Raw genomic sequence first — 143,006 nt, forward strand, 5'->3', positions numbered from 1 at the left:
AGCCTTAAGCTTAAGTAACCAAACAAAATACGAGACCTTTGGCATTTTTAATTTTTTGATTGCAGTCACAGATTTTTATAAAATTGAGATTCTCCTTGTGGCGACCGAAGGTGTTCCCCTCAACGTCAAAATAACACGTTTTTATCACATTGTGATATGTACTATAATGCAATATATAATGTAATATATACACGATCCACACACACACTCACACACATATAATCCAATTCACTTACCGGCATGTATTTTGACTATGAGAGGAAACATGGGCAGAACAAGAATCAAAACTCTCCATCAGAATCCAAGTCACCCTCTCCTGGGTGTGAAGCCACAGGTACCATTCCACCGCCTTAAGACTCATGTCCAGAAAGTTGCTGGTTCCAATCCCACGGCCAGATGCATAATCATATTACTGTTAAGCAAAGCCTTTAGCAAAGCCCTTAACCACAACTGCTCTAGGGACACGGTCTGACGCTGCCCCCCACATTTATATCGCTTTGGACAAAAGCATCTGCTAATTAAATAAATGCAGATTAAATTTATTGTTTTCCATGCCAGATAGTTTCCACAGTTTTGTTCTAGCAATACCAAATGCACATAGGAAACAGGAAACCTTTCGATCATGTGAAATAGTCTGTCCCCTTGTGAATGTTTGTACTGTTTAATGATGACAGAATAATGTAGTCATTCTGTTCGTGGGCGATGACTCAACACACACTGCCCATCTTGCAGGAGACATAAAGTTTTAGGCCACAATTGATCAAGTGGATTCATATTTATTGAGTGCATGGTTTTTCGTACAATATTCCTTTTAAATTACAGTTACAAACAGAATCATCACAATAAACTTTCATTATACGACGTCACAATGGAAATACCATCCAGTCCTGACATTCCATATTTACAGTACAGCGAGTTTGCTCATCGTTCAATAAGCCTCCGGCATCCTGGTCTTCGGTCATCTTAAATCCCATTTGCCGTCTCAGGTTCTGCTACTGAATTTCCCATGACACACTGCAACAGACAACAAAATTGAGGAGCATTACCCGAAAACCTCTGGAAAAGCGAGCTCAAGCGGTTCCGGAATAATCATGCCATTTACATGTACAGTGTCAGATAAACTGAACATTTTCCAAACCTGTTGAGTGTAAACAAACTACTTATTGTAGTGATACATCTCTGTTTATAGATATAAGCAGGAAATGCCAGGGTTCCTATATTATACAAGATCAAAACAATTCACTGTAAAATTCAGACATTACATCTCAGAGCTCCCGGAGACTCCTGTGATGGATTAAGGACATACAAAAAGCAGTGAGACAATTTTTCTGTTGAATTATTAGACTAGGTCCATTTTCTCCCTAATGACATAGCTTGGCTGCTCGTGTACAGTCATCCTAAAGCACTGGTGTGGAGTGCGGCATCTTAAACAGGTTAACCGAAGGTGAAGTCTGTCCTGCTTTGTTTCATTCACATTCTCCTGATAGTGACTGGTAAAAAGTGGAGAATTTACTAGAATCAAGTGGCGTTATAAAACATTTTACTAAATTGGACTAAGCTGACGCTGACTTTAAATGGGATCTTTGAGTTGCATTGCCTTCCACAGGCTGAATGGAAAGCTTTTTTTGTGGCAGCGATTATTAGCATATTTGCCTATGAACTTAAACACTCTAGGCTACACACTCATTTAAATGGTTTCATTTGCATCGGAGCCAGATGTTTTCAGAGCCTCCCATATAGAACTGCAATAACATCATCAAGCTATTTGATTAACTAAACACCCATTTCAAAAGATGCTGCTAATTCATAGCCGACTACCAGCAACAAAAAAGTGATTAAAATTACAAGTCAAACAAAATGCGCCGTTTTAAGTCACAACCTCATTTGTGTTAGCAAATACTGTAACAGTGATAAAACGCCAATAAATATTTCATTTTAGCTAGTTACAGTACAGCCAAGACACTAATCTAAATATGTATTTAATTAAGGAAACAACTAACAAAGCAATCACAGTTTGAGTAAAGGAAAATGGAAATTATTTATTATATAATCACTTTCAAGTTATCATAATCAATAAATGACCGAATAATATGAACAAATTTTGCAATCACAAATACACCAGTAAACGTCACCTGTTCAGGGTAACTAGTCTGAATCGTGTGACAGTTCTGTCAAGAGCACAAGACTAATTTAACATCAGAAGCCAAAAAGTAGAAAAACATACCAGATTATTGAATTTCACAAGACTTCTAATATAAGTCCACATGCTTGTCATATTGTACACTGCACTATTTAAAAAGGTTAGAACTATTTCAGCTGGATGAATCTGATTTAGGCTAATCTATTTTTGTGTGGTAAGCTTCCTACACAAAGTATGCTTTCTCTTAATTTAAATTTGGCTTGAAATGGCATGTGATAATTGAAAGTAGGACATAACCAATCAAGGCACAGAATATGTACTGCCTTCCTAGGCTGGAATATATTTACTTTAATACAATAGCTGCTGTATTTAGGCCAGGAAATCTATTAAATTTAAAACATACTACATTAAGCATTTTATTTGGAATAATCAATGATTTAAGGGCAACAACTGAGTTAAAACTGATTAAAAATAGTGATGAAGACTTGTAAAACTAAGAGGTCAACCCTAAAGTTAACAGAAACATCGAGTAACTATTATGCTTGTGAAAGCTTAAAAACATGTTAAAAAATTGAAACCTAAGCAAGCCAATCAATCAATAACTAAATTGACACTGCTAAGTAATTAAAAGGCCAGGGGGACATGAAACAAGCATTATGCTAAACTGTGAGGACCAGGTTTAAGAAACACTGGTGAACTTCTACTTGTGGTTGGGACCTCTGGCCCTTGGAGGGTCATGTAAAGGGCTGGAATTCTCTCTGTCCCCCGTTAGAACTGGCAAGTGCTAATTGCTTTTTAAAAGATAAAGCCGTGGAAGACTGTTCCTAACCCGACTTACAGGAACTAGACCTCTGGGGGTGGGGGCTGTATTATAATCATTTAGAGACACCAGTTCACCTACTTGTGTGTCTTTAGAGGAAACCAGAGGACCTGGAGCAAACCCCACATAGTGTAAAGGGAGAGACTCCAGCCCCCATGAGGTGAGAGGCAACATTGGGAGCCGCCAAGGCCCCCATAAAGTTTATTATAAAAATAAATATGCATAATATTTTTTCTGTCTACCCACATTGTTAACAAACCAGAGGCACTATTTCTGCTTCATATCTAGCATTCCGCTCCCCAGTAATTTTCTCATTTATTCACTCCTGTTCTTTTATGATTATAGTGCTTGTATTCTTTTTTTTTCCCCACAGAGGTCTGAAATAAATTGAATAAATTAGCTACATGCGCTGTGATATTAAAGTGGATGTATCCTGCTAGGAATAAATTAATACAATAAAACTAGCAAGTTTTTGTTGTGCTAATTAATAGTGCTTAAACATAATCGTTTACCAGGAGAACTGCCCCAAGTCAGCTGGCTATCAGGTTTAGTTTACACCTTTGCCATCTCAGAGCAGTGCTCATAATTAGGGTGCCATACACAAACCCTATAATCAAAGTTGTTTTTCTTCCAAACTTTTGTGGATTTGGTGCTTTTTATAGAAACATTGTGAAGCCTAATCAAAATGCGACTTATAATGTGTATATATTTTTGTGAAAATGCGGTTTTTGATCTTTATTTGGCTGGCGGCCTTCAGGAGCTAAACTGCCCTAAGAGGCAGAGCACTTTAATATAACAGCACATATTGTACCAAAGCTGAGCTTCTGCTTTGCACACATTTTCTAGGAAAATTGCTCCTACGTGAAGCAATAAACTTGCAGGGTCTTTGAGAATTTTAGACAACAGTCCAGCTAACAACTTTTCATTCAGGTACATTTCCTGATTATGATTAACATACGGAAACGTCCAAAGTGTCCAATTTTCCTGATTTCCTGATATCCAGTTGTACCTGGCCAATAAAGTGAATTCTGATTCTGATTTTGATATTTCCAGAATGTTCTCCCACTACTACACCTAAGGCTGACAAAGATAAATGCAGCGCATGGTAAAGTGGGCGGTAACACTGTCACTTTACACATCAAAGGTCATGGCTGGGTTAGCGTGCTTGCAGTATTCACATATAGCAGTTTTATAAACTAACAGTTTTATTATGTTAAAAGGATGTTAAGGTAATAATGTTCTCGTGCTAATATTGACAGAACCTTTGCTAGAATGTAAAATGTGGAAATATAGCTCCATTCACACTAAGAACCTTCTCTCTCAACTTCGAGAAGGTCATTAAATAATGTTAAAGTTCTGCGAACGTTCCCTGTTAGCTGGGAGGCTATTTTACAGATGAAACATTGTGTTTTGGTTTAAGACTGATGTTTTAAAAGACACTATTCAAAAACACGCTATCAAATATGGAAGCCTTACAAATTTTGTTTTGGAGTGGAACTGCGCTTAAATTGAAATCAAACATTATTAAAAATAATTGGCCCTCCTGACAAGCAACCTTTACTGTATTGCTCAAAGGGAACTGTTTCCCATCATATAAACAAGCAGTGCATATGATAAATGATATTCTTTTATGACAGTTAATTTACACAGAAAAACACCCTTTGGGTATAGTCGTCATAATAAATTTGGCCAGACACTGTATTGCCTAAACCATTTCTTCTATTGATTTGGCACTTTCAATAAAACATATCTCTTCCTGAATTAAATGAAAGCAGTTTCAAATCTGGAAGTAATATTGCTTGAAATGTTTGCCATTTAATTTCTCAAAATTCCTTATGATATTATTTATTATTATAAGTCCTAATCAAATATGTCTCCTATATGGAAATGTTACCCTGTAATTTCCTTCTAATCCACTGGACCTATCCACATACATCTTTGTGGAGATATCCATCATTTTCAGACTGTTAAGCATCAGAAAACATGGAGGTCCCGAAATGATCTATCTGCCAGAGTTCCTCTTGCGGTTTCTATACATTTATTTTAAAGGTTATGTTTATAACTGCGTCAGATCTCCTTGCAGCTATACTTGCAATGGACTGCATAGCAATACCACCGTAGGAGAACAGTGCAGTAACAGCCTATTATTAAATTCCCTTTGCCAAACTACATCCAGGAAGGTCTTTTTTATCCAGTTACCCTGCCCATAAAAAGTCCTTGTCTGCGTTGTGCATTTACTCTGAAATCAATGTGAAGGGATTTGCCATCATTTATCCACACAGGGAAAGTGTTAAACTGACTTCACGGGCAGTGATCGACTGCTTTGCTTGTGTGGAATTTGCCCAGTAGGGGGTGATCAAGAACAATGGGCTCACACCCTGCCCTGTAATTAACACATGCATCATTTATGTTCGTGGTGCATCTGAGAAAAAGTATCCTACCCAGTCAAAATTAAATAAAAACAAGATGCATTACTAATGGAGAATGCCAGCAGCGCAAACTCACATTTGCCCAAGATGGCTTACTAATCAACACTTCCTGGGACTTCCTGTTAGGCAACACACAGGCGTGCTGAATGGGAGGTCATCAGAGTTAATTAAAACAGCTTCATAGACAGTTAATTCTATTATGACTCATTGACACATAAGATGCAATATTCCATCCCTTTATAAATCATGGAAATTTATTTTGTGTTCCTTCACTGTCTACTGGTAAATGGGACCTCGTTCATGTGACCTCATTCCCAAATCACCATATTTCACTCCCATTTTTTCCCTTTTCATTTGAAATTATGTTTGCTGTGACGTCAGTGCATCTGTTTCCATGTATTGCATTGTAACTATTAAAAAAAAAAAAAAAAAAAACGTGTTGCCAAAACATTGTGCATATGAAACACTTTGCTAGGACTGAACAGTGACTAAACTGTCACTACATACCATACAGCCAATTTATTTTAATGCTTCAATTCCTTATTTAAGGGTTATAAGGGTATATTTAACTAGAAGACTAGAAGATGACATCTGGAAATAAACCATTTCTAACTACAGCAACATATACTACAGGAAAGACACTCCAGATTGAAAACATGCCTATCTTGCAGAGAAAGGTCAAAACCTATTAAATAGACAAGAACCATAATATGATGCTTCTAGCTACAGGGATATTGTAGCTACTGAATCCGGTTCGAGTGGAGAAGACTTGTGCGTGACACACACTGAAACATTAAGAGGCACATATTAACTAGGCGCTTCTACTGGATCCCTTCTACTGTCAAGACGACATCAAACCAGCCGCTGATAAGCCGAGGGCAGGCAGAAGCAAGCAGAAAGCACACAGCTCCACAGAGCAAGTGAATAAGGAGGTTCGCTCCACCTGCGTCACAGTGATGGCATTAGAGAGAGCGTCAGATACATACCGGAGCTCCAGGCGAAGCGCTGAGATCTTCTGAGGCGAGCCCCTTCCAGCAGGAAGAGAGAGATGTGCAAAAGTGAAATAATGTCTTTATCACAATCCTGTGCCAGTAATAACCAGCAAGCTCCAGCATGATCTCAACAACGTACAGTCGGAGAAGCCAGAACTCTCATTTCCCCCTTGTGGAGTATTCTTATACACAATAATTTTGTACAGTATAGTCCAAGGTAATGTTCGTTCTCAGTTGTAGTTTTCTTCATAGTAAGAATAGAGCAGAACATACTCGTGCCGCCCAGTTACACAGCATGGCGGCAAGCTATAATACAGGAGTCTTAATCCACACATAACACAAAGAACGCAAAAAATCCAAGCTGGGAACGCACTCCCTCACACACACATATATAATTATTACAGAATCACCTTCAATATGAAGACTTACTTTAGTTATCTTTCTATATTTATGTATGTATGGACATATATATGGATATATATATATATATATATATATATATATATATATATATAGCCATACGCACATATTTTTGGATATATTTATATAAGTTCCTCAGGTTCAGCTATTGGTTCACTGGGAAGAAACTAGAACTCAGCATCACACTGGATGTCGAAAAAAAACGTAAGAACATCTAAAGCAGGTTTTCTCTTTTTAAACACAGTGTCCCAAAAAAATGAGGGGGAAAAGAAGAAAAGTCCATCCAAAAGAGGAACAAACCCAAAAAATAGGGTTACTCCAAAGACTTGGTATCAGTGATACTTCTTTACATCAGTGGAATGTGGACTTCTGTCTATAGCTTCTGTTATTGTTCTCTTTACTTTGTGAGCTTGGTTCTGGTCCATTGATATGGCTCTGGGCCGAGGCCCCGGCTGTGGAAGTGACGGATGTGGGGATGTTCAGATGAGGACAATAGTCTCCACCCTGCTGTACTGTCTGACGTGGGGGGTATCCAGGGGACTCCTGCGGGTGCCCCCCCCAGGGCACAGCGCCCCCTCTAGTCATGCCGTAGCAGTCGGGGACTGGCTTGCCTGCACCCTCATGGCCTGGATGCTGTGGAGGATCTTCTTCTGGTGGCCCGCCAGAGTCACTCCCACCCTCAAGAGGTCCCTGCAAGAGGCATAAAGACACGGAATGTTTTTCGGAAGCCAGCTGAAGCCTCGAGCCTCATCACATTTACCAAATTGCTTTCAGGCCGCGTCGCCGGAGATCTTCAGCCACCTGGGGATGCGCACATCTCATTGCTGAGCAGGAACAAGAAGATGTATAAAGACAGGACAGACACGCATGCGTTCCCACAAGATGGCTTCCTGTCATCCACATTCACATGCTAATACCACTCAACATTGATACCGTAATTGCCAAAAAAAAAAAAAACATTTGGAGATGTTTTCCTGCAATTACTCTGCATCAGGAAAAAAAACACCAACAAACTCTCAAGAAATGGATCCTTCATTCTCCGAAACGGGCTTTAAAATCACGTGATTTTAAAGTCGATACCCACGGTCATTGCCGTAACTGCGGGAGGGTTTTAGGTAAGACCGCGTCGTCAGATGCTATGACCTGGGGCCTAGAGTCTCACCAGCGGGGGCGGCTTCATCAGAGCACTGCTTCACCTGCCGCCAAATGCAGCCAGCAGCGGCAAGCTCATCTGCATTTCACAGACTGCGGCGCTCGGGCTGCCTTTCCGCTCTGCAGCAGAACACGCCATTGTTTCATCCGTCTGCCATCCCCTGTATAATTTATTTCAAGTTTCCCAGGAAGCCAAGCCACTCGCATGCAGCTCTATCTCTCCAGCGAGTTACCTAGGTGACTGCCAGCTTTCTGATGGCCTCGTCCCTCAGTCCCTGTCAACTGCTCTTCTCTCTCATCCCACCTCTGCCTCTCACTTCCATGTCCATCCTTGAAGCCACCCCTCCCTCCAGTTCTCCATCTGAACACAGCAGACGGGGGAAGGTGCTGGATGGCGCCTCCGTGACGGAGTCGTCCAAAGAGACGCGAGATGTGGCAAGCTGAGCCCCCCCGAGCTGCCGGGCTCTCTGACAAGTTTCCACCGTCCCTGCTGATGGGGCTGGCTCACTGTACACTTTCATAGCAGAGACCAACACTGCCTACAGTCACATGAATAAAACATCCCCCGCATGTGTGTTTTTTGTCTTTAAAAATGAGTGTTACGTTAGTGGTGAAACATTTGGCGCCATCTATTTAAATGACAGTTCTGACAGGTCAGGAAGCTGGAATATGGAGAAACTATGATGACAGGAAAAAGGAGGAAGCATGACACAGGAAGCTGAGAGATGATGAGACGGAAACGGTGACAAGATATAAGGCAGGATGATGAAACACTCGGGGAGCCGGAATGTGAGGGAGACGGGGCACAAACAGGAAGTGCCGGTGACCAGACAGGAAGCTGAGCGGTGGCGGCGCACTCACTCGGAGGTCATCTCTGCCACCAGCGGCAGGGAGTTAAAGCCGCAGTCCAGGAGGTTATCTCTGTACTGACTCATCTGGATGGCGCTCAGCCAATCCTCCACTGAAGTGACGGAGCTAAAATCCGGCACGGAGCGATCCAACAAGGGCTGCGAGGGCCTGAAGGGGCAGCAAAAATGTGCAGAGCATCAGCCAGCTGCTACGACCATTAGCATAGCATCCCACAGACAGGATAGACCATAGCATAGTAACATTACTACCAGACTGCAGCTGCCTTTCCGTAGCATGTGTATCTAGGTGAGCACACTAGGCGAGGTACTACGCAAAAACGAGGATACGTCTGTGAAAGTGTATCGAGTCGTATCAAAACCTCTCCTGAAGGTGCCCCAGTACTTACAACAACCGCTCGGTGTATTTTTTGACTCCGCCATTAGCATGCCGTGTTTGGCAAATCGATACCTCAAGTTACTTAACTGCTTAAGTTAATTAATTGAGCTGGTGGTGAAATTTAGCAAATACATGGAACAGCTGAGGTGCCTCTAAGGAGAGGTTTGGGAAATGAGAAGATGTCAGCAAGATGTCTGGAACATTCTGGAGAACAGAAGAAATTTGTGCAGTTTTTGTTTTGTTTTTTATTGTTACTCTTCATGTGCAAATATTCTAATTTTAAATTGTGTTGTTTATGAGCAAATATACACTAACTACCCGGACAAACAGCTAAGACTTTTGCGCGCGTTTGGGTGTGTCTGTAGGAATTACACGCTTGTTTAATCACGAGTTGCTCACACGGCCGGCATGGTGGCCAGGCCCTTCAGGCTGCCCGGGTTGCGGATCAGCTTGTCCAGTGTGCTGACGATGTCGGTGAATCGCGGCCGGGCGCTGCGCTCCTTCTGCCAGCAGTCGAGCATGAGCTGATGCAGGGAGGCGGGGCAGTCCATGGGCGGGGGCAGCCGGTAGTCCTGCTCGATGGCGTTGATGACCTGGGGGGGTCGAGCAAAGCACAGAAATGGCTATGACTGGAATCGGCCTGGGAAAGGGTTAGTCAGTGTGAGATTTAGGGGGTAGGTCTGAACAAATGAAATGGGACTGAGTACTGGTGTTACTGGGTAGAATGGTTACTGAATGGGAGTGCCCTCAGAACAATGGGTCAGCCTCGAGATCAGCAGATGGCAAGAATTCAAAAATGGCGCCCCGAGACCCCGGTGTTACAGAAAGACCCCCGGAAACTCACGTCCTGGTTGCTCATGTCCCAGTACGGCCGCTCGCCGTACGACATCACCTCCCACATGACGATGCCGTAGCTCCACGCGTCGCTGGCCGACGTGAACTTCCTGTAGGCGATTGCTTCCGGCGCTGTCCAGCGCACTGGGATCTTCCCTCCCTGTCATTATGTGCAGAGGGAGAAGGTGTGTATGGGCTCCCCCCACTGGCCAATACCTCCGTTAGCCCACAGGGTGGACGGGTCATCAACATGGTCCACATGAATCACTTTTTAGGGGCATAAGGCCAATCAGCCGAAAAGTTGAACACTTTTTTCAAGTACAACAAACTTTAATATGGGCACATCTCACATTTTGGGGTTAAGAGTCTTGCTCTATGGTCCTACAGTGACATGCTTATTCCGCAGCCATGGGATTTGAATAATCCGCACGCACAGTGGATTATTAGAGCAAATCAAAGAGGATGTGTGTAAATTAAGCTAATTGGCATCCATTTCCGTCACACCCACCACAGACCTCCTGAAGACAAATCGGGAGCAGACCCCGGCCTCAGCCGCCCGCCGTTACCGGCGCAGCTGCTTGGTGGCGTGACGTCTCATGCTGATGGAGACCGACAGAAGTCGGGTTTAACATTCCCGACGCACCTGCTCATCTCCACACGCCTCTGCACGCCAGATCCAGGAAATGGCATCTCCTTAAAGATGCTGATTAACACAAGGTGTCTCCCGTTTGGTGCTGCGAAGGGATCCATGCCGGCAGGCCTGCAGTCCTCGTACTGTGATGGGAAACCCTACTCCACCTCCATCACATGACGTACAAGATATAACCCCAATATCCCCCCGCCCCCCCCCCCCCACCCCGGTATCCCCTAGCCTCTCCAGCAGCAGGTGGGACGCAGCTCTGCTCATCACCCACGGATCCAGTCATCTGGAAAGCAAAGCGCACCACCGGCACTGCTGGGAGCACAGCGTGTGCAGCTGTAATTAACGCTGCGGGGGGTAGGGGGCGCTGCCCAACCGCAACTTCATAATGCGGCTGCTGAGGAGCCGAGTAGATAGCGGGCAGACATGTAACTAAACGCAGGAGAAGGCAGCTTCCGTGACGTTGCCGAAAGTGTGGGAGATGGAGGATGCATACGGGGGTCTGGAGCCTTGTCAGAGTGGGGTAGTGAGGTTTAAAAACACATCATTGTGTGTTTACAGGCTGTGTTCCCATCAGAACTTACAGCAGAGGGAAACAGGTAAGCGCTGGTGTCATCGTACATGGATGAGGCCCAACGGGGGACACTAACAGGGAGGCACTGAGACTGAGAGCCCTGGCCACACAAAGGATTATGGGTGGTAGGGTGGGACAAGCCTCCAGCTACTTACGGTGAGGATAACTGATTCGTAAAAGAGAGGCTCGTTCAATGAAATGCAAAGCCCCTAACTAACACATTACCAACTCTGGGAGTCATATTAGAAAACCGTAAATGTGGAACGGTAAGGAGGTCTCTGAAAATTACCCATTGAAAAATTCATCCCACCCGAAGCTGCGTGCACATCACAGGACATCACACGCACCTCACATGCATATTTTAATTTCAGGGTCGCATCCGGCAGGCAGCGAGAGAGATGCAGAAAAGAGGGAGCGCGAGAGAAAGGACTGAGCTTAACAAAGACCCAAAGCTCCCGCGAAGCGGACGACTCACCACCGTGAAGAACCGCCAGACGAAAGAAAAAATAGCAGCCGCCTTGCTGAAAGCAGATCAGACTCCCCGAATCAGGTGAATAATCCTTTTATTCTGTTAGTCAACACTGGAATTTAAAGGGAAAAGTGGCTCTTTCACTTTCCTTTGTTTTTAACATGAAAGAACTGTGACAATCTGCTGTAAACACACACACAGAGGATGCAGCAGAGCACAGATGGGGATCCACCGGCCCCCCAGCCTGATACGTGTCTGCCAGCATTAATCAGACAGGTGATCCCGCTTAACGGCACTGGTTAGAGGTTTATTTGAAGAGGTTTTGCTTCACTAGTAGGATGGCACGGCTTAAAGTTGGTCTAAACAAACAGTAGGGTGGTTAAGGTCTATGGCAGGGACAACTTAGCAGGTTAGGGATCTCTGTCCGGGAGGCTGTGGGTTTGAATCCCTCAGCTTAGTGATATTTGCAAAATAATCATATCACTGTTGGACTGCTGGATGCTGGCTGGCCATAAACCTCCCTCATGCTGCTTATGAAAAAAAGCGTCTGCTAAATCAACAGGGACGTCAACAGGGAGGATGCAGGTTCTGCTATCTGAAAGGCCTTCAACATGCAGCTTTTTTCCATAGCTAATCCAGTATACAGTCACAGAGAGATTGGAGCCTATCCTAGGAAGCACATAAACACCAAAAGCATATGCACAGATCCTGGGGCAGGATTTGAACCCATTACCCCGGAGGTGAGGCCCCCACCCCGCTGTGTAAAAGCTGACAGCCATGCGGGCAGCAGACTGAAATACAAACAATGGTGTTCGGAGACCAAACAGATGTTTGCCACGCCTTTGGCTCAGCATAATCTTCCACTTTAATATTCATTCAATCCTCTCCGGGTTGGGGACGCGGCTGGGAGCACTGAAAGCTGACGATGGAGCGGGAAGGAGACGGCGGGTAATCAAGGCAACGCAGTGTGCGGGGCGAGCTGGCCATGACACAGAGCCACTGTGTTGCTTTCCATCTGAGATGCCATTGCACCGGCGAGGTCTGTAATGGAAGCTGCCATCCTCTCTGGCAGCTTCATCCATCATGCCAAATATGAGGAATGCTGGGGATTCGCCCAGGCCCCCGTCACTTTAAAGCCGGATACTAGGAAGGGTCAGAGTGAGGCTGATAATGCTCATGTTTGGTTGCACTGTGTTTCTACCCAGTGCTCACGTTTGGTTGCACTGTGTTTCTACCCAGTGCTCACGTTTGGTTGCACTGTGTTTCTACCCAGTGCTCACGTTTGACTGCAGTGTTTTTCCGCCTCCTCTGGGTAGCCTTTCCACCCCCCACCTGTAGCCTGGCTCTCTCTGCAGTGGCCATCGATACTCAGTGCATCTAACGCCTGATTAGCTTGTCAGCTCCAGTTCATCAGGGGCTTCTCTGCTTCAGCCACAGAATACCAAACTCAAGGGGGAATTGTGATGCTGCAGTCTAGGAGCCCGTCTCTCATGAGAAGTGCTGAGGCTTTCAGCATCAGCAGCAGAAGCTTGGAGCGATGGTGACACAGTTACCCCCCAGCGTGATCACCAGGGGTACACTCCCAAACCTGTCACCAGAAAAATGCAAGCAAAGCGATAACCCAAAAAACAGTGAAATGTATAGAGCCTTATGACCATTGGTATAAAAGTGGCGGCAGTGTTAGTAATTTGGACTCTGAAAGCACTTGGCACACAGCTGGCCTATGAAACAATTTCAGCTGTCAAACATACAAAAAAATAAAGCATTTGTTCGGCTATTCTAACAGGCCTACACACTAAATCTGTGGGTGGTCAGTTTCGTTATTGTCACCCAACTGGAAACCATATGGCTACAGCCAGCTCAGAATGATCTTCGGCCCCTAATTAGCGAGAGCGCTGAACTACCCTGACAGTACGATACTCTCTGAGCATATGCACGGGTGGGTGGGGCCTGAGTGTTCGCATGAGGCGAACAGAGCCCAACCAGCGAAGAGTCGCACACCTGTTCTCAGCATGAAACCAGGCCTAATTACACAATGCTCTTTGGAGGGTCCGGTTTCACTTCTAAGCCTAAGGGTGTACTCACACTAGGCATGGTTGCCGAGAACCGGGCCCGAGTACGATTGTCCCCCCTGGTAATTTTGAGTCGTTTGGTCCGCGGTGGTCCACAGCCCTCTCACAGCCTGTTGCTAAACAGGTCTATCGCTTTTGTGGCACGAAAATTTTCACACAGGAGGATCAGCTGGACAGGTGCATAAGCCGTTCTGGAGGATCAGTGGGGTGGGAATATCAGCAGGTAGGGGGGTGGGCGGGGTAGGAACATGAGTGGGGTGGATGGATCAGCGAGGAAGAAGGATCAGCAGGACTGTGCTGAGTCTCCGTGGTCCGTTCAAAGACTCGTGAATGATCAGCAGAACAGTAAGAAAATCTGATTCTCCCTCAGCATGGATTCTTTTGGGGACCAGATGGGCAGTCAAGGTTTAAATGTACAGGAAAAATGCAGAAAGCAAAGCGAAAATGCCCGAGGGACTAGGAGCCGTGCTGCTTGGCAGCAGTGTGTTGGAGGTGTTTGCTTTCCAGGCCTCTTTACAGTTTAACAGCAATCAGCGGCTAGCCCACGCCGAAGACACCTCCATGTCCCGTATTCACACCACTGAGGGGGTCTTTCTCCTACCTGTAGAGAGCCCACAGCCATCAATAAACCGGAAGGAAGCAGCACCGATTCAGCTTCCAATTAAGGAAGAGCCATTGTTTTCTGTGCAGAATGCAGCCTTCCCAGTAGGCCAAGCTCATATTTCCTGTGTCAGACTCCTGCAGATACCTCCCCACCTTTAACGTGAGTGGCTCACTGAACTTCAAGGCTACCCAACGCAAAGGAGTTTCTCCATCAACCCGACCGACAAAGCAGCTCAACAAAGGCAGCGCCGATGTTTGTTCTTCAGCTGACTTTGAATCCTGCGTAAATCCCACACAGCATTGAGCCCTTTAGACGGCTCAGATAAACCATTCAGATGCATGGCAGCTGGTGTCCAAACTCATTCCGTCGGAATAAGAATAAGCGATTGGCCTCCGAAACTATTTTCAGTGAACCAAATTAGTAAAGAGCTCAGCTGGAACAGAGCACATGCTGCTCGCCATGGATGCCCAAGGAGCCGGGCTCAGAGTCAATGTTTTCAGTCAGGCTAAATAAAGACGGTAAACCAGCTAGAGGGCTGTGCCAGGAGAGGAGAAGAAGAACAGGCTTACAGGCGAGCTCCAAGGCCCGGACTGCTGTGCTGGCAGCCAGGGCACCTGGGTCCTTTGGCCGCTCTGCACCTCACCCCTTTCCTGATGGGGTTTCTTATTAAACAACTCATTAGGAGCCTTCCTGTGTCTCCATAACGTCAGAGTGAGGGTGCGAGTCAGCTGAATGTGACTCCTGAATTAACGATGCCGCCTCCGCGTTGCTGTGGGAGCTCATCGGAGTAAGGTTATGCGCGGCTTAGCCGATCTGGAGACTACTGAGTACTGCCGGAAGGCGATGGCGGCTTCTGGGGTCAGGAGAAGGGAGAGATGAGAGAAGGAGGAGAAGGAGGAAGAAGGCTTACCAGAGAGCTGGTGTAGGTGGGGTCAGACGTGTCGTCCTGCAGGTAGCGCGACAGCCCAAAGTCGGACACCTTGCACACCAGGTTGCTGTTGACCAGGATGTTCCTGGCGGCCAGGTCCCGGTGCACGTAGCTGGTGTCTGACAGGTATTTCATGCCGGCGGCGATGCCACGCAGCATGCCCACCAGCTGGATCACTGTGAACTGCCCGTCGTTTTGCTGAGGGGGGGACACAAAAAGGCAGGGATGGGGGTTGTGTGTGGATCAGCGGGCCTCCCCACTGTGCTGTTAGTCATCTAAAAATATCGGTTGTCCTTCGGGGGATGTCAATACTGTGTCAAAGTGGATGAAGTCCAAATATATCAAAATGACTTTTAGCATAAATTAGGACAGAAATGTTTTTTATACTTGGATGGCTTCCTGTCTGAGGTGTACTGAGTACTTCATTATAGATGCACAGTTACTCATCCAGTGATAGTCATTTTGGATGAAATTACACATTCAACAAGTAAACTGCTGTTACACTGGATATTTTTTACATTATAACCGCATGACAAACCTTAATAAGTGAGCAAACCAAACTCCAGTTTGGGGATCCTATGCCTATCGAACACCTTACAGTCACTGTGCACCATGGACAGGATAGATAGTCAAGCTCTAGGAATACCACTGACATATTTCTGTCATTTTCCCTGCTAAATGGCAGAATAACGCCCTTTACTGTGCCTGAAACATCCAGGAGGTGAGAAACCGCCACATTCACGTCACTCTCGAGTACTCCCTTTATCCTACTGCCTCTGTCCATTTTCTTTGTGTCAGAAAATGTCTCATGAGGAATGAAAAGACATCTTTCCTAGCAGCTGATAAAGCTATCCAAGGACAGGCTTTCTATTCTGCAGGGTGTTTTTTTAATCTCCCTCCCCAAAGAGCTTAACAGCACGTAAAAATCCTACCAGGTACGTCGAACTCCCTCTGAGTGAGTAACAACTCTGTGACCTTTGACCTCTATGCCCCTGATTGTGTCAGCAAGGCCTCTTTGAACAGGACGAAAACTAACAGACGCCAGCATGGGGAAAATCAATACAGGCTCTAGTCAAAGCTGGAAAATGGCAGAAATGGCTTCAAAGCGCCCTTTTCACACTAGTGGTAAATCAAAGCGGAAGGAAAACCAATCCACGTGATTACAGAAAGCAGACCAAACATCGATTAATACTCATGTTCACTCCCTCCTTTCTGCGATGCTGCTCATGGAACAGTATCTTAACAGTAGAAGATACAAGTACTAAGTTTTAAAACGAGTTTATTAAAAACACAGGCGATAACTTGTGCTTGCAGCAAAATGGAGAGCGATCCCGGCAAACAGAGAGCAGAGGACAGCCCAGACTGGATGACAGCCCATGAACGAGCACAAATATACTCAGTATGTGCAGTTTAGGACCTAACCACATTTTAGACAGAATACTATGAGAAAACTCACACAAACATGGACAGGAACCAAACCCACAAGCTTGCAAGTGTACTTGCAACCTACAAGTACCTACTGAGCCTCCCTTCACACAAAAAAGTATACAAATTATACATTAATAGTAATTCAATTCTGTGATATAGCATGTTAATCCAGTGAATAATTCACACCCACCCTTAGGAAAGAATCTAGGGCCCCATTCTCCATGAACTCCGTGACGATCATGACTGGCCGGCTTTTTGTCACCACACCCTCCAGGCGGATAATGTTGGGGTGCTCGAACTGGCCCATGATGCTGGCCTCGCTCAGGAAGTCCCGCCTCTGCTTGTCGGTGTAGCCCGCCTTCAAGGTCTTGATGGCCACACAGATCTCCCGTTTACCTGGGAGCTTCAGGCGGCCTTTGTACACCTCCCCAAACTCTCCTGGAGAAATGACAGACACACGGATGAAGAAATGAGGGAGGGCTGAGCTTGGTGCTACACTAAACACACACAGTAGAATATCTGAGTCCTACCAGCACCAATGACCTCTTCGATCTTCACGGAAGACACATCAATCTCTTTGGCAAACTCACGCACCGCCTCATTGGGGTCCTCATAGGTGAAAGGATCAATGTAGATCTTCATCCCAGGAGAGCCTGAAGGTAAGCAGGGAATACAACATGGGGTTATCATTTAGTCATACACATTTTGGAAAAAAGTCTTAAGCTAATTGGGATACCTACGGACACTGCTGTAGACAGCAACGCAGGTAACCCCAGAATCATGGGAATTATGTCATAAATGTGTGTGCATGTGCCGTGTGATGCTGCCCAGATGCTAAGCGATGAATCAGCCCAGCGATGATTAACAGATGCTAGTTGCTGTGAAGAACCTGGAAGGATCATACAGCTTAGGTAGCTAAGGGCACATACACCCCCCTCTGTCCCCTCCCAACATGACCACACAGCTGAGGAGGCTGTGTAGATGCCCTGGGGGGGCAGTCACATTCATCCTTATTTTCTAAAATTTTTCAGTAATATGTTCTACTGCCTTATGGCTCAAGGTGCCAATGTCCATCTTGAGCGTGTGTGATTGTTTCCCTGCTGACGCTGTGATGGTTCTCCATCCCCCCGCTGATTTCGTCAAACCCAAGGATGATGGGAGCAGGCGAGTGATGGATGTGTGTGTGTGTGTGTGTGTTGGTGCCTGAGTCAGGACAGGACGTACTTTCACAGGATCACACAGTCACTCTGATGCATAATTTACATGGCGGTTTACCTTCACATATCCCTGTAGTACAGCCCCGTTAACCATTTCTTTAATAACGCAACGATAAAATGGAAAGCGCGTTAATAATTCAGTCGCTTCCATAAGCACTTGCTCTGGAAAATCGATGAATGGTTCAGGCCACCCTGTGCTGTCCTGAAAGGGAACCGGGACCATGCAAAGCCGGCCTGACCCAGGCCTGAGGCAGCAATATGCCGAAAGGCGACACTCAGAGATCTTTTCCGGATTTTCATTTAACCCCCCCAATGCCACCTCGTAGCGATAGAAACAGCTGTGCTGTGTAATATTGCAAATATTCGAATTACAGAGACAGCCTTTCATAGGAAATGTACCCAGGAAAGACAACTGCACTCTGTTCAGCTCCGATATCCTAATTCCATCGCTAAAGTTCTCACCTTCGCAAGGGCAGGCCATGCAACCACCTCTTTAGTGCTAAAAAAGACAAGGTGGTGGGGCATCATTTCCTCCCCCATTCCCTCATCCGCTGCCCCAGCAGCCTCATTTACACCAATGCTTCCTGCAACCATGGCTAATGAACACACTCCTTCGTCAAGGCCTGCTCCTCATTAAGCCTAATTAATCGGCATGCACATATTCCATGTGTGCTTCTGCTGATCTCACTGGCATAGGCCTGCACCCTGCCTCTCGGTGTTAATTACGCATTAATTCACCCTCACGTACAGAATTCAGGGCCTATGTTCTTATTTAGTGCATTTAGCATTAGCATGCTAGAGGTCAGCGGGGTGAGTTAAACGTCCCTCTGTCTAATTAAAAATACCAGCCAACTGAACAGTCTGAAATCATACTGAAATTATAAAAAAAAATAATAAACAATTGACACCGGATTCCATTTCTGTAAAAAAAAAATCCAAATCAAAAGCAAACCTCAAGTTCCTTTGAACTTTCATAATTTTATAGGAGCTTATTAGCATATAAAATATGCTAATAACATATGCTATATGCTATTTAAAATAGCAAATAAAAAATGTTACATAGTGCTAAGAGAACAATAACACAGAAGTGCCTCTGTACTGTTACTATGGCTTGGGGTGGCCACTGTTTCACCGTGCTGTGCCGCGCCTCCAGGTTGGTTTGCTTGCGATGGCTGCAGCTTCCTCTGACAGAACGCATGCTCTTTTACAGGAAGTGGGGAGGCTGAGCTCTGTCAGACTGGCTTAATGGGCCGTGGGTGGATGTGCCTGGAGAACACGGCTCGCCTACAGAAAGTCCGATCAAACTGCTTCGGGCTTCCTGCTCTTACGGCGCCTGACCGCTGTCATCTGGCGGCCGGGCCTGTCAGGGGCTTCGTCGTTAGGAACTGAGATGTGTCAATCGGCGTCGGCTTTTACCCTCAGCCACACGCATGCATGAAGGGTTTTCTGTTAAGAAGCAAACGTGCACAGAGGGGGACTCTGCGCACAGGGGGCGAAGTGGTGAGGCGAGGAGGGGGTAGAGCGGCAGGAGGCGTTGATTAGCAGAGCGGGCGGCGTGCCTGGTGCGGGGCTCTCACCACGGCCTGTGCTGTAGTGCTGCAGTTTGTCGCTGTAGATGGCCTCCTTGCTGTACGCACGCTTCCTGCAAGACACGGAGACACAGCACGCAGCTCTTCTGAAGACACGGCAAGAACCAAGCCCCCGATCGATCGACAGCCAATAGAAGCTGAGGTCTTCTTCCAAACAAATGTGAGATCGTAGTGGGAGTGAGACAGTGGTAATAATTCCCATCAGGCAGCATTATTCCCCTGAACATCATAATGTCACATGATACACCATGTGTAATAGTGTCCAACAGAGCAGGTCTACCCATGTAACTGGGCTTGCCTAATTGGAAGCTGGCTTGTCCAATCAGATGAATCCATCAGAGAATAAAAGGTATGTCCATGAGAGAGTGGGCATACCTGCTGCAGACAATGGAGATGGCCAGCAGGGACACAATGCAGACCACACCGGCTGCGGCTGAGCCCACGATCAGGGGTAGCTGCTCCCTCAGCTCAGACCTGTAGTCGTCTGCGCAGCCAGGCCGGGGAGGGGAGTGTGGGAAGGGTTGAAGGGGATGAGAAAGGTCACATTCAAAGACGTCACATTACAGTCACCTTACAGACTGCAGCACACCCAGAGGCTTCTGTGTCAACATGCCTTTCCAGAGCGCTGGCTTTCAACCATTATTCTGCCGTCACTTTGAAATTCCTTTATGACTAAATCCCTTTAGTCTTAGGATCCATAAGAATAAAGCCAACACTGAAATAAAATGTTTTAGCCATTCTGGAAAAAAGTAGTGCTGCAGAACTAATAATATGGTTATTTATTTCCCTGAATGATTGCTTCACGGTGGGATTAGCATCTTCCTCCTTCTGGCTATTCTGTTTTCTTTCCACAGCCCCTGCAGTTCATGTGTCTTGGTCGTTATAAATTATCCACTAAATGTGGCGAACGTGAGATTGCTTTGTGATTGAACAAGTAGTTATTGAAAATACATGAATAATGCATTTCGTGGGCTTTTCCTTATATAGTGCAATTTATTATTTGCAAAGTGAGTGACTTTTTACATCACTATTACAAATTTTCAGGACGCAGAAAAAATTCATCGGGAATCACTCTAAGAACGAAAGGTTTCATCTGGGACACATTTCGCTGTCGGCTGCTTCTAATACTCATGCTGCTTCAGATTGTAGTCATTAACTACAAATGTAACAATTTAACTTGAATGTGTGATTTTCGTGAAGTCCTTCGGGGTTACCATGGCACAAACAGTACAAAATAAGCTTAGTAATAATAACCGTCATTTTCACTATTCTGTGAAGCAATCATGTCATCTCAGTGCTACCTCCAACAAATATGGAGTTCAAGGCAGAAAATGACATTTTAGCTCTGCTTCACAAATACTTAAATACTTTATCCTTATGAAATATAAAGTTTCAGATTAATCACACCGTGTGTTATCACTATGAAATGCAATAACTGATATCTCCTGCAGGGTGGCTAATTGACACTGGATTCCATTACTGTAAAGAACAAGATCAAAATACGTGATAGCTACTGGCTGACAAGCCTCAATTTGGCTGAGTTACACCAGTGATGGCAGCTGTGTTACAGGACAGAGAGGGCAGCCGATCTGAATTAAAGCTGGACAGGGTCACTGGGGAGAATCTTTCATCATGCTGCCGTTAAAGCTGGGCTGAGTACTCTGTCAGCCACTGGGTCCCTAATGTCCACCCAGAATCATGCTCAAACTGGCAGATCGCGATAATCTTTGTTGTTGTTGTGGTTTTGGCCTTTGTTGTTGTTATTCCTGCTTCAGGCTGCTAGCAGAGACGTCCCTCTTTATGAATGATTCAAGAAAAGATAAGGGGAATCATCGGAGGAATCACTGAGGACTTCCTTGTGAAAACAACACCGCTGGCTTGATGCTTCTGACAACAGCTATTTACGGGAGAAAGTGACTGAGAGGAGGTTTTCTGAGGACTCTACAGCACTGTGTGCTAACACAATCCGGCTCGCAGCAGGTACAACAGCGCCTCCGTTAGGTTCAAAGGCTCCGTCAGAGAAAGGCAGCAAGCCCCTCCTTTCCCATGAGCGGGCGAGGCTGCCCAGGTGAGAGGGAGGTGCACGAAGAGCTAGCGGTGACTCCCTAGTAGTGGAGATCACCAGTGGCGAAGATACTCAAGCCTCTGTGGTTGGTCATTACTCATATGCAGTTGTAATCACTGCTAAACAATCTGGGATAGCTCTCGAGCCAGAGAAGGCAGTCAATGAAAAGCTATTAGCTAAGCACTTTACTCAGTGTCGACTTCAGTCGATCTCCATTACACACACCGATACATTCACATACACACAAGACTACACACACACACATCAAAGTAGACAGGTGGAGTCTCTCTCACATACGTTTGTATTCATATCTTTGTGGAAACATTCTGTTCATTTCTATGGGAAAAACTCTAATCGCAACAATGACTACTGTAACCCCTGCCCAGCCCTAACCTTAACCATAAGTAGTCAAACAAAATACAAGTGATTTCTGATTGCAGTCACAGATTTTTATAAAATTAAATTTCCCCTTGTGGGGACTGAAAAAATGGTCCCCACAAGGCCAAAATGACAGGTTTTTATCACACTGTGGGGACATTTGGTCCCCAAAATGTAATATATACATGACCACACACACACACACACACAGGTTTGCAATTATATCTTTGCGGGGACTCTCCATTCATTTCTAAACTTTAATCCCAGCATGACGACCTTAACCAGTACCCAGCACCAGCCTGAAAAATGGTTCCCACAACGTTAAACAGATTTTTATCAGATTGTGGGATACATTTGGTCCCCACAATGTAACATAAACATAATACACACACACATACACAGACTGCTGCTTACCGTAGGTCAGGGTCTGGAAGTAGAGCCTTCCGCTGTACTTGCCAAAGCCGGCCACTGTCCGTGCTCGAACCTGCGCTACATAAACGGTCCCGGGCCGCAGCCCATCCAGGCACGCAGTGTTGGTTTGGGTCTTCACCAGGGAAGAGTTGGACTCGCTGAGGTCCTGGTGAGGATGGGGACAAACCATAGCTCCAGCTGGGCCTGACAACTCGGTACAAATGCCGGTCTTAGCTCAAGCCGATAATGAACATTAGAAAATCGGAGTTTTTCTAGACCTGGAGTTTGCAAATTAGCAAAGGTGAGACACCTGTTCAGGGTGTAGCCCAGCCTTGTGCTTATGCTGGATGAGGCTTCCACTGCAACCTGCACCCCATCCCAGACCAGGACAAGCAAGATGGGCGGGCTTTGTTGTAGAAATACTTTCATTATATTTATTATTACTATAAAGGGAGAATGTAAAAGATGCACGTACTCTTCATTAGATTATTTATAGTCACTTAAGTTATATAATTTAATGGTTCTAAGTTAAGGCCCCAAATGAACCAGCTTAATTTGACAGAACACTTTATTAAAATGCACCCAATTCTGAAAAAGAAAATTATATGTTACTCCAAGGCTTTACACTGGGTCACATAATAGTGTATTCCTCCGTAATGTCTATGTCAGTTGTAATAGGTTTGCTGGATCAAAAGCCAGAAAACACGGCTGACATTGAGAGCCCAGGGCTGAGTAACCTTGGGGGTCATAAAGCATCTCCTACAACCATCGGAGACACTTTTCACACGTCTTATCTATTGTTACCAGGGCCACAGTAACTGAAATACTGTGAAAAAATATTACTATTCCATATTCTGTGCTTCACAATATTTCATCACTAGCGAAGGTCAGACATTTTGATATTCATTGCATTTAGCAAAGAAATCAATGTAAAAAAAAACAAAAAAAACATGAAAAAGTAACTACCCTCAATAATTTCATCTTCAACAACTAAAAAAATATGCCACGTAGTTATACATGGCTCTCTTTCATATCTCATTTCTGGTCTTGGATTTAGGTCTAGAATTTCCTTTTTCATCAAGCACTCTGAAGCATTTACTTAATGGATGGCCCACCCACAGATATTCAGAAATTCGAGCCAAAAGCAGCACTATTAGAAGCACTAATAGAAGGCTCTTCGGTACTGAAAGGTTCCCCCTTGATCTTTCCATAAAACACTGTTCCAGATCATTCAGGAACACTCTTCCTGGGGTGGAGCCAGACCATGTACAATGGAGTGGCCAAACTAGACCCCGTGATTTTACCGGGGTGGCAATGGGATAATATTTGGGCTGGGGGGTTGATTCTCCTTGGTACACTTTGTCGATCACGATCATTATCCATCGATCGTCTTGCATTTCTTGCTGACACGCTGCGATCAACAAGTTGGACAGCTCTGGTTTACAGAGTTAAATCCACTGGCCAGCCCTTAGATCCGGCCCAGGCTGGCTGGCTCTGCTCTCTGAATCTCACCTGCTTGCCACTTTGGATGAATGAAACATACGGTAAACTTGAGATGAGTCTGAGTTCTTCTCCAGCTCCCCGTGACATTCTGTCTCATGTCCTTGATGAATATTGACTTCAGTTCAAGCTGGAGAGGCCTGCAGATCCCCAGACACTATTATATTGCCCTTTTTGACTCTCCATTGATGTTTGTAGAGACAATTCAGCACGACGGTGACATCTTCACTCTCACAGAGTCACAGTTAATCAGCTACATAGTGGTCTGAATCAGGTCTCATCTCTCTCATTTTTAAAACTGACACTAATTATACATCCATTCCTTTCCCATAACAGTCTAGGGTACAAGCCACTGGACATCATGGGAGTGCTGGTCTGAAAAAGGCCTGTGATGGACTGTCCCCTGCCTTGCAGTCTTGGATAAGCACCAAGCCCCCCATGACCCTGTGATTACAGAAGATGGATGGATAGATGGAATAACTGTGACCCACTCTGTGGTTACCTCTTTGCAAGGTACATCGGGATAATATGCAGCTTCTTGTTAAGCTGATACAGTACATTGCTATGGAGATTTGACAGCGAACATACATGAAAAATGATTTCTCTAGTTCTCCACACATGGTGTCCATCCATCCATCTATGCCGCACCTGCTTATATAATACAGGGACACCCTAACCCTAACCCCGGTGACTCTCCCAGGCAGCATCAGGAATCAGGTTCAGGTCGCCCTGGGTGGGATTATTAGCTAATTTAAAAGTCTCAACCACAAATTGGGTTTTTAATTCACAAATTATACAGCTTTCAGACTGACAATTTCAGGTCCCGCTGAACAAATCTGCACAAATCAATAAATTAGGATTTAAGACAGAAAGGTGCTCTTCTGAAAGGGAAGTTTAGGAATATAGGCAGGCCTCCGTGAGGACTCGACAATGGCTGAGCTGGAGCCAGCCTCTAAGCCACCCATTACGGATCAGGACCAGAACCTTCCCAAATTGTCACTGATGGTAACCGGCTGTCATAGACGATAACAGAATAATAAGCCATCAAGGTGCATCTCGGTCTATCCTGACAGCGATCGGCGAGCACTGAGGAGGCCAGCATGACTTATGGGGGGGGGGGGGGATGGCAATGCGACATCTGCTATTTTTATGCTCGGCGGAGGTCTTCAGGGCGATGCATTAAGACCCCCCCCCCCACCCCTAGCCCTCATGAGCTCAGCTCCCTGTGCTGAGAATAATAATGACACCTACGCAACAAGTGGGAAGGCCAGCCGTAACCCCACAGGAAAGAGCACCCTGACTCACATACGTGGGGGGTGGGGGGAGGGCAGGGGGTAACCAATTATCTTAATCATTTAACATATCAGACTGTGCGCTCTTGATTTGGGATGGAATTACACTCATCACACGCGGCTAAGTGCTAAGCCTGAGCTAATGCTCATGCTGAGGGGCCTCATTCATCTCCCCAATAAACAGGCCTCTGTATTTCAATTACTAAGTTGGGTCCCCCCCCCCCCCCCCAAGCCACCACGCTGATGATTTGTAAGATCTCACGATGGGGCTTGATCAGACTGGGTGGGAGAAGGGGGATCTTCTCAAGAGCAGAGAGAGTGGACTATTGGCACATTATATCACAGCCACCCCCTCCCCAAAGATAATAGAGAGGGACATTAATTTGGTGGAGGTGTGTCCCAACATCTATCTACCACGCTGACAGGCGTCGGGACCAGGGGTGAGTCAGGAGGGTGGAGCGGCATGAACGCAGCGGCGGCCCAAATGGCGGAGCAGAAGAGGTGGGGCGGTCCCCCCCCCCCCGCTTCGAAAGCCCCCCCCCCCCCCCGTGGCAGCTGGGCTGCACGACAAGCCAGCCTGCCGCAGCTCAGGGCCAATGTTGGTGTCGGAAGACAAAAAAAGAAAGATGGAGACAAAGGCGCTCCATCTGTGCTCGCTGCGGCACCTCGCTGCGGCGCTGGCTGAGACATCGCACACCTCCCGCCGGCCAGAGATTCCCGGGAGTGCTGAGAACCGGCTAGCGAGGCAGTGAAAGGCGAAGGCCACAGTGACAGGGCTGGGCGTTCTGGCGGGGATCACGCTCAGACATATGAGCGTGCTGTGGTGGGGGGAGCTCATGGCGATGACGCTGGACCCAGAGTACCCCCCCACGGTATCGGGTCCATGTTCGCCGGCAGCCCTGCAGCCATCGTGTGAGTAACTAATGAAGCACGTTGAGTCCACAGCGCACCAAGCCGCGCTGCCGGTCACAGGGCTGCTGGTTACATGCGGCCTCTGTGCATGCTGGTGTTGGGAAGGATGCACGGCGATGTCGCGGTGCTGGGGAAGCCTGCTGAGGCGGCGCTGTCTGGGAAGGCGGAGGTCTATATGAGAAGGCATCGCTGGCCGCCCGTGGTATCGGACGCCTCAACTCCAAACAGACCACCCTGCTTGGGAGGGGGCATCTTCAGTGCCATGACCCATGTGCGGGCCTCTCTGAAGTGAGCATCCCCTCATGGCTACATCAGAGCACGCCCCCTCTAAGGCTGTGTACAATGCCGGTTGTTTCCTGATGATGCCCTTAAACAGACCTCTGCTTTCTGACTGAATCCTTTAAAAGGACTCTTCTGAACACACAATCGTCAGGAAAGATAAGGCCCCATTTGTGCAGTTTAATACTCTTTCAGTTAATGACACCACACCCATAAATACAGGAAGTGCTTGCTGACTCTCTCCAATGGCCACAGAGCCTCAGTCACCAGCAGTTGCTTTGCTGTCTTTCAGACGCTGCACATTGGCAATATTTCGTTTATTTTTCACATATCTGAGACTGGAATGCCAGTGTGTGCTGTTTGTTATCCCTTGAATTATGAAGAAAATAATAACACAGTTATTTACATTTGTGCTACAGTACTTAGTTGAGGATGATGGTTTAATATTTACAGTAACTCTGCTGGCAATGCAGTCTGGCTTTAAGGGGTATTAACGAGATGTACAGGGAACCTCCAGCATATGTGCCCACAGAGATCTTACCTTCTCATAATAGCGCAGCTCATAGTCCAGGATGATACCATTAGGCTGCTCCGGCTGTGGCCATGACAGTGTTATGCTCTTCATGGTGGAGGTGACTTGGTGCATCGTGCGAATCATGGAGGGAGCTGGGTGAGAGGGACAGAGTCAACAGCCAATCAGCTTTGGGGCTCTCAGTTGCAGCCCGCCCCCTTGCACTGCCAGGTGCTCCTCATGTTTTTAACACCTGTCTGTCATCCATGTCCCGCCATTAGCAGCAGACTGATGACACCAGGTCACTGAATGGGTACAGCTGGAGAATGAGTGATACCCTGCTCTAGCCTGCCCTCTGCTGGCCAGTCCCACCTGGTCTTCGGCCGTGAACCACAACCCCCCTCCCCAAGGCCTCTTTGTGCCCCAATTCCCACTCGTCCTGCTGCTGCTCATTTGCATCGCGAGTCCTCTGATCTCACTGCCCCCCATCCCTCCGCTGCTTGCTGCGTTCACACTCTGCCGTGTGGCAACCTGCGCTTCCTGCCAAAGGAACGTCAGACTCTCTCCATCATACGGCCCAAAGCTTGGGGTAAGGAGGAGGACTGGAGGCTTCCTGTCACGCAACCATTTACCTGCCGGTATGATACCCAAACGCTCGCTGTGCTTTCGCGTTCCTCTCCTTCAGGTCAGGACTGAACCATGTTCGACACACAAAGCTACACGAACAAGACCTGACAGATGCTGGAACACACACACAGACACACACACAGACTCACATGCGGGCTTGTCAGGAACACACACATGCACACGCATTCAGAGACTCATACACACATGCAAGCTCGGCAGGAACATACACATACTGAGACTCGCATGCGCGGGTAGGCTCGTCAGGTACACACACAGACTCTCTCTCTCTCTCACACACACACACACACACACACACACACACATACAAAAGGAAGTGTCACGGCATCATCAGAGCAAGGTCAGCCCTGAACCCCATCCCCTGAAAGCCTGTCATTTTGTTCTATTCTACTATATCCTACTATAGGGGCTGGACAGCCTGTCATTTACTTACTCTCCTGGGGGGGGGGGGGGGGAGGGCTGCAGTGTCTGAGCTCAGGTATGATGACGGCATACAGGCAGAGGGACGTTCTGATTAACACATCTCCCCCCAAACTGTATGAATTAAAAGCTCTGAGTGGGTATTCAAGCCCTTCAAAAGAGAGCTAATTTTGACTTTTCCTAAGAAAACAGCAGCTCTCCATCTTTGATATAACCCGCCAGATCTGTCCTGCCTTAGTGTCCCCTGCAGTACTCACAGATAAGCACTCAATGTGCCTCTTTATGTGCCTCCCTGCTTCAGCAGCTCTACTCATTTACAGGGCCAAAATAATGAGGGGGGCACCTTGTAAAACAGGCCTGTTACACTGACGACTGCCTCAAAGAGCCTCACCTCGGGTGAATAAAACAGGCCAGTTATAAAGCCATATGTGAGGGCACTGACGACTGCCTCAAACAGCCTCACCTCGGGTGAATAAAACAGGCCAGTTATAAAGCCATATGTACGGGCACTGACGACTGCCTCAAACTGCCTCACCTCGGGTGAATAAAACAGGCCAGTTATAAAGCCATATGTGAGGGCACTGACGACTGCCTCAAAGAGCCTCACCTCGGGTACATGTTCAGCATTTGATGGCCATACCATGTTACGAGCCAAGAAACTTCCTGACGCTGGGCCATCACTAGATTTAATAACATCAGAAAACCTCTTATTTACTCCTCTCTGTTTATCAGGGACCTCATAATTGGACCTTGTGTTTCTGCGGTATGATGGTCTTCCAAAGCTAAATTAAAAGAGTCTTAGAACAACCGTGGTCAGAGGCAGGTGATCTGAGACCCTAGCCATAACAGCAGGACCTGAGAGATTTTGAGGGGTGGGGGGGTTGGGCACTGATCCGATATAATAAACAGAGACACAGATCCAATGTAATAACACTTCTAAGAGCAGCAAAGACGGCCATGAGGCACCCAGCTTAATAAAACCCCCAAGGCTCTAAGCGCTAAGTCCAAAGACTCACAGTATAAGAAGCCCTCTGCGGATGATAGGTTCTAAAGCAGAATAATTAGGTCAAGCACATCGTCCATCCATCTTCCATAACTGCTCACCCAGCACAGGGCCACTGTAAGATGGAGAATGAGGAGAAGAAGAATAATATGAAGGAGAAGAGAAAGGAGGGCTTGGAGGAAGAGGCGGGGGTGGGTGGAGGAGAAGGAAGAGGAGAAAAAGGAAGAGAAGAAGTAAAAGGAGAAGGAGGAGGACGTGGATGAGGAGAAGGTGAAAGCGAAAGGAGAAGGAAAAAGAAGGAGTAGGAGGAAGAGGATGTAGAGGAGGAGTAGGACATAAAGGAGGAGGAGGAGGAGGAGGAGATTAAGGAGGAGTAGAAGTAGGAGGAGTAAAATAAGATGGGCCCAGAAAGCGCAGGGCAGAAGGTGAGGGACAAGGTGATGGTACACTGTAGGCCTCACACCCTCTCACAGACACACAGCATGGGTTATTTAGCGAGGCCGAGTCACCTGACCATGTGTCTTTGATCTGTGGGGGTCAACCCGAGTACCCTGAGGAAACCTGTATGACACAGGCAGAATATGCACACTCCACAGGCCCAGAGCCGGAAGGAATCAAACCCAGGGCCCCGAGGGCAATAAGCCGCAGCACTGGCCAGCCAGTGTCGGTGCGGAGGGCCGTGGGCGGGGGCACGTACCAGCCTGGTTGGTAGTGATGTCGATGGCTACATGCTGGGGTGGGTAGGGGCTCTTGCTGGTGACGCCATTGACGGCCTGAACCTCGAACGTGTACAGCGTGTGCGCCCACAGGTTGCTGATGAAAACGCGCGTCTCTGTGAGGCCCAGCTGCCGCGGCACAAACTCCACACTGTCATCGCACGGTGAGCACGAGCGGCGGTCCGTGCGACACTTCCTGCACACGATGTTGTAGACCACATCCTCGCGGCCGCCCGTCTCCCGTGGAGGGTGCCATTCCAGCGTCACCGACGTCTCATTGATGACAGAGATGATGTTGCGGGGGCCAGACGGGACACCTGCACACATAATGACAAGAGTCAGGGGTCAAGGACACTGTGCAGTTTTATAAGGGTCCTAAATCCAACTAGCACACTGCTGCTGATGGGTTAGGGTTAGGGTTAGGCTTAGGGACTATGAGGTCATTCAAGCTGGAGTGCTGCTTCGCATTAACGCACACAAGGTGAGAAGAGAGACTAATGACGATACTGCAAACGGGCACAGCATGGACAACCACGCTTAGTTTACTTGTTCCTTATTCCCAATCAAGTTTAATCTTCTCATGCTCGTGAAACCAGAAAAGCCAGAAGCGGCAACAGGCAGCTGCTTCTCGTACAGCAGTGGTTCTCAAACAGGGAGCCGTGTTCCACTAGGGGGCCTCAGCGAGGACCACAGGGGACAAGCAATTTATTTGAAAAGCATAGAAAAAAATAAGACATTGCCACAGCTAGGGCTGGGCGGTAGCCCATATATAAAATTATATATCAAAACATTTTTCAGAATGTGATATAGGATGACAATACTGTTTATATCAATATATTTTAATTGTGCATAAAATTAGGTTTTTCTTAAGGGTTTTTAATTGGAACCAATACTATTCCTTCCTGGTAGTAAACAACATGAGAGGTTTGGTAGTGACATTGCAAAGAATCCCAAAATGCACAACTAAATCAAACCATTCAGTTAGTGTCTCACGGGGAAGCAGATGGAGGGGAAAGGTGAAGAATCATTGTTAATTGGTTCATTTCATTTTAAAACATTGTATCGTAATTTGCAACACTTGTTTCATTTTGTTGAAGGCTAATACCTTAAAATGGGAGTATTTTCATTTATTAACTGCACATTTAATGGTTCTCTGGTGTCATGACCTGCTCATCCAATCCTCCTGTGTGCCATGCCCCCCTCGTTACCTCGTGTTAATTCCTGATTGGTATCACCTGCTGCCTGTTATTCTCTGCTTGTCTTGTGTATTTAGTCCGCGTTCAAGTCTGTTTCCCTAGGTCTGTCATTAACGTGAGTCTGCCGTGTGCTCCCCTTAGTCCTGTCCGCTCTAAATAAACCCGGTTTGATAGTATTCACGGTTATCTTGCCTGATTCCCCGCTCGCCGACACTCGGTCATCACATCTGGATTATTAAACATCCCTCTTCTGATTTGAGAGCAATATCATAAATTGAGGAAAAAAGGAGTGTTGGTGGACATAGTGGAGTGGAAACTTACTTTAGTCATGATCAAAAGAAATTACATTTTTGGCAGTGTAACTAAATTAAATGTTTATGTTAATAAACATTGGCAATTTTTCTCATCATCGCAGTACGCATACAAGAGAAACAATATCATAACCTGAGTAGAGGGGCCAGACATGTTTTCCTAAATACAGGGATCCTTAGAAAAACAAGGTTGAACTCAATGTGTAGAAAAGTCCTACATATCTTCATTGTTTCCAAGTTCCTCTATTTTATTGGTATAACATGGGTTGCATTCTGGAATCCAATTGTACAATGAATTTGACAATCATCTGGTCCAACCCTCTTTCTGGCACCCAATGTTGTAGAAGGCACAGCTTGACCTTATTGAACGCCAGGACATTCCGTGGCATTGGAATGTAACACGGGATTATACTAGCAAAGGCTGTTTTAAGCTCCATCAATGTAGTTTAAGTCTTAAAGTTGGCCATTTTCTTGTTCTGAATTTGTGACCATTATTCAAATCACTCATAGAGAACAATTTAAAGAATACACCATTATGTGTATGATATTATTTACCAGCTTTAAAGTGGCATTAATGCACGATAATCCCTGAATTTCCCAAAATATCTCACACCCACTATGCTTTTCTCCATCCATCCTTGACTATACTTCTCTTGTGAGCTTGCCCTTCCTCCAACACCATGATAACACAATCCCTACTCCCCGGGTCATTTGGGCCTGTCTGTCATCCCTCACAGCCCTGTTCTTGCTCCAGGCTTTCTCCCATCTTTCTGCCGGCCTTTTTTGGCAGCCTGGCCGTCCATATTGTTCATGTAGAATAAAAGCAACTTCCTGCAGCCAGGGCAGCTTCCTGCCAGAGCCGAGTGTTGGGGCCGATCCACAGGAGCAGCTCCGACAAGGGATTCCGGCAGCGCAGGAGGGAGCGAGGGAGCTCACTCCAGCCCAGGGTCGCACAATCAACCATTGTTCCTCGAACCTTGGTCAAAGTGCGAGGACATTGTGCAGAACAGCGCCCAGGGAACGCGGTCACACTCCGGCTATGTGGCTCTGTGCCATCCAATCCCACAGCCCACCAGGGAAAGGCCCAAACTTGCATCTGCCACTGGAGCACTATAGAGGGTTCCGGGAGCTGGCTAATGAATCCTAGACGCCATGCCGAGGCTTGGGGAAGCCCCGCTGGGCCCCAGGCGGCTTTGGCAGGACAAACTGTACCCAGAAAAAGGTGCTTTTTCGTGCCAGTTGCACTGTTATGGGAGTATGTCGATATATCGACATTGGGGTAAAGAAGGTCGTGCAAACAAGATGCAGCACACACACAAGGCTTCTCCCAAAAAGCTGATAAGTCAAACCTTCACCTCGTTAGAGTCTAAATCTGCATTACAGGGGGGCAGATTGCAGTCAGCGTCTAAAACCCAGCCCAGTGGAACCCTATTTAAAGGCCACACCAACACTGCCTATGGGAGCCCAGCCCTACACCAAACCCTACACCTAACCATAATCCTAACTAGGGATTGGAACGAGTACTCGAGCACTTGAGTACCTAAAAGTGCACTTGCATACTCAAAAGTGTATCTGAGTACTCAACAGAGAAAGCGGAGATATATTAGAATATCTGTACATTGAAATTAATACTCGTCAAGGAAGCATGCAGCTGAATACAGCACGTTTCTTACGCCGTACAATGCATTTTTGATGGGAAAATCACGATGCAGTTACATTGGAGCAGGGTTGCATGTACCAATTTTACTTATTAGGTAAGACATTTGAGGGGGGGGGGGGGGGGGCGGCGTATGGTCCAAGATTCGCAGCATGAAGGATAAGATGGCTATATCCTTCAAAAAGTGTTGGGACAAAACAAAATCAAACATGTCGGAGAGAACAATAGGCCTCATGCAAGAACCACTTGTATAAACAGATTTTATTAATTATATCATCATTAATATGGTGATTAATGACTATATCATTAATATTAATTGGCTATTGATACTATTGCATAACAGAACAATATCAAAATGAACATCTCAAACTATTTAAATCATGCACTAATTAAAGGACCCTTGATTCCTTTTTTGTCTTTAATGCCCTTTTCATGAATGAACACATCCTGACAAATGGTGCCGGTTGCGTACCCTTCTATGGTATTGTTGGGACGCATCATTATGTTAATTTGCGATTTTTGTGGACGTGCTGGTGGCATCAATGATGTTTACACACAGTATGAAACAAAGTAAAAGGGATTTAGGATCATAATATGATAATGTGCTTGCAGGAGTCTCAGGGTGTCACATGCTTAAAATGACGCTGCCACCTTGTTCGTTCTGAGTCACACCACAACCCAAGAGGTCTCAGAATATTTTTGGTGAAACAGACCCACATACAAATAAACGTATTGTGGCAAATGTGGGAGTCATTTTAATAAAGCAGATGATAGTGCTTTTAAAAATGCTGTCTTTATTAATAGCCTCTATTGGTGTAATACTAGCCAACAATTTACACAACACTCACAGTTAGATGTTAACAAAACACATGCATTCCACAGCAAACATTATACGGTTACAAAACATACTATTAACAAAAAAACATCAATACACATATTGATCTAGTTAGTGTGGTGCGATGCAAAGCATGCTGGTCTGCATAATTAATCCTGCTGACCAACCCCAAGGCGTACCATTTATGTCAGCCAATCGAGGACAGTGGGTGGGTTCAGAGCAAATGAACAAGTTCACCTCAGGGACCCTGCATAGGCAGTGCGCTGAAACGCTCTTATGATGTTGTATTGCTAAAACGACACTGATTCTGCCGATTTTGTTTAAAGTATATGACCACCTTAACTGCGTCATCTAAACCCCCAACTCTCTCTTTGGCACCGAAATCACTGACTCAGCAGAACGGCGAAAAATCAGATGTGACTCTGGCAATTAACGAGCCGCTCCAGCTGCCCCCTGACTAATTTAATCTGCCGTTGGATTTAATTAGCCCTCGGCAAGAATTACTGCCTCTCCTCTACGATTGGCTGGCGGAAAATGTGAGCAGTTTCCGGCTAACGTGCATCCGACATCATTTACTCCTTATTAGCCACACCAGACGTTCTAAGAGGTTCCCGCTTCGGAATAAAAAAGCGGCGCGTGTCCCTAATGTATCACAGGCATATTGTCTCATCTCCACCACTGATGGCTTTCAGATGGTTTTCCTTTAGCCGCAAGAATGGTCTCACCAGATGGGGGCGCCAGTGAAACTTGGAGGCAGGTTTTCCTTGACCCACATGAATCCCCCCTCCACAGTAAACCCCAATGTGTGGTCCGACTGCACTCTTGTCTTCCAAAGGCTGAAGATCGGTGTTGGGGGCACAGTGCTGAGTAGGAGCCATTTCCACTTGTATGGCTCTGCCACCACCTGGCATCACTCTGACGACAGCTGTCTGAACAGATGTGACTTACTGAGTTGGTTTCACACATGTTCACAGCTTCTGAATCGTCCCGCCCATATCCCAGGCTTCCTCTGCCCGCATCTGCATCGTCCTATTCGTTTCCCCGGCTTCCTCCACCCCATCCCCATCATCCCACCTGTCTCCCAGGTTTCCTCCACCAGCATCCATCCCTTGCACCACTGAAGTGTCGAAGTCCAACAACTTGGTGGCAGGAATACTTGAAGACTCATGATTCCCGAGGAAATCCATAAGCATGCTGGTAAACCCCCCCCCCAGCGGTCAGGCACCCTACCCCAAAACATCAGGGCGGAAAATTAGCTAAGGCCCGAAGTTATGGATGGTGATTTAGTCAGTGCGGGCGCCCTCAGGGAGCACACAAAGGCCTGATGAGCACACACACGCCCAGCCGAGCGAGAGCAAGGGCAGCCCAGCAAGCTGGGGTATGAAAAAAGGAGCTTAGACCCAAAGCGCAATCAATCGCCTGCCAGTTTGTGCAGTGCAGGGATTAGGCCTGGGAAGGCAATTACACTGGCTTAGGTCTGTTTACCTACACAATACAGAAGAGTCGTCCTCGGTAGGACTGTGGATCACAGGCTGGGCTGAGGACTCCAGTGTGCATTTCCAATGTCTCCTAACAAGCAGCACGGCTCCAGGCTCCAGTTACAGTTTTAGGCCAAATTTTAAAATAATAAAGCAGTATTTGTTGCTTAAAATTAAGAAGAAGCTTTCTGGAAAAAAAAAAAACAAAGACTTCTAAACCACTACTTTTAAATTGAAAATCAAATGAACCAAAAAAGACTAATCAAAGGGAAAAAAAAAAAACTGATTTAGTGTTTTTCTTCTGCTGTAAGGTGTTTGTTGTAGTGTTGGTAGGGGATATAAAAAGCCGCGTATCTAGCTACAAAGCCTGTGGTGTCGTACTGAAAGGGATGTGTCCCATTTATGTTTCATAACATTTATGAAATATATATGTATACTAAATGTAAACAAAAAATAAAATTAAATTTACAAAATTACTAATAATATGAGACAATATAAATTAATGAAAAGTAAACAAAACTATAAAAATAAAATTAAAACTCAAATGAACAAAAAAATAACAATAATAAAAATTAGAACCACAAATATGATCAAATACAGGTACTGTACACCCACTTTTTCCACAGTGGGTGAAGTGAGAAGAAACCAGGCAGCCAGATTCAAATGTTTCACTGCCTCTGATGGGATTTCTCACTCAGAGCACGACGTGCTTTAAAAGTGTCTTCGCTCCATTTAATTTCACTTTTCCTTTCCAGCTACCAGATACAATACAGCATGTTTATATATAAAGTTAAAAATAACCAGGATATAGCGTAAGACATAAAAGAGACATAGACTATTCAGAGCACTAAAGCCTCGGCAGAGTTTTTATAATCTTGTGAGCCCGAGGAAATGAGATTCTCCACACTGGGATTCTGGTGCATGTGGAGGCTGTCTATAGCCATATTCATGAGTTGGGGCTGATCAAGAAGGGGTCTTCTAAAGCTTAAAATGTAACGTTCCAAGATGAAGGCGCCTTCATCATCAAACAGTCCCATGGAAACAAGGAGATCCGAACATAGAGTCTAAGAGTGTGTGGGTGGGACCTGAGGCTGTTAACCAGCCAATTAAAAGGCAGCGATTGAAAAATGAGCCACTCATGCTGCAACTTGACCTTCCCTTTGAAGAGGGAAGGGGGTCCAGTGTCCAAACGATCAGCTGACCCTTGGCTAGAACTGTGGAAGACTCACCAATCTACCTGCCTCTAATCACAGAGATTTCTTGCAGCAAGCTGCTGTAGCTCACCTTGGAGCAGGGCCACCGGGGCGACTAGAGGGAGAGCACAGCTGGCCAACCCTGCAGGCAGCTTCAAAGAGATGGGGGGCGCTCGGCGTGAGAAGGGAGCACGTCGACTCCAATCAGTGCCCATGCAATTAGTCCCACGCTCCGCGAACAAGTAAATAAAAGAAAGAAAGGAACTTTGGCGCCGTTAATGAAGAGCAGGGAAAGTCAGCTGATGCCTCGCAGCTCCTTCCTGAGGGATTTCACACAGTAAACAAACTCCACGGGCCTCCCGCCGCTAACAGTAATTGATTCTGCTTCTCCTGTGCTTTATATAAACACTAATAGGAGCCACTAGTGCACAAGAGAGACTGTCTGATGAAATACATGTGGCTCCCATCCTGAATCTGCCCAGATCAGAACTAAAACCACAGCAGCCTACAGACCAGAGATCCTGACCTGAGAGCCAGGCTGCGTGGGAATAAGCAGCTGGCCTCCCCACCACGGCTTCCCCAGCTCACCTCCCGGCCCCCTGGATCCCATAGAGGGTCGCAAGTGGACAGGATTAGGGCTGAAGGACCACTGCCCTCCAGCGCAAAGAGGAGAATCAAACCCAAGCAACACGGCTTGCTGACCAGAAGGAAAAGCCCTGCATTACAGCATTTCTGCCTGATTCAGGTCGGTTGATAAGATGGGGACACTAGGGACACTATGTACAGCTACCCCATACTTTTTTCCACCTTCTTTCATTTCTTTGTCTTCCCCATTTCCTGGTTTTGAATTATTCTGTATAAATGACACAGGAATGTATCAAACACACCAATATAAGGTGCCTTGGGGCGACTCTGTTGTGAAAGGCGCTATATAAAAATAAACTGAATACTCATGTTACTGCACCATGTAGACATTCCTCGATCATCACCAAAGCCAAAGTAAACAACATAATTCAATTATACCGAACACTACTAATGTGATTACTAAAAGACATATCTCTTCCAGCTACCAGAACGCATAGCCCAGAGGTTTACTATGCAATTAGAGCCATGAAATATTGCCCTGGTGACTTCTAATCCATATCCATAGAAATATATACAGATATGGCACTAGTTGTATACCTGAATTACCTGAATTAACTGAATAAACGAGGGGACTGCATCAACAAGATATGATAGGCCAAGGACAGGTACATAGGAATTCTGTGTTTTCTGCATATCCCGTGTAAGGTACATAGGCATTCTGTGGTTTATGCGTATCCCGTCTACGATGCAGAGATATTCTGTGGGTTCTGCATATCCGTCTAAAATACACAAGAATTCTGTGGGTTCTGCATATCCTGTCTAAGGTACATAGGAATTCTGTGCTTTTTGCATATCCCTTGCAGTCAGAATACAAGGTCAGGCATTTATTCCACATCCCTGAAGCAGTTTTCACAGTTAAGGGTCTTGCGAAATGATCCTACAATTATATGATAATTTTTTTGGGTGCAGGATTCAACCTGGCGACCTTCTGGCCTGGAGCACAGATTCCTAATTCATTGGGCCGCACATCACTCAAGTAACAGAACAGTAATGGAACCCTTTTCTGACTTAAACTCATAAACCCAGGTGCCCAGTTATCAAACAACTAAAGTACAGTTATACTTAAGATCATGCGTAGAACCACCTAGTTGCTATTTTGCCGAGCTGAGTTGAAAGTGAATTTAGAATGGGGGATACTGTTGAGGCCATTTTGATCAGAACTTGACGTTTCATGAGGAACAGGTGAGCCTGAAAATCTTGGATACAGACATTATCTATTAAAGGCAACGTCAAGCATACTCACACATACTGTGACGTGAATGCAGTGGTTTGAGATGCACCTCAGAATAAATAGACTGCAGAGTTCAATCTCAGGCATGAGCAATGCTGTTTTATCATGTACAATCAACTGAGAGCCTTGCAGAGAGGGAATATATTATCAGGGACACCTGGTAATGCATTTCTCCCGAGTACAGTGGTGCCAAAACCAGGCAGTGGTCTACAGGGCAGTGTGAAAAAAGCCATTTGCTCATGTGAGTCATCTTTTACCATACTCTTAACAAACGCACAAACACACGCAGGACATATAGTGGATGAATCCTACTGGCCTGAAGGCTTGTTTTCAATGGTGAAGGGTTCTGGGGCACTGTTCTGATGTAGGGTGCATTTTTATAGCACAGTTTAAGTCCACTCAGTGTCTTTAAAGTCAAGGTAAATATCAAAAAGCATAAAGTAAATGGGAGTGAATATTTCTCGCCTGCTGCGAGTGCCCTGTGGATAGGGATATTATGTGGATGATAATGCCACTATCCTCACAGCAAGAGTGTTCACTGAGTAGTTTGGAGCCCAGGGAAATCGTGTAACTGTAAAGCGTACGTTTGAGCTCCCCAGCCTCCAGATCCCAACCAAACTCCGATCACTACCGACACAGAGACAGCTGGTAGTGAATGAAGAGTGTTGCATCCCTCCAGACGCAAAGAAACGCCCAGAGTACACAGCGTTACTCAGTGCTCTGTTAAGCCACCCTAGGATGGCGGTCCCTTCATTTGGGTAGCTATTAAATGTTATGTTAAGACAGGCTCTGCGACTCTTCCCTGCTTGGAAAATCGATGGAGGAGCAGATATCGAAAGAAGGGGCATGGTTTAGAGTCATAGTACAAGCTCAAAGTTCTGCAAGAAGGGTTCTAAAGTGGGATACTGCATCAAAACATAGAAACTGTGGCATGGCAGTACATATACAGTGACTGCCTGAGTGTTAGAAGGACATGTATGAATAAGACCATCCATCCACTCATCAACCACATGTCTTGCTCAGGATCACAAGGAGCCTGAAGTCCATCCCACGGAGCAAAGGGCGCAGGATGAGGATCCACCCTAGAGAGGATGCCAGTAGAAAGGATCTACTGCGAGACACATGCACAACTGGTAATTTAGAAATACAAGTTATCCTGACTGCATGTCTTTGGAGTGAGGAAAAACCCCGTGTCAAATGAGAAGTGCAGCAAACCCCACAGGCATAGAGTACAGGTGAGGCAACAGCGCCACCTATGGGGTCCCTGTGCCGCCCATGAGGAGCTTCCTAAAAAGGCAATGTTTACCAACACAGACTCTTTTGGCTGTGACTGCCTGACTGGCAGCACCAGTCCTCGACAAACACTGTCTGCTGGTTTTTCTCGTACCTCAGCTCTTAATTGCTATTCTGAAGTAATTATTCCAATAGCGAGTCAAGGCACCTGGCGTTTCTGTTGCAAATCAGGCCCTAATTAAAGTGAATTCTGAAAGGCACACATCTCAAAGTCTGGAGTTGCCAACCCTAGACCTAGAATAATAACAACAGTTAATAATGGCACTTCTACATATTAATCTTGGTACAGTTTGTGAAATGCTATTAAAATACACCTGCGTGAAGAAGCACTCCATGTAAGAGGCCAAATTGTGAAAACCTGCAGTGCCTTTCTGCACCAGACAGGCTAAACACACAAGCAGCCCTGTGTGGTGATTACAGGCCTTCAGTTTGGCTCCGCCAGTCGTTACTGAATAGGTCAGAAGGGTTCTGTGGCAGCTCTGTGTATATCTGTGCCCTTCTGGGTGGCCTACATACCAGGCCCTGGGATAATGGGGGGCAGGTGAAGAAGGAGGCACACAGGAACCTGCAGAGCTTTGGGGCTGGATTGCCTTGCACCCATACAGCCCCCCTCCCCCCCCGCCCCCTACACACATAGGTAGACGGCCAGCACCCTCGAGGGATACTGGACACCAACGTGCAGCGCCATGGTTCATGTCGCACAAGCGATCCTGTAGTGACACCCCCACTGCAGAATGACTCCAGTCAAATACATAATGATTCAAATGGTATGTGCTGTGACAGAAAAGCAGCACCAAAGCGTCCATCCATCTACACATTCATCTGCCACAAAGTTCTGTTGCACACGGTCAATGACAGTAAAGATATTCTATTTTGTTATGTTCTATTCCATTACTGCTAATCCGGTGCAGAGACGCGCTGATCCTCAAGCTACTCCCAGGACGCGCAGGCAGGGCACAAAATGGAGGTGAAATCATCAGAAAACACACACTATGGGAAATTCAAAGACACCACGCACCCTAAGCACATATTCAGAGGGCAAAATAATGATCCTGTGAGTGGCATCTTCATCTCATACCTACAAGGTTGTGGGTTTGAATCCCAGCCCAGTGTGTGTGAGGTCTGCACATTCTCCCAGCTTTGTGTTGGTTTCTTCATGCTGTTTGATAAAATGGCACCTCTAAATGGTGTATCTCTGTTTATGTGCCCTGTGACTGACTGGCATCCCATAAACGGTGCCCCCTGTCTTGGGTAGGGTCCAGCCCCACCCAAACACGTGAAAACTCCACACACACACATGATGTGAACAGGAATCGAACCCCCAACCCTGGGGGTACGAGGCTACAATAATACCCACTGTGCCCCTTTGCCCCCATCCCTCAAGCAGCTCAATAAATATAAAATTGCTATGATGGTATTTCATGCCAGCTGGGTTAAACAGATCGATCGCCAACTAAAGAAGGCCTGCTCTCCATCATGCATACACCTACCCTTGCCTTCTGGATGAGGGAAGGCCTGCTCTCTATCATGCATACACCTGCCCTTGTCTTTCGCATGAGGGAAGGCCTGCTCTCAGTCCTCCCAGAGTTTGCTGTGCTACATATGGAGTCTCTATTCAGGATGCAGTGATGTTGGGTTTTATGCCAATCAGCCTCATAATAAATGAGTTGTCCCCAGGCCATTGCCACCGACTTATCTTTCTGAGACGTCTATTAATTTAAGTGAAAGCCCTTCGATAAATGTATTACAGGTTCATGTGTGCTTATGAACAGTTCGTATACTGCACCCCTGAAACAAAATAACATAAAATACCCATTTAACGTAATCAGTGAGCTTAACCAAAGCAGTTGTCCTGTTAGTTAATTACTGAATGAATGTAAATTACATTTGGGAACTTCAGAAGTAATTAAGTGTTTATATATGAAGGGACACAAACAAACAGACTAATGAAAGAGTGTTTATGTCAGTGCCACCCGATTAGATCAGAGGGGCGATTATGGCCCAGATTATGGAGACGGTAACAGATGAGCAGTGAAATATATCTGAAAAAGCTTTAAAAAAGCATAACTGGAAACGAGATAGTGAACAAGCTTGTGACAGGTGGCATCAACTTGACTACACTGTTACGTTTTGGGGGACTAATTATGATTGGCTGTTAACACTGATGGGGCGGGACGAAATACTGACATATTATACAGGCCCAATAAAAGCCCGGAAAAACGATAACCCTAAATTATTTTGGTCTTAGGAACCAATCAAATGGGCAGTAAAAATCAACAGACATGGCTTGGGAGGGCACTAACTGACTGGGCCTTGAAGTACATCATTATTATTGTTACACAAACAATCCTAAATAGTATTTCTTGCAAAGATTTAAGGATGCTTCAAATCACAGTCAGAAATCCATTAACAGCCCAAGTGATGGCTAATTACACGCAAGCTTGGCTGAAACGCCAAGCAAAAGCATGGGGGTGTAAAGCGTGGGGGGGGGCTGGGGGTGTCGGGGGTGGGATGTGTTGGGTTCTGCATGTAGAGAGAATAGAAAGGGCGGGGTGGGCGTGGGGGCTTGCTCACTGGTACACGCGGCATCTGGCTGGTCAGAGTCGCCCCGATAATAGCCATTGCGACAGGCGCAGGACACGGCGGCCTCCGTGGTGGATCGGCTGTTGGGGGGGCACTGCAGACACAGCCCCAGGCCCTGGCTCGACTTGAAGGTCCCGGGGGGGCAGGCTGCAAGAGAAGAGTGGAACAAGAAGCACAATGCCGATATTTAGTCCCTGAGGTCAGCGGGTCCTGTTAGCTTAGCGCTGCACATCAGTTCAGCGGAGCCAGAGTGACTGCCTGACACCCAGGAAGCGACCTTAAACCGAGAGGCCACAGCTCTGCTGCACAGAGAAAACTCTGTCGGAAAGGAAACACCCAAAGGGCCTCCAGAATCGCACACGGGACAAAATTATACGATTACGATGAATCCAACAGATTCATCGATCTGCACCGAATTATGTCCCTCTTTAAACGTCCGATTCATCTTCCTTGGTACAAGGTATATCACAGGCCATCGCTCTGCTACATCTCCAGCGATACCTAAACGAAACATTTCCGTCTCTCGCTCCGCACGACGCAATTTACAATCGATCCTCTGTGTGATATATGCTCCACGCCCAGGCGACGGAAATGTTCGCTCTTCGAGAGCTATAGGCCCCGGCAGGCCGGAGTCTATAAATCCAGCAGGAGGGGCCACCCAGCGCTTCCAGTACACATCCATCTCGCAGACTCACAGCCCATAATGACTCTGACTGGAGCATAATGCGACCCGTCGTCTCAGTCAGGGAAAAAAAATACACAACAAGAATCCCGAGCTGCAGTCTTGTTTGACGTCGCAGTGTGTCTCCCGCCTGCGGAGTGATATACATAATCTCTGGTGATTTTCACCATTTATACACACCGTACTCTATAACCATCTCGTAGCCAGGTTACCAGAGGTCCACTCCATCTCAGCCTTTCAGCTGAATATCTGGAGCCGTAATGTCTGCAGGGCCGGGGACAGAGATGGAATTACTGTGCCTTAGTGTCAGCTGTCTTTTAATGACATTTTTTCAGCACCGTGCTAGAAAGTAAAAGATGGACTCCGAGGTATGTGGCCAGTGGCTGTTTCACTGTGGCCAATTTCAGGGAGTATTAGACGACTTCCAAATGTGGCTCAAAACTCAGCAAGGCTTTTAGACACTGTCGCTGGGTCCCTTAAAAAGCACATTGATATTACAAGGCCAAATCAGACAGAACCACCACAGTCTAAGGAGAGGGATGCAAGACTGGCCTGTAACACTCTATACACAATATACTTCAGATATCAAGGGCCTAATGTTTTATCTCTAGATAGAGTGCAGACAGCTTTGCATTTAATAGAAAATGATCAACAGGTATGCAAACACATTTACGCAGGTGGCAAGTCAAGTTTGGGTTCTCTGTTGTGTTTTATAGTCGGTCTGACTTTTTGGTCATTATCTAATAATTAGGGAAGCTGTACATTCAACATTCTGTGCTTGCTGGGATAGGCCCCAGTCTGTACTGGGCACGTGTTAGAGAAAAGCGATGGCTGGATGGATGAATGCGTTTTCATATCACCATCAGAAGGAAGTCATTGCACAGTGATGTTAAAAAAAACAAAAGACACGCTGAGAGTTGCCCCGGTTCTTCTGGGCCTGGAGTTCATCGCGCGGTGAGGAGCCGCGGTCGTCTTCGCCTCACAGCAACCGGCAGGCGTCTGAAACTTTGTCCATTCATTAAGGTTTTCACACAGAAAGGCCGGACATCGCTATTCATCTGGGAGACAACATCAAAAGCAGAGTGCAGCCTTCATTTTCCAACCGGGATTTAGAATAGTTCTAGTTTTAACCCATTATTAAGCAGAAATATACAAATATACAATCTGAAATCTACAGAAAGTCAGCTTGAGTGTCCTTCAGCTGAAATTACCAAAAAGAGATTGGCCCGATGCTCCATCAGGGGGAACAATGTATGCCTTCCCATCATGCCGCCCTACAGCGCATCTCACTCTGTGCTCTCTGCTCATCCACAAGATAGCAGGCAGACTGCGCTCATGCTAGCAGCAGAATGAACCTGTCAACATGTCTCAGCTTCTAATTTCTCAAACAAAACAGCAGCACTATTTCATTTGTGCACGGCTTGAAAGCGAGTGCTCTTTATTAGTGAGCTGAGCTCGCCCCCCCATCCCACAGCCAAGAGAGGCTCCGCCCATGCACCCCCAAACATATACTCTGCACACTCCATGCACACCCCACACAAACATCCTGCACATCCCACACACTCACACGCAAACACCCCAAATACATACCCTGTACACCCACACTCCACAGGACTCGTGTGGCGTGAGCAAAGGCAAACTAACCAGAGTAGGGTGGTTACAAAGTGGGGCAGGAGGGCAGGGAGACTCTATAGGGCAGGAGGGCAGGGGATAAGTGAAGAAGTTTCCAAGCGTGACGCAAGAGACTCCGAGGTCACTGGAGGGATTCTCATGGGGAACAGAGACTGAGTGACTGGTTAGGGTTAGGGTTAGGGTTAGGCTTAGGGTTAGGGCTGAATGTGGGGGAAGCAGCAGTGATGGAGGGAGAAGCCAAAGCTCAAAGACAGGCTGTTATTGCAGGGGAAAATAATGTAATAATGTAAGTAAGAGTCAGGGGTCCTTTATATGGAAGCAGTAACTAAGTCGGGGAACATCCAGGTTCAGCTAAACACCGATAACAAATCAACCTGCCAGTCCTACAGATTTAGCCTTTAAAGTCCATTCAGATAAACTTCTTCTCCATCCATTATTCCACAACAGCAGCAGAATGGGCTGAATTTGCCAGCCACCCGGTGTATGTTCTGCTTGTCTTTCTGCAAAGCGGGATGATCGCGACTCCCTTAACCGGGGGCCAGCAGGAAGGTGGTGATCGACTGCAGAGGAGATTCGTCATTATGGAAACCCTGAGCTGTCTCTGGCCCGCTGGCTGGCTCACAGCACATATACATGTGTACATAGCGCCAGAAACCCCCCTGCAGGCATTCATATTAATCACACCCACTCCAGGACAGAGTGGGCCAGCTCAGGTACACTCCCCGTCTGCCTGGCCCCCTGCTGGTGCTGTACTGACCTCCACCCTGGCCCTACCCATGCTTGGCCCCTGAGAACCGCTGTCAGTGACAGACAAACAGAATGTGATGGAGCTAGACAGGTCGCATCCCCCCCGTTAAGCTGCATCCACTTGGTATCTTCCGATGTACTAATAATCTCAGATGAACAGTTGCAACACAGACAGTAGAATGGGGAGCAGAGACATAGAAATTGCACCTTGTTTCCTCTGCATATATGCATACTACCTCTGTTTTAATGGAATGATCAAGGAAGCAAAACCAGTAACTTTGCATCTGTGACAAGCGGAAGCCAGCAAGAGACTTAATTCAAAGCAGAAATGGCCTTCAGGGGCAGACTGACTATTATAAAGCTGCCAGCAAAGCCCAGTGTGGAGCCTCGGACAGGGAGACAGCAGTGGAGTCAGAGCAAGTGCTGTGGACCTTTCCGGTCTTTGACATCTGCTGGGATTCCAGATCCTTCGACTTGGTGATGTAAGGAGCAGGGGAGGGACCAGAGAGACAAACAGTCATCAAGTGGCCCCTGTCATAAGGAATCGCCCCCGGCTCAGAGCCCATCAGTCAGCTCTGTAAGGCCCCGGGCGCCCCCTAATGGTAGCGGACAGCGGCAACATGAGCAGCAGCACTTAGCAGGCCTGATCCATGCCGGCTGGATTCGTTAGCACCAGGAGCTCCTCCGGGGCAAATGGCCGCCTGCACAGCAAGCTCCTCATCCGGAGCTGCCATCTGGGGTCACTGAGTGGACCTCCTCCCACAAAAACAGCCGCCATTAGCACAGTAAACCATCTCCGACGTCACCACAGGACGGCTCCCAGGGAGAATCGTCACAGTTACTGCAAAAACATCAAGAGCAACTGTAATGGTGAGGACCTCCTGTGGCTGACTTGAGTGGCTCTCCGAGCAGCTACGGCTTGTTAAGTGTAAAGACGGACTGTGAAAGGTGAATGATTAATATTTACTGCTCCTGTCCGTCTGCATGACATGATATAAACCATGACGTCTCCCCCATTTAACATCAGTCCAGTCGATACAGCGAGGACACCCACTACCGTGCCCCACCTCCAAAGTTCAGCACCTCCAGAAGGCTGTGAATCTCACAGCAGCTGAACTCAGCAGGAATCACGACTAGCTTAGCTGAGGGGGGGGGGGGGGGGGGCTCAACTGTATGGTCGGCCTTCATTGGCTGACAGAGGGGCTGGTTCCTTGCTGGGTGGTGGGGGTCTGAAGGATGCTAATTGACCACCAACTCTTCTCAGTTGCTAGCAGCTGCCAGTGGGAGACCCAGGGAACCCTCCAGAAAATTAGCTCTATGACCCGGGAAAGACAAGCGAGTGGAACTTAATTAGATGCATCTAAGGACAAAAAATAACTCCTTAGCACTAGCCTGAAGTGGCTGGTTTGGTGGTGTGGCGGCTCCTGTTTACCCAGGCCCATATTGCTGCTGGTGGTGTCTCACGGTGAGATATGGGGACAGCTGGCTGCTGGCACTGGAGGCCTTTGGAGCGCTGCCTTGCTTCAACGGCAGCCAGATGGTGAGAGGCAGCTCCCGCTCTCCCGCTCTCCCGCTCGCCTGCCTGCCCGCTCCCTTGTTCACGCCACCATCCACCCTGCCTCGCGCTCCTCACCGCTTCAGCCTCCCTCGGAGAGGCAGCGGAGCCCCCGCAAAGGCCCAGAGAATCAGCATCAGCAAGATTTGGCTCACCACCGTGGTATGATTTCTACACGGGTCCCTGTCAGCATAGCCATGCTGTGGCTACATTCTGCTTCACGAGGAAACAGGATTGGGCAGTTTCAGAGAGCGGGTACGACAGGGAGGGGGGTGAACGGGGTGAGAGAGAGAGCGGGTACGACAGGGAGGGGGGTGAACGGGGTGAGAGAGAGAGCGGGTATGACAGGAGGTGGGAGCTCCTTTTGGTATTATGACCTACTGTACTTTACGTTAGGCTAATCGTTTTATAGGAATAAGCTACAAACGCTTCTGGATTTGTACTAGTTTCTGTTCCTCATAGATCTCACATAGAATATTGCCTGGACAGACAAGGACTGCCCAGGTACAGTGGACACCGTTTAAGAAACGAGGGCGCCCCCTTCAGCTTTCGGGTAGGTACCGTGTTACTCCACAAGCCTTCAGGTTCCTTTCGCCAGTGTCTCACCTGGGATTATAACCCCAAAGTTGTTTATTTGAATCTTGATTTTTTTTCCCTTAGCTTTAATAACATTTTTATTGTTAATAAATTAAACAGTATACTGTAATGATGATATTGTCATACAGCAAGGGTTCAATATTGCAGTAGCTCTCCATAATAATGATGATAACAATAGCTGCAATGCAAATTTACCAAAAGAGTATCTGCTTCAATTTAAATAAATTAAAGTCCAGCAATCCATTTTCCATCCACTTCTCTGATGGTGAATCATGATACACTGGAGTAATCAAACAAAAGGGAAAGTTTGATGAAAGATAATTCTTCCCAAAGATGGGGAGTTCCCGTTGTTAGGGAGAGTTAAGGGAGAGCATAAGAGACCGTAAGTCTAATTCATTACAACAGAAATATCAATTCATTTTTATCACCATATTACAAACTACATTACACTTGATTTTACAATAACCTGAACTTAGTAGATGTGTTTCATTACTCAGATGAATATTTAATTAGTCAAACATTGGTTAAGTATAATATACTACTAAATTCTCTTATTCTTAATTTTTGTTACTATAATGAAGTTACCCATCCATCTTCCAACCATTTATGCAACACAGGGCCAGAGGGAGGAAGATATACACAGGATGGGCTGCTGATCCATTGCAGGGTGCACACACACACACACACATGCACGCACATACACACACATGCACACGTGCATACACACACAAACACACACACACACGCGCGCACACACACACAGGTTTGTAATTATATCTTTGTGGGGACTCTTCATTCATTTCTATGGGGAAAACTCTAATCACAACATCACGACCCAAAATACGAGAGTTTTGGTATTTTTATTTTTTTTGATTGCATTCACAGATCTTTGTGGTGACGTGAAAAATGGTCCCCACAATGTTAAAATAACAGTCTTTTAGTATGCTGCGGAGGATATTTTGGTCCCCACAATGTAATCAGAGATGCACCGATCCGAATGTCGGCGCCGATCCAGACCTATTTGACGGATCGGGTATCGGCCATGCGTGACCGATACACGTCCTATACTTAGTTATTTAGTTTTTGACAATCTCATAAAAGATTTCCTATTTCGTGTTAAATCTATTTGTACAATCAATCGCACGACAGCTCTTTCCCATTTTACATGTGTTTTTTGCGGCATTCAAATCGAACGCTAACGCTGCCCCTCACTCTTTTTTGCTACTCAGTGGGTGTGAGTACGTCATGCGCATACTCTTCGCAGTACGAGGAGCGTAAGATAAGACGCGACGATCTGGGAGTATTTTACGCTTTTAACAGAAACCAGTAGTACAGTGATTTGCAATCTTTGTAAAATAAAGTTTTGAGAGGTGGGAATAGCGTCTAATGGACAATCCAATTGACAAAGCGCACGCAACTGTGCGAGATAAAAAAAAAAGCAACTTAAAAAAGTAACTTGGACTGTTTTGCGAACTCGCTGCAGCTTGTGATACAAGAGGGGCTGCCATCGCAACAAAGTGTAACAGCTGATGCTAATGGGAGAAAAATTGTGTTAAAATTTTAACTATTCGCCACTTGTGTATACTTGCTTTTAAGATATATTGAACTGCAAATGCCTCAAAAACGTTTAAAACAAGACGTACAAACGAGGTGGAATAGTACGTTATGTATGTTTGTAGTAGCCTAATTTTATTTTATTTATCCTTTATTTTACCAGGAATGTCCCATTCAGATACATTATCTCCTCTTCCAGGGAGTCCTGGCCAAGGTGGCAGCAATAAGTTACAAAAGTTCCAACATAAACAAACAACTTACACACTTGTAATATTTACACCTAAAGTCATACAAACATACCAATGAATACAATACAATAAGCACAGACTATCAAACTAAAATGAATGGAAATTCCTATTGTCAAAAAAGGCAGAGAGAGTTATAGGCTAGGAGTAAAGAAAGAAAGAATAAAATAATAATAATAAAAAAAAATATATATATATATATATATATATATATTTAAGTATATGGGCTATAAATTATGAAAAACAATGGCATTGTTGTATAAGAACTGATTTTAAAGGATTTTTGAAAACATTTATATTAAATATTTTAATACAATATAATATTTTAATATTTAAATTTAAATTAAATATTTTTTTGTCATACATTTTTTCCATCTGTATTTACTAGTTTATATATCGATACCGGCAATTGTGTATCGGAATCGGATCGGAACTGAAAAAATGTGGATCGTCTCATCCCTAAATATAATATAAACCTAATCCACCCACACACACACACACACCGCTGCTTACCATAGGAATAGGTTGGCCCGCTCTATCCCCAGGTTCCACATCCGTAGGTTCAACCAAGCGCGCATCAAAAATATTTAGAAAAAAAAATCCAGAAATTCCCTCCTTCCATCTATTTTCCATGCTTATCCTACTCACGGGGTCACGGGGGTCTGGGGCCTATCCTGAAGCTAAGTGCACAAGGATCCAAAAAGTTCCAAAAAGCAAACTTGAATTTTATGTGTAGGCGGACCTTGCTGTAGCATGTGTCTGTACTGAACATACAGACTTTTTTCCTTGTCATTATTCTCTAAACAATGCAGTATTAAAACCATTAACATAGCATTTATACTGTATTAGGTATTATAAGTCATCTAGGGATGAGGTAAAGTACATGGGATGGTGTGCGTAGGTTATATGCAAATACTATGCCATTTTATATAAGGGACTCCTGAGGATTTTGGTATCCATGAGGGGGTCCTGGAACCAATCCCCCATGGACATGGAGGGACGACTGTATTTGGCTTTTTTAAATGGGTAACTTAACTTTTGTCCAGAGGTTCCAACAATGAATTCACAAAACCAAAATTGTTGTTTGACAAGAAGAACAAAAACAGCGCTGTATGTTTCTCTTAATGCTTGGTTTTGCAGTTTGCTTCGTTGGCCATTCGTTGACCACTGATTGACCACAATGTTGTTTCTCATGAGTCACAAGGAGAATTAGAACTCAGACGTCTGGTGTCGCCTGCCACCGCAGCATCGAGAGGGACTTCATTAACGGCGGTGCACTCGTAAGTAGCGAGGAACTGAATTAGATGTCATTCTTGCTTTACTTCCAGCCCCACCACATAAATCAGCTCCCAACAACATAAAGAAACTCCATCTGTTTTTTTTTTTTGTCTTAGCCACGAAATCAATAACTATAAATTGATTCTGCCCTGAATGAGGGCAGATGAATTCTTTTCTGGCTGCATGCCATGGTACATATTGATCCATAAAGCAATTGCTTTCACATTACATTACGGCGCTTCCAGACACTGTGTACAGTTTACAACTTTTCCCCACTGCCGGGTCACAAAAATATCATTCCTAATCATATTAAGGTCGCTTCCAGCAGGTTCCGGCACTTGCTGTGAATCAGAAATTGTGAAGAAAGGAAAGCGTTCCGCTGACTAATCTGGCCACGTTGCAAGTGCCTGCGTGTGCAGAACAGGCCCTACAATCGCCCCTCTTGGGATTTAAAACTTGCTATGCAGGTGTCCCTTTTCCTGCGGCCAGCTCCCAGGAATCCACTGAGTCATTTCACCCGGGTTTTAGGATTAGGGATCATCCTCTCAGAATCAGCAGTGGCCGACTGCCGAACATTAGTGGTTTTGTTGATGTTTTCTTAGTGCTTGTGAGTTTTGTATTAAGTAAACATTTGCCTTGATGTCAAGAAGTCATCTTAAAATAAATAAAATGCATTTTTTTTGCAATTTTAACAATTTAATTTGAATCCCACCTCCTTCTTATGTTCTTAATACTTAATGTGATTGCTCTCCATATTTACACCATTGTATATATGGAGTTCAACACTTTCCCTGTGTTTTGTGGCTTTCCTGCAGATACTCCGATTGCAGTTCCCACCTGCAGTCCAAAGACACACAACTAGGCTACCTGTCATCTCTAAATTACCCATAGCTTATATCTGTGCCTGTCCTGCGATGGATCTGCATAATGTTTCGCGGCTGTGTCATGTGACTGAAATGCTGCCCTGAATTGTCTGAAACACCACCCCCTAGAGGCCTTTTTTGCCTCAGGAAGCATCACACTGAGCCCCACCGAGCAAACACTCACAGCATCGGTTCAGGGGGGGTTATAATGTTGCAGCTTACAACTCCAAATTCCTAATTACAGAATCATATTGAATTATACAGGCGTATGTGCAGATACATTACGGAGTGTAATTAACAAGAACTCCATTACCAATCTGTCGGAGGCTATAGCCAATCACATCACATCACCTGAACCGGGCAGCCAAGCCAATCACATCACCAGAACTGGGCAGCCAAGCCAATCACATCATACAAACCGTATAATCATCTTCGAGGTTACTTGTAGGTAAACACCATTTTACTGCTGCTTTCATGAAAATGACATATTTCATAAACCTAGGTTCAAACTTTAATAAAAATATTGGTACACTAGAAGCTTAAAGGTATTCATATACACATAGACTCTTTGCTAGTGTGACACGCTAGCCAGTGACACAGCCATCTTGTGTCTGAAAAGGGTAGTCTATACATGGAGTATTCTTTTATACCTTAATCAGGCAATCGTGCAGGGAAGGTGGGGGGAAAAGCTATAATGTATACGTTAAAGAAGAGAGCTGTGTATGTTTACAGATAAAAGCACAACATCATGCTAAGCTAACTAGCGCCTACACCCAGTAGCCTACTAGCTTAGGCTTGGCAAAGTGCAAAAGCATTTCATTCACCTGATTGTACAGGCCTGCAAACCACTCCCCCACCCCTGGCACTCAGAGGAAATCAGTGGGAGCGGGGACACGTTCATGTCCGATGCTGAATCCCAAAGCTGAGGCCCAATCTGCAATGGGCAACCACGTCCGCTACAGAAACGGTTAGGGTGAGGGGGGAGGGGTGGTGGGGTGGGGGCGGGGATGTCCAAGTACGATGTGATCAGCTGACATTCTGCTACCAGGAAGATCAAGTCTGACAGGGCCATACTTAACAGTCAGTCCCTGTCTAATGCTTCACACAACAGCAGCAAACCATCTCCTTCACAGCAGCTTAAACCCATAGAAAGACCTACAAATGCCACACCTTGTTGTATGTTAAATGAATGCTTCTTCAATACGATGCAAGGGGAGATTCTGACTAATTTGCTCGCTGCCATTTTCAGATACAGCTTCTCCTGTAGACACCAGGGTGCTTTACAGGCTGTGCTAGAAGCAAATGACAAATGACAGTGAATAGCTAATTATTAATGCCAGGACACCTGAAACACGTGGAGTCTAACATTCCCCAGCACGCTAATTCCACATGAATAATGAACCATTTTTAAATATTAACATTTTGCAAAAATTACAATGTAGGGCTTTTTCTGTGTTTTGAAAATCAGAAGAAAAGCTCATGATTTACGGAAAGTAATTCACTGACAAGCATAAGCACATGAAGTTTAACAAAAGCACATTTGTAAAATGTTCAAATTTATAAAATACCTTTAAAAGCAAAAATTACATTATCATTATCAGAAGGCTTATGTTTTTATTTAGAAAAAAATACACATCTAGTAGAATATTCATGAGCTATCAAGAACTGAGCCTAAATAGCAGAATCTTAGTTTTTTGCAGTGATTTAGCAGAAACATGACTACAGACTGCTATTGATGTGACTGTACCATTTTGGTTAGAGACCTTAATTTAAAGATATTTATGTTTTCCACTGGTTTTATAGCCTCAGGCTGGTGTACAATTTCACTTCACATCGCACACACATTGCCTGCGATGTGTTTATAAAGGTCTCAGGAGCTGCAGTGAGACCTTTTCAGAGCAGCTAGCAAGCTGCCTTAGACACTCCAAGATGTCAGTGTCCCCCAAAGCCACGGCACTCATGAGCCGGAGCTATTAAAAATCCCTTAAAAATGTCTGCATTCTGCATGTCTGACAAGCTCTGACATTTTTTATAGGCTACGGCCCTCAATCGTGCGATATTTCTCCCAAGCGCTTCACAGGGCATTGAGAGTTTAGTCCGGCTAATTGACTTCTATAAATTCATAATGTGCACTGTACCTTTATCACATAAATATCGGCTGTCCTTAACCTCGATGGGGCCCCAAGGCTCGTGGGAAAACAAAGCTGGCCCTGGAATAAAAAAAAATAAACGACAGCGGGAAGAGAGACACGTCCCGACAAAGCAACACACGATCGTGATGTGCGCGTTGTCACAAAGCGGGCGGTGCCGGATCCCCGGGCGGCAGGAGGAGCCGCGCCTTCGGCTGCGAGCAGGGAATCGCTACGCGCAGTTGATGAACCGTTTGAAGTTCAAAGGGCTGTCAGGAGGCTTTTTACCTCTTGAGAAATCACAATCCAATCCCCTTCTGCCGCTCATGTCGGCCATTTAAAAATTACTTTGAGGTCCCGGACAGAACAAAGCGAAAGGAGGCGAAACGTCTCAGTCCGGCCCGGCGGCCTTCGTCGTAGAGAATGGGGGTAATGGAGGGGGGCATAGGGAGGCCGATTTTGGGAGTGCAGAGGACCTTACTGCCCCATGCCTCCTATCCATTCTATGGGCCTCGATCATATTCTGGTCCCTCCAGCAGCAGCTTCAGATTTATTAAAATCAGAGAAGGTGGGGGTGTGCTGGGGTTTGGGGGTGTCGAACAAGGCCCCCCTCGAATGGCCGACCAAGCAGAAACGGTGTGATGCTTCTGGAGCAGTGCTGTCAGAAGTCGGGCCTTGAACATAAAAAATGACAAGATGCCCCTTTTCAAAGAAGAAGAGATGGGAAATCAAATCCACTCCAGGGCCTGGAACAGTACTCACACTACAGAGGCTCGCAGCTAAATGAGCTCAAAGTCTCAGAAGCACAGACTTGTGTTCTGAATCAGTATATAATAAATTAATCATTCCCATTTGTCGATTAACCTTTTGTTTCACACATTCAGCACTCTGCAAATGCTTTGAAGATGCCCGCTCTCTTGGGACGTGCCAATCACTCCACGCTGGAGTTTGAGCGGGAGAGAGAGTGAGAGCAAGCGGGAACGAGGACTCCTCCATTAGAAAGCTCCTGCTTCTTTGTGACGCCTCATACTGCTCATTAGCGCCTCCTGTCACCTCATTAATGCGCTGGGTGCCGCTCCTGCTCAGGTTACATGCAGAGGGCAACTCTGCTCCAGTTGGCCCTACTGATTTCCGTGTTTAGCCCCATTCTGGCTCGGTGAGGCTGCCTTTCTCCCTCTGCTCCACCCACTGTTGGTTGTCGCTACACTCCAGCAGCAAGGGGCTACGCACCAGAAGGGAGTCGACTTTAATTTGCTCTAAAGAGATCAACACGACCACTGCCTCCGGTCAAACTTGCACGTTTGTGCTGGTGCATCAAAAGAGCTGTTTAAAAATGAAGCAGCCTCCCCGAATGGCTCCAACAAACAGATTCCACAAATATTCCCGGCCTTTTGGTACCTTTGGTCTATAGCAACCACTGTCTGCTGGGGACACAGAGCCAAATGTCACAGAGGCTCAAAGCCCAGCATGGACCATCGCGATGGCCTTCATACGGCCAGTGGAAGTAGAGACCACAGGTTCTGCTTTCACCCGTGAATATACAGACCCTAATTCACAGGTGTGTCACATACAGTGCGATTGTCTGTGTGCAGGGTAGGCGGTCAGGGCCTGAATTTTAGGATTCCTTTGAAGAGTGTTAATGGCAGCACAAGAATGACCAGAAGGAATCCAGAACTAGGTTATAGGCTGGTTGTTTAAGCTCCTTAAAAGGCATCATGTTGTAAATGTAATGGACTATGTGTTTTACCAGATTATTCACTCCCTGTGTGCATCGTTGTTAGGGGGGGGGGGGTGGGGGGTGGAACAGTGATACCGTCCCCTAATGGACCCCGGCAAAACCACAGAAATCAGGGATGTGGGGAGACACGCCAGACACAGGCCCACAAACATCTCTTCTCCTAACTCAGCTGACCGCACACTGACGTCTGACCGTCTGTACCATCAGCCCTTCAGAAGCAAAGCTCAGGGGCGCCCACAAGCGTGGAGAACAGCCAGATCTGGCACGCATGTCTTCCTGCAAGGATGGCTGAAGCTCCTCTCTCTCCCTGCAAGAACTGCAGCATCGACTAAGTGTTCCCTCTGGTGCCGGGGCATCACAGAGGCGGACTGGAAGGCACCACCGTCAAAACAGCAAGCCCCACGAGGCCATTACAGAGAAGTGTCTCCATGCAGACTCATGCATCACGGAAACGGGGCAATCTTAATACCATAAACAATTCCAATTGGAGTGATTCTGTCTTTTCAAGCACCTTGATGAAAAACGAACGGATTAAAGATAAACAGATTCTTAGAGGAGGTACGCTTTGTTGAATTTCCATACCTAAATCCAGGTAGTGCTCGTTGCATAACCCAATCACAAACTGAAATGATTCCGAAAAAGTTTTGGTATTTTGGCCGTTTTGCTCCTGTAAATTCCCCATTTAGTCCCCTTGCTATATAAAATTGTTGAAATTGAATAAAATGACAGCTCTGCCTGGAATCCTCCCGTTTCAAGCTCAGCTGATATCGGCAAGCCTGCTGAATTATGCCGCAGATTTGGCTCTGCGCCATGAGCCATAATACTGTCACAAGGGTACGCGTGACTCCCACGCTAGGCGGCGAGGACATATTTACAACAAGGCGACCCCCCCCTAGCATTTAATCTTTGCTTTACGATAGAATAACTACATATGTTCGCTGAACTTTCTGCTTGCGCTGTTGCTGTTTTTGTTGGGAGCACTAGATAGTGAAAACAGATACAGACAGACCCCGCTAGACTCACAGAAACATGGAGGGTGGGGGTAACCTTGCCGATTCCACCTAAACATGGAGAGCGTGGAGTTAATCTGGCTGGTTACTCTGCACACGGCAGGCAGGCACCAGCCCGGTTACCAAAGCCGTTTCAATGGATTCTGCTCGATCTAACGAGGAGCAAATAAAATATTTAACAGACTGCTTACGCCACAGTGGCGCCCCCCCCCCACCCCCTCAGTACAGATTTTTACTGTCAGCAGAGGCTGTGTAGTAATGAGGAAGATCTGCTGTCTCACATTTACCACCTGAAGCTGAACCGAATGATTCACATGAGGTCTTATGTACCCATATTCTGCCACATTAGCATTACGCCCCAGGCGAAGCTATTGCAGTGAAAATGAACCTTGCTGCCCCAAGCGTTTCTACTCCACGTCATAGCTGAAGGTGCCCTCCGCACCATGAGAGTACAGAGCCTCAGGAAGATCTACCACAAACTTTACAGCGCTGCTCCAAGCTGCCCCATCACATGCCTTTAGCACCATTCCCTAGGGACCCCAATTCAACCATGATAACTGGCAGCTCTATTTTCCAGAATGTTCCCTGTTACACTCTTGTCTAACTGCGTAGCACGGGCAAGTGACGATGAGACTCAGCATGGGCACCGATGGTCATGATGTAGCTCACATGGAGAGATAGGGGAAGGGGTAGAGAGAGAGAGAGAGAGAGAGCATGCAGAGAGCACACAGAGAGCACGTCACGGTGCAGATCGGAGCAGGAGCACTTCACTGTGACATCCTCTATCAAGTCCCCAGATTAATTATGCTGGCGAACAGCCCGGCTGATCTGTGAAATTCCTGTTACGTATCCGACAGACGCTCACCCCCTCGCTGTACAGCCCCATGTCGGATGAGAGCTTCTCTCTCGCATTCTTATTGCCTGCTCAGCCGCGGTGTCTGTCACCCCGGACGGCTGACTGACGGCGCTGGGTATTGGCAGCGGCGAGCGGGGAGCCCCGCGTGGCTCGATACGTTTTCATTTGGTCGGGAAGCCTGCACTTCTGGTGTGGGGGAAGAAAGTGAAGAAAATGTCATCCCAGCTCATGGAAAAAAAAGCGAAAAAACACTCTGCGACGTCTCACTTAGCCTTCAAATGCCACAACTCCCTACTCAACAATACCCAGTCCTATGCATAGCCTAATCACTCCACTAATACTCCGTGTATGTCGATAGAAGGACAGTCTGTTTTTAAAAGTCTAATCCCAAACACAAACCTGAAGGCGCAGGTGACACATAAAGACGCACATATTTGGCAGGAATCCTGGTCCTGTAGCAAAGTCCCTTTGGGTGCTGGGCCCCGAGACAGGAGCTGGCGAGGGCTTATAGAGGGCCACTCATAGAGGGCCACTCATAGAGGGCCACTCATAGAGGGCCACTCATAGAGGGCCACTCATAGAGGGCCACTCATAGAGGGCCACTTATAGAGGGCCACTCATAGAGGGCCACTCATAGAGGGCCACTCATAGAGGGCCACTTATAGAGGGCCACTCATAGAGGGCCACTCATAGAGGGCCACTCCCGCTTAGCGTTATGAAGGTCTGAGGTGGTATGGCGCAGATGTAACAGCACTGTGATACCGCAGGAAGGAGAAGGGCCAGCAAAGCCTTAACGGGGTCGTCACAGCTAACGGTGATGCAGTTCATCACCACCTCAATGGGCACTGAGAGGCTTCAGCCCTTGGGTTTCAAGAAATATGAGATGTCGAGTTTTTTTTTAGAAAGCTGGCCTCGCTCCTTGGAGGGAAAGGGGTGCAGAGGAGAACCTCAGGCAATGTCGCTTAAGAAGCCCAAGAGGAGGAGATATTGCCATGAAGCCCCGAGAGGCTCTGGGACCATGACCACTGAGGCTCCCTCTTTCCACTGAGAATCTGGAACCTCTCGTCCCGCACTGGGCTCATTATTATTATTCCTTAATACACTCTCATCCAAAACAACGCAGCCCAATATTTCACCCTTTCAGCGGCTGACTTAAATAGCCAGGCCATAAATTCACGTACTTAGGAAGCCTACTCAGAGCTCAAGAATCAGAACCCCTAATAATACTCAAGCATGCAAACTCCAGTGCCAGCTACCCCATCTGCCATGTGTCCTCCTATAGATTACAGTAAACTGGAGCCCTAACCCTCAATTGCCCCCCTCGCCTCCTCATTAAGATACATAGTTGAGGCGAGATACTGGCATGGAGACAGGCCTTTGGAAGGAGACACGGATCAGGCTCGCAGTCGATAACTCAACCCAGCTTGTAAATAATATCATTCAACATCACAAGACCGCCAGAACAGCATGCTGGCTGGCTCATTTTGATCTGGAAAGCTTACAGCAGGCCTGACCGGAGGAGGCTATTAATGAAGGTGAAGTACGCTTAATGACACTGGAGAATTTCTATATTTAATTCGATTTTTCTTATCCTTTAATCTGAATGTGATATAAAGAATATTGAAAACAAACTGGCAGTTTTCCTAAGGGGTTCCCTATCACTGGGTGAAGCCCCCCCTACCCGCGAGGACCAGATCCTGCCGATGCCCTTGCCATCGGGATTCCTTATCTGCCGACCAAGCTGCAGCCTCTCCCTGGATTTCCCAAGTCCAAAGAAATTTATCCATCTCCCAAATCTTAATCATTTCCTCTAGCATATAATCTCTCTATTTCCTAGTGCAAGTTTCTCGGGCCTGGATAGCAGAAGCACGTGACGGGGGGGGGCTTTACCCTAATGTTTTCCCTTATCACTGATAAATGGTAGCTAGTTGGGACTGTGGCCACAGGAAACAAATTTATACTGCAAAAGCCTGGGTAACAGTAAGAAAAATAAATGCAAGACTGAGGTTTCGGGGCCTAATAAGGCATCAAATGTCCATGTGGAGATTATAGGTCTTGATACTGGTGTCCACAGAGTTCCTGAATACTGGGATGAAGAATGAGGACACAGCAGCGTGAATGAAAGTGGTCATCTGATTCATGCTGCAATGACATCCAGACCTCAAACTCTCAAAGCTCTGAATCTCTCCGGCCTTGAACTCAAGTACATTCAGATGAGGGAAGGAAGGAGTGCGTTACTGTGTCTGGGCAAGAGAGACTCCATCTGAAAAACTAAAATCACTGCTGCAAATTATGACCCGTTATTACTGCTATAAAATATCTATATAATTGCACATTTTTAAATCTCTTCTTGGTGAAGTACAGCCCTCAGTGCTTCTTGTGTCCTGCTCAACCAGGGTCGTCATTTACATTTTAAAAACGGCGAGGGCATTTCACCCAAACTCTCCTCTATAAAAGTCCACACCCAAAAAATACTTTCGTCCTAATAGCGAGCATTAGCAGTCTTAGTTAGACAGCAGACTCAGTAGATAAATTGCCCGGTCGTTCGCTCTGAAAATGGTCCATATATCACCACGTTGACAGCCAGTCCACAAATTAAATTCACTTCTACTAGTTACATGTTATAGAACACATTTCGGGGAAGAAAAAAAAAACTGATTAATCACCCGCTGTGTTGAAAATATGCCCCTGTGTTTCTTATTTCCACGGAGATGTTTTGGACTGTTGAATGAGATAAAAACAAACGAGATTAGTTTTGAACACAGAGTATATGCATACAACTGTCAAGCAGCAAACCGATAACTTTCAAGAAAATAGATTACAGCAGCAGAATGTGGAGATCTATCTCCCTACGTTGCACCCTCATTTATGTGGAGTTGTAGCTTTCAAAGCGTGGAGAGGTATACTCGCCTTGTGTAAATGACCACAACTAATCTCTGCTCTACTAAAAACAGGACACGCCAATTTCTCAGACTAGTACCTACGGATTCTGCATGGTCCTAGCCATGTTCAGATGTAGGCTCACTTGTTTAACGGAAGAGGCTGGAACCAAACTGCATTCTCAAAAAAGTATTAGGCAGGTGTGGGTATATGGGTTAGGAATTTGAGCCCATGATCAGATGGTTACTGGCTCAAATCCCCTGCTTGCCAAAGTAATACTGCCATTGGGCACTTGAGCAAGGCCCCAGTTCCTCTGGACACTAGCAAAACCTACTAAATTGTAAGTTGCTTTGGATAAAAGTTGTCTGCTAAGTAAGTAAATGTAATTGGAGAAAACTATCCTACCAGTTACATAAGAAATTATGCCTCCTCTTTTAAACAGGATGAAAATGAACTTCTTCCAGTAACATAACCAAACAAATAAATGAGAGATAGTTTAATCTAACCCACCATCCATCTAGCTCTCATTCACTCATCTCCACTCATCCATCACCACTCATCATTACACTTGTCCAGTTGAGGCTTTCAGCAGTAGGTCAAATAAGAATGACCAGTTCACCTTTTCCTACGAAATGTAATCCATCCAGCTTCTTGGTGTTCCCACACCCCAAACTACCTCCAAAGAGACCCACCTAGGCAGCAGTCATGCCAGATGACCAAATCGCCTCGAGCCACTCGCCTAACCTGCAGAAATCCTCACCTCATTCCCTGGTAGCAAGCTCAGCACTTTTTGAGAGAAACAATTTCAGACTCTTGTTCCCATTATGGAGAGCCTTTAGTTTTAATACCTACTGGCTGGGTACAATTTTAGATCTACACAGCTGGGTCATACACCTTACTATTGGTCAAAACTGTGTGAATGACATCACAGACCTTTTTCAGGTTAGTGAATTCGTTACTGCAATAAGCGTTCAGTCAGCAAGCGTTAAGCCATCAGAAGCAGTCAGGGAAGAGATATATGAAACAGTCCTGCATCCTATATCTTTCAATTTCAATTTCAAAAAACTTTATTTGTCCCCGAGGGGCAATTTAAAAGGCATAGAGGAGCAACGCACACAAATAACACAAATAATTTCATCTGTAAGTTGACTGAATACCCAAGCAAATCAGACTAATTAGCAGGTATCTAGGGACATGTATCTCTGCAATTAAATGGACAGTTCACAACAAACTGAGTGTCTCTGCTTTGCTTTTGTCATCAAAAAATTCTTTACGCTGCTCTGGTCTGGGCAACTGGGTATCTGTGTTCAAAAAGATTCAGCGCTTTGAAAGGGCTACAGTGCCAAAAAATGGGGCAGTGAATTTTCTGGAGCATGAACCCAAGCTCATATGTGATGCAATTCCCAAATGAGCAAAACGATTTTTTTTCTTCCTGAAGACTGATAGGTAGGTTTAAAATAAACATTAACAGTTACCCAGAAATCTTAAGATCTCTCCTCATGTGCTCAGCACAGTAAAGACAGCAGCTGTTATCTGCTGTATTTAAAGAAACTAAAAGAGACAAAAATGCAGAATGCCACGCTAATCAAAAACACCGCTGGCTATATGCACCCAGTAATGAAAATGAATATATTAACTATCATTTGATTTTGCTGAAAAATGCTGGCGGAACCATGAAAACCCAAAAATGAACATGTGATGTAAAGGTTCAGGAGCAGATAACACCCATAAAAGTTTATACTTTATTGTGAATAAATCAAGTTTTTAAATGCCAAGTATTAATGTGGATATGCGTTGATGGAAAATGCACATCCATGAAAGGGTATGTTCATAGCTCCCCAAGATTAATTTTCTAGAACCATTTGTCACACTCGCACAATTGTTCAGAAGAAATCAGAAAACCAACCAGAGTATTATGTAAACAAGATTTAGGTTACCGAAGGAAGTGGCACAAATTGCAGGATAATAGGTAGTCAAACCCATACACATCTGCCAAGAGGACTTAGAACTATGGGTGCAGAAGTATGACGGTATGACTGTATACCGTGATAAAAAAGAAAAACATCCTAAATAATTATATAATTTGTGCTGTTCTTTAATATCCAGGGCACAAGCAAATGTGTTAATAATGTACCAATATCACATTAAATATCATTGAAATTTTTTCAATTCACATTAATTCAGATTTCCTTCCTAACACTGTAATAATTAGCTGTACTTTTTATAACACATGTGCAGGCATGACGCTTTTCCCAACAGCACACAGCATCCATTGGTTATCTGGCTAGCAAACTAATACAATCTAAGATGTCGGTCTGTTATGAGGAAATGGAGGGTGCAAATATAGTTAACGGTGAATCGTACGCTTCACAAAATGAACCCATCCAGCTATGTGGACCATAGGCATGGTTAGGAATTTTAAGCCAAGCCCTGAGTATTTTAGTCCTGATGCCAATCTTCCCTCTGCGACAGACAGACAGACAGACAGACAGACAGATAGATAGATAGACAGACAGACAGATAGATAGATAGAATTCAGGCAAAAGGTAAACTTGATGTAGCCCCTGATCTTCTCCATACCTAGGAAAACCCCTGATGTGGACACATTTTGGATTCAGAAAAAAAGGAGGAGTTATCGTTGCAAATGACTCGCCAATTTATAGAGCATGTGAAAAAATCCATAATGGCCAAGACAGGCAACACGTCAAATGTCAAGAGAACGCCATCCGTCACGTTACGTGACATCGCAAGCTTTCTACAAGCTAGTAAGCTGCTAAAACAATGCACAGCTAATATTCACATGAACCATGGCACGGACGCTTGCTGTGCAAGTTGAGATTAGATGAAATTAAAAACGACAAGATATACTTTATGCAATTAAACAAATTCATAAGAAGTAAATTAAACAGTTTATACAATAATTTTTTCCATGTATGTTTCTGCTATTCATGCAGTGTCAAAGAAAGTGTTTATGTGAGTGCGTGGGTGTGTGTGTGTGTGTGTGTGTGTGTGTGTGTGTGTGTGTGTGTGCATCAGATATACGTGACATTGTGGGGTTAAGGACGTCATAGCTGGGATTAGGGTTATGCCATAGAAATAAATAGGGAAAAGTAAACACCTAATTTGTGTGTGTGTGTGTGTGTGTGTGTATGGTGGGGGGGGGGGGGGGGTATTGGGGTATACAGTTACAGATGACCCACCCCTATTTAACATGGATTACATCACAGTGTAATTATTCAGCTGAAAGCAGGAGAGCCCGGTCTCACCTCGACACACGTTCCCATTGTCCGCCTCGAAGCCAGCTTTGCAGGAGCAGCTGCCAATGGGAACCATCCACTCGCCGTCCCCGTTGCAGTACAGCTTGATGGGCACGTCCACTTCCTCCGAGTTGGGGACACAGACGCCATGGGCGGTGACCAGGGAGGTGCTCTCGGCGCCCGTCATGGTGTCGGGGAAGACGGCGAAGTTCTGCACCACGCTGGGGCAGCGCTTGAAGAAGACGCGGACGGAGAGCAGCGACATGCAGGCGCCGTAGTCCTGGAAGGCCAGGTAGAAGCCGCTGCGGGAGAGCGGCCCAAAGCTGCGCACCTCTGTGTTGACCTTCATCAGGCGTCCGCCGAAGTCCACCTGCGAGAAGCTCTCATCGGCCGCGATGGTGTCCACCTTCAGGTAGGGCGCCTCCATCCAGAATGCCGAGCCCTTGGTGGCGATCACGGCGTCTGTCTCATAGTAGTAGAGGTTGAAGGTCTCCTTGCAGGAGCCCGGCACATTTGGGATGCTGCTGCAGTCTCGCACGGTGAACCGAATCTCCACATAGATGCGTTTGGCGCCGCGCCGCTCCACAAACGTGGTCAGCAGCCAGTTGTTCTGGCTGGGCTCGAAAACGTTGCAAACCTGGTACGTCCGGATGGTGTTCAGGTTCTCGTCATAGCCGCTGACCTCCTCCCACTGGGACAGAGGAAACCAAGAAGAACTGGTTTTAGATGAGAGAGCCATGGTGCCCATCTGGTTGCATTATATATTCAGGGTACATTATATTAGTGCTACTTCTACAAGTACAAAACATTCCTTTAGTCTTGACTTATCCAATGACAGTGAAGCTTGGGCAGTGCCCGCCATTCTTCTGGCACCCCTGAAGCAAGTTCTAGGGATAAAGATGTGTTCAAAGGCCCAGCAGAAATGTGACTTCTCTGCCAGGCACAAGATTCAAACCGACAATCTTTGTGGGGAATGCCCAACCATATCTTTAACCCCTGCCCAGCCTTAACGATAAGTAACCAAACACAAGAATTTGGGCATTGTTCGTTTTTTTGATTGCATTCACAGATTTTTTTTTTTTATAAAATTCAGTTTCCCCTTGAGGGAACCAAAAATATGTCTCCACAAGGTATAACATTACTGGTTTTAATCACAGTGTGGGAAAATCTGGTCTCCACAATGTAAAAATTACAAACAGACACACACAAACACACAGGTACACAGCACCGCCATCCATCACTGCTAATAAAACCAAGGTGTACCTGTATTAATGATCAGGTAGCAGATTAAAGTCATAAATATGAATTATGTATGAATGTAATTAAAACACAGTTACGCGCTGCCCAGTGCTGATATGTGGCCAATATTAAAAATCCATATCATACTGATGATGAGTGGGTTAGTAATCTTGTGAAAGTGGAGTGGGTTTGGGTTTGGACACGAGTAAAGTGTCCTTTCATTTTACTTCTACAATAAGACACTGCTTCTTGGGCCCTAAGGGCCTAATTTATAATATTTCATTCCAGTGGTATTTCTTTCCATCGGAGTAATAAAACTTTTGAACATTTTGCATGACAATATTACAAATATGGTGAAAACAAGATGTGAGTTATTCCCCAAAGAAGAAAAAAATTTGGCCCAGTGGTGAAACTTGATAAACAACTCACGCAGAAGGGTACCCCCAAATTATCTGTGAGCCACGAGGGTCCTAACCCTCACCCAGTCATGAAAATTTGCACTAGCTATTCGGAATCCGTCTCGACTCAAGCGCCACCAACCCAGTCTCGCCGCATTATGAAATGCGACATGCTGCGAGTTTATGAATGAATGGTTTGGAACGATGAAGGGAGTTGCATTGATGTGCGCCAGCGGATCATCGTCTCAGTGCTTGGAAAACAGTGGAAAGAAATTTTTGGAAGCAGCAGGCAGGTTCTGCCCCAGACAGGTTCTGCCCCAGACAGGTTCTGCCCCAGACAGGTCTACCCAGGGCCTCGGGTGGTTCTAACTTTAGCATTAATTATGCGCCACTTCCCTATTACTGCAGTCCACTGAAAATGCCACTGCCCCACAGACCGCTGAGTGCAACAGACCACCCTCCACATAGTAATAGCAATGGGGCAGAATATTCAGGAAGGATCAAATAGCTGCGGCCTGAGGAAACCATAAAGGGGGTTTGTTGTTTGATTTGACAACACCAAATAAAAAGCATGGGGCGGGGGGGGGGGGGGGGGGGGGGGTGTTGGGTCAAGGCTGACTCCGGTCACCTCTGTATCAATCGCGTCAGCAAGGAACAGCAGGACAAGCTAAGGGTTTAGCCCAGGTGTCATCAGGAGGGAGAGTACGGGGGAGGGGGTGGGGGGACGAGCACTGAAATGATAAATGAGTTTACAGAAATACGGGCCACAAATTAAAGCCCTCTCATCCTTTCCCCCTGTCACCAGTGGCTGCTACTCGCCTCTCCTCCGTAATGACCATTCATCAGCATTAGGAAAACCTGTCCCTTCCAATGCCAGGCTACAATTACTACATCCCCCAAGAGCACCACCCACCTCCATATAGCCATTAACACATTGTCCTCAGAGGCCCAGCCCATACAACCCCTGAAACACTCACCCCAGGGGCTGCACCCACTACCAGGTCCCATTAATGTACATCCATGGATTCACTACCCTCTGTATGAGGATCATTAATACATAACCTCAGGAAGTCCCACCCATCGCCTGGCACCCATTGGATATCCCCCACAAAGCTCCGCCCCTTCTCAGATTGGCATTAAAAGCCCCCAGGAGCCAGCCTGCTGGCCTCCACATGTTCATGAAAACAGTTTTTTCTGCACCCCTGACCACTAAGGTTCCATGAGCATCTTCATATTTTATCATCTGGGCGGCCATCCTTCATGCTTGGGTCGTATTTCAAGAGATATATCCCCAATAGCAAATATGTCAACAAAAAGTCAAAACTTTCCTATTTGGTAAAGCAAACTGATACCTTATGCAGGCATGTAACAGCAGTAACAGACCATCCATGCTAACAGGTTAATTCAGCCTTATCCGGCCTTGTTAATTAAAGGAAACTGTTTCACGACAGAAGGCAAAATAAATTTGTGGAATTTATTACATCCATATGTAGATAATCAGGGCTTAAGTATCATTTGTGATATAAGGAGGTTCTCCCCCATGCAAGAATAATTACAGGGGATTTTATAGTCTTTTGGGAAATTTACTAGGGATCTTGGGGGAAAAAATATGCATAAAACTACAACAATTCTTTCGAAATAAACTGTGCCTCTTTCTGCAAGTCAGCTGCTCAGACTTCATATTTTAGAGGTCCCGTTAATGTGTCAAAGAAGAATTAGAGCAGAAGCACTTATGATCGATTTTAAGTGAATTTAACAGTAACACGCGCATGTTTTACGGTTCGGTGTTTACCGTCCAAAGCTAGCCATGGACTTACGTTTATCCCCACGTACCCCATTCTACCTTGTTTACATTCCCACCGCCCGCCATTTCTTCATCTGGCATTTTATTCAGGATGTGAATAACTCATAGCCTTCATTTCATCGTGCAAAATGCAGCGATTCGTTTCGCATTTCCCTATCGGGCGTCCGTGGGTAATTGTAACAGCCCGCGGAGCTGGACGGTGTACTAAATGAGAACAGATAATCTGATGATCAGCACGTTCACAACGAAATCATTTCAGTATATTACTGTGTTCATTTGCTAATATTAGCAGATCCGCACGAGTAAAAATGATATTAGTAAGTTAGTACATTAAACGGGTCCCTCATTATAATTCATTACACGGAAACTGCTACATAGGTGGAAACGCGCATAATGGGAGCGAATTCCCCAGTGCAGCCTAGTTTTAATTGGTTTCACAGGTCAAGCACTTAAAGGTCACGCTAAGAATAAAAACAATAATATTGCTCCTCTTAATAATACCCATAATTAATGCTATTTTTAACTGTGACCACTAAAAAGGGGAGCCTGTTTTGCACACATTACATATACGAATTGGCACATTTTTTGTAAGGGGGGGACGTTAAAGTGTAAATTTGTTGGTTAGCTAAAAATAGTATTTGTGTGCCTCAAAAAATGAAGACAGACATTAATTCAGCCTTCAGGAAGCTCCGACGTCCCCAGGAAATGTACAGGTATATAGGGGGTTAAATTTCAGGCACTCTGATACATCACAGTTTATCATATGCAAGACCACAAACTGAGAAAAATTGCATCTTTTCCTAGTCTGTTAGACTAATCAAGCAATAAAGAAATGTTTAGTGGTGCAGTAAGGAAGTACACCCCTCCCCCCCCCCAAATAAATAAATAAATTGCATTTTTAAACAAGGGGATTTTGAAATGAATGGGGACAAAACAATTTTTAATAAACAAAGAACAAACAACCAAATAAAATCCTTATACTAGTCCTTCCTGTACTGAAGTGTTACATTCTAACCATTCCGTGACGTCGGCAAACAATGCATCTCATCACTTGGATCTGTACACAGGTAATGTTCATAAATGAGCGATGACATGTCGCACTCCTGCCATAGGACATGGAACTAGCTTGAGCTAAACTCCTATCTCGCTATCAGGAGTCGAGCAACAAAATATATTCAAGCTTGACATTGTCACCCCGAAATCTATTAAGTTTGAAATCAATAACTGGATTACTCTGGCTATTTTTTTTTAACCCTCCAGGACAAAATCTTATTCGGATAATAAATAAACCTGTCATGGCATGTGATTGCCGGAGAGGAGCCGCACAGACACCTTATTCATACATTTAACACAAAGTTAGGGGCATTAATGGGCAGCAGAAATGTTAGCAGAAAAGCTCATGCTTTCAAGACAAGTCGACTCAACTTCAAGTCAACTCAAGTCAACGTCAACTTCACGGCGAATCAATCTGCACAAATGTAGGTCTTTTGACACGAAATACATGGGTTGCACTCAAACCATGAAAAGTATGATGTATTGCCTGAATGCAGTAAGATATGTACACTCACCTAAAGGATTATTAGGAACACCTGTTCAATTTCTCATTAATGCAATTATCTAATCAACCAATCACATGGCAGTTGCTTCAATGCATTTAGGGGTGTGGTCCTGGTCAAGACAATCTCCTGAACTCCAAACTGAATGTCAGAATGGGAAAGAAAGGTGATGTAAGCAATTTTGAGCGTGGCATGGTTGTTGGTGCCAGACGGGCCGGTCTGAGTATTTCACAATCTGCTCATTACTGGGATTTTCATGCACAATCATTTCTAAGGTTTACAAAGAATGGTGTGCAAAGGGAAAAACATCCAGTATGCGGCAGTCCTGTGGGCGAAAATGCCTTGTTTATGCTAGAGGTCAGAGGAGAATGGGCCGACTGATTCAAGCTGATAGAAGAACAACTTTGACTGAAATAATCACTCGTTACAACCGAGGTATGCAGCAAAGCATTTGTGAAGCCACAACATGCACAACCTTGAGGCGGATGGGCTACAACAGCAGAAGACCCCATCGGGTACCACTCATCTCCATTACAAATAGGAAAAAGAGGCTACAATTTGCATGAGCTCACCAAAATTGGACAGTTGAAGACTGGAAAAATGTTGCCTGGTCTGATGAGTCTCGATTACTGTTGAGACATTCAAATGGTAGAGTCAGAATTTGGCGTAAACAGAACGAGAACATGGATCCATCATGCCTTGTTACCACTGTATAGGCTGGTGGTGGTGGTGTAATGGTGTGGGGGATGTTTTCTTGGCACACTTTAGGCCCCTTAGTGCCAATTGGGTATCGTTTAAATGCCACAGCCTACCTGAGCATTGTTTCTGACCATGCCCATCCCTTTATGACCACCATGTACCCATCCTCTGATGGCTACTTCCAGCAGGATAATGCACCATGTCACAAAGCTCGAATCATTTCAAATTGGTTTCTTGAACATGACAATGAGTTCACTGTACTAAAATGGCCCCCACAGTCACCAGATCTCAACCCAATAGAGCATCTTTGGGATGTGGTGGAACGGGAGCTTCGTGCCCTGGATGTGCATCCCACAAATCTCCATCAACTGCAAGATGCTATCCTATCAATATGGGCCAACATTTCTAAAGAATGCTTTCAGCACCTTGTTGAATCAATGCCACGTAGAATTAAGGCAGTTCTGAAGGCGAAAGGGAGTCAAACACCGTATTAGTATGGTGTTCCTAATAATCCTTTAGGTGAGTGTATAAAACATTACAGTGTCTCATTCCATACAAGCACAGAGTGGGACGAAACCTCCAGGACCAGGATGGGACTTACATAGTAGGACAGGGGCTACCGACACCCACAACCGTACACATAGTTTCAAGTAAAACAAGAATGTAACGTGCTGCAGATAAACACAGAATTCAGCTTAAATAATGTACAGTGCACACTAACTGTACAGCACAGCAGTACAGCATTATGTGATCTAGACAGTCTAAGGGATGGCAAATGGAGAGAGGGAGGTTTGATGAAGAAGTGAGGGTGGTTTAGTGAGTGATGGATGTTTAAGCTAGAGAGAAGCAGATAGCTCTGAATGCCGGGAGACGGCGACATTGGAAAACAGCAGAGAGCCCAGGAAGAGAACAGCTGACAGTAGGCATCAGCACCAGATCACGTATGTCCAAACCGCATCACCATCAGAGTAACAGAGCCCTTTTGTCATACGAGTACCAGCTAGTCACTCCATTTCAAAGATCTACCTCGCCATCGTACCTGCTATCAGGCTGGGTACATGTTTAGAATGGGATCGGAGTCCATGATGATTTCATGGTGCGTGTATATACCTCCTGAGAAGGCATCCTTGGTGATCCGGCCTCCTGCGCCATATACATTATTCACTCCTGTTTCATGAACACGAGGTTGAGCCGGATTGGCAGAAAAGCCCACCCCGCCCACTCGCTTTCCCGCGTGTCCCGGTTCCACATCGGATAATACAAAACTTTTATGTCATAGATTTATGTGCAAGAAACACACCAGCCTTTGGCAAATTCTCTGAAAACTTCCAGCCTGTTTAATGCTTCTTACATAATGCTTCAAAAATAAAAAGAAAGCCAAGATATTAAAAAAAGGTCTTTTGATATACGGAACATTATTGTCTTCAACAATGGATTGGAAATTGACGTGAGTATTTCACCCAGGGAACCAATGTTAATCGATGGAGTACAATGAACCTTCGCCTGCCTCTCCATCCCCCGCCCCATCACCCTATTCATTATATCGATCTTCTGGCATTATTCGCAGAAGCACAACATTAATGAGGCAGTCAATCTAAATGGCGAACAGCCAACAGGAGCGAGGAGACAGCCATAATGAGGCCACGGAATGGATGAAAGATGCCCCAGAAGGGGGAAGTGGGCTCTGACAGGGAGCCTCCCTAATTAAACGCCGTGTCTTTTCAGGGTGGTGTCGGTGCCACACAAACCAGCCAGCTTTGTTTCAGCCATACCTTCATCCGGTGCTCAGCAGTACTGTACTTAAGGCTAGCCTCTCCACACCACACCACACCAGAAGCCCACTCTTCCACTGTCCTCCAGTAGGGGCCGCCACACGTCACAAAGCTGCACCACGCTAAAGATGACAGCTTGATGGTCACTGTAGTCAGTCTTTTGTGGCTTTGTGGCCAACATTCAGCCAAGCACACATTTTCTGCTGCATGCAAAATTCAGTTACGCATGCAGGCTGCTTCTTGGTATGAGAACTGTGACTCAAATGGAGCCGCCCATTCCTCCAACGACGTCTGGTCCTCAACTTGGCAGTACAGTCCAACAGTTTAGTCTTCCAGGTTCCTGTATGAAATGAGCCTTTGGCTGCTGGAACATGCCCCCCCCCCCCCTGCAGGTTGTGTCCTTACTGTCCTTCACAGCATGGAGGCCTGAAACCAGCCCCTCAGGAATCCTCTCACACACACCCGGGCTATCAGCAGTGCTTTCCCCATCTGTGGTATTTGGTTCTCTTCCCATTATAGGGAAATAAATAGCAACTGGACCCCTGTAATCTGCACATCAGCTGCCATCCTATACCACACATAGGTGGCAGGCTCTACTGACATGCCCATCTAGGTGCCAAGCTGTTCAGGCGTCTCAAGTTGCCCGACACCCTCTGTCATGCTGTTGCCTAGCATCACAGTCCCTGACCTGAAGTACAGGATAAATTTCATTAGAGAAAGGCCGATGTGAAGCCAGTCCAGAAAGCAGTATCTACATGGTGTACCTGGGCAGATCTGCTTGGTGACAGTCTTTGCGAGCAGAACTTTGTATGTTCATGGTTTAATGCAGGGCAGCACGGTGGTGCAGTGGTTAGCCCTGTTGCCTCACACCTCTGGGAGTCTCTGCCATGTGTGTGGAGTTTGCATGATCTCCCCGTGTCATCGTGGGGTTTCCTCCAGGTACTCCAGATTCCCCTCACAGTCCAAAAACGTGCTGAGGCTGATTATACTGTAGTTGCCAAATTGCCTGTATGTGTGCATGTGTAAGTGAATGCTGTGTGAGTGTGTCATTTACTCACACACCTAAATAAAGTGACGATCTCTCTGTGGATCTGTTCACCCCCTGAAGTATTATGATGTAAATGTCCAGTGCAATTATCTTTCACTTCAGAGGAGCACAGTTTTACTTGTTTCCTCTGTTAGACGGTAATGTCTTTGTCTCCAGCATTGTTTAACTATCTGTAAGAATGTTCATCAACAACCACTTTCTAGAGGTTGTCAAAAAGTCAAATGAAATGGCTGGTACTTCCAGTACTTTGGGATTTTATTTACTATAAAGCAGTTGTAATTTTTTAGGTCTGGAAAATAAATCTAGGTTCCTGTTAACACTTAAAATAACACATAGAACATTAATCATTGCTTTCTGATCTTATATTGATGTGTCACAACGCAGCTTAGGTTCACTAGCCAGAATTTTTATTTATTTTTTAACCTGAAATTTACCAAGCAACTTTTGGCAATGTGATGAGAGCCTTACAGGATAAATGTTAAACCAGTGAAGTTTAAACTGTGCCCTTTCTGACAGATGGAGAGAATTACTGAAGTTTAAACTGTGCCCTCTCTACCAGATGGGGAGGAATCTGTGAAGTTTAAGCTGTGCCCTGGCACAGATGGAGGGAATCCATTACGTTTAAACTGTGCCCTCTCCATTCAGATCCTCCACTGTTCGCCTTTCCGGATCTGATTTAGACAAGAGCCATAAGAAAACAAACAGACTAAGATGAGGGAAGGACTGACGGCGTGTTCCATCTGGAGTCACACTGTCATTCCCCTCACGCTCTCACATAACTGGTACTCATCTGGCTATTTCACATTAACATTAGTGACACATGCATGGTTACATGAGACTGACAACACAACAACTCAATGCTTAAGTGAAATCCATGTCCTTTTAATTATGGTTGTTTACAAATCCCATCCTAGCTCAAAGTGTCCTCCCTGACATGGATTATCTGGTTACCCTATAAAATGTCTTTCTTTGTGGCTGAAAGTGGTTTAATAACAAAGGCTGACATAGGGCAAGGAGTGATATGAGATTCGGCTGCATCATCATGAAACGCTAGTCTTCAGAAAGTGTCAATGGGCCATTCTGCTCCACATGGGACTTACGTGGCTGTCAGACTAGGAGGTACCTATGCATCCCTGCAGGTCCAATCAGAGAAGCCCTCAAATCAGAAAAGTACCAAATCAAAAAAGCAACAAGATGGAGGCCAGTTACGAGGTGGCAGGCCCTCTTACAGGAAATAATTCTGACAACGAAACTGAAAATGGCCTGGACTACCAAAGCCTCCCTGACTGAACATGGTGATGAGATGGATCGTAAGCAACGAGGTGATGACTTTCTGTCTGCACAGAGAACAAGGGAGACAGTTCCATCAGACCCCTGCCATGACAGTCCTTCCTAAGGGCTTCTGGTACCGATTCCATCAGAGTACATTGTAAATTGATAGTGGACATGGACAACTTATTTGGTCAACAATGATGAGCAACGAAAGTCCAGCAGCAGCAGCAGTCTGGGCCACTCAGGCTGGAGTAGGAGATACCACAGATGTTGGTTTCGACAGGGGAGCCATCCAGCTTTGCTCTAGGGGGATTTGGTTTGACGTTGACAAGGTAGGGGAAATGACCTGACAAGGGTCTACAGCTGTACTCCATGTGGACCTCAACAAGCCCATCAGTGAGAATCCAGGAAGGCTTCCCCAGTCCCAGTCAGATCATGAATTAGAGATGACCCGGCACGTAGGATGAGAAAATCGGAATTACTTCACAGTAAGGTGCACGCACCATGCTTTGAAGTCGGCTCGTGGCGATAGCAGTGCTGCTCGACCTGCTGTGAGACTCTGCGCGAAACGGATCCAATGTGAAACAAGGCCGTCTGACATGAAAACCTGGGATTAGCACCAGTGTGAAGCTTGTCAGATTCAGCACCATCACCTTGAAGATCAACACTGCTGCAGCTTGAGACCAACCAAATCAATTTCCACTAAAGATTTCATGTTCTTCACATAACAGTGAACACATACACTTAATGGCCAGTTTATTAGGTCACCAACCCATTAATGAAAAGAGCCTGATCCTCCAAACAGCAGCTGACTACATACAGCATGCAGACAGGCTCCAGAGGATCTGCCACTAGACTGGCTAAGATTCCTGATCTAAACGATTTTGAATGTGTTGTGATTGTTGGTGCCAGACAAGCTAGTTCCAGCATCTCAGAAATGGTCACTCTACTGGGATTTTCACACACAACAATGTCTAGAGTTTACAGAAAATGGCACAATACACAAAAAACATCCAGTTAGTGGCAGTTCTTTTGCTGAAAACACCTTGTTAATGAGAGAGGTCAGGGGGAGAATGGCTGGACTCGTTAAGGCCAACAGGAATGCCATAAATAACAGCTCAGCACAGCAGTGGAGTGCAGAAAGGAATCTCAGAGCACAACTTATAAACCCTTGAAGTGGTTTCAGAGGAGGGAAGTGTACCTGGGAAACAAACAAATACTGATAAAGGGGGCATAGAACATATGAGACTAAAAAGAGGAATCTGACATTAGGGCACCGTGGCTCAAACTGTGGTGTCACACCTACGGGGTGGGGGTTTGAATCTCACATCCTAGTGATGTGCGAGTTTCCTTCTGTGGTCCAATGACACACAGTTTGGTCATTTGCGGTCTTTAAGCTGCCCATAGATGATGATTTTGAGGTGCATGGGGACTGGTGTTCTGTCCAAGGTGTGCCCCTGCGGTAGACTCCAACCCCTCTGACCAGTGTTCGCTTACAAGGACAGGTGGATTGATGGAATACAGTATTCACATTTCCTAATAACTTTCTGTATCCCTGAGGAGCGGAGCACTGTAGAATCTCTGCAGAATGCTCTTGATCTCTTGTGTTTATCCACTCTCCTCAGTGGCTCTGCTCCACAGAAAACACTGGAAGGCTGTTTGTGCAAATCTACACACATCAAAGGGGTATTTGGGTAAATAAAGCCAGTCCGTTCCTCTCCCTCCCAGAGCTGGGTGCTGTCTGCTAACTGCCATGTCCCTCGTCACGGTCAAGAAATTGCCAATTTTAACTTTCCAAGTTACAGGAGGATCCAACAGGTCTCCTCCAATTTACTGCATCGCAGGTTACTGGGTAGTTATGTTCCATTAGGTTCTGCTTATTAACTCTGTCTCTGTGTGTGTGTGTGTGTGTGTGTGCGTGTGTGTGTGTGTGTTTCTATCCCTCTGGAGCTGCAGATGGATCAGTGTCCAGTAGGGGTGGGAATTTCTGGGAAATATGATCAAAAATTATTATCACGGTAATTTTCACTTTTAGGACAGTGACGGTATTCTATCATGGTATTACTTTTTTTCAAGTTTTTGGAAGATTACTACGCCATGTCCTTTTAAATAATAAAAAAAAAACATATTAGATAATATATAAATTACATTTTATTTGCTAATCTACATTTTAATTACAGTTCATGGGTTTGGACGGTTTTATTTCGAAAAGATTACAAAAAGTGACATACATAGGAAATGTTTTCTCATAATTCACAAAGCAAAGGGAGTGACAAGCCGCTTCAGCTTTTCATTTCAAAACAAAAGGTTGGAAAGTATAGTCCGCAAGGTTTCTAAACTACCCCAATGCTTTTCATGTAGTTTGGGTTTATAATGGAATAATATAGATTTGCCATAAGATTTCTTGCATGAGCGTGAGAATCTGAAAGCGTCATGCATGAGAGTTGGATACCTTGAAAACGTACGCTTTTTAATTGTTTCACCTGAGTTGATTTGTATAAAAAATAACTCTATACAGTTGTTAAATAACGTAAACTTTGACGACCATGAGGTCACCAATAAACTACGTCTATTTATCCAACATTTTATCAAATACTGTGTTTGAAAACTTTTCAGCTTTACGATTTCAGGACAGAGCAGCCACTCCGTTATGAACATTGCGGCTTTTTGGTTCAGGATGATAGATTCGCTGCCGTTATTAACACTAATGGAACATTATCGCAAACAAAAGATCTGCATGCGCCAAAGTATTTCTTGCTTGGAGTTTAAATGAGTTTGATGTTCATTGGTATGGGAAACAAGCGGTTCTAGTGTTAACTGGGTAATTGTGCCTTTTACCACGCACCTTGAAAAGCATATATAAGCTGATTTAGCGAATATGTTTTACTTTTTAATTTGAAACGAAGATTTGTGTAACCAGGTTAATTTGTTTAATGTGTATAATTATAGAAAATCTGTTAATTTTGAAGTTGTTAATTTGCGATCGCGACATGTAAAAGGCAGACAGTGTAAAAAAAAATAAAAAATCACAACGAAGATAAACCGGTGACATAGACTATAAGAAGTACTTAGATTTCAACTGAAGCTCTGAAGAAAATAAAATGCTTTATTTTTTATAAACAGGCTGTTATATAATTAGGCTGTAGACTTCGCGGTGTTACCCGTATAGTGAAAATCTCACAATCACACCAGTAATGACTATTACACCGTTGTACTGTCCACCCCTATAGTGTCCAGCTTTGAGGTGTAATGAGCTTTGATCAGTGTCCAGCTTTGGGGTGTGATGGGCTATGATCAGTGTCCAGCTTTGGGGTATGAGGGGCTGTGATCAGTGTCCAGCTTTGGGGAATGATGGGCTGTGATCAGTGTCCAGCTTTGGGGTGTGATGGGCTGTGATCAGTGTCCAGCTTTGGGGAATGATGGGCTGTGATCAGTGTCCAGCTTTAGGGAATGATGGGCTGTGATCAGTGCCCAGCTTTGGGGTCTGATGGGCTGTGATCAGTGCCCAGCTTTGGGGTACAATGGGCTGTGATCAGTGTCCAGCTTTAGGGTATGATGGGCTGTGATCAGTGTCCAGCTTTAGGGAATGATGGGCTGTGATCAGTGCCCAGCTTTGGGTTCTGATGGGCTGTGATCAGTGCCCAGCTTTGGGTTCTGATGGGCTGTGATCAGTGCCCAGCTTTGGGGCCTGATGGGCTGTGATCAGTGCCCAGCTTTGGGGTGTGATGGGCTGTGATCAGTGTCCAGCTTTAGGATACGATGGGCTGTGATCAGTGTCTGGCTTTGGGGGCATGATGGGCTGTGATCAGTGTCCAGCTTTGGGGTGTGATGGGTTATAATCATGCTGTGATATTTTGAGCCATAAGCTGCAGAGGAGATATGAATCCAATATGAATCGCTACAATCTGCAGTGGCCTCGTGCTTGGTATTCACCCATCGGCTTCAGCTTTACCACTCAGGCATTACAGATATTTAGCTTTTCATGGCCTCAGTAGAGGTAAATTAGAAGCACATGTCCTTCTGCAATCACTTATCATCTCGGAAATCCACATATATCAAGCATCTCTCCCGTTTTTTTCTTTATTCTTTCCAGACTCTGGCTACCACGAACACATCACGTACATTCCTCCTGTTAACTTGACCCCACAAAGGCCCAGTACAGACAAACACGGAAAGTCAGGTCAAAGGTCACATCACATGACTCGACCCCAGCCAATGAAAACATTCCCAGTAATAAGGCTACTTAAATTCATGTCAGGTTTAAATTCTGCTTGAGTTCGTGTTTGTTATAAGCAGGAGCTTACAGCCCTAAAATGACAACCCAAGAGAGACAGGCTCTAATTCCTTACATTAAATACAAAATGTGCAACCAAGCACAAACGAGCAGGCAGAACTGCATGTGGGGGAGGGAAGTGGGTCTGTAGGTTAGAAATCTGTGACCCTGTCCATGTGGTTGCTGGTTCTAATCCCACAATGCCCTTAAACCCAAAATTGCTCCAAAGCTCATGGGACGGTAACACAGGATATTTTAATTTCCATGTGCATATTATCTCATTCACAGACACAGCAACATGCATGCATTGGTTAGTCCCTGGCCAGGCTGGGAATGTATGCTTGTGTAAAGCCCCCTTCCTGCATCACAGTGTTTTTCAGCTTGTCCTTGTGCGTCCCTGTATATGTATGCATGCTGCATGCTCAGGGGACAGGCCAGGTTGGCAGTGCAGACCAGTTCAGACCACGTAAGACAGCATGGCTGCAATCGGAAGTCATGGACAGGGATGGGCAGTATTTCTGATACAAGCATTTAAAATCACGTTTTTAAAATACAACATTGTATTTTGTAATTTGTATTTGACTTTCTTGATAAAAAAATATTATGTAATTTGTCAGAAAACAGTTTGATGTTCAGTATATTTGAAATACAAGAAACACTTTCCCTGTAATGAATGTGTAATGACGTCATGTGCGCAAAACGTTTCTTTAGGTTTCTTTCAGACATTTTAATTAATGGTCAGTACAGCCAATAGTTGATCATTTGCAACCAAAAGACTTACAAGCTCCATTCAGACCTCTTTATTTAAAATTTTTAACACGTTTCTGAGTGAAGCGCTTAAAATTAGTCATTTTTAATTTTTAGGGGTTCAAGCAGCATTAGCTGCTGGATCCCTATTGTGTTCAGTTTTGTTGTTTTGAGTTATTTGCATTTGTGGAGCAAACAAGGTAGCAGTTCTGTCAATTACATGACAATTACACAAAAAAAAAAAAAATGAGTCTGTTATTAATACTTCTTCAGTCAAACAACTTACCTTTATCCGAGTGTCACATGAGTAATTGGAAAATATTTAAGACACTTCACAATATTTGATCTTTCGTTTGGTTTCACATTTGCATTGTGTCTCATTATGCAGTGAAAAAATGTTTCTTCTTGTGAAGTAATTGGCTGATATAGAAGTATGTGAAATATATTTTTGTATTTTCAAAATACAAAATACTGTAGTGTATTTTGATACTTTGCTTGGTGTCTGTATTTTGTAGTGGTTATACTTACAAATAGGATATTTTGTATCAAAATACATTTTGGTGTTTTTTTACCCATCTCTAGCCAGGGTACTCGCCAGCCAGCCCGAAGCCACCCCAGGATCCCCCAACCTGCTGGAGCCACGTTCATTCAGAGGAATGGGGGAGTCTGTCAGTCTTCGAAAGGCCTGACTGCATTCCTGAATAATATTACCATGCTGTGTGAAATGCCTTAGTCCAAAGCAGTTAGCATAATAGAGCCATGGCCAGGATGCTGACACATGGTAACCTGCTGCAGAAACACAAACTGCTACTTCCTCTGCTTGCTTCATTACCCATCAGTCCCGTTCCAGTCCTCCCATTCAATAACCCCAGCTTCCTCAGCGACCTACAGCCCTCACACACCCAGCTTCAGTGTTTCTATATGTATCCACCAGAGCTCAGCTTCCGTGCAGCCTTAAAACTCCATTACCCATCAGCCCCATTTCTTGTCCTCCCACTCAATCCCAGCTTCCTCAGTGACTTGCAGCCTTCACACGCCCCGGCTTCAGTGTTTCTATATGTGTCCACCAGAGCTCAGCTTCCTTGCAGCCTTAAAACTCCATTACCCATCAGCGCCATTTCTGTCCTCGCACTCTATAATCCCAGCTTCTTCAGAGACATGTAGCCCTAACCCCCCCAGCTTCAGTCTTTCTACAGGTCTCCACCAGGTCTCAGCTTCCTTACTGCCTAACAGTTCCTCACAGTTTTAACTCCATTACCCATCAGCCTCAGCCCCCCCTGCAGCCCCGTTACCCCACAGCCTCACTACAGCTGTAGGTTTCCTTTAACCCACAGCTTTACAGTTGCCTGGTGGCTCTATTATGCTGCTAACTCATCAGCGTTCCCCTGCTCAGTTATTCCGCGACATCATCACTGCTTCCATAACTGCGCTTTCATTACTGCTCTGTGGCTCCATTATCCAGCGGCTCCAAGCGAGTCGGGCTTTAAGTCAAAGCAGGTCTATTAAGTTCCTATAAATGAGTGTGAAAAACTAATGGCAATAATAACTGAGCTAGGATGTCAGTTCCTGTGTGGGCATGTGTCGGAGAGAGAGAGAATGAGTGGGAGAGAAAGGGAGAGACAGAAAGAGAGAGTGAGGGAGAGAGAGTGGAGGAGAGATAGTGAAAGCAGACGAGTGGCATGCATGTCATTTCGGCCTCCTTCCCACTCACCCCCGAGGTGGGGTAGGCTGTCCATCCCAGCTCTGCTGTGGCTGTCCTGGTGTCCATCAGTGTCTCTGCAAGGGGGGGGGGGACAGAGGGAGAGGCAGGCGTGAAACTTCTTTCAGAGATCATGGGTCTGAGTCAGACGCCCCAATATCATCCCTCGTGCTGCCGTGAACATGATCCAGATGGCCGACTCACTGCCAATGTGCCGCACGTTCTTCACAAGTGCAAAAAGGCAAAAGACCCAGGCAGACTTAGAGCTGCTACATGAGTCTGACAGAGCAGTCAGCTCTCATTAGACAAACGGCCCCCAAAAAACAGCCCTGTGATTACAAATGGGCAGGTAAACAAATCGTCTCCATTACCAGGCAGGTTATTTTGATAGTGTTTTCATGTTAAGCACCTGATAAGTACTTGGTAAGTTAGTTTTTCAGGGAATGAGAAACTAATGATTCAGTCTTAAGGCGCAGTCCCACCTAAGTGATGTAGCTAATTATCCTGCCATCGTCATTCTCATTGTCCTATGTGCAGCTAATTGTATATAAACACCATGTGCCATATATGTATTTACACACATGTGCTGATGGGCCCAGGAAGCCCAGGGGTGCTGGGGAGGCACATGGAAAAGGCCCCGGTAACGTTGGCAGCTCACGCTGCCAGTACGGCCCCCGTCTGAGGCAGCGGCCAATGCGAAAGTGGACGTGCTTATGATGCGAGTATCTCGGTGGGGAGCCCCCCTGCCCCTCCCACTCTTAGAGCCTCTGTTGTCCCATCTTGCCCCCAGGACCAGGTAACTACACGCAGGAGAGGGTTTCCGTTCGCCGGAGTAGTTGCAGCTGGCAGGCTTTTAGGCCGACTATGGGATGCTGCAGAAAGGGCAAAAGATCTCACCAAGAAGACCGTATGAATCTCATTATACAACACACAGCAGGGTAATAACAGGCCTGCCTTTTAGCTTCCGGGGCTCAGTTCAATCCTGATTTTTAAGTTTGTTTATGTAATAGATGCTTTTGTCCGACGGTGACATACAAGTGAGGATCAGAGAGCAGAGAGATACAGAGTTCTGGAAGAAGCTGGAGTGAAGGACTGTGCTCAGGGGCCCAACAATGGTTTGACTGCTCTGCCAACCACTGAATTTGAACCCACAACCTTCTGGTAATGAGCACAGATCCCTGACCTACTGAGCTACACACAGTCCCTGTGGTTTCTTTCCCCCCACATAGTCCATGTGTTATATAAGCGGCACTTTCCAAAGGTAACAAAAATAGAATAAGATTATCGCAAGAATAAATTGCTGTAATGCTATGCTAGGACCGTGGTATAGCGCTGACAAAATCACCTTTTGTTGGCATAATTTTGTTGGAGGAAAAAGCTGCCTGAATGAATTAGCAGGAGGGACCACAGGCAGATTCAGGGGTGCGTCATTCTGGAGGCTGAGGATGAGGATGAACCTGAGGCTGAGGATGACAATGAGGATGAAGATGAGGATGATGATGCTCCATGGTGAGGCGGCAGGGACCATGGAACTGACACTGAGGCTCTGACACTGAGGCTCTGACACTGAGGCACTGACACTGAGGCAATGACACTGAGGCAATGACACTGAGGCGCTGACGCTGAGGCGCTGACACTGAGGCGCTGACACTGAGGCGCTGACACTGAGGCTCTGACACTGAGGCACTGACGCTGAGGCTCTGACGCTGAGGCGCTGACACTGAGGCTCTGACGCTGAGGCTCTGACGCTGAGGCTCTGACGCTGAGGCTCTGACACAGGCTCTGACACTGAGGCGCTGACGCTGAGGCTCTGACACTGAGGCGCTGACATTGAGGCACTGAGGCGCTGACACCGAGCTTCCAGCCACCTCCCAGATTACAGGGCAGCACATCAGACCTCACCGCACCCCTCCCCCACCCAATATCCCAGTACAAAGCCACCACCTCACGGGCCCCGTGACGCAAGCAGACGCCCCCAGCCAGGAATGGAAACCCCCCCAATCAAAAGCGTTTCCATGTGCTGGGGCGTTATCGGTTCAAGCTGCTTGAGGACTTTGGGAACATGCACAGTGGTTCTGAATTAAAGGGGACCGCTAGTGTGATGACAGACCCAGACCTGATGCAGAATACATGGACCCCAGCATCCACAATCCCAAGTCCAATCTGTCATCACAGCCCTGTAGGCACGGCAACAGGGAATGCATACCCACCCCCCCAGCTCAGGGTCGACCTCCCTGGGTCTGCAGGCAACTGAGCCTCTCAAGACGAGTCCCAGAGACGGCAGGTTTAAGCCTGGGACTCAGCCAGTGCTGGCAAGCAGTTTCATAAATGGGGAACCACTTTACATATCGAGAGTCCCCATACAATAATCTTCAGAGCACAACGGAACATGAGCTCTAACCCCTGGGGGGCCCTGGAATGAGCAAATTTATAAGCAGGAGCCTGACCTCCCCTCACTTACAAACGAGCGGACACCATACTCCCTCCTGGTCATGGAGTCTGGAAACGTGATGGAGGCGGAGGGGGGGACTCGCAGGGGCCAGGCAGAGAGCCACTGGAGGCCTGGGAGAGCGTGGAGGAGCAGCAGTAGTGACATCACAGAGTAACACTGAAGGAGGTGTTTGTGACGCCACTGCGATGCACTGGAAGTGAGAACCAGGGATCTGGAACCACCAATAATGAGCAGAATACTACCACCTTCTACGCGCACAGCACTGATGAAATGGACTTAGATACACTATATAGACAATAGTATTGGGACACACCTCTTAATCATTGAATTCAGGTGTTTCATTCAGACCGACTGCCACAGGTAAAGTACTGAGCCATGCAGTCAGGTTTCCAAACATTCGTAAAAGAATTCAAGCATGGTACCGTCATTGGATGCAACAAGTCTTTTTCTGAAATTACTTTCCTGCTAGATATTCCACAGCGCTATTATTCCAAAGTGAAAGCATGTAGGAACAATGGAAACTTAGCTACTGAGTGGGAGACTACATAAGTAACAGGGCGGGGTCGCTGAGTGCTGTGGTGTAGAATGCGTAAAAGTCACCAATGTTCTGTTGACTGCAGAGTTCCCAACTTCCTTTGGCATTAACCCCAGCACACAAACTGTGTGTGCCACCAATGGAGTCTGGAGCGACAGAATTGTGTTCTGTGGAGTGACAAATCACGCTTCTCTGTCTGCCAGTCTGACGGACAAGTGTGGGTTTGGCAGATGCCAGGAGAACGTTACCTGCCTGACTGCATTGTGCCAACTGTAAAAATTTGTGGAGGAGGGATAATGGCATGGGGTTGTTTTTTATGGGTTGGGCAAGACCTCTAAAGAGTTCCCTTCACTAGAACCAAGACATTTTGGACAATTCTCTGCTTCCAACTTTGTGGGAACAGTTTGGGGAAGGCCCTTTTTCTGTTCCAGCATGACTGTGCCCCAGTGCACAAAGCAAGCTCAATAAAGACATGGTTGCGTGAGATTGGTGTGGAATAACTTAACTGGCCCACATGGAGCCCGGACCTCAACCCCAAGAAACACCTTTTCGATAAACTAGAATGGAGATGGAGATTGCGAACCAGGCATTCACATCCAACATCAGTACATCACAAATGCTCTTCTGGATGAATGGGCAAAAGTTCCCACAGACACACTCCAAAATCCTGTAGAAAGCCTCCCCAAAAGAGTAGCGGCTGTTATATATTGATGCCTATGCATTTAGGATGGGATGTCATAAAAGTTCCTCTGGGTGTAATAGCCAGGTGTCCCAATACTTCTGTCCATATAGTACAAATAATTGATGCCAATTCCAACAGACCTTAATTTGAAAGACAAGCTAACTCCTCGTTCAGCTGCTGGATGCGATGAGGCCCTCCTGGGACAGCAGCTGCCTGGGAATATTTACCACTGAAGATGCACTTAACACTGACCACAAGCAGCTTTTTCTACTGAAATTGGACCAGGTTTTCAAGCATCATGCCTGAAGCAACATTGATCTGTGGGGACTTACAAACACAGGGCGTCGCTACCTACTGGCCTTGTTCTTAGTGATTAACAATTCAGTTAAAACAGTGGAGAGTCTTGGCACACAGTGAGTCGTAGCGCTTAGCACGCCTCAGTGTTCAATGAGTCTCAGCACACAGTGAGTCCTAGCGCTTAGCACGCCTCAGTGTTCAATGAGTCTCACACACACAAGGAGTTCTAGTGCTTAGCGAGTCTCAGTGTTCAGTGAGTCTATGCACACAGTGAGTCTTAGCGCTTAGCACGCCTCAGTGTTCAATGAGTCTCACACACACAAGGAGTTCTAGCGCTTAATGAATCTCAGTGTTCAATGAGTCTCCTCACACACAAGGAGTTCTAGTGCTTAGCGAGTCTCAGTGTTCAGTGAGTCTATGCACACAGTGAGTCCTAGCACTTAGCGAGTCTCAGTCCTCAATTAAGGCTGGTCCATACATTTCTGCATGAGTGCAACACTCGTGTATCCACACTGCATATGCAGACACGGAAACATTCATAGTTGTCTGGTCAAGCCGCGTACTTTGCATATGCGCACTGTGTGTCATATTTATATTATTATATTATATATTAAATATTATTCTGATATTCCCATTTCTCTATGTTTTACAGAGAGTCAACTCACACTGGCTGGCGTGAGATTTTCAAGTCGAGACAAGTCTGCACACACATTTACATGTATGTAACAGTTTTATTGCCTTGTAAATAGTCTGTGTGGTTTGCAAACTACCCCAATGCTCATCAAAAGTATCCATGCTGGCGTTTACAGTGGACGCTAGCAAATTGATCATGCGCAGTGTCTCCAGAGCTGCACGTACACCACGTTCGTCTGCAGAGACGCACAGTGGAATGGTAAAAGCTTGTGCCGATGCATCAAAAAGTATGTGGGCGGAGAGGTATAAACCACCCTTAAGTCTCCATACAGAGTGAGTCCTAGTGCTCAGCAAATCTTAGTGTTTTTTCAGTGAGTTTCAGCACACAGAGAATTCTACTGCTTAGCAAGTCTCACTGTTCAATGAGTCTCTGCACACAGTGATTCCTAGCGCTTAGCCAGTCTCAGCTGTCAGCGAGTCTCAGTGTTCGATATGTCTCAGAGTCAGAGCAGTCCTCCCAGCTAGCTACCGTGGCCAAACCGGCAGACTGGGGCAGCTGGGAAGAAGGCGACAGCCACCGTGGGGAATACATCACACCCACGGCAGCCTGCCGTTTACCATCACTCAGCGGGACCAACCGAACGGCAACATTTGGCCCCGGGGAGGGGCACACCTCAGCATACGGCGAGCCGCGTGGGGGGGGAGGGGGTGAGAGAACACATGCCACCAATCAGAGGAGTGGCACAGCAGCGGCATGGAGCGGGGGTGTTATTCCCAGCTGAAAGCAGGCCAATGTGAGGGGGAGCGACACCCCTCCTCAGTGGAGAGAAATCCTTGATCCTCAGAGGCTGGTGCTCCAGAGCAGGCCACCGCTCCTCAGATCTCCAGTAAAAGCCCAAACCTGTCTCCCAGTTAAAGCCTACAGTATTCTTTCCCACAGTTAAAGCCCATTCTCCACCCCAGTTAAAGCCCATCCTCTCCCCCAGTGGCTGTTGGTCATGTGCATTCCCCATCCAAGCCTGTGTATTACTCTATCCAATCACACAGCCATCTGAGCATCACATGGTACAGCCACTCAGGGAAGCCCCTGTTCAGATATGCAGGGCCTCGCCTGCTCTGTCTGCAAACTGGACGGCCACCTCCAGGGTAACAAGGCTGTAACAGCCACTTTCTCTTAATTTCAGTTGTTCTCCCATTTCTCAAAGGACAGTTTGCTTGTAAATGTCAACAGTCTCAGTCACATTTCATTCTGCACAGGCTGAGCTGTTGGGGGAGAGGGGGAACTTGAGGGGTGTGTTCTAGAAATATCTCCTACAGTTGCAGGTACATGATCTGGCCTGTAGAGGACAGAGCAGGCCAGACTAATGGGACATGGAGAGGGGTGGTTAAAAAACATCTCCTCGTAACCCCGTAAGGTTTCTGGTTCAGATCCCGGAAGAGGTGCCGTTTCAGCATCTGTAAGCATGACACTTCAGTTAATCGCTTCGGTAAAAAGCTAAACAAACAGAAGAACAGAAACTGTCCACTTCCTTTCAACAGCTGAAAAACAAAGTGTGTGCTATTGCAGTAGTCAAAAATATGAATTGTGACCAAAACAAGGAAGACTAACCTTAATCGCTCGGGTAAGAATATTTATCTGAAACTGAAAGCTGTATGGCAGAGTGTAAGCCAAGGAGGCTTTCTGGGTAAAGTATCTCCTAAGCTACTATTTGAAATAGTGACCTACTATCATCTATGTGGATTTATTTTATTTATTTGGAAGGTGCTTTTGTCCAAAGTGATGTAAAGCAAGTTTGTTTGTGGGACGCCACCTTCCCTGGAGCGGCTAGAGTAAAGGCCCTTCTCAAAGGCGATTACGCTGTCAGTCACGGGTTTGAAACGCACAACCTGCAGGACATATTCTCCGCTGAGTTACACAGCACAGCCACTGCACAGCAAAGACCACAGGGAGCCTGTCATCGAGCGCATGAGGAGAGTCCAACCTGTAAAGAATCTGCAAAGTGTTTCCCTTGTTGTCTGCGTCTGCCGGCAGCCCTGAATGCAGCACGCCCTGCACCCCCACACTGGTGAGCACAAGCCAAGGCTGGTTATCCCCAAATCAGGGAACCGCACCCTTCCTGGGGGAAGTACGATTAGACAACCAGCGATTAAGGAGCTACAACCGTTGCTGCAAGCACAGAAGGAGTCCTGCAGGTACCAGGGGTCCCGGGGAGGGGGGCCGAACAGGAAATTGGTGAGAAAGACAGAGTGGGCGCAAACAGCTGCCTGCTTGCTGTAATTAACACCCCCGTCCTGCACCTTTACAGAAGCTTAAGCACTGAACTACGCGTGACTACAGCCTTTGAGGCCAAAACTTACTCACAGGCGGAATCAAACAGCAACCCCCCCGCCCCCCCCACACACACACACAAACACACGGTGCAGTATGAATTGAAAACATGCAGATATATCTTTCACTCAGACTAAAAAGGTTTGTTACCATCATAATCTAGCTGCCTGAATACATGAACAGCATCTGCCTAAAGGCAAATCTGCCTTTTAGAGACAAAATCATGACCTCTGATGGACATTCGCAGGAAGAACCTGATTATATTTTAAAGACAGAGGTATACTATAAGTAAACAGTTCAAAATAATTATTAAAAAAAAAACTTTTGCAGGATATTATACCATCCAGGTAAGGAGCCACACCTTCAGCTGCAGTACAACACCATCCTCAGAATCTGTCCATCAGTTCTGCAGCTAGACAGAACCAGTATTAGAACCAGCAGAACTGGTTCGAGGAGCCAAACAGCTAAAACCCCTCTAGGTCCCAGCACAGGGTAACAGAAGCCTCCTAAGATGCGATCTGGAAGGAGTCCAAATCAGCACAAAATAGATAGAATTATTATTTGAATGCAGAGCTGAGCTGAGCCAGCGGGTGGCTGGGGGTGGGTCCGGCCCTGTCCCTCACCGAACTGTCGTCCTTCCCTGGACCAGGCGCCATGCTGAGGTCTCCTCCACACCCCGCCGGGCCGCTGCGGTCAGTACCAGAGGGTCTGTGAGGTTCGTGACAGACAGCGCTGCCGGCACGCCAAGCTGGTCCATCTGGGCCGAGGCGAGGCGAGGCGGGGTGGGGGTGGGGGGGGCATTTGTGGAGGGAGTTGGACTGTGAGCACGTCTCCCTGTCTCCTCTCTCCCACCTCCAGTGTACTGCTCCACCACCGGGAATCGTGAGGAAGCCCCCCCACCTTGTGTAACAGACCTCACCCAAGGTCCAGAGGATGATTTTTCGTCATGTTAACGCTACCACTTGGGTAATTTTTAAATGTCTCCGAAATCGATTATTTTCAGGATTGCTTTTACACATCCCTGCTAACATGCAACACATGTGTATAAATACAGGTCTCACCCGCAGGTACAGGCACTGAGATGGGGCATAAGCACAGGGGGATGGTCCCGGCATGCCAGGAAGATGGCAGGAAGATGGCAGGAAGACGGCAGGAAGACGGCAGGAAGACGGCAGGAAGATGGCAGGATGATGGCAGGAAGACGGCAGGAAGATGGCAGGATGATGGCAGGAAGACGGCAGGAAGACGGCAAGAAGATGCCAGGAAGACGGCAGGAAGACGGCAGGAAGACGGCAGGAAGACGGCAGGAAGACGGCAGGAAGGCCTTCTTTCAGTGGCGGGTTAGTCTTCAGTGAAGAACTCACTGCTTAGCCGAGAAAGCGAAGCTCTCACTGACACCTGGTCACCTGCCACCGATCATCTTTACCCCCCGCTCTCTGAAGTACCCCCCCACATTTTTCCCTGACATCACCTTCCATAGAGCAATGTGCTACCATTAGTGAATTACCATCAGGCCAAGAGCAAAAACACTTCTCCCGCTCTTACTCAGCCTTGAAGACTAAATTGTACGGGGAGCTACAATCTTGCTCAATCTAGCTGTCAAAACTTGGCCGGAAGTCTCCCGGGGGGTCTCATAGCATGGTCCGCCCTTCGAACGCTCAACAGCCTCCCAGCGGCTGACAAATGAAGGCATCCCAGCATCTGTCTGCCTGACTGAGATATCACCTGTACTCAGGAACCAGTCTGTGTATGAGGAAAACAAACAACGTAAGCAAACAGTGGCAGAAAAGGCAGACGACAGGCCCGCTTTGACCTGTATGTCACTGGATCAAATCCCATGGTCCATTTGAGTGGGAAAACCAGTAGCTTGCACCTTAATCCAATCCCGTTCCAGAGTCCTACTTCTGTGGATATTTGCTAATATCTAAGGTTTTGTTGTGGTCTCTCAACCTGTATTAACACTAGGACTACAGCCTTTGTGGGCTCACAATGATTAAGCTTAAATCCTTTATGTGCCATTTAGACAAGTACGAGTACAGGAACACTGGAATGCTTCTCTTCACCTGCCCCATCTTGCTCTCCATTAGACACAAACTTGGGGGTAATGTCACAGAGTCAACCATCGTGTGGCGCCCCAGGAGTACGGGGTTAACGGCCCACAGACATGTGACTATTGGGCTGTGGCCGGGCCCAGACCGGCCATCGTCTGATCCCAAGCACAGGGACTTAGCTCACCGAGCCACTTAGCACCCCACTATGAGAGCCACTGCATGTCCACCTCAAAACTCAAATGTAGAAGACCTTTCACAATAGGTGACCCCTCCCTTCCAGAGAATCTCGGGGCACTGAGGCTCGCTTATTCATCAGCTATTCCCTGATCTACTTTCAGCCAAGACGTGGTCACTGGGAAATGCCGGAGTCTAATAACAGCCATTATAACACAGTACAGAAACATTCTCATGCAATTCCGGCTCTCGGCGATGTGGAGCGGTGTACTGACCGGGGGGGGGGGGGCAGGTTCTCCTGAAACAGGCCAGGCAACGCTAGACAGGCGGCTGATCCGACCACAGATGGACAGAATTTGGTATATGCATGCATTTATTTTCAGCAGTTTCTTCACTGTTTCAGTCCGTAGGGACAAACAGATCCACGATGCATGTTGCTGCTGGTATAAAAATATAACTGATGGTGACTGATATTCAAAGTGCGAGTCTACCAGGTTTGAAACATCAGACAGACACAATATGTCTAGATCCCAAAAAATAAAACTACTGTTTTAGGTAAACAACTTCCATCACACAAAAAAACGAAGCGTGTTATCGTCTGCAAACAGCTTGGATCATTGCGTCAGGAGAGCAAGAGAGACTGTGAGACCTCACATTTAATCCATCATTAGCAAGAAAGTGGAAGTTTCTTTATTCATGGAGCTAGATGTAATCTAAGGGCTTTCAGCACATCTAAATAGCTGGCAATCTGATCTAATCATAGATAAAACACTGCGGTTGTTTAAACAAAAAAGGAATTCTGCCAGACAGCAAGTAATGTTATTTTTTAAAAAATAAATGGTTTGTTTATTTTCTGTCCCATATTGCGATAGCTATTTCTCCTCAAGGGTAAAGAGGGCTCTGAATGCTATTATTTTCAGCAAACAGCCAGCCAGACAGCTAAGGTATCATAACTGCGGTCTCTGGAAGTACCCGTACCCCCCAAGTATGAGAATTACAAGCATCCCTTAACCCTCCCAGGCAAATAATCCCAAAAACGATGAGTACATACCAAAATGAAGGGCGATTTCATACAAAGAACAGACTCTGTTCTTAAAGGTAATCAAATGTGCAGCTTTAATGTGCCATAATTTCAGTGTTTATGTGCAGTACTATGGCTGGATTTCTAAAGCAGTCAACGAAGATCTGAGAAATTCTCATAATTAAAAGCACATCCCTTAATTTAACACTAATACACAAACTAGGGGTGGGCCAGTGTGGGACTATTTGCAGCTATATCAGTTCAACCAAGAAAATGATCTGTATCTGTATATGGAATAGGGAGGGCTTAGTACTGTATATGGGGATTGTTTAACCATGAAGTTTGCAATTTTTTCAGTTTCCCACATGAAATATCTTGTGACAATACATATGACACTCGTTTTACATATGACACTTACATATGACTTTATAAGCTTAGTACAGTGGTACCTCAGAACTCGAACTTAATCCGTTCAGAACTCCGGATCGAATTCTAAAAAGTTCGAATTCTGATCAAATTTTCCCCATAAGAAATAATGGAAAGCCAATTAATTGGTTCCCGGTCCTAAAAAAATTACACTTAAATATGTTTTTTTTTTTTTAGCATTTAAACACAAAATGAACAGGGTAAAACAAGAAGAGCATTTTTTTCTTAATGGCTTCCAAAACGATAAAGATCTTATCCCAACATTACCCCTGTCCTGCCCCGATCGTCCACTCCTTCTTTGTGCCATGCCCAATTATTATTATATCATACATGTATGAATCATATATGAAAGGGGCTATAACCGTACATCCAAGTACTACCTATATAAGAAGTATAATATTTTTCTGTTTGGGGGAAGAAGATGTTTTAAAATGCAAAGTATGTAAATAGCTTTGGGTGGTATTACAGTAATACAGTATAATGTAGTATATTTTTGAAATCTTACATTTTTTGGTGGCAGACCCCCCAGCCCCACTTGGTGCATTTTATCATGAATGTTTCAAAATACCGGGATTGTGTTGCTTTTGAATACAGCATCGAAATACCGCATATCGCAGTATAATGTCCGGATGGTATGACGATATGAAAAACTAGATACCACCCAAGCCTACATGCATCTAAATCAATGTAACTGGGCAAAGTAAACAAGCACAACAAACCAGGAGATTTTAAAACACATATGATAAAACACACAACAGACAGGTAATGCAGCCTTTTTTCATTTAATGCAGGTCAAACGATCGCTCATGGATGTCTGCAAGACATGAGTGACTGGTGGTGTGCAAGAATATGTAGTTAATGGTTAAATGGGAGGGACAATGGGTGCAATCAGCCAATGAGCATCGCTGCCTCCCAGAAATCCAATGGGAAAATGGAAATAAACACTGACATAGATATTTATCAAAAATAATCGGCAGTCAGCTTCAGAAAAAAACACATTACAGTAAGCCTTCACATTTGTAAGGGTTAGGGTCGGAACATCCCCGCAAATGTAACAATTCACAAGTAATTTGGGTCCATTATTAAAAATGAAAAATTACCGGCACTGAAAAGTTAAAAAGTTCATGCGAGAAACACAATATTCCACAGACACAGGTAACATGTGAGTGAGGCTGGGTGCTGAGACAAAGACAAAAAAAATTTCGGCATTTTGGGCATGTCAAACCAGATGGAGGTCCCGGGGCAATTTTATATATATATATATATATAGGTAGATCGATATTTTTGTCTGCTTTTCAGGTAGTTGACGCGACATATTTCCAGACGTGCACTCTCTGTTCACTGGTGGGAGTGTGCTCACCTCCGCCATGCGTGATACAGAGAGCAGAGGAGAAATGTAAAAGCGCGGCCGTGTAGAGACAAAAATGACAAGCTGTTGTGTAAATAAGATAAGTAACATAAGGCTATTTAGTTTGTTTAATAAAAGGACAATGTATAGACCTGTTCTATAGGAAAGGTAACCTTAAATGACTTCTGTTGTGATCTGGCGCTATATAGAAAATAAAATTCAATAAAATGAACTTGACTTTCAAGGGGGGGCGGGGCGCCCCCCTAATATAATGGTAGGGGAAACACTGTAAGTCATAAGTATTGTTGATATATTTAAGCATTGAAAAAAAGTTTGCATTAGTTGTTCATGGTCAACTCATAAATAACCCATCCATCCATCCATCCATTTATTTTCTGCTGCTTATCTGGGGTCGGGTCGTGGTGACAGCAGTCTAAGCAGGGATGCCCAGACCCCCCTCTCACCAGCCACCTCCTCCAGCTCCTCCAGGGGAATACCAAGGCGTTCCTAGGCCAGCCAAGGGATATAATCTCTCCAGCGTGTCCCTGGGACCTCCATCTGGTTTGACATGCCCAAAATGGCGAATGTCAAATTAGTGACTCTGGAGGTGTGATTGTATTTGTACCAAATACTCGATTCCACCAGATATTCAGCCACCCCCACACCACAAAACCTCTCTCTAAGGAGGTTCCCCTGGCGTTTAGCCCTATATACAGATAACTGACAGCAGGCCAGAAGATCCTCTATGTACCCCCCCTCGAAACACGACACTGGTACCTTCTTACCTGCGTCTCGTTCCCCGTTCCTTTGTGAAAGATGTGCAGATGCCTGTATGCCTGATGGTGTAATTTGTTACAAAAGACGAGCAGGACAATCCAAAATCACTTCCAGAAGGACCAGCACTCAAGTAATTGGCAGGGGCATGTGGATGGGGGGGGGGGGGGGGAGGAGGTTACGGGCTGCCAGACAATATCCACATAGGCATTTAAGTGTTAGGCAGAGCAGAAATCGCACTGGTTTTTATGTTTGTATAAATGGGCTCTTAAGAGCTCTCCTGTGATTTTTTAACAGCATAACACACCTAAAAATACTTCTCTCATCTTCGTTAGAAATCCCCTCAGAATAGGTGAAAATGTGGCCCTCTGAAAATAGAGCCGATTACGAAACAGCAACATTAACCCCTTCTGCTACTGTCCCTGTAGCCACACGCGGAAGGGGGGGGGGGTCTCACCTACACATACATACTGCATTTCTCCCCAAAGCAAGGCCCATAAGAGTAGTCTGCAACCCCAAGATGCAGAACAAGACACCATCCAGCCATTTTGCAAAGCTGTGCACGGCATAGTGAGCCTGGAGCCCATTGCAGGCCCTGCACACAAACACACACAACGGGCAGTTCAGAGAAACCAATTCACACACTGGTTATGCCTGGAGCAAAGCCCTTAACCCTGAAAAATGCTGCAGGGCTGCTGGATAAGTGGGTGACCTTGTGCTGTAACCCCAAGCTTTGCTCTCACCTGTCAGTATGTCCATGTGTCTCATGGAAAGCTAGATGGAATTTCCCATGTAACTGTACTCAGACTTGTACAAATAGCAAGTAACAATGTTTTTACTGTGGAAGACACCCACGTAACACAGGGACAATATGCAGCCATGAAATGCAAAGGGCAGAGGCGGGGCTCAATCCGCCCCCCACATCCACATACAGAGCAGGAGTGGGGCTCAAACTACCCCCACATCCGCACACAGGGCCGGGGTGGGTCTCAATCTGCCCCCACATCCACACACAGGGCAGGGGTGGGTTTTTAACTGCCCCCACATCCGCATACAAGGCAGGGGTGTGGCTCAAACTGCCCCCACATCTGCACACAGGGCAGGGGCGGGGCTCTAACTGCCCCCACATCCGCACACAGGGCCGGGGTGGGTCTCTAACTGCCCCCACATCCGTACACAGGGCAAGGGGGGGGCTCTAACTGCCCACTCAGCCACACACAGGGCAGGGGTGGGTCTCTAACTGCCCCCACATCCGTACACAGGGCAAGGGCGGGGCTCATACTACTCACTTCTCCTCAAATGACAGAATGTGTGATTTATTTTCTTAGCCCATTAACAATCTATCTAGCAAAGGGGCAAGGTGGGATAAAGGAACCCCGGTGGAGGTACGGCGCAGCCATTTTAGCAATTAGCCATCAGTCAGAGAATCAGGCTGGGAGGGTCTCCGTAGGTATCTGGCGGTCAGCCCAAACTGTGGGCGGAGACTGTGAGATTTCCTGGAAGCAGCACGCCGTGCTAATTGCCTTGAGGTGCACCTGCCCCAGCTCTCTGGGCTCCACTGTAGATCCGCTTCTTACAGTTTCCCCCTTATATTTCATCCACTGATATCTTTTCTCTTTAACAAATTCATGATGTCGGCACGTCATAGGAAAGAGAAAAACTTCACTATGCAGAGTGCCTTCTGAAAGCATTCAGAGCTCTCCAGCCTTTTCCAAACTTCATTTTAAGACTTTCAAAATGGATCAAACTGATTCTTTTTTGCCATCAAACACACAATACTGCAAAATGAAAATGAAAAACCAAAGAGCAGGGTCAGGCCGTCCCTGGAGCTATTGCGATTAAGGGCTTTGCTCAAGGGCCCAATGGTGAAATCACTTTGCTGACCAGGGGATTTGAACTGGCGACCTTCCGATCATTCAGCACAGAGCCACACACCATCATTTTTGCACATTAATTAAAAACATCCATCCATATTCAAACTGGTTACCCTGCTCAGGGTCACAGGCTAATTAAAAAGAAAAAAATCTTAATTTGCATAAATTTCCAGACCCTTAACTGGGGCAGTCCACATTGAGTTCAGATGCTGAGATGCAGTGATGTTGCAAGAACTTGATTCTACTACACTGGCTTCAAAATCACAGAAGGTCCCGCAGTTCAGAGAGTTAAAATCAAACTATGAGAGCCCAAAACATACTGCAATGCAGAAAGACTGGTGGCTGCAAGGTAATCCCATAGTGTACCAAATGACAGGTCTGAATACTTAAGTGATGGGAGATTATTAATTTATTAAAGAATTAAATCTGTAAAGCTTCCTAAAGTGTATTTTCACATGATTATTGGTATTGTGCCAATTTATGGCACAACATGAATTCAATGCATTCTGAAAGTGGAAAACGTGAAATAGTCTGAAGCACTTTATGAGTGTATATCTTACCGATTCACCCCACTGGCAGTTTCTCTAGTGCTATTTTACCAGGTGTACAGCTGAAGATCCATGGTACAGTTTGCATTATCTGTCCGAACTGCCAGGCTCTCCGGAGGACGTTGTGTTCACATCGATAATGGAGGCGAGGGCAGAGCAATACAAACTCAGCCAGCGAGGCGGCTGGCCTCACCTTTCTGCAGTCTCAGAAAGAGGCCCCCCTTTCTAACCCTGCCTGCCCTCACAAAGGCCCCCTTCCTTCCCCAGTGAACCGAAAACAATTAGTAATATTATACTTCATGCTTCTCCTAACTATGTGGGCCAAAGTAATATCCCTACATAGGAAGGATGCGCAGAAACACACAGGAGAGATGCAGGGACCGGCAGCAGATGGGCACTGACAGACACACATAATTACACACCCATATACTCCTGTGTGTTAGCGCGTATTTATTTTTAACATGCTTTTCTATTTTTGGTTGAAGTTAATGTATTTAACAGGAATGAACGACTCGGAAGCCACACGCTAGCCGTGCACGCAAACGCTAACAGACGCGCGCAGACAGAGCCACGGGGAACGTACCTGCAACCGCTACATTTCAGAAGAGCACAGTCTTAGCGACAGCTCGATGGCACCCTTCAGTCAGACCGAATGCAATGCACGGCAAGCCCCAGGCCCAGCCGCTCTCTACACACTAACGACTGCAGCTAGACATACGTCTCTCCCATGTGACGAAACACCCCCGTTTCCCACAGTCGCATGCTTGTGGCATGTCTGCAGACGCTAACCCAAAGAGGGCACGCTAACAGGAGCGCAGAGGGAAGACGCCGGCTAGGTATTCTTAGACAAAACACATACCCAGGACTATCTTGAGACCCAACTGTTACTACTAGGAGTCTTTATGCAAGATCTCATGTCAGGCAGTTACAAATAGAACCGCGGTTCTGGATTCATACTAAAGCAGGGAGCCGACCGGGTGGCAGACATGTTAACACTGGAGCGTGAATAAAGGAGCCAGGCTGGGCGAGACGGCGCTCAGCCGGCGGATTTCCCTCGGTGACAGCTCAGTGGCACCTTGCCGGCAATCTCAGGCGTGACGTGCCACCTGTCAGGAAGAGGTTATTAAGAGGCACGACGAGGCTGGGGAAGCAGGTCGGATTAGAGCCGCAGACCCCGGATGTCAGGGTCGCCTTAGTGGAACAACGCTGGCCTGCTGGCTCAGCGGGTCTGGGGGGTGGGAGAGATATACAGATGACACATGATGTCCAGCTAACAGAGAGCACACCAAGCCGGCTCCTCAGAAAAAGCAGGCTGGGGCTTCATTTTAGTCGCCCCCACCTCTCTTCGCCGGAAAAATGCTGCTGGTCAGGATATAAGTAGTTAACAAGCAGGCTTCCCCTCCTGCACAGGTCACTCAGTAGATCCAACAATAAAAAGTCACACTTTGCAGGCTCTGTCACTACCCTCAGACAGGCCTCCCAAACTGACATCCCATCATCCCCCAAATCAGCAACGCCACAAAACCATACCACATGGGGACAAGCCCACGTTGTACCATCCTGAAGGATTTCAGTAACTTCTAAGCACATTAAAGCGTAACGCGACCTGCGAATGATCATAAAAATAACTCCGAAGCAGATTCAGTGCACACATTTCATCATGCATTACTTTTTAATGAGGTAAGAGCCCTACATTGTTCCACTCCCTGTAGCTGATGTACTTTTTATTATGTGCGAAAACAGACTCGCCCATTAGCACCCGGTAGACTGCATGAGGTCATAAACGACCCAAGACAGGAAGATGGCTGCTGTTCTCTGGTTATCTTTCCATTAAAGCCAACAAAGCCTCCCGTCATCGGGACATAATTGCCTCGCTGACTGTCATCATCCCCTCATTGTCCCGCTTTTGCATAAGTGAAGGCTTTTCTCCATAGGGTGTCAATACTGGGGCTCCCAATCAAAATGACCTTAATCCAACGGCGTGCAAGGAACCAGAGAGTAGTTTCATAATTCTGCTTCTTATCAGGTATATAGTCATTTTTAAAAGGGTTTCTCGTGTAAAACAGATGAACTATTAACCAAACACACCGTTTAAATTATCAATAAACATGAGATCTCAGCCTTGTGTGAGGCGTGCCCAGACCTTGTCCTCCGTGTCTAACATGTGAAATGCCTTACAGATATCATTAAGTACAGCCAGCCTGACAGGTCTTTTATTTCAAGATTCTTGGCTTTCAGCACCGACCCAGAAGAGACACTCGCTCCACCAAAGCCCGTGTCCTGGCTCTGCTCGCGCCCTGCACTCGTCCGAGCAGGGATGTGCAGATATCTCCAAATGGATCTATTTTCAGATCAACTATAGCTTATTTAAGTCCAGGTCCAGGAGTATAAGAGGAACTGTACCTGTTCACCCTGAATGGAAATTGCACCATGATTCATTCCACGCTACATGAAGCAAATGTTATGCAAAACTAAGCAGTGCTATGTGTGTTTTAAAAAAGGTATTTCAGTCTCTATTCCTATCCCATAACTAAAAACATAACCTATTTTTGAGTAATGAACTGTTCCAGCAAACTGGATCCTGACTGTCAGCCCCAGAGTACACGCCAGTCACAGAGGGATCCTGGTTTTATACCAGACCGGTTCTTGTGCAGGGTGAGCTCCACCTGAACCAGATGGGTCGGAGGCATGTTCTGCCAGCTTAAGGACGCTTGTGTGGGCCGTTAGCCCTGTGCGAGTAAGCGAGGGTGACAGATTTTAGCAGGCTGCATTAGCATGCTTCAGCAAACACGCTTGACTTCCTGGTGGCCAAACCTGCTACTCCATGCCCCCAGACTTCACTGGTGTCTGCTACTCCTTGCCAGGGAAATGAGGATGGGAGAGTTACTCAACCTGTACACCGTTCAACGTGCGTCTCCTAGAAAGAGTCTGGCTGTCGCACACTGGGGAATCACACGGTTATCATCCTGTAGAACCTGGGTTCAAGCCCAAATCAGGTCCAGATCTCCACAGCAGGCAGCAGATGGTAAGGCGACAACCTGGACTTCGTCAGGGGGGTGGCGTGACTTAACAGCGCTTGCCCCTCTCTCCAGTAGGGGCATCACGCCGGGTCTATAGTCAGTCTACCCTCACCTGCACTCTGCAGCTGCTTCTGCTGGATGCTCTCATGTGAACAGCACAGGTGATCAGCAGAGACCAGAAATTCAGGCTGAATTCCTGCCCTCTCCATGCAGGAAATGAGCCTCTGTTTTCACAAATCACTTCACATAATGGATCAATTTATTAACGTGAAGTGTCTTGAGTTGAGCCTAATTAGTGCCAAGCTTGCGTCAGGAGGGACAGCACAATCAGCCTGAACAGCTGCTGTCGGCTTTTTTAAAGGTCTGGGTACAACATACAGAAAACAGCAGGTCAGAAGCAGACCGATAACCAACAGGGAGAAGAGAAGATATATTTTCCATTCAATCAACTTGACTTGATTAGTCGGAAAAATATTTGAGGAACCCTGATGAATCCAACCCAGTCCTGGTTATCATACAAGAAATGGCTAATTTCTGGCATCAACCATAGTTTCAATGGCAACACTGAAATGAGGAATACATCCTGGGAAACGCAATCGCCTTTTGCCCAGCCATTTGTCACGAGCGTGATGAATCGCACTGGACCCCAAGCAACGAGGGCATGCAAAGAGAAGAGAAAAGGGACACTGAGTCATCTCCAGACAGCCCTGCTTGTCCACACCACCCCCCACCCCCGACGGGTGAGGGGGAGGGAAATGATTTTAATAGCTTTCCAATGCTGCTGTGCCTCCCCGCCTGCCCCCCATTTCCAAAAGCGGCCTTTCTCCTGAACTCTACGGAAATTGCTTCTTGGGGAAGCAGAGCGCGGGCTTTCGACTGCCTCTTCCGCTCGCTTAGCGCGGGCTGAGGGGCGGCTGGGCGAGGCCACCCTGTTCCTGGCCCAGAGAGGCGACCGCTTAGGGACGTGGGTGTAATTGCCCCATTCTGCGGTAATCCTTCGGGGGATGTAGGTGAAGGAACCAATCTCTTACTGATGGAAAAGGGGATGGGGCCAAGAATAAAGGTAAGCAGCCCAGCTGCACGGCCCCGTTAGCTAAACTGGCGCTAGAGGCCCAGACAGCAGCACGCGTCCTCTCATCGGTGGCCAGTGGCTGGCCCTCCCCCCCGAGGATGGGGAGGGTAGTGCTGGAGACCCTACACATTTCCTTCAGGAAGATGCAGACCTGTACCAAACGACTTACTGCATAAGCTGTGACGGTTCCAGCAAAATAGGGGCAGAAGTTGTTTGGAAAGAGTGTCAAGGCCGTCACTCACAGAACACCAGACACAACAATGGGTAACATATGCCTGGAAGCTATCGGACAGCTGCATCAAAAGTGTGCTAATTTACTGCGACTAAAGGCAGCGTTGTACATACATCCATAATTCTCCTGCCACTTTAAAGGTGTGACATCGTTAGCTCAGTTTTTTTCCCACTGGCACTTTGGGAAAACATCCACGTTACTCTGCTAGGCCCCCCTGCAAGCAGGCCAGAGATGTTCTGCTCAAATTCAAAAATGAAAACGGATGAAAAAAGATGCATTTCAAAGAGAGAAGAAAGGCAAAGGCCAGATATGTGGCAAACAGCATGTTATTACTGATCCTGCCTCTGATAAGCTCGGCCTCACAGCAGACCTGCTCGCCGGGGAAGGGCAGAGGCTGGAACGTCTCCCATAACTTGGGGCACTGAATGCCATTTCAAATTTAAAAATCAATCAACACCGCAGCTACCATCGTTCAAGATTCTTTGATGGCACCTCGGACATACAGGCAGTCGATCACACAGATGCCGACGCGTCTGTCAAGTTAATTGATTCCCCACTTAACACTCGAGCTTGTTTTCATCCACCCATCTGTTTTCAATAAGTACTTTTCCAATCAGGATCGCTAATTAGATGGCATGATGCAGCCTACAGCTACAATGCAGGCAAACAAGGAGACACAACTTTTCTTGTACGGTCGGGCAGTCAAAGGGTTGCGTATTTACAAGAACCACACCTCTTTGGACCAAGGGAGGGTACTGAAGAACCCAGAGAAGAGAAGTGCAAACTGGACACTAAAAGATCAAGTGCTTAGGCCTGCGGGTGTGAGGTGAAATCGCAGCCAGCCAAGCCACCTTACTCAAATAAGTGTGATGACAGCAAAGCGCTAAAGGACCGAGAAATGCATTTTTTTTGGAAATCTCAGTTTTCTCAGTCACTCTCGTCTAGCCAGAGAACTCCAGGGAAGCAAATACATAAAATTTCTGCCATTTAAAACTTGTGAAAGGTCAGTAAAGGATATGAATCCACCCACCCACCCCCACTTTGCTAATTTAGTTCATTCTTCCCCCAGTGCAGCCTTCAGAGTTCTATCCATCCACACGGACATGGAAAGTGCAAACATCTGGAAAGAGACCATGTTTGATTGACAACCATAAGGTCCCACCCTACACATATGGGGTGATTACTGTAATTCACTTATGTAGGTGGGGGGGGGAAAATCTAAACTTTGATGTGAGCCAAGTGCGGAGATGAGGACAGAGGGAATTCATTAGCCTCGACTATGTAGCCTCAATGGCAGGAAGATTCTTTCATCCCTCCTAACCCTCCACTTTGATGAGCTCCGAACATTAATGGAAATGGTGGTAGCACATAAACGCAGTATGGCTAAAGATCTATCTGAGGTCTTTGAGAGGATGTTGAAAGGAAAGGGGGGAAAGATTTGTGGAAATACTCATCGGTTCTCTCTGACTTTCGCGGGACCGTTTCATAAGCAGTGAGTTACCTTTACACTCAACCAAACTGCTACATAGACTTTTGCTTTCTTTGCATTCTCGATAATAGGGGTGTAATGATGCATAAATGCATTGTAATGAATCGATTATTCAATTCAACTGGATCAAACTTCAATGTCTGAACTGGTTGTAATCAATATTGGGGGGCAAAACTGTTATTAAACTGCCGGATTCACAGGCTGCAGGGAAATGCGCAAGCAGCTCCAGCACACAAATTTCCAAAATGTAGGATAGGAGAGCTCAGGGATCAGCAATATTCGTAATGGAAGCCCTACCTGGCTGACCAGTGATGAGATTTCTAAGGAGTAGCCAACACAACTGCGCTTTTAATAAACTTAATTTATGCAAGGAAGATTAATGCATCTCTGTGTATCTATGAAATGTGCAGAAATGTGTGTTCCACCAATTACTTCTGCAAGGACTTGGGAAAAAACTGAGCCTTGGGATGCTTCCTCTGGTATCAAAAAGGTGCCAAACAGCAGATTGAAGGCCCGATGACACCCTGTGTTTTTCCCCATAGTCTGCCATGATTATTCGCCTTGACTGGTCCCACATTCCTATGCACTGCAGGCCCTCAACTAGCTAGTGAATCTGAAGAAACAGTAGAGTCATTAATGACCCAACACTTCCAACTCCAGCAGAAATGCCCAGAGACATTAGCTGTGATTCTATGGACATCTTAGGGCAGAGAGCTTTTAGTTTTCCAAGGAGTCTTTGGGAGCTTGCATATGCAACCATGCGCACGCACACACACACACACACACAGTCGTGTAATCATATCTTTTTGGGGACCGCTCATTCATTTCTATAGGAAACATGCTAATGCTAACTATGACAACCATAACCCCCACCCAGCCATAACCTTAACCATAAGTAACTGAACAAAATGCAAGACTTTTGGCATTTGTAGTTTTTTGATTGTAGTCACAGATCTTTGTGGGGACCTGAAAAATGGTCCGCCGGAACATCAACATAACAGGTTTTTCTTACATTGTGGGGGACATTTGGTCCCCACAATGTAATACAAACCTAATCCACACACACACACATCCAGCATCATGCTGTCCAGCAGGATGCTTGTTTTTGCCAACAATGTGACTCGTTATGCAAATCGATCATGGCGCATTGCTGGTTTTTTGTAGCTAAAGAGAACCGGGCCTCCAGATTTAAATTTGTATTCAAATAAAGGAACATTTCAACCCTGATTTGGTATTATCTACTATGCTGATCTCATTATGTACCAGGTCTGATGTTCATCACCACCTTAAACCTTGACAAATACCATTTAAGTAAAATGCGACCCTTAAGCAAAGAGAGTCACTCCACGACAGAAACAAACCAACGCTGAAAAGGCACCAGCAGCACACCAAACATACCTCCACCCCCTACCTGAGCCCTAGTAGGCTGGGTACGCAACTCCACAGTCTGACAGATGCCTTGAGATGGAAGGAGGGTCTGGGGAGTTCCTCAGAGGCAAGCACATCAGCAGCTCAGACCACTGGAAAGTTAATTACCGCTGACTGGAGCCCATGTGCTCCTTCCCAAGGGCTTGCCCAGGATGGAAGCGCTGCCACACTTCCATTTTGTAACACACAGAATACCACTCTGCTCCAGTACATGGGGATTGCATCAGACAGATTCCTGTCTGATGGACATATTGGTGTAGTGATGTCAGAATCCTGAAACCCCCCTAAAGAAGCCCAGTGCAGATCCTGAGCAGACCAATAGGGCAAGCTACAGGATTAAGATCACCTTCCCCTAACCTCAAGACACACTCCAAAGGGAAGCTATCGGCTAATTGGGCAGAATTAGGAGATCAGGATAATCAAAGCTTCTATTTTGAAAGGGAAGGAATAGGTCATTTGCAAGGACAAATTGCTCCCAAATCCCACATTATCCTACGGGTGGGAGGCTGGGCTGCAGGGGCGACGTCGCCTTCTGCTCAAACCATTTCCAAGGTAGGTGACAGAGCCTTTGGGCTTAGCTGTTCATTAGTTCTAGTATGTGGAAGGGCGGAGGAGATTTATTATTCTATGCTCTATATTAAAGCTAAATATATCAGATGGGTTGCCCGGTAGCATAGTGGTTAGCTTGCTAGGCTATACCTCCTGGGCTGCAGGTTTGAGTCCCACCCTTGGCTCCTCCCGCATGGAGTGTGCATGTCCTCTCTTGTGTTTCTTACAGGAACCCAGAACACCTCCCTAATTCCCAGTGCTACTTTGGATAGGCTTTAGGCCAAGGTTCCCCAATTCTGGTCCTGGAGGGCCAGAATCCAACACAGTTTGCAGATTTCCCTGCTGAAACACATCTTAATCAGCTAATTGCTAATGGTTATTAGTGGTGTCTAAGTAGGGAAATCTGCAAACTGGCCCTACTAGACTGGAACTCAGCTCTAAGTTTCCTAACCTGGTTCTCTGGGACCCCCACAGTCCATATTTTTGCTCCTTCCCAGCAGCCGGTAACAAAAACATGGACTATCTAAGGGTCCCCAAGGACTGGGTTGGGAAACACTGACCTAGGCTACAGTAACTGTAACTCTAAACTGGAAAAACAGAAAAGAAGGTGGATGGAGAGGAGTCATCTGTAGGCATTTCTGGCACCCTTTTAAAATCCTAAAGAAATTTCCAATGAAATGTAAAATATAATGTAATACCAACTTTGAGAAAAACATAAAATGATACAGAAGCATGACTAAGATGCCAAGGAATTGTTGAACTGGAATTTCTCCTATTGGGGTCTCAGGAAAGAGTATTATTGGGAGCATTATGAATTCGATGAGGTCATGTGTAGTAACCACAGGCAGTAAGGTTTGTAAGTTGGGCCCGAAAGGAAAGCCAGAAGAGACATGAATACGGAGTTAAAGTCTAAATCCTGGTCTACAACACCTGCAGGGTACAGGAAAGACTCAGCATTTCAAAGACCACTCGCTTATGGTAGTAGCTTAAAAGGTCAGTCAGAAGGCCAACGCAGCCAACGGACAGCCTAGCCGACAAGCCGCTGCAGGTCACCAAGGTCAAGCAGACTCTCCGCCACACTGTGTCTGCAACAAGAAATAGGTAGGACCCCTCACACTTGCCAGCATGAGGAGCCGCGTGTCCCGTCGGAAGCCGGGCCTAACCCTTAAATAAAGAGCGCAGCCGGTGCATGAACAGAAATGTCTGACAGCAAGAAATGTGTTTGCTGAACAAATACCTGACAGCATATCTCATATTTCATTTTGCACTGCAAAAAAAAAAAGAATCATAGCCATCTGGATGTGAATCACATGGCTCCTGTCTTCATAATGTATTAGTTTTTTTTCCTGGAGTACTGGTCAAATTTCAAGCCAAAGCATTTTTCATATGAACACCAGTAAGCCAGAACCAAAATCCAGTAAGAAAAGCTCATTCACAGAGAGGTTACTCTAATTCTCCAGTGTTGCTTATGTTACCTACATTCAAAACCAGCTTCAAATTAAATCCCCCAGACCCTATAAACCACGAAAATTACCCTGAGATATGGAGCACATCATTACATCCTCCAGTAGGTTCGGTTTTTTTGCATGAAAATAATGAAAAAGACTTTCATGAATCTTTGAAGGGGCATATTTTAAAAAAAAAAAATTCCAGTCATGTTTGAAATGAGTTGAAGAAAAAGTACAGCAGTCTAAATAGCTACGACCAAACGCATGGAGATTTCTGTTGAAAACTCTCACACAAACATCTATGGTTTTTATGGGAAATGGACACTAAAACAATGTATTGTTTTTACTCAGACAGAAATATACAATATCTCCATCAGATTTTCAAATATAAAATTGATGCCCAGTATCTATGGGAAATTGCCCGAGCAACACTGCATGGTGACATTGCTCAAATAGTTGCCCTGCATATCATCACTCTTACAGAGGCTACTGGTTGTGACTCATGGGCTTGAATAAGTTTCCCCGCTTTTTTAGTGTTCTGATGACGCTGCTCTATTGAAATGACACAAAATGCTCCTCTGACATAGCTGTAATGGTGACATGACGCCGTCCTACCACTGCAAGGTTCATCCCAGCGATGATGCACTGTAGCGCGCACCTTCAACCCAGTGCCAAAAATATCCTCCGCAAAAGGTTTTCACCAGATCCTGCAGGGAGAGCAGTGCATTGTGGGAAAGCACCCCAGGAAGACTAGATACCTGCTGAGTGTGGCTCCAAACAGAACACCCATGGAGTGTGTCAAAAGCCTGACTCATCCCACACAGAGCCACCTAGCAGGGCTCACGGCCTGATTCTCTGTACTGTCTAAGGACAACGTACTCAAGGCTACCGTCTCCTGGTCAACAGGAATCCTGGAAAAAAGCAGGATTTGGCAGCCTGTCCGTTTCCCCGTTATCATACTAACTTTACCCACAGCATATTATTAACTGAGAAGAACATACTTTCCTTCCACAACATATCAGAATTACTCATGATCGGTGGCGGAACAACTGCACACAAGGCCCCGGGGCAAAACACCGATCGGGCCCCCCTTCCCCTCCCGTGCACGCACACACACGCACACACACACACACACACACACACGCACATATATGTGGCGGCACTGAAATGAGTTTTAAAGTGAGGGTGCAAGAACACAAAAAACTTAACGAGAGAATTCGACTGTCCCTCACAAAAACTGTGAAGTTTTAGTGGCTAAATTGCGTTTTCTACGCCTTTTCAGACAGGAGGAGATTTGTTTGGCTATGCCTAGAAAACAACGTTGTTACCAGTGTGGAGACCGTCAGAGTTTAACCGAGGACAAAAATTCCACCTCCAGCTGCCTGCCCATCTCATCCATTTCTGTTGCAAAAATGACAGTTTATTGTCTAAGTGAATAGGGTATAGGTTAATTAGTGTGCACGCACCGTCTTTCTCATTCTCATAATGCGTCCATGCCTCCGGGTATAGCCCATTCAAATGTCATGTAGCCTAACTTTTTATACAATTTAGACAGCACAGAATCATTAACCTACTTTAACACATTTGTTTATGCAACCGCATAGTTCCCACATTTTGACATCAGTGATGCAGTAAAGATAGTCTCTTTATTTCTTGACGCCAACCCTCCCCATTAATCCGGGCTTGGGACGGGCACCTGGTTGAGCTGGCTTGCTCCATTAAGACTTAAGTGGCTGGGTTAGGCTAAGCTATATACATATTTACAAAGACTACGATAAAACATCCCGAAATATGTAGTCTAACAAAACGCAGTTTAAAGAAGGTAGCCTACCTGGAGAAATTGCAAACAAAGAAATTAAAAAGCCCACAGCACATAATCGGGCTATATACAGCCGTCAGATGGACGAGGACACAATTTTAATCCCATCTCAGGGATTTTACAGGGATTTTTTTTAATTATTATTAAAAATTACACCATACACCCACGATAATAAGAATGTATACCAAAAATGACAGATATATAAAATCGCAAGTCACAGTTAAAGTCTAAGTAATATGTTCTAGCTGTCAAGAGCTTGGGAGAAATTATATTAGTATTACTATATGTGTATTTAGTATATGGGAAGGTCCACTACGATCCTAGTGGGAGGGGCCAGCGGTGGTAGCTCCGCCCCTGTTCATGATTTTAGAAGCAAACAGGATATCTTAGTCTACTTACCTGGGCTCCACTGACCCCAAGGGGTCCATCAATGGGTCTTAGGGAGTATCCAAAAAGTTTTATAAATGTTAGAGCTGGGTGGTATGACCAAAAATTTATATCACGGTATTTTTCAAAGTTATATTGGTTTCACGGTATACGACGGTATTTTTTTAAAAGTATGGCTGGGCGTTTACCAAATTTTACAGGATTTTACAGGACACATTTTTGTTTTACGTTTTTGCATTGTTCCCACATTAACTATATTATTTTATTATTAGCCATTGCGCCTTTCCGTTACCTTAATGCTAACATACAGCTAACGTGTTTGTTGGCTAACTGCTTATAGATAAACGGCTAATGTTAAGGTGCGTGCCGGCCAAGTTAACATTTTTGATAAGTGTTTAATAGTTCAGTGTTGCTGGAACGCAAGCTTTACTGGCCTCACTAAATTTCTCATAAAGACCGGGATGTCGGTCTTTAAGATGCTTCGCCAGGTTTGACGTCCTACTTGACTTCATCGACACAACTTTGTAACACTGTTTGCATAGAGGCTTAGACATCCTTAGCCTTTCCATGCTCGTCTGCAAAATACTTCCAAACAGCACTTTTGCGTTTTTTTCTTATTACTAAAGCAGCTTCTGAAGTGCCTTCAACTGCAGCATATGCCATGTTCGGGCAACTCTGTACGTGTGTGTTAACCAGCGTGAATGTGTTCAGCGGCTATTGAGAGGAGAGGAGGGGAGGGGCCGCGTGAGAGTGTGCATGTGTGTGCCTGCACACGCGCCTGCGCTGTAGTGGTGCTGTGTGAAGTGTGGCCGATGTTGGTATCATGAGTATCTAATCAGATATAAAAAAAATTGTATCGATTAGTATCTGAGAATCGATTTTTGACAACCCCAGTGACTCATTATTTTCAACTCCAGTGTCAGCTATATCTTCCATTCTTTTGCAGTACATTTTTAGCGGTGCAGCAGTGAAAAAGGTCCCCCCTTAAACAGTTTCCAGCTGCGCCACTTTCCAAACATTGTGTAGGCTATTTAAACCGGTATTGCGGTATAAGATAAATTCATATAATAACAATAATTAAAAAACGGTTTTCGGTATGAACCGGTATACCGCCCAGCACTAGTATATGCATTTTTGATTACTGAGGAAAACCAGTAAGGCTCTAGGGTGGCAGAGGATGCTTCTGCAGACGGTCAGGTGACATCTGCGCATTCGCCATCTTCTGCCACTCCATAATACGCACTTATTTCTTATTTTCCACCATTTATCCCAGTTCAGGCTGTTTATTTATTCATGTTTTGTTCATATCATGCTCTGTATGAGTGTATGAAATAAAGTCCAACGAAAAATATATTCACGTAAGAACATAACTCAATGTTTATGTGCTTACGTGCATGTTTTCAGGAGGGGGTCTGTAGCGTTCACCTGATTCAAAAAAGGCTCCATTACTCATAAAAGGTTAAGAACCACTGGTCTAGTATGTCATTGTTCCACTTATAAAACAAATGTAACACCCAGGACAGCCCTTGGTACTTATGGGACTCATGCAAATAATCAGACTCTCACTGCTACACCTGTAGTCAGCCGGGTGCTGTGGATGGTTCCTTGCTCATGAGCACCAGCAACGATTAGACTGATTCCTACCCCCACCCTGTGAAGTGTGCAGTTTGCATGCTCTCTCCATATTGCATGGCTCCCCTGTTGCTGTCCAAAGACATGTGGACAGGCTAATGCATGTGTCCTGCCATCCCGTCCAGAGTGTATCCCAGCCTTGTGCTGCCAGCGAAAGGCTCCAGCCCCCTGCCCATGGCCTGCACCAAGTGTGCGGATGCTGGATGGAGTGCTGATCGCAGTATGTATTCATCAAGCTCTTAGTACCCTCAATAAAATCCTCTATTGCTATAAACCTATTCAAAAACAGGTCCAGCATAGTCCTCCGTATAGTGAATTTGAACATGCTCATTACTAATATGTACTAATTAACAGACATTTGGATTTTTGTGTACTGTTGTCTAATTCTAAAGTATGTAAATCTATAAATTATTGTTATTTTTTTGTGTTACGGTATGAAAAGGCTCCAGATCACCAGCGAAGAATCTTCACAACTCTGGTGTTAATTAAGGGAATTAATTCGCCACACCTGTTCATGAAATCTTGTACCTTTGACACTCAGATTTGGCCAGTAAAAACATCATTATGCATTTATAATTTTGTTTCTCAGCCTACCCCCAATTATTAAAGATAAACGGTAATTTAGAAAATGTGCACACTCCAAAAGACCAGCCAGGTTTAAACTTGCATTTGCCATCACATTAAACACTAAATGACACCATGTAGACCTCGCACGGGTTCCTGAGGCCACGGTGAGTTTGGGACCCTTTTCATAGCAGACAAGAGCCTCCCCAGGGAGGAATGAGATGTCCTGATGGTCTCCGTGAGCTCATCACTCCAAGTGAAGAGGGCTAGCGCCGTTTGCATGAGATTTTCCACTTAACCGACCCGTGTTGGGACATTTAATGAGGGATGTTGAGCTGGGAAAGAGCATCATTAAAATGACTGTCAGGATAACAGTGAGTGACACTGTTAAGGCCCCATTTTGTCATTAAGGAATTGCAATGGCACTCATGGGTGAAGCTTCTTCATGCTGGTCAGACATCAGCACCATCTCACAGAATGTGGTAAAACTCCCAAAACATGGATGATCCAGTAACATGGCACTTTGGGATCAATAAAGCGTCTCTTACCATATACTGCTGGTTTCATGGAGGAGTTTGTTTATTATTGCGTGAGGTCTTCATGCCAAGTGACTAGATGGTCATTGCAGACTGACACAAGACATAAGCATAAAACTAAAACTAGATTAACAACAGACTATCTTAAAGTATTCTATAGTACACTTACGCCACAAGAGTACTACAGTTCAGATCTGTATTTTGTAGAACTTCTGTATATATTCCTACTGTATGTAGGAATCATATCACTGTTATAATGGTAAACCACTGTCCAATTTCTAAATTGTAACCTGAGCCCTATCAGGGCTGTCAGTAATAGGAGGCGACAAGGAGAGAACCGGCTGTGGATGGGTTGTGAACCCAAATCCCTGATTACATCACACTCAACAAGAAACCCTGCAGGCCAAGAAAGCCTTTCCAGTGTGCTGCCTTAAGCCGACTCGCTCTCATTGTCATGACCTGATCACAACACACACACACACACACACACACACACCTTCCATGTACTCATATCTTTATGGGGACTCTCCATTCATTTCTTTGGGCATAACTCTAACCCCAACAATGACAGCCTTATCCCCTATCCAGCCCTAACTTTAACCACAAACTTGTAGCCAAACAAAATACAATTTTTGGTTTTCTGATTGCATTCAAAGATCTTTAATAAATTTAGGTTATCCTTGTGGGGACTGAAAAAAATGTCCCCACAAGGTAAAAAGTACCAGGCTTTTTGTTACATTATGGGGACACCGGGTCCCCACAATGTAATAATTACAAAACCACACACACATCATAAAAGACTATCATCATGGTATTTTATTGCTTTCTATTGGCTAGACACATGCATTAAGCAAAGGATTGTGAGTCATAGTGGATAAGTGGCTATGATAGGTGAAACAACTAAGAGATCTTTCAGCAAGTCCAGTCCGGCTCCCTCTGAGCTGCAGCCACAGGAATGGACCCTCCACGTTCAATGGTGCCCCCTACAGTTGGCTGTGCCACTCTGATCCCTAGCTCTGAAAGCAAATTCATGAGTGGTAGACCAGCAGAGTCAGAAACTATGTAGTAGAGTCGGCCTTCGCGAATGCGGTGCTTTTACAAGGCCTGGTAGGAAGCGAATGGATAAATGGAAGGAGAGACAGACACGAACCGCGGCTCCATTTGAATTCAGATGAGTCGGTGTGGAGCGGCCCGTGTGTCAGTGCCAGCAGGCTGTGAAACACAGATCAAAAGGCCGCTTTTATTAGCTGCACAAGTTGCAGTCTCTGGGGCTTTACTAATAAGTGGGCAGCGGTCGGTCACCATGTCACAGTTGGCTTCCGCAAGAACCCAGCGGATCGCTGTTCCGCAGGGAGAAAGCCAGGGGCGTCCCATTTCTCTGCACCAGCTCTGGCCCTTTCAGCTTCCGCATCAGGTGGATTCGGCTGTTAGCATTAGCCAGTGCCACATAAGATGCTTTGGGGTTCCTATAGTAAGGATGAGCCTGAAGTTGCCACATAAGTGACGGAGTAGTTAGTGATTAGTGTTAGCATTACGGAGGTGCTAGTGATTAGAGTTATGGAGGTGCTAGTGATTTTGCGTTACGGGTGCCCCTAAAGCCTAACACAGACGTGGGAGCGCTAGCAGCTAACAACATCCATGTTATTCTTTAATTCTTTAGCTGGGAGACTCATCGACTGACATGGGTCTGGTCAAGGGCAGCAGCACTTCCAGCCAAGAACAAGTCGACCGAGCCCCCAACAAGCCTCCTTTAAAAATACCACCACACAAACAGGAGCGCTAATTATCAAACCTAAGCAAAGAGCTTTTTAAATCAATGGGGAAAAAAGATGAACAGAACTATGAAAATGAAATAAAGATTACTTGTACCCAAAATGGTAGGGATTAAGAATCCTCGGATGATGTAAAAATTCACTAATTAAGGCTTTAATCCTTGCCAGAAGGGCAAACGCATTCATTTTGACAAGTTAGTCTCAAGGATGCTTCCAGACGGGGTCACTGGGATTGTAAGGGACTTCATTTGCCCAATCACATGCCCCCCCCCACCAAAACAGCACCAAGCAGCCCTATACCCCACTGCCACACAACCCCCCCCCCCAAGGTGTTTAAGGCCCCTGTACGCATAAAGCCCCATAAATATGCTCAGCATATTTCAGCTGGGAAGGACAGTAACGAGATCATGACGCTAGAGCCAATAAGAGAGTGAGAAACAGGACCCTCCATCCATCGGCTGTCTCAAATCCGCCTGCTGTCCTGCTCCCATCCTCTAGGCTCGCCTGAGCAAACAGCAAGACAGATCCATATTTCAGCTGTGCAGATAAAAGGCTCAGGACTGTATGTTGTTTAAATAAATGAAAGAGAGACAGGAAATGAGAAAGAGATAAGGAAGGGAAGGAGGGGGGGGGGGCGGCGGTGTCTTAGCTCTATACATCGAGACCAAAGGATGCCTGCTGCTTCGAACCTTGATTAAAACGGATTCCCTTCACAAACACAGGAAGGTCGTAGAGGATGCCATTCGGGCCAAGCAGCTGTCTGAGAGCTGAATGGGGTCTTGGTGCCAGGCCTGGAAAGTGGGCTACCTCTATTAGCCCAGGTCGCCTTGGCAACGTCACCCGCGACCAGGCTGATGGAGCGGGATCCAGGAATTGAGCAGAACACCAGCAGATGCGAGCGACAGCTTCTTACAAAGGCTGCCTGTCAGCCTCCCGGTACCTAGAGAAGTGCGGCGGAGTCTGCCTTAGCACGCTGGGCGGGGCGGCAGCCTTTGGAAGCTGTGAGCAGACCAGCAGCACACAGATGAGGATGATCCGAATAGGGGAGATTAATCGAATTTTAATCACAATTGCGATTTTAGCTCCCAAGGATTATCAAAACAAACCAATCGCGATAAAATGATTACTGTGCCGCATTCCGCTTTGCAACAACGCTCCTGTTTTGTCTTGTCACCCCCTTTTAAATTTGTTTCTCAATCAAATTATATTCAGAGTTCATGAAAATCCACCATTAAAAACACAAGTTCTTTTTCAACGTTCAATAAATGCATATTTCTAATTATTGTGATCTCATTAATGACTAAATAATCATGATTATGATTTTTGTCATAATCGAGCAGCACTGCAACATACAGATCAGCATCTAGCATAAAAAACAACAAGCCACATAAAGGCAGGATAAAACAACTTACCCCCATAAATCGTAAAAAGAACTGGCCCTTTAGGGTCCATAAGACTAAATAAAATAAGACTAAATCCTGCAAAAAATATGAATTAAATTTAAAAAGCCCTTGGGGCACTCTGCCCCTAGGGAGGCCTTCGTTTCACTGAGGGCAGACAGCTTCTCCACAGCCTGCCCTGACCTTGTCAGCACGCGCTGCAGATACAGCCTGAAACAGCCATGGCCTGATCTGCTCGCCACTCACATCCAGGGCTATTTCTGATTCCAGGCTCATTTCTGCCACCCATTAAATATGGTTTAGGGCTGCTATAGCAGGCATGTCCGCGGGCCCCTCGCGAGCCGCGGCTCAGTACTGGTGCAGGGTTCATACCATGTGGCGTCACAGCACACAGAAATGCAGCCACCACAACACGGAACCCCGCGAGGCCCGGCAAGCGGCATCCCACCCCCTGGACGCATGGGGGGTTACAATCAGCATTCAGACACCCCCCAAATGCATAGCGGGATTCACTTTCTACCTTACGGCAGGTCAAACACCATGACAATCATGTTCCCCCATTAGTCATGACGCACTGTCCTGTTCCCATCCTCATTTCAGCTTTGAGTCTAATCACCCATCATAGATCTCCACAGCCACCTTCTCCCATCATCACACACCCCCCCGCCCCCCCCGCCCAGTCCCCCACGACATGCCTGAAGCAAGAAGCCCCGGCCTGCCACATGAACAGGCTTCTGGACCGGCTCCTCCAGAACCAGCTGGGTTCTCCCACTGCCAAGCTGTGCTTCAGCGAATGCCGGGCTGTCTCTGCACAAGGACCAGCAGCCAGAACCGGTTTGAGTGCCAGGCATTTCTCGGTCGGGACGATTCTTCTCACTTGATTGACAGCTCCTCTGCCCAACCACAGAGAGGAGCCCAAACTGAGCAGACACCACAGGTGATCCAATGGTGTTCTGCAGAGGGCAGAACCCCAGAATACCCTCTGCTGAGAATCCACAAATGCAAAAACAAACAAAAAAAAGCATCCCCCATACATGTTATTAGCTTATTTACCTAATACTGACAAGCTGTCCTCAAGATGTTCTCAATTTAGAAAAATTTATAATAAGATTTAAAATACTGGAAATATACATGTGTCGCATACGCATCACACACACGCTCACACACACACAAAAATAAGCACAAATGATTCTGCATATGCTACATTCCCCAGGCTGCTAACTACATTTCAGCATCTGAAACGCCGGGTAAGGAGTCTGCCAGAGCAGAGTAGGAGTCCCCCAGGCTCAAACGGTCATGACATAATCGCTGCTGGCAGTGCAGGCCGTCTGACACGGCCATTAGGGGCCAGCATCTGCCACAGAAGCTTCCGGCACACCAGCTCCGCTGTCCAAGTGAATCTGCGATGCTGACACACAGCGAAGCCACAGCAAGGGAGATTCTTACTACCTACTCAGCCCCCATAACACAGTACAGGTCTCAGGCTGACACATTAAACCCGGAAAAGCGGCCCCTCCCACAGGGTCAGAAAAGCACCATTCTGAAAATGCCCATCGCTCTTGCAGACAACAGAGCTCATCTAATACAAACACAAGAAAACACTCACCTTAACTTAAGCTTTGTGCACAGCTGGCTGCTGTGTGCGGTTTAATATAACTACAGCCGAGGGCTGCACGATGAAGGAAAGCTTTCGAATATCGCAATGGGATTTGCGACAAATATTGCAATATTTATAATGCAAAAAAAGAAGCTGAAAAATTACCCAAAATAAACTATATTCAAAGAGAACGAGTCATTATCTACCAATAGTCTATCATATAAGTTCGTGGTGTGGCCATTACTTGCACCATCAGACACAGAAGCAGTGCAGACAAATCACTTGCTTTTGCTCAGTATCGTCTATATGGAATCCAAAATATTACCATACAGTGGAAGGTGAATCTTTTCATGACCAGTTCTCGTCCGCTTTTCCCCTCTTCACTTATTTTTGTTTAATTTCTCATTAACATGCCACACTCTCTATGAGTGAGCGGAACAGTAAAGACGAAAATGATCACTATTGGCTTGGAAAGTACATGCAGCGGGGAAACTTTACACTGATTTAACATAAACTAGATAATATTGAAAATAAAAAATCTATGACAGAGTAAAAATATTTATTGTAACTTATTGACAATCTCATTTATCTTGGGGACCTTAACCTCACACACACACACACACACACAACCACTCCACAAATTCCACCACTGAGATTTCAAAATACTTTCAAAATACCGTACATCACAGTACAATGTCCAGACAGTATGATGATATGAAAAATTAGGTAGCTCCCAAACCTGATCTCCAACCAGCTGACTTCCACGCTCCTTACAATGTCACACCTCCATGCATGTATACTATGGTCTCAATGTAGACACATAGTACAGGCCTACTGCAGCTCAATTAACAACCTGCTGATTAGAACTCGCATGCATCGTAGGGTAAAAAGACCAGCCATGTTGTTAAGTTCGGCGCTCTACTTCACCCCAGGATGCCAGAGAGTGATCGGTTATCGTGAGAGCCAGGCTGGGTGAGATACGGCTGGCCGGACCACTTTCACATTTCTAGGTTACAGGGCTGTGAGTCGCTCCGCAGCCAGGTGAGTGAGTATATCACAGACAGGAATCATGCTGGGAGGCACACTTTATGTGTCGGCCACATTAAGGTCAGCACCCAATTAATAGCACCGTTTCAGTCGGCTTGACGAATGATGCAGGTAGCAGGTTTGGTTCACTCCCACGGCGCAGGACAATGAAAGGTTTACAGCCCGAAAGTTATCGCTTTAAAGGGATGTTTTACAGCAAAGCTCATCAAGGTTTACCACGCCAAGAGGCTTCCTGGGATGGGGGGGGGGGGGGGCGCACGAAGTCCCCACTGATCACCGCTCATCTCTTAACTCACGGAGGATGCTGGTCAGTAAACATTGAGCTTCTGACATTGCGCTCTGTGTTGTGGATAGAACCCAGATACGGGCATAAGCGCCAAAGGACGTATAGGTGAACGTCATGATGGGGGAAAGGTTTCCTTTGTGGGGGGGGGGTATTCCTTGGTGCCACAAGGGAGAGTCCTGTGAAGGAGGAGGGAGCCTACAGCTGCTCCCCCCCCCCATGTGAGCAGCCTCTGAGACACATGCAAAAAAAACAAAAAAAAACAAAAGTAAATAAATCAAAGGCTACAGGCTCCGACGGGGGTGGGGGAATCTGCATGCCATTAAGAAGCCACGACATTCCCCATGCCGTCGGATCATTATTCACCGTGGAAATTGCCATTCCAAGTTCCGCCACTTGTTTCGCTTTGCCCCGAAAGCAATTAAAGGTAGACAGGGGCCGCTCGCCTCGGAGCTGGGAAAGAGAGAGGCTTCCATGGGCAGAAGAGTCGGCATGATTGCCCCGTAAAGCTGGGGACTCCGCATCCTGCCATCGCTCACTATTAACAATGCTCAGCGCTGATTTTTATAGTTTAGGAAACACTTATCAGTGAAGAATAGAGGGAGAAAGATGGAGGGAGGGAAGAGAGGGGGAGGGGGAGATGGGGTAGTCTATGGGTAGTCTATTGTGACCTGTTGAGTGATGATATTGAATGTGGGATTATAGAGGATAAATGGAGATATTGAATAGAAAATGGTTCCTGAGAAGCTAAGTGCTACAGAGGAGAGCATATCAAGGACAGCTGAATCAGACTGCCTCATCATCGGTGTTCCTCAGACGACAGATTCTCTGTTTTTATATTTTAAAGAACCTTGATTCAGTTTCAGAATGACGACCTTCAAGCGGTTCCAGTTTAAGGGAGAGAAACCAAAGGAAGCGGACAGAGCGAGCGCGCACAGCTCTTCTTTATTGTGAGAGTCCAAGGGGTGATCATTATGAAGTCACAGCTCAGATCCAGGCTTGAGGAGGACAGGGAACCCACCCGCTCCTTCCTAAGCCCACCGAGCAGGTCAATGGTAGCTGCTTCTCAGTAGGTAGCATGAAACACCTTTCACTGCAGCCTACACTCCGCTGCTACTGGCCTGATCTGAAGATTACAGGCGTTTAATCTGCTTCCAAGAGGCACGGAGAGCCGTGGAGCATCCACAGCCCTGAAACCTCAAACAAGAACAGTGTGTACCTTACATGTCAGGCAGCGAGGGAGCAGGAATGTCGAAATTCTTGGCAAACTGAAACCATCAACAAGATCAAGAGAGAAGTCATTTTACACCAGCCAAGCGATTAGACAACACTGGGCTGAGTTACTGAAACTGTACTCTTTAGAAAATCAAACCATATGCAGATACCATTTTAGAAGTACAGTGGTACCTCAGTTCTCGAACTCATTAGAACTCGAATTTCTTAAAAGTCGAACCAACCAGTTCGAAAAAAAAATTCACCTATAACTCGATTTAAATCTCAGAAGTCAAACCGTGAACGCCGATCTATGATAACTTGTACGCGCTGGGAAATGAGTCACGCAGCACGTCGCTCAGCGGAAACATAGGGTAATGCTTCAGTCTAAGCCTCGCATTCGCTGTGATAGCATCGTGCATGTTTACACTAGCTGAATACATATATTTAGAGAGTAAAAACACAATGATAGACAGTAATAGTAATTACTATCTAATAAAATACATTTAAAAATAAAGATTTCTTATTAATTATTTTAATATTAATAATAAATCATTAATACATTTAATTATAATAATATTGTCGTGCGGAGCAGGACAGAATGGAGGCAAAGGCGCAGACGTCAGGGTATTGGGGAATACGGGGTTTAATTACAGGTAAGGTAGGCAAAACGCAGACGGACAATACAATGACTGGACTGGGGAAACAAACTGAAACGCGAACTAAACACACAGGACTAATGACAACAACCAGAAACAGCTGATCACATGGGGATCCTACACGAGGTTAACGAGGGGGCGTGGCACACGGAAGAAGCGGACTATCCGGGCAGGACACATTGTTTTTAAAAAAACCTTAGACATTGTTTGGATACATTTATTTTCTTACTTTACAAATTACTGTTTTGATAAATGTGCTTAGATGTGTTTAGTACAGTATATGCTCTTCTTGTTTTATCCTGTTCATTTTGTGTTTAAATGCTAAAAAAAACATATTTAGATGTATTTTTTTGGGGCCGGGAATTACCAATTAATTGGTTTTACATTATTTCTTATGGGGAAAATTTGATCAGAATTCGAACTTTTTAGGATTCGATCCGGAGTTCTGAACGGATTAAATTCGAGTTCTGAGGTACCACTGTACTTTATAAACAAAGGTCTGTTCATCTATTTTCCATCATCATTTATCCAGTAGCATATGCACACAGACACCAATTTCAGAGACGACAATTCACCCAAATGCATGTTTTAAATGGTCACCAATATAAACGAATGGACCTAGGTTTTACTATGACCGTCCATAACTCAAGTCAGCCCAGTAACACTAATGGTTAGTGTGTTAAATACCATAACATGTTAAAACGAGAGATGTAGTTCATTCTAATTCAGTCTGCAGCTGAATCCCGTATACGAAACTGCCAACTTGTTCTACGACGCCAGGAAAGAGTGGCCATTATGCTAAGAGCATGCAGGTGTGCGATAACCCAAATTCAGCTCCATGTCTCATAGGACAGCAGCGTATCGAGCAGCCTCGCCCGAGACATGGCAGATATAGCCTGTACCAGCAACCAGTTATACTGGATATAAAGGCAGATCGATCAACCAAACATCCTAATACAACTTACGTATGCACAAAGCATTTAAAATAGTACCATTATTATTAACTGAATAATTTAGATTATATACTCCAGCAGGTACTATTGCAGGTACGATTACACATATCCAATATGCGAGTTCATTTCACACGGCGGACAAACGTTCGGTTTCGGCTAATTACAAAGATTTTCACTTAAGTTCAGCGTCAGTACGGGAAGATTAGCGTCATTAGAATATGAAATAAGAAAACTGATCATTAATTTCTTTTGCGATTTATTTCAGTATTTATTAATATTATTTAATATTTAATAGATTACTGTTGATGTTAACATTAATAATTATAAAATATATGTGTATATATATAGGCCTATAAATAATAATAACAACAATTATTATTATTATTTTGTTGTATATAGCTGTTATTTAGGCCTACTAGTGACAAAAACATCAATGACAAACAAGATGAGCTTCCACGTCTCACCTTACCTTAAATAAAACCATAATAAGCGCATATTTCTATTTTACTGCTTTTGCTCAACGCCTATATATGGACTACGGTTAAGCATATAACACGACTGGCAGTTACAAGCATTAACGAGAAGTGTCATTAGTAGAACGGCATTAAATGTTCCCTCAACAGAAAGAAATAGACACCAATGTAATTAAAAACGTTAATCGACAAATGCAATTAAAATACTCTGTTTCTGACTTCTGGCTTCCTGGAAAAGGAAAAAGAAACTTGGGCATAAGTTTAATTGTGAAGCTGATCACAGATCACACAGCTTTTTTTTCTGGTGTCTGGAGCTCATTGCGTTACGCCGGAGACGGAGATCAGAAGCGGCAGGGCCCAGTGGGGAGGGGCGGCGAGGCTCCGCCGAATCGGGGCTTTCAGACGCCTCTGCGGGGGTGATTAGACAGCAGAAAGCTTCAATCCAGAAGGCACATCTGCATAATTTAACCACACCATCACATTAACAGTGACGTTTCCGTAGATCTAAAAAATAACTTCACCGATCTGTCCATTTTCCATGTTTTTGGCGTTTCGAGCACTTCTGTAATTTGTCGGAAATTATATTTCAAACTCGGAGTTTTAAAGGAACACATCGATCGCGCCCTTACTTCATGCATTAGTAATACTTTACCTAACAAAAGTGCTAAGCATTACTAATATGTCTAATTTACCAGATATGCCATCGGTTACAAGAGAATGCAGAATCTATCTTTAAACTCCGAGGACTGGGTGGATTTTAAAAGTTGTATTTGAAAAACTGCATCAGTACCATGAAAACGCAAGGAGAGAGACCATTAGTCTAGATAGTCAAGTTAGATGCTGGACAGCAGTAATATGGATTCTCTTCTTTAAGCATACCTCCTATTATAAAACCTAGCGTGAAGCAAGCAACAACGGCAAGAAATAACTGCAAACATTAACATATTATATAAACATGTACAAAGCCTGCACGCTCATTGACACATTTTTCGAAATAACTGGAACCGGTTACAAAATGACGTGTGCATTATGTTTTATATTAAAATTAACAACTGATGGCATTAATATCATATTGGATCGGACTTATTCAAAGACAGCGGATGAAATAAACATAACCATTAATTGTTGTTAAATTCACTTAACTCGTTCACTCTTTTACGTTTAAAGTTCCGATAATGCAGAATTCAAGTGCAATGGGTGAGTAAATTTAACGGGACATGTATACACTCCAGAATATATCACACTTGAGAATTTCAGCAACAGCCTGTAGTGCCGTTTCTGGACTTCCATACAAACATTCATTACACTTTCATTTCATGTGAACTTGATCAAATTAAATAAACAAGTGTAAAGATTATACCGGAGACACCCACGTGTTCTGTTTTAAATACCCGGTAAAACAAACTACTCCAAGTACTCTGCTGCGAGACCTGTTCAGCTTTCCCTGGAATACGATGCAGCCGTAGTGCATCCCCAAAACTGCACATCAAAGATCAAAATCAATATTAAATCTAGGCATTTACCTTCAACTGCAGAAACCGTAGAGATGATGCATAAAATCGTGATCAAATCCACGGTCATGGCAATAGTATTCTCCACCACTTTCCCCCTTGATGTTTCACCAAAAGGCTCGTACGCAATCCCCCAGCTGTCACAGAAAAACGTTATTCCTGTAGCGTGTATTTTGACTCACATTTCAAGCTTGTAGTAAACAGCACGTTAAGGGGCCGCTTCTAGCAGCGAACTGGTGCCCGTGTGGTGGGTGGGTCCGACGGACTCCCCCCCCCCTTCCTCCCACTTCTTTAACACAACCTATCCAATCACAGTAAAGAGAATACAAATCCTGGACCAATTGCAACCGAGCTCCCCCCCCCTCATAGGTATTGTTAGTCTAACAAAACTTTTCGACTTGCCCGGCTGAGCCACTTTTCCTTTGCCGACAGAAGAGAAATAGCACCGCCAAGCGGCCGTTTCCGATGCCCTCGCCGCCATTCTTTTTCAAATACTTAAAATGCATCGATGTCTGACGTAGTTTAGGGGTTGATTGCGTGCAGATGTACGCTGGCCTTCTGAAGAACCAATCGGTGGCGTGTGTAATGGTGTGATTAATACGATTAATTCACGGCTCAGTAGTAAATCCTTCGGCTTTATTGTTTATATAACATAATGTGGGAATATATTACACTGGAGAGAATACTTCTACAGAGATTCTGCTTTGGATTTTTCATACTAGTAAATATATGCATATACATACATAGATAATATATATACAGAGAGAGAGAGAGAGAGAGAGAGACAGAGAGAGAGAACCAACATAACTTAAACATAGCTAACCCTAATACTGAGATAAAACTGAAGGGTCTGATTATCTGTATATGGTGTGTTTTATTAGGGCTGCACCTAAGCTCTGCAGGGTGGTTGCTCTCAAGGAGCAGGATTGGGCAGCCCTGGTCTAGGGACTCTGGGGGCCCTAGGCACAAACTCAATGGGACCCTCCAACTTGGCCGGCATGGTAAACTGTATTACCTTTATTTTATTGTGAAGTGTACATTAATAATATCATCAAAGAGAATTTAATAAACGCAAGACCTTTATTTTCACTTTTGTGAAAAACAGAATACACAAATAAAGCAGATTTGTCGCTGCAGTGCGCTACAGTATGTAACCGGCTGCCCTCGAGGGCCCCTCCCAGCTCAGGGCCCCAGGCCATTGTCTGCCCTGCCTGTGCTGTCGCTGTGCCTCTACACACACAGACACAGACACACACACTACCAGTAAAAAGTTTTAGCACAGCACAGGTTTTTTTTAACCACTTTTCCATTTATTTCATAAACTGCAGATTTTTGTATTCTTGTTAAGGATTGGAAAATTAAGCGAACAACTGTAAATGAAAATAACTGTCAAATAAACTGTCAATTAGAACAAGTTTCCTTTATAACATGGAAAGAGTATGTAACAGTGCATGTCTGACATTCTATTAACTGGTTGTGTGCTGATGGCAGAGTCAAATTCTAGACTGTCCTTTAACTTTAAAAACATTAGTCACCTGTTTCATCTCATTTCTCTGCTGTTATAACTGCTAGAGTATGTTTGACATTTTCTTACTAATAAAGGTCCTCAAATACTGTAAATTTATTTGTTACCAAAGAATACTGAGTACATTTTTAGTAAATGTTAAATGACCAACATGCAAATGTGGAAAATCTCAGTGTTTGAAAAACTTTTGACTGGTAGTGAGTGTCTGTGTGTTTAGTGTGTGTGTGTGTATGTATGTATGTTTTGGTATATACAGTATACATATATATATATATATATATATATATATACAGTATATATATATATTGTACATACTGCATAGACACGTATATACACACACGCATATTATTCAGTACACTCTTACACACAAATCCCCCTGTCTGTTAATTGAAGAACTTCAATAAAAGTGATACATTTGTCAATTGCTAATCATTAGTTGCTTGTCAAATATGTACAGTACCTTTTTGTCTTATGAACAGTCTCCTCCCCCATGTAAAGCAGCCCGCAGCTCTGTGACATGATGTTCTCGCCCTTTAAACTTGGCTGTCTGCTACTTGGCGGCAGTCTCCTCACTCCAGCTACTGGGCATGCTTCGTTTTGCAGACCCAGCACTGAGTGGAGCTCATCAGCTGGGGAATATCCCCAGCAGAGAACAAATTGCACCCCACTCACGCAGAATGCGGATGCCCTCGTCCTCATCATAGACCCACAAGCCTCGCATTTGCATCTGAAAAGAGCCCTAATTGTGTTGTGAATCTGGGCGCATTACATGGACATCCCATCCCCAGGGCCTGCTCCCACAGATGGCTGGCACTGAGCCAATGATTACCCCCCCCCCCCCCCACACAGCTTCACATCTCTCCAGTAAACCTCCATGAGAGACGTGCACAGGCCTAAGCTCTCCCGTTTGCTTATCATCACCAGCTCTTACACCTGTTCCTCTTCTCCACATCCCCGTCGTCTGGAGCAGAGATAAACCCCGCAGCTCTCCTGGCTGCTGCCATCACTGCTCTGCTCCATCCATCCCACATTTCCCACCTATTTTCCTCTCCCCCCTCCGCACCATTATCCTATCTTTACTTCCCTCACCCCATCTCCTCCTTTGTCTGCCATTTGTCACCTACTTATTCTCGCATTCCTTCTCTGTTCTTCTGTCACCTACCACTTGCCTTTCCTGAGCTTCAGGAGTTGGGCCAGAGTGAAACTGTTGGCAAAAATGACCTTTGACCTTTGGGTTATGTCATTTTTGAAAGAAGAGAAGATGTGGTTTGTAGAGAAAAGCATGAGGAAACCATACCTAGATGGAAGTACACAGGAAGGCGTTTGTGTGATCTGTGTGCTGTGCCCTGCTCCTTTATTCTTGCTTGATTGCTGTAGTATTTGCTTGTGCTGAATTTGACAGGGAAGATATTAAAAGTGAGGGAGTGAGACATGTTCCTTCAATGTGTTACTCCCAATGGTGGGAGGGGGCAACCAAGGGATGTCCTCCGGAATTCTTTAGCACCTGATGTCAGATATTTGTCAAGATCCTGTGCTTCTCGTCACCGTGGAGATCAGAGAGTCAGCCAATATGGCTGTGACCAAGGGATTTGGGGCATATTGACCAGCCAATCAGAGACTCCAGCTCAGTTACGCTGCTCCCACATTCTGTGCATTCAGTGTTTTGTATTTATTGCAATTTCATAAAGCGACAATGAATTGAACAAAAACCAAGATAAAACATCCATCTAGCTTGTGAATTTCACAGATAAATAAATTTCACTCCAACCCCCCCTTCCCAATTTGAATAATCAGATTGACGGCTCTGCTTCTGACCTACCAAGCATCAGAGACTATGAAACCCAAATGACATAACTTACAGAGTCTAATTAGCAGCTATTCCCTACCAGACTCTTCAGCAGGTCTTGTTGGACATGCACACATGGCTTTTATTGCATTTTGAACCCCCATCATCTTCAATCCATCACTCCTGCACACATATGCAGCCTCTCATACCATCACAGTCACACCAAGACATTCCATTATGCCACTAACTACTTTTCCCAGGTTCCCTGCACCAGTGGCTCTCAAACTTTTTTTATCCAAGGACTCCCAGTATCCAGGAAAACGTGTGTCAGCTGACAGGTTATGATGTTGTTTCTCTTCTATGTTTTCTGTAATGATGACAAAATTTGCCAAACATATTTTAATCTGGTTACACTGCCAAACAACATAATTTCTTTTAAAGATGACTCAAACAAGGTTTCACTCTAGAATGTCCACCAGCAGTTTTTTCCCCTCAGTTTATGATATTGTGGTGAATGTTTATCAACAAAAAAAAATCTAAATGTAAAACCTATTTGGAAAAAAAACAGAAACTTGACAACCATCATACATGCGCTTATGAATTGAAAAGACCCTCATTTTACAGTATTACCCTTCGACAACATAAAATGAATATTGCAAATTACAATATAGTTAACAATGTTTTAAAACAAAAGTAACGATGATTCCTTGTCTTTCCCCTTCATCAGCTTCACCATGAAATACTGATGAAACTGAATGTTTTGGTTATAGTGTGAATTCTGAGAGGGAATAGAATTGGTTTCAAGCAAAATAATAAAACAATAATTTTAACGCAAAATTAAAGCATATTAATATAAAAAGTATTGTATCATCCTATATCTCTTTTTGAAAAAATACTGATATACAGTCCAGCTATGGTCCAGTGTGTGTTTTGTCTTGGTTTTTGTTCTATATTCCTCTGATTGAGAATGATTGCCCTACGCCATCAAAATAAGGTTAACCTAGCTGGAATCAGCATTGCAGTTAATGCAGCAAAGGCAGGCTAACCAAGGAAGCTCATGTAGGACATCTGCTTGAGGAAGTTATGAATGTAGTAAATAATTTAAACAGGCAAAAATATATCTGTAGCTGTTTGCCTTCCTTCTATGGCATCCGAGACTAGATTTGTCTGGGTATATTAATGGAAGTAACAAGCACAATCTTCTTTCTAAATTGGTAAAAACAGGAATGCAGGTCTGTCGGCACCTACCTGATGCAGCCCGCTGGCAGGCGATGGTGCTCCAGTGGAGCTGGGGTGAAGCACAGGAATACATGTGTGGGAGGACTGGAGGACGCTTAGGCCGGCAGGGAGCCGGAGGAATGCTGAGCGAAAATGAGCTGGAGCTCTCCACCTCCTACACCGAAGAGGCGACGCTCTGAGGTCCTGAATCAGCAGCGAGGTGGCTGCCCTCTGGGTACGGGAAGAGACAAACTGTCCTCCGGAAAAACTGAAATGTACACAAAGCTCATCAATGGGATGTTGTGTCGGACCCGTAAACAGCTCATATGACCTGTTCATTCTATATATTGTATTTGATGCAATTTCACGGAGTGCCAATGAATCAAACAAAAACCACAAAACACAAAGACAAAGCACAGCTGTCCATCTAGCTTGTGAACCTTCACAGATGCATACATTTCATCCCAACCCACCTCCCCAATTTGAATATCAGATTGAAGGCTCTGCTTCCAGATACTGTGAAACCCCAATGACAACTTACAAGAGCTGTATTACTGGTTACTTCCATAGCACACTCTTCAGCAGGTCTCGTTAAATGGGGTCCCACTACTGATATACAGCATCTATATCAGGCTTGTCCAGTTCTGGTCCTGGAGGCCCAGTTTGCAACACATTTTGCAGATTTTTGCAGATTTCCCTGCTCAGGCACACTTACTAAACCTGGTAATAGGCCGATGAAGATGTATTTGAGCAGGGAAACCTGCAAAATACATAGCAAACAGGTCCTTCAGAACCAGAATTGGGCAACTCGGATCTATATTATGCAAGGATTCACCTCAGGTGATAAAATGAGCCTAATATATAGGATTTAACCATGTTTAAGATTAAACACTACCACAAACAAAATTCTTGAATACAATATTAAAGAAAATCAATGCATATCCATGCATATTGCCAGTAATATTTAACCTTAAGCATGTACAGTGTGTCACTCTGGATAAGCATAAATATAGCCATTGCCAGTGATTGTGGGGCCCACACAGCATATGGGTTTGCAGGGATAGGGCAGGAACTAGGCATCTGGACATGTGACTGAGGTTTATTGGTTCAAGACCTGTTGTAGTACCTTACAGCAAAGCAGGTCATGTGACTCGCGCTCTAGTGAAATATCCAGCCATATACTAGTGAAAATCCACAAGTTGCTTAGGATAATGGCACTGGGAATACTGGTTCATCTTAGCCATATGGGGTGAAGAGGATCGCTTGCAATCTGGCCCCACAGTGGTACAATTAAGCATTCAAATTTCAGAGGAATTAAAGCTTGGTAAGTCCAAGATTGATCAAAGGAGCAGTCTAGGCGGAGGCATCTGTAAAACGTTTTGGACAAACCTGACAACGGTGAAACGCTCCAAAGGAGCAGAAATGGCTGAAATTGTGAGAGACCTATTTTCCGTTCAAAGTCAAGGACTCCAAGATAGAAGAGATATTTGGCATCATTGTTGATTTTTGTCCAAAAGAAAAAAACACCGTCTGGCTGGTCTGTTTAATAACCAGAGGTGAGGGCATGGTTTTAACCCTACCTGTCAAATGTGATGACGATGACTTACCATTTTTGCTCTGCGGAAAATCTAATATAGCAATCCAGCCATGTCTGAATTCATTCATGTGTAACCCTACATAAATCGGCCAGGAAACACAGGGAAGCTTTTCTGTCACCATACATAAACCACAACATCATTAAGTGTAACAGAGATATTGATTGTTCAGTCCCTCAAAAGACAGCTGAAGTGACATCACCGAATCAGTCTGCCCTGAGTGAGCTATGCACATCCTGATGTTAAACATTAAAGGCAATTATATTGTCACAGGCAACCAGCAGGGTGAAAGCCTAACCTCTGGCCCAAAAACTGAAGGCATTTGTCACAAATGGAAAATGACCAAATGAATCATTCATAGTGGATAGTTAGTGGAAGTAAGTTAGTTGACAGGTACAGGTACAGGGTCTCTGGGTATGTTTGGCGGAGAGACATCCCCCCATAGCTGGTATCTGGCAGGTCAGACTAGGCCAAGCTGGATAGTGTGGTGTCTGCTGTGGTTGGGTGTGTAGGTCAGAGTTTCTGAAACAGAAGGTCCATGTTTTTCCAGTTCCAGCTCCCTGGGAGCTGGGAGGAAGCAAAAAGGGGTCCCCTTGGGTCCCCAAAGACCGGTTTGAGTGACACTGGTGTAGGTTATCTACAGCTGCTGGCACATGTTGGGAGAATGATAATGACATGTTGGGAAGATGACGCTAGAATGTGACAAGTTTTGTGTGAAAGCTGGATATAATGTCCAATTTGTTTCATACTGCATCAGCATGTCATCCTGTGTGTGAACAGCAGGTGGCGCCAACGAAGCAGCGGCCCTGGTGAATCCTCTGGAATTCCTAGGACGTGAGGTCACTCCAGGGGTGGATTAATTGAAAGACAAGAACCGCCTGAGCCCATCAGTAATTCTTGTCTCTGCTTAGTCATGAGTCTCTTACCTACAGAAAGGATGGTTGATGGTTGTTTTGGAGTTTGCTTTGTACTTATTATTATTAGTTTTTTGCTTAAAACCTTAGACTCAGCCCCTTGTAATGATAGCTTAGCACACAGAGCTATACAACAGACCTGTCAGACATACCTGTAGTACAAGCCGACTCATAAACAAATGGACCCTCAAGGCTACAGTGTGAAAGGGGTCACTGGGACAGCAACAAACCGTAATGGGCAAATATCCAACTCAAGAACCTGAAAACCTTCAGCATTCATCTTGGTAGATTCTCACTGCGCTGTGGCCCATGTGACTGATAACAGGAATGTGTGCCGAGAATGACGATTGGCTGCATGTTATCGTACTGACCTTTGGAGGTTCACCGTGACATTTCTATGATTGCATGACCACCGGCAATCGCATAATCGTCCTGTAATAGGCTGCCTGACGATATGCAAAGGTCTCCAGAATAGAAATAAAGCGATAAATGTCAAAACCTTTGGGATGTAACACCCATACAAAAATAAGACAGGTGCAATATGTAGGGGGTACATGTCAGAGTGTGTGGAGGGTTTTTTTCCTGGGGGGGACAGGTTCACTTTGCAATTTTAAGCCACTCTGATCGTATGCTACAGATAAGAAATAGAAGATACAGCATTGTACTATGTACTATAACATAATCCTTTATGTCAACTGTACCTTACTGTACATCAGTATACAATTGTAATGTTTGTTACTAATGTAAATATTATATTATTAATGTTAAAGCTGTTAAGCTATGTTAAGTATGTTGGGATGCTTTGGTATACTTACACGCTGCTTATGAATGTTCTATTAAGGCATTATGAAGGCTTATGAATATTCTACGAATGCATTATAAAGATATTATGAAGGTGCAGTAAAGCATTATCGTTTTTTAACTACTGTATGCCACAGTTCAGAGCACTGCATAGTGTAAACAATCAACAGTGGACTTGCAACAAGTCAGTTATGCCCTCAATATACAATTAATGAGTAACTCTCAATATAGTGCGGAAGAGAAGTTTCACTGTTCCGAATGATAATGTACGGTCCACATAAGCTGCATGTGTCTTCCCTTCACTCCCATTCATGAGTACCTTTGGAGTCCCCGTCATGTTCTTTATAAACATAAAACTCTGAATAGAGTAAATATGCTTGCTAGGGCTCCATATTACATAATATTTTAACGAAACTCTCAGAACAGCTCAATGTACATGCAGGTATGTTCAGCATGGTGACAATACAGGCACGTTCCAAGCTGAAACGATGAGTTTCTCCTTCCCTAAATGGTCCCTCAGCCGGCCTTGTCAGTCTCTGACTTTACGGGTCCCCGCTATCTGCTTTGGAGAGCATCTTCCTCACCATCCCATGGGGAATGCTTGCCAGGGCTTGTTACAGACCGAAGCGGCAAGCATATGAAGGGAACAGCAGGGGGGTCAGCTCTCCACGGATGGGAGGTGCCACACATCTCCGGGAAAATGTGTCTCCAGAGGCTATAGAGGTTTGGAACGGAAGCAAAGCAATGCACTTATTGCACCATAATTTAATTGACACAAGAAATCTACCTAACAAGCATAAAGAAGAACAGTGGTGCCCTAATTCTCTCCATGTTGCCTGAAATCTGTTCTGGATCCGCACCAGCATGTTGGCTAATGAGAGGATAGCTGAGGTTGTGCCCTTGAGGAAGAATGAAGCACATCTGCTGGATTGTTTTACCTAAAATGGTCTGGTGAAAGTTTGGATTAAATGCTTTGCTATTTACATTATATATGTTATTAATTTTAACAGTTTACTCATCCATGCAGTTTCAGCATGAAGAGAATTTCAAACTTAGTTGCTCACCATTTCCCAAAAATACACTCCCTGTCGACAAAAGATAGGGAGGCACAAAGTTTTAAATGCTGATGTAGTTTCTGTGCATGAAGGGACAAAGGCTCCACCCTTTGTCTAAAAGCCTGTACTACAGGCTTATTCAGAATTGATTTTAATGCACCATGAGTTATTACATTTCACGGTCAAAGTAAACATATTTTCCTAAAACCCTTCTACAGAGTAAAGCCTACTTTCATTCCAAAATAATATCAAAGGTTTTATTGAATTGGTGTAACCAAATTATCATATGACTTTGTTAAAGTTATGAGTGGACCGTAAGCAGGAACAGATGGTTGAAATGGATGGATGGAGCTGTGGATGCTAAGCTGGGAGAATTAAGACCAACTCTTGGTATTAACAGGAAAACGGAGACAGAAAATCCATAAACGTTATTTTTCCCCACAAGCATCATTAAGTGCAACCTACAGAAAAAAACAAATATTTATTGAAAAATATACTTAACAATATTACTTATGTTTTAGCTATATATAACAGTACATTTTTCAATAAATTCAAGTATTCATTCAGCTTACACAATTGATAATAAATATGTGAAATACAAATTGTATTATTTGCATTTACAAAGTTAAATAGAACTAGGAAAATGTTTTTTTGATGAATTCTTTAAAGATTTGAACATACAAATCACACATATGAACTTAAATTTTAACGAAAATATTTTTAAGCCCGAAATATTTTCTTAAGTGGACAACTAATAAGCTTTCATGAAACATGCACAAACGGAATGCAACAATTTATCACTGGATGTGACATAATGGGCTTTACATACATACAATAACAAATTAAATGAAAGATGTCCGGGGTGGTACAAAAGCCCCTTGCTGCCTCACAACTGTAGGGTTGGGGATTTGAATCTCACTGCCCCCTCTGTATGCAGTTTACCAGTGTAGTCCGTGATTCCTCTGGGTTCCTCTTGGTTAATTGGTGTCTCTTGCCCTTTGTGTATGATTGTGTGTTTGTGTGTCTGTGCCCTGTGTCAATAAAAGAGCAGAGAAATGTGATAAGATGTTTCAGGCTCCAAAGAAATTAATTTCCCTTGCAACCTGTAATGGGTCAGATGTCATTTTTAACATTAGTCTGGAAAATGTCCATTGAAACAAATCAAAGCTTCAGCCTTAATTGTGTCCTTAAATGCGAGAAAGCCATCGTCTGGGATGCGGCTGGAGATTTTGGGCCCCATGACAGCATATCATACTGGGCCCCCAGCCCAGAGCAATCCAATTTTAGTCCAAATTTTTTAGGGCTCCTGTCACTCAGGGGCCCCTGGAATCATCTTAACTTCCCTCCCCTTTATGGTGCCTTCAGCCACCGTGTATCACTAGAAATATCATATTGTGCTGCTTCGATTTTGATAAAAAATCTCAAACCGTGCACACCAGGCTGGAGTGATGCAAGGATCTGTAAGGTACCCGATAAAACACACAGCCTGCTAAAATGCATCAATATTACAACTTATTTTAGAACTTATTCATTGCAAAACTCATCAATATTAGAAGCAAATTCAGTTTCCAGGGCATGTTGCAACACTCATAAAGGCAATTGTGTAGTAAGCAGAATATATTTTACAACAACAGAGTAACTTCATAGACAAAAATTTAAATTCTTTAAACAGGATCTACCTCTCCTAAATCCATGCTGGCTATCCCTCAAAATGTTATTGGAGTCCAGGTAATCTACCATTTTCTCTTTGATTATAGCCTCCATAACTTTACCAGTTATACAAGTTAGACCGATTGGCCTATAGTTTGACAAATTACTTCTATCCCCTTTTTTGAAAATGGGCGTTATGTTGGCATGCTTCCAATCAGAAGGTACCACACCTTCAGATAAGGATTTTTGAAACAGTAAAGTTAAGGGTCCGCAAATAATATCCCTCATCTCTTTTAACACTATAGGTAAGATGCCATCAGGGCCCTGAGATTTATTTATTTTGAGCTTAGCTAGGCTTTGCAAAACATCAGCTTCAGTTATATATATATTAGTTATAGATGATGCTGGATTAGTAATAAGAACTGGTAAGTTACTAGTGTCCTCAACAGTGAATATCCATGCAAAACTATCATTGAACTCATTTACTATATCAATGTCGTTTTCAATTTTAAGACCCTTACTATCCTGCAGATTAGTAATTTCAGCTTTTAGAGCTCTTTTAGAGTTAAAATACTGGAAGAAACTTTTAACGTCATCCTCCAATGCGATCTTCCTTTCGACATTTCTTTTAGCTCGTCTAATGTCATTTTTTAACTCAGCCTGTAGATTTAGATACTCTTGCTTTATTCTGTCATCATCAGTTATTTTCCATTTCTGGAACAAAACCATTTTCCTCCTTACTTTATACTTTATTTCCCTAGTAAACCACCTAGGTTGCAATTTCCTAGATGTCCTCTTGCACTTGCAATAATGTGCTTTTAAAAAATTCCCATGCCTCTTCAACAGTTTTGTTAATTAACTCCATCCAGTTCACAGTTTCTAGTTTTAATCTCATACAATTGAAGTTAGCCTTCCTAACATTATATATCTTTGATTTGGACTTTGCTCTTCGGGCACTAAACTTAACCTCAAATTTAACCATGTTATGATCGTTACTGTCAAGTGGTTCTAAAACGTCTAATTTACCAATCCTGTCCTGGTTATTAGAGAAAACAAGATCAAGAATGGCATCTCCCCTGGTAGGGGTGTTAAATTGAGTAACAAGTTAGTGTTCAGTGTCTGAAACAAGTTAGACAATACATTTCAGTGACTTTATTAAAGGGTGGTCAATCATCGCACACTATCAGAACTGTGAGTTTCATTCTGAAGTCAGATCTGCATGTATGGATATTGCATTTTCTCCTGCTGTTTTTGTATTTTGACTTCTGCTGCGTGCTCCCGTTCCCTCACAAAGTCCAAAAAATTGCGTCCCGTGCTTCCTGGCCTGAGCTAAAGACTCTCGGTGACCCTGTAATGGAAAACCAGTTACAGAAAATTACTATAATTGCTTTTGCCACCGTTACATTACCTGTCATAGTAAAACTATTGTAATAATCTTGTTGTGGGAAGACTGTAGACATTAGACATTGCCTTACACTAGACCAGTGGTTTTCAAACTTTTTACACCAAGTACCACCTCAGATCGAACAAAAAAAAAGTCTAAATGGGGACCCTCCATTCATTTCTATGGAAAAAATCCTAATCCCAATCACGACACCCTTACCCATCCCTAACCTTAACCATAAGTAACCAACCCAAAGACTTTTGGCATTTTAACTTTTTTGATTGCATTCATGGATTTTTATAAAACTGAGGTCATCTAGGTGGGGACCTCAAAAGATGTCTGTAAAAGTAGGGAAATTTCAGGTTTTACTATACTTTGGGGACAATTTGGCCCTCAAATGTGATCCCCCCCCCACACACACACACACACATACACATTTCAGTGAGTGGGAGAGCCTGGTTGGCATGGCCAAGCTTTGGAATATCAGGGATGAGTGCAATAACCTTTAAGTGCAGAATAATGCTCAAAACTGTGCCGTATTGAGAGAGTAACATTAACCTGCCCCAAATGTGTCATAATACAGATTATGAAAAATATCGTAATCACCCTGAAAATGATTAAGAAAATGATTTTTTTATATCAAGTAATTTTACATTGATCCCAATTTTCAGTTACTTTTTTTAAGCCCACACAAGTAATTACCACAGTCTTCTTGTAATTCATAGCATACCTATACTATTCTCCAGTAATATACTGGTCCTGAAAGTCCTGTAAGTCTAGGTTACAAGGGTTCATCTTTACATACATCTTACATAGTACAGGGTATGGTCAATGTAGGCAATATGCTCATTGAACTCTATTAAGAGATGGAATTTCTAAAGTCAAGGCTCATTTCAGGATGGATACATAATTCTTATTTCAGAGCATCTTCCTGCCCAGTATGAATACAGACTGGGATCCACATTAAGGGGACATTTTGGTACAAGTGTAAATTTTTGTAGCCCTCTTGAAGGTAAGACGTCAATCCCGAGCTTGTGGAAGGACTGTCTTCCAAGTATAGAAGAACATTTTTCAAACACTTAAAGTATCAGTCTTTTATAGGCTCATTATTATACACAGGTGGGGAGATGCAACTGCTTCGGCTTTAATATTATAAAGTAATAAAGTACAAGAAATCAAACAGTTTACATTGTGCTTATTCTTATAGCTGTGTTGACTTCAGAAGTCTGAAGGTTTATCTTTTATAGTGTCTTCATGTCATCATGAGCGGGGGCACTTTAAAGTAGATATCATTCTGTCATCTTCTCTTGAACATTTACTGGGGAGCAGTACTTCTTCTCCCAGAGACTGTCAATCAGAAAACGCAAAGAATATAAAAAGCCTTTATTTGTGAAAATATATTTACCAGCATTAATGACTTGAATCTCTCTGTTGCCTCAGTTGGACAAGCTGGAGAGCCTGTTGTCATCTAGCACCGTAAAGTCACAATCTGATTTTAGACTCCTGTCGCCTGGACCTTAATTAAACCAGGAGTTACAGGCCCAGTATATACTGAGCGACAAGCTTTGCTCAGTCTTGACATCTTGTCTGCCTCTTGCCAGTGTCACTGGTTCCAATTGTGTAATCTCTTTCTTTATTGTTGTTTTTAGCACTATCTCCTGATTTAGGTCCCCCCCCCCCCCCAGCTCTACCAATCATCCTTACTTGAGTCCTTCTGAAACACACCTCATTCTGGAAACTTCCATCCAATCAGCTGCCCAAAGTCAGGGCAGTTACCTGGTTCCTGTGATGCCCCATCCAGTGAACCCTGAGATTGTTGGCCAGTGTATATATGTCAAATAAAGTAATAAAAATTAAATGTCAAAATAATAGGTTTTTATTACATTGTGAGGAACACACACACACAATCAGTGGTGTAGAACAGAGTTTGATATTGCGGGGCACAACTTTAAATTTAAGGGTAAAATTCTATTTATGGGGGTGGGGGGGGCGCTCCCTTCCCACCCAGTTCCTGCGCCCCTGCACGCAATTGTGCCATTTGGGCAATTTAGAAACACCAACTGCATGTTTTTGGACTGTGGGAAGTTTCCCACATGACATGGCAAGAGCACAGGTGGGATTGAAAGCTGCAGCCCAGGACGACAACAGTGCTACCCTCTAAGGTGCCACCCCAGCTTCTGCAGTAAGCTATTAATATGATACTGTGATGTGACAAAAATAAGCTCTATACAGCACTTACAGTACATGGTGAAGTGTAGCTTCATCTGTCAAAGCTGTTTTTCAGTAGCGTGTGTCATGCTTCCAGCAGGTTTGGGTTGAGGATTTATAAAAGGGCACAGTCACATCTCCCAGGCCAGAAATGACATCTAGTCGACGATTCTGTTGCATTATAAATGAAAGTATATGTTCTCAATCCCTTCTTGCTGAGCTGAATGGTCTGACAGATGAGTTCTGACTCCCGAGAAGATGGAGGTCTACAGCCAGGTCATTTGGATCAACATTATTTGCTGATCTGGGAGAATACAGGTGACATGTGACACTGGCAGGAGCAGGCAAAGAATGCCTACAAACTTTTGAAGCTACTCTTTTTTTAAAGCCATGTTTTCATTCATTATTTAATTCATATTCAGTGTTCTTATTTGTCCAAGCGAAAATAAATTTGGATTTGATTTTCTGGACATTACATTTTTGCCTCATTCTAAAACACATGTGAATCTGATATGTTATGCATCAGGTGTTCTCCTTCCTTTATTGATTATCTTAGAATTAGCGATAATTAGGCAATTAACATAGACATTAGCACAGCAGATTAATAGCTGAAAGCCAGGCTTGAAACAGGCTTTGTGGATGTTTTCTGGTGGAAAACTCTCCGTATGTGAGAGAATGAGGAGAGATGGTAATTATAATGAATTGGGTCTGTCTGATACAGGTGGCAGCAGGCAGTGGGTGAATCTAAATCATCTCACATTTATGAATTTAGTGTGGTACTAATCAGAGGTTGTGGGTCGCTAGAGCTAGATGAAGTTTTTTTGAGATTAAATTATGAAACAAGTAACTTTGAAATAACTCATTATGACATTTTTTAGCCATTTAAAACCTTTTCTCTCTCCTTTTCAAAAATGTAGTGTTGTAATATTGTAAAATGTTTTATCTTCTTACTTTCTAATTTTTTTAAGCCAGTGGTACTAATCCTGAGCTGGGTGATTTCTGAGCTTGTATTTCCTTAAATACAAAACCTGCAGAAGAAACCCAAATCAGGCATAATGCATTTTAAAGGTGAAGCTTATCAAGCACTTCGACCCTCAGTTGAGACACAAACCCGTACATATCTAACCCACGGGTCGGGCCCTGCTGAATACGTCTGTAGAATTAAAATGAAACAAAGTGTTTTTTTTAATCAAAGGTACCCAGGGCATGGCGAGGAAAATACGATAAAATGACCGTGACATAATAAGCTTGCCTCAGAAGTTAATGAGATTTCGTTATCGAGTGAATTTTGCCTGATAAGGGCGGGTGAGATTCACAGTGAGGAAAAAGAACACCTTTTGTCTAATTCTTGGAGTACAGAAGAACTCTACCAATAGTCGACATGCGAACAGATACTGTCCTCCATTCCCATGCATCTCTCTGCAGTTCTTTCCCCATGTCGTCAGTGTCTTTGCGGGTGTCATTTCACGTTCATGTGTCTGTGTACATCTGACTGTTATTTGTGTATCTCTTTGACTTTCAGGGTGCGTCTCTCTCACCCAGCCCACCCATCCTTCAGCCTGAGGTGGGGGAGCCACTGAGTCATTAGTTGGTGTGGGGGTATGGTTGGTTGTGGGTTCCATATGCTGTATGCCTGACAATTTGGGCTGCCTCAGCCTTTTTGTGCTGCTGCTTGGCCAAGTTTGACGTCGTCTGGAAATGGAAGCAGCTGGAGGAGATACCGAACCGCAACAGCCCCCCCACATGCTGAGGCTATAACGAAATGATTTTGTGTTGGTGGAAATTTAGGGTGACTAGATAATCCTTGTCAGAGCGGACTCTTTAGGCTATTTCAGGTTGCAGATTGCTTTAAAACTGAAAGACTCCTGTGCTTGGCTAAATAGTTCAGTTCTAGTGCTTCGATTGGTTTATTTCCTTGATTTATTGATTTCCTTGATTGAAAGACTCATCCGGATGTTTCACATTAACATTAATGACACATGCATGATTATATAAGACTGACTAATCGACACAAAGTAAGAATTCAGTGCTTAAATGAAATCCAGGTCCTTTTCACTGAAATGATGCTTTACAAATCCTGTCCTAGCTCAAAGTGTCCTCCCTGATATGGATTATCTGATCCTCTTATAAAAATTTTAATATAAAGATAGCTGATATGTTTACATAATCTTTAAATCTAGAAAACCACAGACAGAACATTTGTCATTTTACCAATTAGCCAAACAGTCACCGTCAAATAAACCCTAACAGAATTTTGTCAACCTTAACGAAGGCCTATGAATCACCTGTTTATGCAAGGTGTTATGTATAGGGTGTTGTCCATAATTATAGTTTTTTTAGATATACTATGTGAAATGAAGAGTATCAAGCCCAGAGCTGGAGAGGTTGGCCCACCAGATGAAGCTCCTCATGGTCCAACAGTACAGAGTGGGCAGGTACCTGTAAGCTATAGGTCATATGTACACATAGAATGGCAGTTCATTAATTACTACAGTCAGTTTATGGACTCTAGGGGGAAACTAGACTCTCCAAATCTGGACCGGGGAAGAACATGTGCAATCCAGTCCCACAGCTGTCAGGGCTGTAATGGTACATGTACTGTTCAATTACGTCATTTTCAGTTTGGTGGGAACAGTTCAATACATTTATTTACCTAGCAGGAACCTAAATTTACATGGATGTTCAACACAGAAAACATGCTAACTGTGGTTAGCTGGTTACGGCTAATGATGGTTACAGTCAGTCGTAGAGGCGAAGCGGGAGCTCAGGGACCTGTCTACATCACTAAAATCAGTAGTTTGAGAAGCATGCCAGGCTCTGAGGAGGTGCAGGGCCCAGGGAGAGCCAACTTACTCAAGGCCTCAGCTGAGGCCAGAATAGACCAAGTAATGGGAGCCACTGTGCCTGCCACTGCATAGTCACTGTAATACAGCTGCATCTATAATGAAGAAGAATAACTCACTGATTGCTGAAAGTCTACAGTGCGACCTTTCTGGACTAGCTAGTGCCAAACGGCAATGTGGCCACGCAGGTCACGTTAGCCTTGGCTATGTGATCACATGTCCAAGATAGGATTTAGCGCAAGTCTATTTCCGGTGTAGGTTTAGTAGGGATGTAACAGTTGTAACGGTTCAGTATAACTTCGCAGGGAAAACAGAATTTGTTTTAAAATGATTTATTAAAACTGCAAACACAATTGGAAACAGTTGCAATCCAAAGGCATATCGACATGTCTGAATAACAAAATCTAAGAAATGCTTATTTGCACATTGTAAAAGCAATTATGTCAAGTAAAATATATATCATAAAAACATAGTGAACTAAATTTTGTGTTACCTGCTACAGAGTATGTTCACACATCCGTAGTGGTAACCCCCTATAGCGTTAGCTATTTTTTCAGGCCAATCTGCCTTGCTGCAGTTGTAAACACATCATGTACTGTAGTCTCAAATTAGTTCACACGCAGGATGTGATTTCGGCATAACAGAGCTGAAAGACAGTATTGGTGTTATCAACTAATCTTCCTCCAGTGTTGCTGTCCTTTACTGGGGAACTGAAATGTCCCCAAACCGCTGATTATGACTGATTGCAACCAGCATTAGCCGTAACCAACTCACAGTCACAATTAGCATAATGTTTTCGGTGTTGAACATACTTGTTAACTTAGGTTCCATCCGTGTCAAGAAATGGATCCATTTGTTTCATTGTCAATACCAGTAATTTTGGCAGCAAATTTTTATTTAGTTTTAGTCAGTCTTTTGACTAAAATGTAATTTAGTTTCCGTCATAATTTAGTCATCTAAATTATTTTAGTTTTAGTCTAGCTTTAGTCGACTAAATATCATAAGATTATGAAACTGAAAGCCATTATGTTCACCAAGATGAAATGAAACGAATGTTAAGGAATGGTATTGTCTGACTATGCTGTACACAAATACACAGATTTCACTCTTATTTGAAAAACAAACATATGCGTTTATTTACCCAGAAACTGAGTACTGTGAAATCAGTAGTGATATTAGTGCAAAAATAAAATCACTTCAAAGGAAAAGTGCATAGGCTGTAATGCCATCTGGCCTGCTCTCTCTGAATATTAAAATGAAAATAAATATTTGTAATATTTTTTATTTGCTATTCTTCGCTGTTAAATGTTTCACCTGAAATTCTCAAATATGTTCAAAGGAAAATACCAATAATGGAATCAGGGATATATAACCATTACCAAGAAAAAAAACTTACAAACATTGAAAATATACATCTCAACGGTTATCAGCAGCAGGAAGTGTAACCATATTCTATTTCAGCATTTTCAACATCAAAATAATTACCCCAAGGCTCCAATTCTATTAGTGTATAAAGCCAAAAATCAACTCTCCTCTCTTTCAGGTGATTTCATGTTCATTTAAGTTTCCCCTTTTTAACAACTATATAAAGTAATGTTATTTGTTATATAAAACAACTCAGTTGAAACTAAAAAAAATTTACGTTTTCAGGGTTGACAAATCTCTAGCATCTGGCATGACACTCACGCTTTCAGACTCACGCAGGAAATCTTACGGCAAATCTATACCATTACAAACCTAAAATTAGCTACGTCAAAAGTGTATTTACACGGTTACATACAAAAGCAGACTATTTACAAGGTGAGAACTGTTATATATGTCTGCTTTCAGATCCCGTATGCTGGATGGAGAATGACATGCAGCTTGTCTTTTCAGAACTGCTCACAAATGTTCCTTTGGGTTGAGGTCTGGTGACATGCTCAGCCACTGAATCATGTTCACCCTGTTCTTCCTCAGAAATGATCCAGTGGCCTTAGATGTATGTTTTGGGTCATAAGCGTGTTGAAAGAGTGCTCTGTGACTTAGGGCATGGAGTGATGGTCACATTTTCTTTTTCAGTATGTCAAAGTACATCTGTGAAGTCATGATACTATCTATGAAATGCAACTCCCCAACACCTGCCCCAACACCTGCAGCACTCATGCAACCTGGCACAAGAACACTGCCACCACCACGCTTTTCTGTTGGTACCATGCATTTTTCATGGTACTCCTCACCCTTGTGATGCCATACAGTTTAGAACCCATCAGAGGCAAAAAAAAAATCATCTTTGTTTTGTCGCTGCATAGTATACAGTCCCAGTAGTCTTCATGTTTGTTAACTTGGGCTCTGGAAAATTCTAGACTGGCTTTTTTGTGCATGGGCTTCCTGCGTGGATGATAGCCATGCTTACCAGTCATGTGCAGTGTGCATTGCATTGTGTCACAGGAAACACTCACCCCAGTTTGACTTTCTAATGGTTTAGCCAACTGTGCAGAACTTGCATGCTGAATTCCTTCATCTTCTCTCATCACAAAGCTCTCTTGACAAGGTGTTAACTTCTGTGCAGGGCCTGAGTGTCTCTGCAAGTTTCCTACAAGTCCATCCTTTTTGAATTTTTGGATGACTTTTGCGACAGTATTCAAACTTAATGGCAATGCCTTATTAATTTTCTTATAACCTTGATCTTTTTTGTGCAAAGAAATTTTCTTTTTCAGATCTTGTGACATTTCTTTTCCATGTGTCGCCATTTTGTCAGCATTGAGTGGAACTAGATTTTGTCTCTTAAATTCCACTTTTAATTGTCAGCCATCCAGTGGCCACCTGTGTGATGATTGATTAGATTAATCTGTTGGTGAATTCTGTGTTTGTTAATTATTGCATGTATTATTCTTCTTATTCTAAAGAAGTAAAGGAGGTGATCATACTCTTATGTTGATACAAATAAATGTTTAATAAAACTGGTTTGTAAAAATGCAGTTAATTGTCCTCATTATCACTGACAAATGGTTCAAAGTTTTAATTTCAAAGGGGGTGCACTCATTAATGCTGAGCACTGTATATGCAGAACAAAATTAACAATGTAAGACCGCCTATCTTACCTGCCCACCCAGACACAAAATTTAGGGAAACCATGCTACTTGCTGTCAAGATTGGTGAGATTGGTCCCTGTTTTGTCCTGTTATGTTTGTTTCCCTGCTTGGCCAGCAGGTGTCACTGGCCATTCTGTTATTTTCTCTGTTTAGTACATTTCACTAGTGCAGGGGTCTCCAACTCCGGTCCTGGAGAGCTACTGTACTATCCAGTAGGTTTTCTGTCCCACTTGGCTTCTGATGAGCCACACCTGTTCCTGGTATTTACCTGAGAACAGGTGTGGCTCATCAGAAGCCGGGTATGATAGAAAACCTACTGGACGGTAGCTCTCCAGGGCCGGAGTCGGAGACCCCTGCACTAGTGTATCCCCCTGTTCCCCAGACCACCACATGGCTGAATGGGCTGTGTGTGCAGCTAGGTATCTGTGCCTCTTCACTGTGCCTCTTGTCTGTTCAAGGGTCCTGTTTTGTAGTTGTCCCATTTCACCTTGTTCCCAGCATTTCCTGTGTAGCCCTAATCCCTAGTGTTGACTTCACTGTTAATCATTCACACCTGCTTCTCATCTATGAATCATTGATGTGTATATAGGTGCCTACTTTCCCCTTGTCGTCTGGTTGGACGGTTCTGCTTGTGATGTACTTTGGTTCTCCCTTAGTGTTTCTTTGTTCCTGTTCATCCTACCTAACCTACCTAATTAGCCCTGATCTTTCATGTTTTTATACCTTACCTACCTTTGTTTTGACCTCACATGGTCCATTTGTTTCTTGTATGTTCTGTTTGTAACAAAGTTTCTCTTGTTGCTAAGTCACTCCCTGGATCATCTCTCATTCCCCTGGTCCCTGTGTGACACTTTGTTTCCATTTTTAAAGTCTCACTGAGTTTGGTTTTGTGGTTTTATCCCTAACCTTCAGAACTCCAATGAGGCTGAAAACTTGCTAATGCTAGAGATTTGTTAATATACAACTACAGCAGACATGCCAAAATGGACACCAGAGAGTGTCACTGCAGTAATCAATCACTGTTTTGTCAATGCTTATAAAATGCATCAGATTATTACCGTCTTACCCGGGAAACTATTGCAAAAACTAGCAGGGTTTGGGCCTAAACACTAATGAGATTGATCACTGCAGCTTGCAGGAAGAGAAGGGCTATATGAGTCAATTACCGTGTAGACAAGTGATTTAACAATGACGAAATGGTGACGAAGGGGGGGAAATCTAAATGGGATCTGACTTCTTCATACCCATCATTCTGAAATGAAGCCTCCAGATTCCATTTCATTCGATGTATGGATAGGCGAGAGGGGTTGTTCATGGGTCTCTCCGCTCATACCTTGCAACTCACATCAGGTGGTGAAAGAGGTCTCAGGCCCTTAACAAATAATATAAGGAATTTCCCCCCCAGTGAAAAACTGTATCCATCCATCCATCCATCACATGACTATAACCAAAATCAGTATAGTGATAAGCATTATTATCATCAAGAAATCCAGCAGCACATTATTAGGCAAACTGGTGTCTGTGCATCGCTGTAGTGTGCATGTTTGTGCCATGCAATGATGTGGCACCACAGCTGCCCAGGCTGCCCCCCAGCCTGGTGTCCTGGAGTGGCACTTGTATACTTATATTCCATTTTTCTTCAGAATTATATTATTTAAACAACAAAGACATACTCAAAATACTGTTGAAGAAATGTGGTTTCATTCTCCATTTGAAATATACTGTCAATTTATTGTTTGAAGATGTTCAATTAATTAATTGCACTGGCAAAAAATGAAAATAAATAATCACCATACTACAAAATGCAGCAACAAAATAAAGGTTGGAACTTAAATTCTCTCAGACCACTCATGTAATGAAGTGCATTGGTTATATGTTTCATAGTGCCTGCTGAATCTGTATATGGATTCTGTGGGTAGCACTTTCCCCAGGTATTGGTAACTAGGCAAACAGACATAACAATTTGCCCACAGTGTGTCCTTTGTGTGTGAGTGCTCTGCAGTGGACTGCCATTTCATCCATGGTGTCCCCCTTACATGTGCCCTGTGCTGCCTGGGAAAGGGTCCAGGCCAACCAGAAGTGGGTGCTGAATAGACTGGACGGCTGTAGAGCGATTGCAAAAGATGGGTAGGTTCTTTCTGAAGTCTGTTAAGACTTGTCTTAACATCTGAAGGCTGTTAAGACAATCTCTGCCTCTAGGTGGCAGTGCAGTACTGAGTTGACCTGCTGGGTGAGCCTTTCAATGTGCATGAAGATAAAGAATTATTAAAATTTATAGATGAACAAACAGATGTCATAACAAAGAAAGCGGGAGAATTTACATATTTTTATAATTAAAGTAAATGTCATTTGGCTTAACATCTCTATGTATTTAGATCTCTATAGACTTATTAAAAATAACAATAGTTTTGAGCCCAAAAATGTATATTTCATACTGTGACAACAGTATTTTCACATTTGTAGTTCAACATAATTGCTATTCTGGTCAAGGACAGCCATGTTTTCTTGTCTGGCTCTGCAGTCCACAGTGATAGAGACTAATTACTCACGTCTGTCAACGAAACACCTACATTGGTGTGCTTGAATAAAGCTTGTTTGTAGAAAAACACTGTCCCATTCAGTATGGCCCTAACACCATGCACAGATTAATTCAGGAAACGGTAAACGTGCTTTTAATGTTCTGTTTGGCCTGTTTTCATCAGTCATAAGTGACACAAAAAGCAATGTGACACTGAGTAGGAAAGAATATGGTGAAACAAGGACACCAGAATATCAACATACAGTCCTAAACTGTCATTCTCGATTTAATGATGCACAATTTAGCTACTGATAACGAGCTGTATGGGAGATTTCTGAAGCTGTATGCAGGTGACAGGAACAGCCTCCAGCTTCATCTGACTGGCTTCAGTGTGTGGCATGACCTCTGACTCACTTAGGAATGTCAGCATGCCCGATACCACCCAATACATCATGACTCATAAAGAATTTAAATCTGCATTATGCTGCCTAATGTTATGTCATCAGAAGTGCTTTGATTGTCGACAGTGAGTCTGGGACTGAGAACTGCAGATCGATAAATATACACCGATCAG

The 143,006-nt window shown here is 44.9% G+C and overlaps 1 protein-coding gene across 2 annotated transcripts; it reads right to left on the reverse strand.

Moving 5' to 3' along the window:
* Window positions 1-760: 760 nt before the first annotated feature.
* LOC111847641 (ephrin type-B receptor 1-B) lies at window positions 761-120,110 on the reverse strand. Of its 2 annotated transcripts, XM_023819016.2 has the most exons (17): window positions 119,877-120,110; window positions 79,650-79,714; window positions 63,140-63,821; window positions 42,099-42,254; window positions 29,667-30,002; window positions 26,932-27,056; window positions 22,411-22,573; window positions 19,929-20,037; window positions 19,542-19,606; window positions 17,278-17,400; window positions 16,938-17,185; window positions 15,302-15,517; window positions 10,043-10,192; window positions 9,598-9,791; window positions 8,815-8,970; window positions 6,376-7,491; window positions 761-1,014 (listed from the first exon to the last, which is right to left on the reverse strand). In XM_023819016.2, the coding sequence occupies exons 1-16, from the start codon at window positions 119,932-119,934 to the stop codon at window positions 7,383-7,385; spliced, it is 2,955 nt and encodes a 984-aa protein (XP_023674784.1). In that variant the 5' UTR covers window positions 119,935-120,110; the 3' UTR covers window positions 761-1,014; window positions 6,376-7,382. The 2 variants fall into 2 exon arrangements, with proteins under 2 accessions (XP_023674784.1, XP_023674785.1); XM_023819017.2 differs by lacking the exons at window positions 761-1,014; window positions 6,376-7,491; window positions 8,815-8,970; ... (3 more) ...; window positions 16,938-17,185; window positions 17,278-17,400 and adding an exon at window positions 17,419-19,443.
* Between the last annotated feature and the right edge of the window lie 22,896 nt (window positions 120,111-143,006).

The sequence above is a fragment of the Paramormyrops kingsleyae genome, chromosome 21 (assembly GCF_048594095.1).
Source record: "Paramormyrops kingsleyae isolate MSU_618 chromosome 21, PKINGS_0.4, whole genome shotgun sequence".
In the NCBI taxonomy this organism is placed as follows: Eukaryota; Metazoa; Chordata; class Actinopteri; order Osteoglossiformes; family Mormyridae; genus Paramormyrops; species Paramormyrops kingsleyae.

Coding starts and splice junctions, on each gene's coding strand:
- LOC111847641 (XM_023819016.2), bottom strand. CDS start 119,934: ATGACCGTGGATTTGATCACGATTTTATGCATCATCTCTACGGTTTCT. Junction 17,401..19,541: donor GCACTACAGCACAGGCCGTG/GTGAGAGCCCCG, acceptor GCTTACCTTCAG/GCTCTCCTGGGATGAAGATC. Junction 17,186..17,277: donor CGAAGAGGTCATTGGTGCTG/GTAGGACTCAGA, acceptor TCATTTCTCCAG/GAGAGTTTGGGGAGGTGTAC.